Source organism: Oppia nitens, unplaced genomic scaffold (genome assembly GCF_028296485.1).
Source record: "Oppia nitens isolate AA-2021 unplaced genomic scaffold, nextdenovo-longstitch-racon4-pilon3 scaffold11_pilon_pilon_pilon, whole genome shotgun sequence".
Classification (NCBI taxonomy): domain Eukaryota; kingdom Metazoa; phylum Arthropoda; class Arachnida; order Sarcoptiformes; family Oppiidae; genus Oppia; species Oppia nitens.
Window position 1 is genome coordinate 2,192,439 of NW_026533190.1, and position 144,179 is coordinate 2,336,617.

A 144,179-nucleotide genomic window follows, 5' to 3' on the forward strand; every position below is an offset into this window, starting at 1 on the left:
TTAATACTAATTATTTGACACTAAACATGAAAAAAACTATTTAGCTTTAGTTAGTAGTATAAAACTAGTTATATATATAAATAATAGTTTTACAATTGCTATATTATAATAATAAACATTTTTGAAACATTTTTGTAATGACAAAAAAATAAAATAAAATAAAAATAAATAAACACATATCTGAAAAAGTTTAGTAAAAAATAAAATAAAAATAAAATTATGATTAGCAACAAATCCCCTTGGCTATACCAGTTTACACAGTGTGTGTGTGTATATATCACATAATTGATATCATATAAACTAATATAAAACTGTATCATAAAGTTATAATAAATATATGATATCAAAAAATATAATTATAAAAAAATATTATACAACAGTTTATTTCAATTTATTGAAGTATGGGATCTCTCTCTCTCTAAAATTGAAAGAGAGAGAGAGAGAGAGAGAGAGAGAGAGAGAGAGACAGTTATATCATTATAATCTAAAAATATTTTTATTATTTCTAACAACAATTTTTTATTTATCTGGTTATTTATTTTAGTTATTTTTATGTATTTATCGCATAGTTATTCATATAAATAAAAAACATTATTTATATATATATATATCAATTGTAAATACTTTATATACATGTATGATATTATTACGGTATATATCAGTGTTGGCAGAGACAAAAATGTTTGTATAATACAAAGCGTTATTATTATTATTATAGAAATTATTTTTTTATTATTAGTAGAAACAACAATTATAATAATAATAATGCATTTTCTAACAATTATATTTTTACTAAATATTTTTAATTAATTTTTTAACATAATATAAATATATATTAGTTTTAAAATTTGTATAATACATACAGTAATACATTGTATTATACTGTATTAAACAAAGTCAAAATTTTGTATTTTTCCAACCCTGATATATACAGTATTAAAATATTTTTATGAACTATTTATCTTATCAATTAATAAAGATTATTATTATTATTATTTAGTATTATTATATTATTCAATAGTGTTTACGTGTTTTATGTGTAGGTTTTTTTTTTTAAATAAAAATTATTATCAATACTATATTATTAGATATCATATAACTTTTTATTTTATTAATGATATTAATGACAATGCCTTTTATTATTATTAATAATAATAAGTTAATCGCCTCCCGGTGCCCTATGCCGCGAGACGACTATCTCTCATCAATACTCCCATAGAGTTAAAATAAATATTAAATACCAACACACAAAAAACAAATCATATCAATTTCAATTGTAAATACAATGTGATAAAAAAGTTATGATATAATACAACACGCGTTATAATAGGGAAAGAGAGAGAGAGAGAGAGAGAGAGAGAGAGAGAGAGAGAGAGAGAGAGAGAGAGAGAGAGAGAGAGATTACGTAAAGGGGTAGCGATACTCATATCCGACAAACAAATACTATTATAACACAAACAAAAAATTAGTAGTTATTTATGTCTATTGTTTGTCACAAATTAAATATCATAAAAATATTAAATATTAAATATTTGATTATATATTAGAGAAGATGAAGGACTGGTAGACAGACACAGACAGACAGATAGACATGACTGTGCTTTCTCTGTATAATACTGTATATATATAAAACTCTAGCATTGCCAAGGGGTGGACAAAAAATATTCATGCAACCTAGCTATATATATATAAACAAACAAATAATTTTTTAAAAATGATCTAGCTAAAAATAAATGTCATTTTTTTGATGACAAAAAATTGTTATATACACTGTTTCTCGGCACCGGCGATACCAGTGTTAGGCACCTACATGTGTATGTATGTGTGGGGCATTGACGGCGCACAGGTAGATTTTTTTGTTGTCATCAAATACAGTATTATAATAATAATGGGTTAACTTTTTTTTTAAGTTAGCCTTGTAAGTAGCAGTGCGCGCACATATATGTATACTATGTATACGTGCAACTCATTGGATAGTCTCATATGAAAAATACAATGATATCATTGTATTTTTCTGATTGGCTAAAAATGATGTCATTGTAATTTGCTGATTGGGCTAGAATGTGTGCTGTTTGGCAGCACTGGTAGCTTTTTATTATTAAAGCTAACTTTCCTAATACTACAGTACTGTACTATCCAACCATATATAAAGTTGAAGGACTCTCTAGTCTCGCGATTCATAATACAAGTGATATTCAAACTGTTAACAACACTTTAAATATAATAAATATATTTATATATATTTGAATTTGAAAATAAAAAAAAGTATTGCATTTTGCTATCAATTAATAAGTTATTTGTTGTAATAATTTATTGAATAATTAGTTTTATAATAAAAAAATAGTTAATTTGTATAACAATACTAATAATCACAATATATAAAATATATTGGTTTTTAATACAAAAAAAATTTTGGAGAAAAAAAACTTTTTATTAGAAAAAAAAAGTTTTGATCGACTTTTCTAAACTACAATTGTTTCATCACTTTATTTAAATAATAATTAGTATTATTATTATCATCTGATAAGTGGTAACATCAAAGAAGTGGTGACAAAACTTTTTAAACAAAAACAAAATTATCAATAATTTTGTTTTTAGAAGAAAATCACAGAAAAAGTTTTCAAAATTCAATCAAAAGAGTTGCCGATATTATTCTTCGACAACCAGTTATTATCATTGATTTTATCTAAACCACAGACACAGACAACAACAACTGCTATGAAGATGTTGACCGCAACCAAGTCGTTGTCGCTGAGCGGCGGACACATTGTGTCCGAACAGCTGCTTATGCCGTCGTATTCGCCGAACGCCGTAACCGCTACCGTTGGCCAACACTTTCCCTGGGAAGAGGATGTCAACGAAATCAATACACCCGATATTGATCCGTCGTTTTTCGATTCGGATCCGTTCAAAATGAAACTGAAGACTGGCATCGATCCGATGACACCGTCGTTAGCCGATTTACCGTCGGCTACGGTCATCTCAAATGTTACGGACGATCCGTTTTTTGCCACAAATCCCAATTCGTTGATAACCATTGCCGAAGATACCGACTCGCAGACCACACACAACTACGAGGACATGAACTTAAGCCAATTGCTTAGTCAAACCAATGTCGACATCAATGGCCTAATTCAGGCCAATATGTTGGACAGCGCTCAGTACGTTCAGGTGACCGCCGACGACGAGCCAGTACTTCACTATATGCAGCCAAAGACCAGCATCAGCGCCGGCATCGATGCCATCGCCCTAAGCGTTATCACAACAAACGCTCAAATAATGGACACGTCGTCCGCGGCAATGACGACGACGGCGGCGGCAACCGTTCACTTGGCCACAAGTCCCGCCCACCACCATCACCACCATTCGCAGTCTCCGTCACCCTCACCACTACAGTCATACACTACACAGCCATTGACAACCATTAACTATTCACATCTGTCGCCAGTACCGTCACCGGCCCTATCGTACACATCATCAGCGGTCAATAGTCCCGCATCGACACTGATGTCGATGGATTCCACAACAACGACATCATCGTCGACGATAACAACCATCGATGGTATGCTTGTCGACTCCATCGACCAGAAACCAGATCTGTCAGAGTTTCTGTTGCCAGCAGAGGCAATGCCCACTGTCATCAACGATCATTTGTATACACGGCCGACGGCGTCCACATCATCGTCATCTACTTCTTCGGGAACAAAACGAAGACGAAAGTCTAGTACTGGCGATAGCGGCGACAAATGGACAACAATAGCTCCGTCGATGCGCAAGAAAGCCGCCAACAATACCAATAGCAATAACGGCGTAAAGAAGTCACGAGTGACCAAACGAGACAAACAAAAACAAATGGACGAACAGATCCTACACTATGTCGAGGATAACGACCGGTGCCGCAAACAGATCGAACAAATGGAACGGGAGATCGAATGGTGCAAGAATTTCTTGTTCAAAAAAGTTGTCTCATCGGCCCGTAGTTAAACTCCCGGAGCTCTACATATATAATATATATATATATCACATTCATTGGGCCATAACTTTGTTTTTTTTTCATTTGACACCTCAAACCTCCTCCTCCTCCACTACGACTACTACTACTGTATATCATTCAGACGATACCATTTAGATACCAGATTTTATCGATACATATATATTAATATATATATATATTTAGCGCACATTTATCATAATCACACTGTTAATTGTCATTTTAATTATTATTAATATTATATATATATATATATATTGTATTTAAAATACAAAACAATTGTTTTATTATATATATATATTTGATTGTAAATAACATAAATATTTATTATTATTATTATTATAAATATATTATTATATAATGTGTATAGCACTTGATTATTAATTTAAAAATATGATTATTATTATTACTATTACGATACTATTATATTGTTAGTAAACCATTATTATTATTAATAATAATTACAAAATATCTCTATTATATTCAATATATATGATATGATTACAAATTAATACCATATATGCACACAAATATTGAAAATATTTAATTATTGTTTTTTTTAAAAAAAAGAAAATAACAATTTTTATAAATATAACATTGTTTTTATTATTATTATTAATGATTAGTAAAATTGTTGTTCAATGTTAGCAATTGAAAGTCGATGATGATGATAATTTTTTGTATTATATATTAATATTATATAAATATATATTTCTATAACCAGAAAAATTTGATTGAAAAATTGAATTGATTTTTATTGTTATTTTGTCATTATATCTAATAAAAAAAGTTTTTTTGCAAAAACAATTGTTTATTAGTTTTTCATTATTTTTTTTTACTTATTAAACTGCTTTACTATTCAGCAATTGATTAACTTATTGATTATTAATAACTATATAATATTGATTAATTTATATTAAATTTAATATATTGTAAAATTATATTGATTTTTTTGAAAAAGACTAATAATAGTAGATATTTGGAAATTTTCTTAATAGTTTGCATCATATTTTTCAATATATTAATAAACAGTTTATTTTTGATTATTTCATTGATATAATTATATTTGATTTGATATGAATTTGTTTATTAGTTTTTATTTATTTATTTTTAATGATCGGATTAATATTATATTAATAAGTCATTGTATTATACAGTGGTTTATACAATAAATTGATTTATTTTAAAACTTTTCCACAAAAAAATAATAATAATTACTAAACAAAATATTTAAAAATAAAGCCAATTTTATTAACTCTTATTTGATAAAATTAAATCCTATAGAAATTTAATCCACAAATTAAATATGATAAATAATAATAATAATGAAAAAAGGTACATGAACAAATTATATTACTATAGAAATAATTTAATATATTGTAAATTTAATAAATAAAAATTTTATATATAGTATAAATATTAAATATTAGTATATTATCAAATCTCAACTAACTTTTTTTAAAAAAAATATTTTGCAATATATTTAATTTTCAAATATAAATGATTAGTAAAAATATTTTAAGTAGATATTTGGCAATCAATAAAATCCAGGTATAAGTTTCCGGTAAACTCAATAACACAAAAATAAATTAATAATAATATTGTATATTATTATTATTATTATTATTAATTGAATGACTTAGAAATATCTGATAAAACAAAAAATAAAATATATTAAATCAATTCCAATGATAACAAACATTAAAAAACTTAGTATTATATATATATACTGTATATACTGTATAACCTAATATGTATTAAAAGTTTAGTATGCGATTATATTATTTATAATATAAATTTATTTTATATATAAGTGGTGGTAGAAAAAAATTATTGATAAAATTATTGATATACTGTATATATTTTAATACTTTATATATTACGAAGTAATATCCAATTTGTTGTTTATCTTAATTAAAACACTAAACTTTTGTTTTAATTAAATACAATGAAAATAATAATAATTTGGCTAAAAGTGGTTTTTCTTTGTATACCTTATTTTATTTAATTAATGTTTAGTACAAACACATTAGCATCAAATAAATTGATTTTTTTAACATTAAGTAACATTAGATATTTGGTGCCAACAAATTATATACTGTATATATATATAAAAAAAAGTTAGTCAACAAATATGTATTAATAATATTAAAAAATATATTTATTAATGTTTGCTTTATATTCAAGTCAAGTTTTTCATGGTTATTTTTATTTATTATAATATATATAATAATATATATATATATATTAGTACCTATATTAATTTTCATAATTACTTTTATTTTGCAACAACAAAAAATAATATAATATTATTTCATACTAGCTAAATTAATATTAATAATTTTTTTTAGATTTTTAAATTGAAAAAATTTAATGTTTTAAAACAGTCATATAAAAGTATTGTATGTATTATTTTTTTCAAAAAAAAATTATTGTTATTAATATTTATTATATTTTTACAATAAATAATATCTCTATCATCGTGTATGTGTGGGTGTATTAGTATTTTATATAATTGTTTTTTTTTGTGGTATTATAATAGACTACTACTTATATATATATATTTGTAGATTATTGCAAAATAGTATAGTTATTCAATATTTTTCTATTATATATGATAATTATGATGATATGGTAATAATAATAACAATAATGATAATAGTTGTAAAAAGATTAATTAATTCATAAATAAATAATTCAATGTTACCAAGGTACATGCAGGTTACATATTTTTGTTAGCTGTATATATATTGCAATGTCATATAAAATAAATGTTAAAAGTTATTATTTATTATTAAAATTAAATGTTACCTAGTAGTAATACTATATGGTATTTATTTTTTTTAAATAATAGATTAAAAAATTATTTAATTTATTGGATATGCAATAAATTACTAAAACTAGTGGTATCGTAGATAAGTTTATGTTTTTTTAATCTATATCTACACTAAAATAAATTATATATATATATATATATATATTATGTACCTAAAAAATATGTACAGTATTTTATAATAATTTAATTAACTATTTTTTAAAAGTATATTTATACTACTAAAAATAATTATCATTACATATGTTTAGCTACATGAGCTGACTGATGCTCAGTAAGTGTTAATTTTTGGTGATAATAATGCCCAATATCATCATCATCATCAACAATTATTATTATTATTATTAAAAGCTATCTTAGCCAAGCACAGGGAGGTATTTTAGAGTAGATTTTTGTTTTGTTTAAAAAAATATCATACAATAAATGTCATACAATTTTATTTATTTAATTTTTTTGTGTGTTTTGTTTGTGTCTCTCAGGTGCCAGTCCTTGAAAGTGTGCCAAAACTTTTATTTAGATTATTCAGAAATATATATATAAGTTATATATATATATATACTATATATACAGTAAATGCACTAAAAATATATATTAATTACTAACTTATGCGATATTATAATCTGAACATATATTTATAAATTATATACAGAAATACTGTATATATATATTATAAATCATATATATATATATAATTTATATGATAAAAATAATATCTATAAATTAATTGTTACAAAACTAATAATATATAAAATACTAGATAAAATAATCATGCATAAATAACTATTGTTAATTATATAAAAAAAATTTATACTGTATTATGTCGAAATTAATTGTGCAATTGATAATAATAACAATAATAATATATTATATTATATATATAAAACAAGTATAACAACTAAAGTGATGATAAATACATAAATACATCGTATTTTAATTTATCAAAAAAAATTTATATGACATAATTTATACAACATTGCATAACATTATTAAAGCTAATTTGTATAATACCCAACATTTGTATAAATAAAATAAATTATTTTTTATTTATTTATTTATATATTACTATTATTAACATAGCGTAAATTATTTGTATTAAATAAAATAAAATGTTAAATTATTATTATTTTAAAAAGTAACAATATCAATTTAAATATTTGTCCATAAATATACAAGTATAAATATAGTACCGAAAAAAATATATTTATAAAATTATAAAAAATATTTATATATTTTAGGGATAGTACAATAAAAATGAGAAAATATTTTATTATTATATATTATAATTATATAATAAATATTATAAATATATATTTATATAATTAGAAGATACAATGTATTCAACAACAATAATTGTTATATAAATTAGTCAAATAACAAAAAAAATAAAAATAAATATATATTTTAAATATAATTAGTTTTATTAAAATTTTATGATGAGTTAAATTTTGTTTATATAAATAAATATATATAATAATGTTTGTATTATATAAAACTGTATTTTCCTGTTATCCAATAATAGACATTAAAATTATCAAATGTCATCATTTTTTATTATATATCCTATTATTTTAAAAGTCTAAAGTTTAAAATTTTCAAAAAAAAAAAAAATTATATAAACATTTTCTGACAATTACTTTACTTGAATTACTTTTTTTAAAAAAAACAAATTAAAATTTTTTCTAAAAATAATGATTTTTTGATATATAAGAATCAGTTTATTATTTCCGATAACAGGAAATATAAAATATTAGATATAATAAATTTATGGAAATATTTATTTAAAAAAAAAATTTAAAACTATTTTTTCCAACTAAATAAATAAATATAATTTAAAAGTTTTCAGTCTATATATATTGTGTTTTAATTAAAAACAAAAATGATCTCATTATAATACAGTAAAAATTGTTGTTTTTGTAAAATCAATTTTAATTTTTTCATATGATCCAACCATTATAATAATAATTATCAAGGACAATTACTTATTTTAAAAATTAATTTTATGATTATTTATAATATATGATTTTATAAAAAATTATCAATATTAGTAAGTCTAATAAATTTATCTAGATCAATTATATATAAACTGTATATATATAAATTAAATTTTCATTATTATGCATGTATTTGAAGAAAACATTTTTTTCTTTATTAATTAGTACTAAAACTCTACAAAAATAATATTTATTTATTTTAATAATAAACAATTTGTTTCAGATTTTGTTTGTTTGTTTTATTTTTTATTATTATCATTAAATAATCAAATAATTGAAAATTGTTTTTTTGCTGTCATAATCAATAATTATACTAATATTTTTTTTTTAATTTAACATTTAGGAAAATTATTTGGATATAATAATTTCGTTGAATAGTTGAATATAATAATAAAGATAATTAAATTATATATTTAAAAATAATAATTATTAATATTAATAATGAAAAAAATTACGATAATTAGTATTTGTCTATTAAAGTGTTAATTTTTAAAAAAACAACAGTTTTAGTAACTTTTAAATTAAATAACTTTTTTGTTTTGTTCAATTAAATCAATTATATACGATATGATAACTATTATGATTAAGTATTAGATTATATATATATATATAATAGATTAACTAATAGATTAACAATTAATCTCTAAATTGTCTATTAATTGTATATACTATCATAATCTATCTATTAATCATATAAAATATATAAATTTGGCGCCACTTTAAATAAAAATCTAAGTAATTTATACATGTACATTTTAGTTTTATGTATTAAATATATACTGTATATAAATAAAAATAAAAACACAAATATGATTGGCTTGTATTATAATACAGTGATGCAAACACATACAAACACACGTAATATGTGACATACAGTAACCATTTTATTACAATTAGTGTACATTAATGTAGGCATTGATTGCCATAAAATGCTATACACTATGGCATAACACTTACGATATACTGTATATTAATATATGATATTAATAAAACTTTTTTTTGTTTGTTTGTTAATATATATTATTTATAATTTAATTAATTAATTAATTAATATGTAAATCATAATTAATTTTAAGAGAGAGAGAGAGAGAGAGAGACAAAAATGCAATTTAATTATAATATATAATAATTTAGTAAAAATATTTTGTCATCAATAGGTTTAATACCATTTAAAATATATCAGACATTAGTTAATAGTTTTTTATTCAATCAATCAATCAATCAATTAATTGGTTGTTAAAAACCCGATGTCCAGCGATAGACAACCGATAAGTGTCGATCACTTGTTGGCAACCGATATGACTACCGCAGCCACTGCCGACACTAACAAAACTCAGATATCGGTGACCATCGCCATCGCCACCACTACCACCGCTGTCGGCAACGAAGCCGACGCCAACGACAGCGATAGTAGATTTCAATGCGACTGCCGTTTCGGACCCGACGGCCAGCCATGTTGTCGGCAGTTTGACGGCCCAGACATTGCTGACCATCGGCTGGACTGCCAGAGCTGTGACTACTGGGACGACCACTACTGCTATAATCTATTGAACGAACGTATCATAGCTATCATGTAAGTGATAAATGTATGAGTGATTAACACACACACACCCACATAGACACACACACACAGACACACACACACACACACACATAGACACCCACACAGACACAGACACCCACACAGACACCCACACAGACACAGACACCCACACAGACACAGACACAGACACCCACACAGACACCCATACACAGACACACACATAGACACCCATACACCTCAGCACCGGTAGCTAATAAATTATAATAAAACTTATATATATAAACTTTATCTCCTAATTATCCAATCCATTAGGTCAGTACTGATTGACAACTCGCGTAATGTTGTCGTTGTTGGCGGTGGTGGCCAGCAATCAGCGGGAAAATTACCGCAACGCCACAAACGACGTCAGAAGTCGACGGTTAGATTTTTATGGCGCGGACGACCAGTTTGTAAATCATTGTTTCTCTATGTTCACGGCATTACTAAACCCAAGTGGACATACCTGAAGAAACGTTATCATCGGTACGGTGTTGAACCTCGAGAACACCAGAATAAAGTGAATCCAGTGAACAATCGGGCCATCAATACGGAAGAACGTAAATCAATTGCCGACTATATTGTCGGTTATGCCAAACAAAATGCCCGCAATCCTGACGCCCGTCAATCGGATCGCTGGTTATTGCCGGCCACGCAATCGATAAAATCGGTATATCGTGTGTTTGCGGCCAGTGGTCAGCACCGGGCGATCAGTTACGAAGCGTTTCGCAATGTCTGGCGCCGGCATTGCCAGCTAATCGGTTTCGATAGCAAAAACGATCGCCAATCGGTCGCCGAGTTTATCAAAAGTTACGCCAAACGGCACGCCGTCAGCAACACCACCACCGGTACTATCGATGAGCAGTCGATGACAGTCCCATCACCGCCGGGAATACTGATACTGCCGGCCGATTGTAATGTCAAAACAGTGTACACAGAGTTTCAGCGCCGACATCCGCGATCGGCGCACGTGTCGTACGACGTGTTCAACAGTACGTGGAAAGCCCTGTGCGCTGACATCCGATTTGCCAATACTGCTCACTACGGACGCCGAAAGTGCAGCCATTGCGGAGCCGAAGGACACACCAATCGGAAAATTGGTGACCACTTTCTTTGTCCGCTGCGTGAGTCGCAGTCGGGACTGTCGGGACTAATGCGAAAAGCCCGACGTAAACCACAGTAGTAGTAATAATAATAATAATAATATATTAAATATTAAGTTTTTTAGATTTAAATAAAAATAAAATTTAATTTAATTTATAAATAATAGTAAAACTATAATTTTTGTTAACTGTATATTATATTAATATTAGTTAAATAAATAATTAAAACTAATTAAATTTGTAATAAAAACTATAAGTTTTTAAATTAGTAAAACATTTTGACTACATATGATATATATATATATACATATATATATAAATATATTTTTTTTAAAAATTATTATAAGTGATCCGTCAAATCATAAATTTAATTTAAATTTAATTATAAGTACTATTAATAAAAATAAATTTAATTTAATATTAAAATATTATACAGTATAATAATGTTAATGTATTTATAGTTGTACACCTATTGGGCATAATAAACAAAATTAACTAATTATATACTTAAAATACTAATGATAACATTTTTTTTATAATAAAAATAAAATACAGTAATAAATAAATTATAAAAATATTTATTATTTTTAATTAAGTAATAATAAGCCAATAAAATATTTATGAATTTTAATATTTAATTAAATAACTATATTATTATTACAATTAACAAAAAAAATTTTTTTACAAATACTACTTATAAAAACTTATTTCATTTGTGCTAAACAATTGAATCCTCTTTATTATTGTTGTTGTATTTAACTAAACGTTGATTAATGTTAAACACTTTTACTCGACTACTACTACTACTACTACTACTACTACTACCTGTGCTGACATTTGTTAGAAAACTAAACACTTTCAGATCGTTAGTCTTGACAATCAAACAAATCAATGCCAATAATCTCCAAATAAGTGTCTGTCCTATCAATAGTTTAAGGTTACGATAAAAGTCGACATCCCCACGGATCTGCATCCGATACAATACACTTGACCAACGTTGGTCGCCAATCGGGTCACACCTGTCCCAACCGTATACGGCATACAACTGTGCCTCGAAAGCTGCCTTAACATAGGATATGTTGGCTATGTATTGCATTATTTTATTCATATCATTGACCGGTAATAGGAAACCACTGAATAATGTGTTAACAAGATTACCGCCGATACCGATGATTAGGGTTGCCCTCAGACTTTTGTTGGCTATTATGCTGAACGTATAGGACATGCCCTGAGCGCACAGTGTCGACAATGCCATTATTGTTGTGTAATACACTATTTTTTTTTAAAAAAAATAATTATATCATATTTTTTTTAATCAAAATCACAAACACTTGTAAACAACTGTACTGTAATTATAATCATTAAAAAATAGATTATATAAATGATTTCAATGATATTAATGATATAAATAAATTAAAACTAAAAATAACTAAATTTAGTTAAACTACTAATTCATCAGTTGTAAAGTTTCCCAGGAAATTTTCTAACAAAAATAATACTCAATTTTGAATTTTATTTTTTTTTGGAAATACAGTAAAGTAATTAAACATAATGTATAGTAATTTATAATTAGAAAAAAACAATTAAATTAATATATATATATTCACTTTGTTTTAAAGATAACTCAAAGATAACTAATAATATTAAATACTAATTATGTGATTGAAATTATTTTTAAGTATAAATATCTGTTTATAATTAATACAACAAACAAACAAAAATACTTACAAAAACGTCGCTCATATATGTAACCAATCTGTGCAGTCATTGTGTATGTAATTAGACAGAAGCCGATGGTAATGGCAATGCCAACGATGGCGTCGACAATAGTCTTCGCCCAATAGTAGGCACCGGAAGAATACCAACGATTTTGTTGTTCGTTGAAAAAGATCTTCACTTCCATAGGAAACGTCAGTATTGTATAACACAATTGCAAAAAGTTATGCATCAGTAGACAGAAGAATAGGAATTTGAAATTCTGTACAAATTCTGGATCTTTGATACCGGAGCTACCGGTACTACCGGTCCTCATCCGACTTACGGGTACACAACTGATATTTTGTTGTTGTTGTTGTTGTTGTTGGTCAGGCATTACATCCGGATCGTAGGGCATACAGCCGTCGTCGATACCGGTTCGGCCAAACAACATGGTCATCGATAGGCCTATTCGATGGGTTGATAGGGTAGGGAGGGGTTGAGAGAAAGAGAGAGAAAATTTCCATTAATTTTCTATATTAGAATATTCCTGTGTGTGTTAAACATTCAGAGACAATATTTCCAAATATATTTATTAATAATAAGTGTTGTATTAATAATTAATATATTTTAAAAAAAGTATTTTAGTCACACAACTAATCATACAAATAGATTAGATTATATAGATTTATACATAATATTCTGTAAATACTGTATATATATATATATACAGTGTTTCAATCAATACAATCATTCAATGAAACTAACAAAACATATGATATATGATTTTAAAGTGTATTATTATTATTATTATTACCTGACATTAGTTCAAAGATTGTGATAAACATCAGTGATTTATAGCCACGAAATATATTGCATTTGACTGTCCTCTGGATTAGACACCAAAACTTATGGACAGTAAAGCCAACCGATTCGATGTTAATCTGTTTCGGCGGACAAAGTCGACCATAGGTCAGACACCGGTTACGAAGTTTGTCGACCGATTGGCGACACTGGTTGGCCAACAACTTAATCTCGTCGCACACTTCATAGTAATCATTAGACGTCGACGACTTTAGATCACCGGTTAGTTTGGCGGCCGCTTTTGAGGCCACTTTGATCAGGACTTCGATGGGCACCTGTTTATCGGTAACCTCGATGTTTGCCGCTAGCAATGTCTGACGTATTCGGTCAGGTTTTCCGTTATAGATATTGTGGCCACCATTGGACAGTACGTACAGTGTGTCAAACATGTAGAGTATGTCGCTGTTGGGCTGATGTATGGTTGTTATGATGCCTATGGAGTGGTCGCGGCTTACGTTACGCAGACAATCGATTACCTGAAAATAGATGACCAGATGTCAGATATCATTACCGCCGAGTGTTATGATAGACATCGACACACAAACACTACTACTACTACCTGTTCGGCGGCATTACTGTCCAGACCAGAGGTCGGCTCATCGATACACATAATATTAGGTTTGACATCGCCGACCAGTTCCTGTGCAATCACAATACGTTTTTGTTGGCCACCGCTGCAGTCAGCGATCAGTGTATCGGCGCAGTCGTCAAGCGTCAGATCGGCCAACAGTTTGTCAATGTTGTTGTCGCGACTGTTGTCGTCGGGTTTGCTCAGCATCGATGAATTGGTTGACTCGTTGTCGTCGTCGTCATCTGATCGGTAATATTTGATGGCCGCCGCGTAACGCATCGACTCACGGGCCGTCAGATTCATTAGCAGGTGTTCCTTCTGGTCCTGTACTATAAAACACGACTGAATCGGCCGATGAGTCGTGACATACATATCCGTATCGTTGTCTATACCGTCGCCGATGCGGCCATTGATACATCGCAACAGAGTTGACTTTCCTAATCGATAAAACAAAAAATAAAACAATTATTATCACTATTATAACACCTATGCATTCAAATTAAATACCGCAACCACTGGGACCCATGAGTGCCATAATTTCGCCGAACTTAATCTGGCCACTAATGTCCCGCAAAATTGTCTTTCGGTTACGGCCAGCAGCGGTAGTGGCGACTGGCGGTTTCGGTGAATAGGTCAAGTGCAGCCAGGCCAGGCCAAACTCGATACGTTCGGCCATACGGACCAGCGGGTCGTCCGATGATTTGGCCGATAACCAGGATGACGACGATGTGGTCGATACGCGCGGACTAATCATAGTGGCCGACACACGGGGCACATACAGCCGATTCGGGTCTAACTGTTCTAGGTCACCACTATTATTATTATTATTATTATAATTATTAATATCATTATTAATATCATTATTATTATTACTATTATTATTAATTGTATTAGTTATTAACATTTTTATTATATTTTTTATATATCAATTTTATATATTTTAATTTTATATATATTAATTTTTATATAAATTAATTTTTTTAATTTTATATATTTTTATATATATATATATATATATATTAATTTCAATTTTGTTAGTTTGTTAATTTGTAACTATGTTATTAGTTACTTTAACAAGTTACAAAGTTAATTAAAACATATCAAATTACAAATAAAAAATAACAGTATTATTACTATTTATTGATACTTAATTGAAATACTATTTTATATTGCAATTAAAATATGTTTGTTGATGTTATTATACATTTATTTTATTAATTTAACTTAATGTTAAAAAAAAATTTTAAAACATTAAAATGATTAAATAAATTATAAAGTTGTTTTTGTTTGTTTGTTTGTTTATATACTGTATACTAAATAGTAAATTTTTAATACTATTTTTTTCATTAGTAAAAAAATCTTTAAAAATATATAGTCAAAATATTTTATTATCAGTTTTATTTATAACCTAATTGTTAGACATATATATATATATTGAATAATAATTTATAGTGAACTTAATCTTGAAAATACACTACAATTTTTTTCTAATAATATAAATAACTTTTATATCATATGATTTAAATTATTTCAATACTACTCTAGTATATTACTAAAAAAATACATTCATATTGTAATAACGTATATTATTATGATTATGATTATGATTATTGCTTATTTTAAAAATACGGTTATAATAATAATAATAATATAACATAAGTATCAATTTAAATACAGTTGACATTTAATTTTTGTTAGAAATTTAACTATTATTAGTATCTTTTAAGGCTTTATTATATGTATATATATATATTATTATATAAATAATTATTGAATTATCGTTTATTTAGTGTATGCAATAATAATTTAATAAAGTAAATATACAAGTAATAAATTTTTATATTTAATTTACTTTTTTTTATATATCGATATAAATTATGTTTGAATATCATTAACTTAATATTATAATATATATATATTTTTTTTGAATTAAATTACCAGAACTTAAGCATCTGTGTAATAGTTTATACAAAATGTAATGATTATAATTTCAGTTATAATTTATATAAAAATATATATATTTGTATGACTATTAATGTCGTTATAAATTTATATTAATAGATACACACACACAACAAAAATAAACTATAAATTAATAATTTAATTAATGATTTATTTTCATTATTATTATTGTATTTAAATAATAACATATACTATACTATCAGTAACTTATAGTATATATATATATATTATATTTGTGCTAAAAATAATTTTTTTTTTCATAATTAGACAATAAATTTTTATGACAATTTTGACGTAATAGATATTTTTTATTTTAAATTTTTATTTTTTATTTTCAAAATAAAAAAAACGTATAGCATATTGACTAAAAATATTTTTTATTTTAAAACTAACTAATAATAAAAAAAATAATAATAATTACAATTAAAAAAACATGTTTGACTTTAACTTTTGGTTAGCCCTAATTGGTTTTATGCACCGTTGGTTTTTTATGTGTGTTTGGTTGTTATTCATACTATTTTATTGATAAATTTTTTCTACTAATAAAATATTTAACAGTTTTTTTCATACAAACAAAAAAATAAATAAAAAAGTTTATTAGAGATAATTATTGTAATTTTAAAAAAATTATAACACTTTTCAATTATGCAATACTATTATATATTTTTTTTAATAATATGCACAATAATTTAGCATATTTTGAATATTTAATAATTGACCACTTGATTAAAAACAATATTTAACATTAAATAGTATATAAAAATGTGTTTTTAAAAAAATTTCATTATTTAATAACATATGATTTTATAGTACAGTGTTTTAGATTTAATGAAATAATTTAAAAAAAATAAAGTTTATATTATAATATAAGCTTCAATTATTAATTAATAACATACAGTATATTTATGATTATATTAAATGATAATAATTAGTATTATTTTTTATTGTAAATTAAGTAATTAAATCTAATTAATTATCTAATTTATGATTTTTAAAAATATATATATTATTTATTTATTTATTAGGAAATGTTAGGAAACAAAAAAATAAAATAAAAACACTAATCAATGTTATTATCAGACTATAAGCTACCAAAACTTGTCGTTAGTATAAAAAACAGTGTTATTATTATTATTTTTAAATATATATATTTATTTTTATATAAATATTTTTACTCAATTAGCTAATTATATAACAATACAGACTATAGTTTAAATTAAATATTATTATTTTTTAATAATAATAATAATATATATGTTTATTTAGTTATCACTTGTAGTATTATGTGGTCCTTGAAGTATAACCACAAGTAAAAGCAATTGTATTTTTTTTGTTGTGTAAAATAGTTTCAAAATATTTTCCTATAAATATAAATATTTTTTTCTGCAAATATATTAATATATTAAAAAAACATATTTAATAAACAATTTTTTTGCTGTTTAAAGAGTCAAAATGATAATAACATAATAAAAAGTAAAATAATTTCTTTATGATTATGTCATTAGTTTTTTTTATATAAAATATGTCATAATATTTAGTATAATTTGAGTTTAAATAAACAATTATTTTGAAATAAATATCATAAATGCTATACTTTTGTTTTTTTTGTTGAAAAAATGTCAAAAAGTTATCTAAATTTATAATATTTAATATATTTAAAATCATATGATAATTGTGTGTCCAAACATACAGTTTTGCTTTTTTTTAACCAAAAAATAACTTTATTTAATATTATTTATCTTTTGTATAAAAAAATAATAAAAATTACTTTTTATATTTAAAATAATATATTTCTAACTAAATAATATTATATATATATATTATTATTATTAAATTTATGGCAATTACTTGATATCTCAACAATGAATCAAAAGTATTTTGTGATAATATGTTTATTAATTACATTGTTTACTGTGATATCGTGTCAATCATCTTATAAGCACCGGTATGGTAAAGGACACGGCGGTGGACATGGATTTTATGGATATCCAGGTATTTAAAATGAGTTTTTATTATTATTATTATTATTATTATTATTGTATTTTAAATTAATAAATAACTTTAAAATATTAGTTGGCCGGAAATGGGGTTATACATCATATATCAAACATCCGGTGCCCAAACATAACCACCACAAGCATCGCAAATATGTGTCGCATAGCATAAAAAATGGTGGTCTGGGATATAATAAAGTAGGACATGGCGGTGGTAATAGTGGTCAGTTCGGTGGCCAAATGTTTGCACCGGTTTGGCCAGCATTTGGACAGTACAATAGTTTCGGTGGTGGTGGTCATATGCCGTTTAGCCGAGGCTACCCGGGTTTGGCCAGTGCGCCTGACTATAGTATAGGTGGTGTTGGTGGTGGTTACGGCGGTAATAACGGTGCAGCCAGTGGTGGACACCGTATGTTAGCCTCGGCTGAACAACGACATCCGAATCATAATTATGGCGATCAGCCGCTACGTAGTCGTGGACAGGGAGGCCGTGGTGTTGGTGGTGCTGGTGTACAACATCATGGAGGACAGGCATACGGTGGTCAGCCATATGATCCAGAGTTGGGCAGTTTAATGGGACTCGACTTTCTTACAAAGTAATGATTTTTTAAAAAAATATATATTATTTTTTAATTAATAATTTTATTTATGTTTTTTGTTTGTTTGCAATTTTTGCAGTGAATTTCCAAATAGTTTTCTACAGTTAACAATGCCAACTGAATTAAGCAATTTTATACCGTATCAGTAATTAATTTTTATTATTAAAAAAACATATCAATTGGATATAATTAATAATTATTTTTTAATAATTAATTTATTGAAAAAAACTATATAATTTCAATACAAATAGAGTTTATTGAAATAATTTTGAAATTATTATAAAATTATTTTTTTTAATTATACAAAAATATTTATGATTTATACTAAAAAACTTTTCCTAAATAAAAATAATTTGATATTTACTGTACACACACACACAAAAAAATTACAAATAATATATATAAATATATATATAGATTAAAATACTAACAATTATGTAATTTATTTCTGTATATCTAAAATAAAAGTTTCATATTTATTTATTTAAGAAAAACGAGTTATTTATTTAATTTATTTAATAATGTTTACAAAATTATTAGTAATTGTAAATAAATTTTTTAAGGTAATAGTATTATTATTTTATTAAAAAAATATATTTATTAAATTGATTAACTTAATTTACATTTTTTACATATTTTTAAAACACGTTTTCTTTATAACAATATTAATATTTTCTCAATTATTATTATTATTAAAATATTATTATTATTAATATTTGCTATAAAATTAAATTTTAAAAAAGTTCAAAACAATCAAAATTGTATCAAAAAAATATTACTAAAAAAATATTACTAAAAAAATATTACTAAAAAAATATTACTAAAAGAAATATTGATGATAACCATTGGTAAGTTTATATTATAAACTTTATAATATATATATATATATATATTTAATTTAATAATAATAAAAATGTTAATAAAAAGTTTATTAACAAACACATTTATTGAAAATTTTTAAAAATTGACAAAATATATATGATATAATATATATGATATATAATGAAAATAAATTATAATTTAACACTTTTCAAACAATTTCAGACAATAGACACAATGATATAACAACAACAATAAAACATTTTTAAAAATTAACATTTAGTTGAGTATTGTATAATAATTAATTATAATTTAGCCCATCCTAACCTAATCAATATATATATATCATATTTAATCGGTACATCCCAATAGTTGTATTGCTTATTAAAACCAATTGCCAGCACCTCCTCCTCCACCACCTCCCAGATAACCTCCCAGACCGCCACCTAAACCCCGATTGCCGCCATGACCTTGCTGACCGTAATGATAGGTGTTACTGTTGCCTCCATGTCCATTATTATAACCTCCATGACCTCCATGCTGTCCATTATGCTGATGCTGATGATGAGCAGGGTGCTTTATATGAGAGGAATAACTCCATTTTCTGTGAACTATTATGGATATAATAGTTTTTATTTTAATAAAATTAGATCATATTAATAAAATTGATTTTTTTTAATAAAATATTATTAGTATTAGTATTATAGAAATTAATAGAAACTAACCTGGATGACCATGAGATCCATGTCCCAGTCCTCCATAGCCACCGTTATATCCATTACCGCCGCCACGACCGTTGCCGCCGACGCCGCCGCCAAAACTTTGACCACAAACTGATGGCAAACTAATGGCACAAAAGGCGGCAAATAATGCAATAAAAATGATAATTGAATTCATTTTGTTTGTTTGTTTGTATTTTAATAAAACAAAAACAATTTTTTTTATTATTATTAAGATTATTATTATTGAAATATTTGTTTCCAAATGAACTGATATAACAAAAAACAAAAAAAAATCAAACTATTTATATGGAAAAATAAAAAACACAAAAATATTGTTTAAAATACAGATTTATTATCAGTTAAATCATAAATATTTTATTTTTCTAAGAGTTCAAGGTTTGGGAAATGCTTATCATTTTTTTTTTTGGTAAAAGTTAGTAATCAATGATAACTGAATTTATTATTATTTTTATTACTACTAATTACTAATATAATTGATAATAATTAACAAATATTTTACAAATTGGTTTTAAGGATCATTTGTTTTTTTTTAAATGACAATTATTATTATCATTTTGTATTATATAACACATTTATGTTACATATGTATACTATAAATTAACACCTAATTAGTGTGAAAAAAAATATTTTTTGTTTAACCAAAACAATTATACAATAAATATTTTTACATATTTTTATTTCAATATGATTTTTTACTAATAGTTAAAATATACTAATAACTAAAACAATAATTTTTAACAACAAAATCAATTAAAAAATATATATTTTAAGTCAATCATAATTCCCGTCATAAAAATTATTGATAAAATATTTTTGTTAAAAAAAATTATTTCAATCAGAAATAAATTTTATTTGATAAATATGTTAATATATAAATTATATATATATATATATATATATATTTGAAACTTAGATTATTATTTGGTATTTAATATATAACAGTATTTATTAGTAATTATAAACATTTTTGTGAAATTGTTGTTGTATTTAAATTTTTATCTATAATATAAATATTACAAATAAATAATTATAAATATATTAATAATTCATTTTTTGTGTGTTAAGTCCACCGATATTGTAGACCAGTCCACCGTCGACCACCAGATTAGCGCCGGTAATAAATGAGGCATCAGTTGAGGCCAAAAAGGCCACACCTTTGGCCATATCTAGCGGTTCGCCAATACGTTTCAATGGTGTTGCCTTAATAATACTATCGGGAATATCGGTCCACGATTGAACCCGTGTGGCACCGGGACTATTGTAAACACAATTTATATAAGTTTCTTACAATTTTATTGGAAATACATTTTTTTCAAAAAAAATAGTTTTCTATTTACTTTAATGAGTTAACCCGTATGCCTTTGGGTCCCAACTCCAGTGCCAACACTCGGGCCAACATATCTAAGCCGGCTTTGGCTGAATTGTAGGCCAGAGAGCCGAGCATCTGTAGTTTTTTTTGTTCAAAAAAAACAAACATAAATAATCATACATAAAGTATTAAACTATACACTAGTTTAAAATACATACCGGTGCTGTAGCTGCGATACTGGATATGTCTATTACTGTACCGTTAGTTTTTTCCAGATAGGGAACGGCCAGATGGATAAGCTCGACAACGGTTCTCAAATCAATATTGAATATCTGATCCCATACTTGTAGCAAATTTTTTTGATCAATAAAGGTTGCTGGATATATGCCCGCATTGTTGACCAATACGTCCAGTTTGCCAAACGTTTTGATTGTTTGGTTCAACAAAGTGGCCAAATCGGCGCTTTTGGTCAGATCGGCGACCACTTCCAATGGCTTTCAATAACAATAAACCAAATTTACAGTAATTTTTATTTATAAAATTATTGTCTAAAAATAAAATAATTGGCTAACCTTTAGCTTATTGGGTGACAATCGTTGACATTCTTGAGCCACACGATGAACGTCGGCCTCTTTACGGCCGGTGACCACTACGCGGGCGCCCAAAACCGAAAATAGTTTGACAATACCTTCGCCAATGCCCGAACTCGAACCGGTCACCAGTACAACCTTACCGGTAAAGTTACGTGAGTTGGCCACCGCACGGTAGTCATCGTCACTGTAGTCAAAAACATAGTCATCGGCAGCGACGGCGGCGGCGGCTATCGATAGCAAAGCTAATAATAATATTGATTTCATTTTAATTTAATTTTTTAAAAAAAATAATATATATTATAATAGTAAATAACAAAAAAATAAACTAATTATAAAATTTTGTATTATTGAAGTTAATTTATATGATTTTTTAAGTATTAATTTTATTTCAATTCAATCAACATAAAAAAAGATATCGAATTTTATGTTATCTATTTTTTTCTCAAAAAATGTGTTAATTTTCTCATATTATATTGTGATATTAAATTAATTGGCAAACAGTTGTTGTAAATTATAAGGTATTTGTTATATATTTGTCAAAAATTAGTCAAAATTATAGCAAAAATAAATTAATATTAAAGATATAAATACTATAAAAAAAATTCCCAAATATTATTATTAAAACAAAAATACTGTATAATTAATTAAATTTTAATTTTCAAAATTTTCAAAATTTTCAAAATTAACATTATTTTTTGCCAATATATAATAATAATAAAAAATAATTAACAACTCTAATAAAAAAAAATATATTTTACTGTATACATAATTACAGTAATTTCTATTATAAATTATTATCAAATAAATAACTAAGTATTTGATAAAAAATTATATACTTATTATTATAGCTTATTATTAAACATTATGAAAGTGGGTATATGTTTTGTGTGTTAAAATTTTTTATTTTATTTATGAAAACTTATGAAAAGTTATGAATAATTAAATATAATAATAATAACAAATAATTTATGTCGATGATTTAGTTGAAAGTTTAGGCTAAAATTGAATTTAAATATTTTTAAAATTATTTTTTATACAATTTATTTGAGTCTAAATAACTACTATCTTTTAGACTAAACTGTTTATTATTATTGTTATTATTTTATGTTAAATCCGCCGATATTGTAGACCAGTCCTCCGTCGACCACCAGATTAGCGCCGGTAATAAATGAGGCATCAGTTGAGGCCAGAAATGCCACACCTTTGGCAATATCTAAGGGTAGGCCAATACGTCTCAATGGTGTTGCCTTAATGTAATCGTTGCTTAGATCACTGGTATATGATTTTACATTTACAGCACCGGGACTATTGAAATACATAATTATAATATGATATAATCAATAATGTCAGACATTAAGAGTCAATTAAATTTATATATCACTTATTTTTTTTAAATTATTTACTTTAATGTATTCACACGTATGCCTTTGGGTCCCAACTCCAGTGCCAGCACTCGGGCCAACATATCTAAGCTGGATTTGACTGAATTGTAGGCCAACTTATCAATCATCTGTTATTAATAAAAAAAACATCAAAATTATAAATAAATAACTAACTATTGTATATATAATATTTATAAAAACCGATACATACCGGTGCCAGAGATGAAATACTGGATATGTCGATTACGGTGCCGTTAGTTTTTTCCAGATAGGGAACGGCCAGATGGATAAGCTCGACAACGGCTCTCAAATCAATATTGAAGATCTGATCCCATAGTTGTAGTAAATTTGTCTGATCAATAGTGGTCGCTGGATATATGCCCGCATTGTTGACCAATACGTCCAGTTTGCCAAACGTTTTGATTGTTTCGTTCAACAATGTGCTCAAATCGGCACTTTTGGTCAGATCGGCGACCACTTCTAACGGCTATTTTTTATAGCAATACTGATTAGTTATTAATAATGATATTTATTTCGATAATAATTTTATTGTTACCTTAAGTTTATTGGGTGACAATCGTTGACAGTCTTGAGCCACACGATGAATGTCGGCCTCTTTACGGCCGGTGACCACTACGCGGGCGCCCAAAACCGAAAATAGTTTGACAATACCCTCACCGATGCCAGAACTCGAACCGGTCACCAGTACAACCTTATCGGTAAAGTTACGCGAGTTGGCCACCGAACGGTAGTCATCGTCACTATAGTCAAAAACATAGTCATCGGCTGAGGCGGTAACTGTGACCACGGCTGCGGCTATTGATAGTAACGTTATTAATAAAATTGATTGCATTTTAAGTTAATTGATAAAATTAATTGAATAAAATAAAGTGAATTGAACTAATTATATATTGTGTGTATGTATCAATTTTTTATTTATATGCAATTAATTATATTTTAGTACATTAAGTACAATATGATTTACTGTATTATCTTTTTTTTATAAAATAAATTTGTTAATTTTCTCACATTATATTATATTGGTATTGGTGTTTAATTATTATAAATTTTTACCTTGGACCTTTAAAAATAATTAATTAATATTGAGAGACATAAATTGTTAAAAATGTTATTGTTAAATAATAATGTATTTAATATTTTTAAAATTTTTAATAATTAGTTTATATATTGTTTATATTTTAATCATTAATTAGTTAATAATATTAACTTATTATTTGATCTTTAGTACGCATCTATGGCTACGGCTATCGATAATAATAAAATTGATTGCATTTTAATTTGTTTTATATATATATATATACTAATAATACAATATTAAATAAATGAAAAAAATAAATTAGAAACCAATTAGAAAATTTTGTATTTTTTAAGTTAATTTATTTTCTGTTTAAGATTATATTTTATTTTGTGATTAATTTTATTTAATTGTTCATTAAATTGATATTGGTTCATTAAGTATAATAAATCTATTATTTAAAAATGTGTTAATTTTCCCAGATGATAGTTATTATTAATTTATATTTTTGCTAATATAATAATACAGTAATATTATTACCATAGATTTTTCTACTATAAAAATATAGAAATTTTATTTTATTAATCTTATTATTAAATCATATATTTTGGAAAAAATAATCACATGTTTTAGGTATAACTATTAAAAAAAATGTGAAATTATAATGATAAAATATAATTTTAAATTAAATTAAATATAATTAATTAATATATTATTTATTGCTGATGTCTTATTTATATAATATAATTATTATGACTTATTAATTGTTTAAAAACAAAAATTAGTATAACAAAAAAATTTGATAAAAAAAATAAATAAAAATAATAATGTTTTATTCAAAAACAAAAATTTAATATATTAATGTTTTAATTTTTTTTAATTGTAAATTATTGTGTGTTAAATCCACCGATATTGTAGACCAATCCTCCGTCAATTACCAGATTAGCGCCGGTAATAAATGAGGCATCAGTTGAGGCCAGAAATGCCACACCTTTGGCAATATCTAACGGTTCGCCTATACGTCTCAATGGTGTCGCCTTTGAATATTTTGCAATGATATCATCGGGAAAGTCGCTAACTTTTGTGAGACCGGGACTATCAATAAAAAAAATCAAAAAATAGTTTTTTAGCCAACAAAACATATAGTTATTATTATATTTTGTTTTTTTAGTTTAGATAATTATTTTTTGTTTGTTTGTTTTTTAATTACTTTAATGAATTCACACGTATGCCTTTGGGTCCCAACTCCAGTGCCAACACTCGGGCCAACATATCTAAGCCGGCTTTGGCTGAATTGTAGGCCAGAGAGCCAATCATCTATTGGTAGTGTTAAAGACAAACAAAAAAAATATATTTATATTATTATCTATATTATAGCTAATAATATTAATAATAATCTTTATTTAGCATATATAATATATAGCTAACTATATATACAGTATATAATTAACTAAATAATATTGATAGATACCGGTGCTGTAGCTGCGATACTGGATATGTCAATTACAGTACCGTTAGTTTTTTCCAGATAGGGAACCGATAGATGGATAAGCTCAACAACGGTTCTCAAATCAATATTGAATATCTGATCCCATACTTGTAGTAGATTTGTCTGACCAATAGTGGTCGCTGGATATATGCCCGCATTGTTGACCAATACGTCCAGTTTGCCAAACGTTTTGATTGTTTGATCCAACAAAGTGGCCAAATCGGTACTTTTGGTCAGATCGGCGACCACTTCCAACGGCTTTTTACAACAATACAGTTAGTAATAATAATAATTATTTTTTGGTACCTTAAGCTTATTAGGTGACAATCGTTGACAGTCTTGAGCCACACGATGAACGTCGGCCTCTTTACGACCGGTGACCACTACACGGGCGCCCAAAACCGAAAATAGTTTGACAATACCTTCGCCAATGCCCGAACTCGAACCGGTCACCAGTACAACCTTACCGGTAAAGTTACGCGATTTGGCCACCGCTCGGTAATCGTCGTCACTATAGTCAAGAACATCGGCTGAGGCGGTAACTGTGACCACGGCTGCGGCTATTGATAGCAACGTTAATAATAAAATTGATTGCATTTTAAGTTAATTGAAAAAAATTTGAACTAATTATATATTGTGTGTATGTATCAAGTTTTTATTTATATGCAATTTTTCGCAATTAATTATATTTTTAGTTAAATTAAACATAATACAATATTAGTGCATTAAGTACAGTATAATATACTGTATTATCTATTTTTTTAATAAAATAAATGTGTTAATTTTCTCACATTATATTATAATGTGATATTGAATTGATTGGTACAGTATTTAGTTATTATAAATTTTTACCTGGGACCTGTAAAAAAATTAATTTATGTATTGAGAGACATAAATAGTTAAGTAAATTTTTAAAAAATGTTATTGTTAAATAATAATGTATCTTTATAATTAAAATTTTTAATAATTAGTTTATATTTTAATCATTAATTAGTTAATAATATTAACTTATTATTTGATTTTTATTTGATAATAATAATAATGTTAAATAATTATACACTGTAATAATAATACTGTAATACATTATAATATACAGTAAGTTAATTATTTTTAAAAATGTAGGAAACAGTTTAGCAGAAAATAGCTCTAAAAAAATAAAATACTAACAAATTTATTTATTTTTTTTAATTTAAACAACCCTAATAACAAAAAATATATATTTAATTTCTATATAATATAGTTATATTTTCTATAAACTATAAAATATATATACTGTATATTATTATCAGCAAAATTTATAAGTTATTATATTTAATTTTATTGTTCAGATTGTGAAAGTGGAAAATTTTGTGATAAATATAAAATATATATATATTTTTATATATATTTGATGAATACTTATCTACATGTATATATATTGTAAAGTAATCAAGTTGTATAAAATTTTGATTTATGTTGATGATTTATTTATAATTATTATAATAATTAAAAAGTTAAAAAACAAAAATATATCTCAAGTTTTAATCTAAATTATTTTTTAAAAAAATTTACTGATAATAATAATAATCTATATTTTATTAATCATAACATGTTTATTGTAATACATTGTTTAAATAGTTGTATAGTTTAAAACATGTAATTTATTTACATTGACGAAACTCAACAATAAAAATAACTTTAAATATATATATATATATATATATATTAAAGTAAAGTATCATACAGTATATTAGCAATGATATATATACTTTATATAAAATTATAGTTATAATAAATGTTAATATTTTAATTATTTTTTTTAAAATAATCTGTTTATTAACTTTACTGTATTATATATATATATATATATATATATATATATATATACTGTAGTGGCTGTACATTGAATGACATTAAATAATTTATTTTTTTTAAATCTATAATTTTTTTACAAAATAGATAGTCTATTAGATATAAATGATCAATTATTTTATTATTAATTTTGTTTTAGAAATACCATTGACTTTACTTATCATTGTAATGTAAAGAGGTTTTATCTATCAAAAAATAAATAATATTATCAAATACTATATAAAAGCTAAATAATTATAACTAAATTTATATATATATATATCTATATATATATGATATATATTATATAAAAATGTCGGATGATAATAACATTACACTTATAAAATGCAATACCAAGAAAAGTAGCTAGATAAAATTGAATAAAAAAAATAATGATATTAAATATAATTAATAATCATTAATTATGATTAACACATTGAATGAAATTTGTAAAAACAAAATAAAATGATATTGGTTAATTTTTTTGGGTCACACAAAAATACTCTAGATGTACTAGATATAAAATAGCAGATTTAATAGATATTTGTAATAATATTACAGTAATATTACATATTATTTTAGCAATATATAAAATTGTCAATAAAATTTAATATATAAATAAATGTAACCAAAAAAATAAATAAAATTACCAGAAAAAATATATACAACTAGTTTAATTGTTTTTCAATAAATAAATTTTAATTATATTGGTTTTTTTTTATTTTGCAAATTATAGTGATCTTCCATTTATATATATAAATATATTTATTATTATTGTTTAATATTACTATTATAAATTATAAAAGTTATAGTACTAATATATATATATATATATAATTTAATATTAACATTTAGCTTAACATTTTTATTGTTAATTTTAAAGTACCTGTACTCTAAAGTCTATAGGTAAGTTAAGGTATATGCCTAATTGATAATAACCATATATACCAATAATAATAATTAATTAATTTTTTTATTAATAATAAAATTTTTTAGTTAACCATAACAACTTTGATAATAACAATTAAAAAATCACACGTCGTTTATAATTAAATATATATATATATATATAAGTTATATATTTTATATATACCTGTTTATCCTATGATATATAACATGATATATAAAATTTATGAAAAATAAAATAATCAACAATAATAATAATAATAATACTATTTTGCTGTTTATATCTCGAAAAAAATCACATATAATTTATATGATATAATGTATGAAATTTATTTGTCTCTATAGACATCATCATTGATGATATATATATATATATAATATGTCTATTAATTTATATCATTAGACAAACAAAATATATATTCAATATTATATATATATAATAATAATAATACGATAAAACTTTTAGTAATTATACAGTATTTATATACAGTATTACTAATAACCCTAACTATTTAAACAACAACTTTTAATAATAAAAAATAAAAGTTTACTATAATATTATTATTATTTGTGTTATTATTAAATAAACATTTTTTTGCGACAGCAGATCCTATTTTGTATCACCAAAAATAATAATAATACTAATAATTGATTAAAAATACATACAGTATATAAAGTGTATAACCGGATCAGTGATAATAATTAATAATAATAATAAAAAAGTGTTAAAACAAACTAATTGTGCGAAACAATGTATGACGACTGGGATAATATCATTAAGTTTTCAATGTATACTACAAATACAAATAATAATAATAATATGGACATCGAGTCCACTAATAGCCAGTCTATGGCATCACCACCGATGTCCAGCACCGGCGCCATTGGTGATAATGGTGACCATCATCATCATCAACATCATCAACATCATCAACATCATCAACATCATCATCACCACCACATGTCAGACAGTCTCGAGGACAGACAGTCGAGGATCGACCAGATTAAGCAAAATCTTATACAATCCTCTCAACAATTTTTGAATCATTACACCGCCGATAATGATAATAATGATAATAATAATATGGGTATAAAAAATAATAATTTTTTTAAGTATAAATTATCATTAGTAATTTATTTGATATACTAATCAATTATAAATGCAATTATGATTGATATTACATATCAATTATCTAATTTTAAAAAAAATAATTTATATTATTAATTTCTAATAATTTATTTTATTATAGAAATTAATAATATATTTTTCTAATAATAATATTATTATTATTATATAAATACTAGCAATAAAATTATAATTACTAAATAATATTATAAATTATGCAATTATTATAAGATAATAATAATAATAATTTTTTATTATAATATTTTTTATACAGAAAACGCCATTGATAATAATAATAATACCAAAAAATTTTATTGCTGTAATAATTACATAAAACTAGAAAATAATAACTTAATTAATAACAATAATGTAATACATGATAATAACTGCTGCAAACAATTATCATTACCATTGCCAGCACCGGCACCGGCGCCAGCATCAGCACCGTCATCATCAATGGCGGCGACATCACCGATACATCATCGCAAGCTAATACAAATGAATAGCCAGTTCCAGGACATCAATCTAGAAGCAGACATTCATCATCCAAACAGACAACAGATCCCGGAGCCGTCAACACCACTAACTATTGGACAACACCTGTCAAACTATAGACAACCGCCGCCACCGTTGACATGCGATTGTATAGCACTTTCATCCATCAGCAGCACTAGTCAACAGCAATCAAATTTTGGTCAACAATTGTCCTATAAATATGACAATAAACTACTAAAAAATACTAATAATTTAAGCGCACAACTGATGCCAACAAACAACAATAGTAGTCAACCAATTGTTAACATTGGACAACAACACATGCCAGCTCCGGGAGGTAATAATAATAATAATTGGCAACCAGAACTACCGGTGCCGCGTCAACAAATACCCGTACAGCAGCCACAAGCGCCGATAGTCAAGAAGAAAAAAGGACGACCAGTGGAAAATCCTAACCGTAGAACCAGAACACCCAGAGATAGGGAACTGGCGCTCAACATTGAATTAGGACGGCTAGAGGTCAGGCACTGGGAGCTGTCCAGGCGGACAGAGTGGCTGCAGCAAGAGGTACGCACAATGATGAACAAGTTTGCCACCGATTATGGCTTCACACCCGACCTCAGTATTAGTCAGAACTGGGATTAATTGGAAAATATTATATACAGTATATATACAGTATATATTTTTTGTTGCATACCGTTCCTCCCTCTCTCTATATCATACAGTATATACAGTATATCGCTCATTACATTTACATGTAATATCCCAGTGATTGTGATTTTGAGATCACAAAATTAATTATAAACATTAATATCAGTATTAATATAAGTATTTATTAATTTTAAATATATTTATATTATTTATTTTATTTTTTTAAACCATTTATAATTATATTACAATTTTATTTTGAAATGTTATTTTATGAAAATTGTTGCTAATTTTATAAACAAAAATGTTTATTAATTTATTTTTCATTTATTTTAAAAAATAAAATAAATTAATCTATAATTCATCTTAAATATAATTTAATAACTATGTATAACATTACTGATAATTTTGTTTCATCTTTATTGTAAATTAATAATTTTTTTGTTATCATTATAAAAAAAGACATTTATTTGTTTTATTAAATTTTTACTTTAAATTTAATTACTAATAAATACAGTATATTGCTTAACATTAATTTTTTTTGTCTAAGAAAATATACTAGCTAATTTAATGTAATGTTGTAATATGCAATATAATAACATTACTTAATAAGTAAATAGTAAACTGTACAAATCATCATGGTAGAGTAAATGTATTGTTTTTTTAGTACAGTATATACTAAATTATAATTGTTTTAAAAAAATCAATTTTATTAAGTCATTGTGGTTATACATTAGTAATTTATATACAGTAATAACTATAATATTGAAAATTATTTTATATTTTTAAAAACAAATTAAATTTATAATTATTGATTAGTTATTGATATAAATTTCACCCATAATTGTGTTGGAACTTTAATTAAACAAAAATAAAACCGTATGTATAAATTTTTTTTAATAAAAATTAAAATTTTCTAAATAATTTTTTGTTTGTTTTTCAATAATTTTATTATTAGTTAAATTACATAGGTAATTTTGTTGTTGTTGTTTTTGTAACAATGATACTAATAATAATTATGATTAAAAAAATCAAAATTGATATTTTAGTAGCAACAGGCATATAAAAAAATTAACTTATAATAATAATTTGTAAACAATTTAATTATTATTATTATTATTATTATTATTATTATTATTATTATTATTATTATTATTATTATCATAAATAGACAAATATATATATATATATTATATGCTGTATTTCCAAGTAAATTATATAATAGTACTACAGTTTATTGGTTCAAATAAAATTGGATAATATTACTGAAAATATCATATCATATATTAATAGTATAATCAATTTATATAACAAATAGACGCCTGTTTACAAGTTCACTGTTTAGTTTTATCAGTTCATAACTAACTAAAAAAATACAAAACAAATAAAAACTTATATATATATTGAATCTACATATAATTAATATACATAAATATCTATATATATATATATACTGTATATTTCAGCAAAAATTAAAAAACAAATGAAATTGTAGAGATAATATCCTGATATAAAGTACAGTATATACTATATATATATACATACAGTATATTATCAATGTTTAATATAAGCGTGTGTGTGTGTGTGTGTTTAAAAATGAAAACAACATTGATAATTTTTGCTATTGAATTATAATAATATTAAATTTGCTAGTTGTTATTATTATTATAATCAATATTATAGGCTATATATATATATATATATCTATATATTTCTAAATTAATAAATATTTTATGCAATACTAATTATAGTACTTTTACTACAAATCAAATATAATTAATATAGTAATTTTTTAAATATATTATAATATATATAATATTAAAAATATATTGATATAAACGTTTAATTTTAATCTATTAATTTCAATTGAAACAATTATTTTACATAAAGTATAAAATAGTAATATATATTGTTATTGTTTGATTATATTGTACATGTATATTATATAAATTAATATAAAGATAAAACTAACCTTGAAATTTCTCAATATTGATATATATATAAATATATAAATTAGTCTAATATAAATACTTGTATATTTATATAATTTATTACTAAAGTTAGTAAAATAAGTAATATTATAATACATTTTTTTAAAATTTTAATTGCAAATTGAATAACAACAAGAAAAAAAACTTTTACCTATGATATCATAGACACGATAAAATCTATTTTTGTTTTAAAAAATAAACTATTAATATTTCTACAATATATATATATATATATATAATTATTACCTTAATATAAATTAAATTAATTTTTTCAGAAAACATAAATCAAATATTAAAATATCTCTCAAACAATAATTATTTTTTTTAAAAATCAACAAAACAATCACTTTAATGATTAATGATATATTTTTTAATTAAATAAAATGTTAATTAATAATTATCATATATAAATAATGATATAATTATACAAGTACTGTACATATTTATTTAAATTTATTTATTAATATATATATAATATATTTAAAAAATGTACTCTGAGTTAGTTAGTTAGTTTTTTTTTGGTTGGGAGGGTCCAGGAGGGGGAACCGGTATCATAAACTTTAGGATAAGCCCTTGAAAAATGTATTGTAATCTATCTGTATATCTCTTTTAAAAATAGTTTAATTTTTTGTTGTTGGTTGGTTGGGTGTTGTTGTTGTTGTTGCTTAGATGTTAGTAAGCACTTGTATCATAAAATACACAATTATTGTGTAGTTCAATACTGGAGTTACCATCAAAATTATCTACCAGTGCCACTACCAAAAAATAATTTTTTTTATATAATACTAAATATCAAATAATTTTTTTTATATAATACTAAATATCAAATAATTTGTATATCAATTGAATGTTTATATAAAACCAAAACAACAACAAATAATAATAATAATAAATAATCAGTTTTTTTGTCAGTTTTCAATTATAACTTCATTAAACCTAACAAACTATGACTTCAAATACTGGTAACGAGTTTTTGCGACAAATATTTGATATCATATTAAATGAGGAGAAGATTGTCGGCAATGAAAACTTTATTAAAGATAATCACAAAAATATTGTCGACTTTAAACATCCAAAGGAACTGGAGGTTAGTTTTAAAAAAATAAATAAAAATAATAATATTTTTGATAATTTATTATTATTATTTCAGATATAATTTAACAATCAATTAATTAGTTATAATCAAAAATTTATAGAAATAAAAACAAAAAATATCTAAAAATAATGATTTATAAAAAAAATATTCTATAATTTTAATGTTATTCACAATTTTGTGAAAAATATTTTATTACAGAATATTCTTGAGCTGACTATTGGCGATAATAGTGAGTCCGACGGCCGACTGATCGACATTTGCCGCAAAGTTATCCGACACAGCATTAAGACATGTAAGACAACAATAAATACTGAATTTAATTATTATTATTATTATTAACTAATTGGTCCCTATCTATGGGTGCTAAACATATAGGTCATCCCAACTTTTACAATCAACTCTATGGCGGCGCCGAACAGTACGCACTGTCCGGCGCTTTCATTACCGATGCTCTCAATACCAGCGCGTATGTCAAACCAAAAATAAATAATAATAATTTAATTTTAAAAAATTTAGTTAACTTATAATTTGATTTTTTTAGTAAAAAAAGCTGCAATTTGTATCTAAAGTTATTATTATATAACTATGATTTACAAAATATTACTAATAAAAACAATAATTAGTTAATAATTGTATAACTACTATATAAAACATTATATAAATTTAAAAAAAATATTTATTAACTATTAATAAATTGTTTTTTATTACTTCCAGTGCCACATATGAGATATCGCCAGTATTTTCGGTAATTGAAAAGTATTTAATCAAATATTTGGGACAATTGGTTGGCTATGATTACGAATCTATTGACGGTATGTTTGCACCGGGAGGTTCCAGTGCCAACATGTACGCTATGGTATTGGCCCGACAACACGCTTTTCCCGACAGTAAACGCCACGGAGTGAGAGAATTGGGACAACTGGTGATGTTTGCATCGGAAGAGGTTAGTGAAGGGATGGGAGGGGTGGGGGAGGGATGCAAAACAAATTTATGGATTAAAAATGTTTATTTTTTAGTCTCATTACTCGTTTGTCAAGAGTGCCATTTGGTTGGGTTTGGGAACCGATAGTGTGATCAAAGTCAAGGCCGACCTAAGCGGACATATGCGAGCAGCTGACTTAAGGGACAGTATAAAGTCGGCAAAAATCGACGGCAAAGTACCGTTTATGGTGGCGGCCACTGCCGGTACAACAGTGTTGGGTGCTTTTGATCCATTGGGCGAGTTGGCCGACGTTTGCCGCGAGTTTGGCGATCTCTGGTTTCATGTGGACGCAGCTCTGGGCGGCGGTTGGCTGTTCTCGCCCACTCACGGACCGCGTTTGTTGGCCGACATTGAAAGGGCCAATTCGGTAACCTGGGATCTCCATAAGTTGACCTGTACGCCGCAACAGTGCAACGTTATTTTGACCAGACATCCGACCATACTGTACGAGACCAACTCATTACGGGCCGAATATCTGTTTCAAAGCGACAAATACTATGACGACAGCTACGACTCGGGCGACAAAAGTATACAATGCGGCCGCAAATCGGATACATTGAAACTGTGGTTACAGCTCAAGGCGTACGGCGGCCACGGAATGGCCGCACTGATCGATAATGTCTACGATATGGCTATGTATTGACTGAATATTGACTAATTTGATTGAAAATTGATTGATAATTATGTTTTGTCCACTGTTTTCGGGGGCTGGGGCCACTGTATAGATATATTACCGAAAAACTAAGACAACGGCCTGGTTTTCGGCTAGTAATGGACAAGTTTGAGTCCAATCTCGTATCGTTCTGGTATATACCACCATTGATGCGGTCGTCCATCAATGGCCAGGAACTGCCGCCGCCCGACAAGTTGTCCAAAGTGGCGCCGCTAATCAAACGCCGTATGATGGACTGCGGTTCGTTGATGATCGGCTATCAACCGTTGACTACCAAACAGTTGCCAAATTTTTTCCGCCTAAGTTTGACCTGTTTGCCGAAACGTACCGTTCAGGACATGGATTTTATTTTAGATGAAATCGAAAGACTTGCCGAAGATATTAATTTTTGAATTCAATTAAGATTTACTGTAAAGTTATAAACAAATTAAACAAACAAAAAAATATTTATATAAATTAAATTCAAGTTTTTTTTTCTATAAATAAAAAATATAATTATTTTAATTTTATTAATTGTAACACTTGTTGTTTGGATTTACAATTAATCCAAAATGATTTATTATAATTTTTTGTAATGTTTTTTATTGATTGTGTGAATGTTTTTTTTAAAAAACTATTTTATCTTTTTTTTAAATAGTTTTATTTAATTGAAAAAAATTATATTCAAATTTCATAGCAAACTAATATAACAGCTGAATATAATTTACACTTAAATAAAAATAATTAATTATTTTTTTAAAAAATATAGTTTCAAACTTTCACAAAAACATTACCAAAAATAATAATAATAAATAAATAAATAACTGAAATAATTTTGAGCAAAAATTCAACCAAATTTTTATTCAACCAATTTTTAAACCAAGTATTTGTTTTGAGACATCAAAAAAATTTTTTTTTGCAAATTTAAAATACAATACATATTTTATAAAAAAATTTTTATATAATTTTACAGTAATTTTACAATATTTTTGTTGTAGTTGTTATTAATATTTTTTTTTTAATTTTATATTATTTCAATCAAAAATGATTGAACTGCGAGTAAAAACTACTACTTTTTATACAAGAGTCCGCCCACTGGATAGCCATAGCTATAGCTACCATAGCTGACGGGTGCCGTATATCTGACCGACGGTACCACATATGAGGACGAATAGACGGGATGAGTGTACGACACGGCGCCAGAGTTTAGGCCGTAATAGCCGCTGTTGAGACCAAGACCGAGACCATAGTAGCCATAGTTGTAGGGCAGGGCATAGCCGCCGGAGTAGCTATAGCTGGCCGGGGCTGTGATGACAGTGGCGTAAGTGGTGGCCAACAGAGCAAAGAGAGCTAATAAGATCTATTGATTGATTCAATTATTAAATTAATAATTAGTAAAAATATATATAAAAATAATTAAAAATTTTAATTTCTATTAAAGTTTACTATTACTAACCAAAACTTTCATTTTGTTGGTTTTAAAGTTTTGTTTTTTGTTTAAAAAACTTTTTTGTCAAAAACTTTTTGGGTTGAGTTGAGCTGTTGTTTGGTTGCAATTTGAATGATAGATACTTTGTCTGCCTATGGGTTGACCTTTTTATAGTCAACTTTTACCACTAAAATAATTTGTTGTTGACTTTGTTGTTGTTGTTGTTGTGGTAGTTGTGATTAGTAGTTGAGATTTTACAAACAAAAACCTTAACCTTGATTTTCAGTTTGGTCTAACCATATCTGACTACTGGTCCCCTTTGACCGTCGCCTCTATATCTCCCCCTTACTCTCTATCTTTCTCATTGCTCTCTCTCTCTCTCTTTCCTTATTTTCTCTCTATCTCTCAAATAGGACTCTCCCCTCAAATCTATCACTTTCTCATTAAAAGCGCTCTCTCTCTCTCTCTCTCTCTCTCTCTCTCTCTCTCTCTCTCTCTCTCTTCAATTGCTATACATATTTAAAGTGAAAATATTTACGTCAATCGCCAGAACAAAGAAAAAAAGAAATTAAAAATTTATATATATTTATAAATATCTTATAATTAGTGTAATCAGTTAGTTGTTTGTTGATGTAATTTCTTTTAATGATAAATAATGTTTTTTATAGTTTGTTTACTAAATTTTTAGTTTTTATTTAATAGTAAATTATTAATAGATACTAAACTTTAAACATTTACACAAAAATTAATTTTTGTTTTTTACTGTAAATAAATAAAATAAATTCTAGCTTTTAATATGATTGATAATATTGCTGTTTAGTATTTGATGACAACAATAACAACTAGTTTTTTTGTGGTTTATTTTTCTCAACAAATAAATACAGGGAGAGTACAGGGTCTGAGAGGGGTATATATATATTGCTACTTACTGGGCACTCAATGGCTATTTTTCAATAATGATTACTTTAGGCTATTTAGTCCCCCGATAACCCATGACTTTAAACTGGTCGATACCAAACTTTACAAACAGTAAATATGATAGCCATTAAATGGTTGGTTGTGTTTGTTTTAGGAAAGGGTAGTAGAATTTTAGGTATGATTTTAGGTTATGATAAATAAATGGTATCTAAAAACTAGTCTCTCTCTCTCTCTCTCTCTCTCTCTCTCTCTCTCTCTCTCTCTTTGTTTTAATTTTATAGATAGTTTCTGTATGTTTGCTATATATATACATATGTTTTCAAAAAATTTAAAAATCTCAACAATAAAAACAAATACAACAATTTTAAACCAGTTGTTGCTGTTTTTTTGTCTCTTTTGTTTATAATGGCATAAAAATTGTTTTTTAAAAATTATTTCCACACACAAACAAACAACATTTCACTTTTCAATTTCAATTACATTAAATTATTTTGTCCGTAAAAATATTTTATTATAATTTGTTTTTTTAATTTTAAAAATAGGTTTTCCATTACACAACTAACCTAAACATCTATGAGATATGTTAGATATATAAATATATATATATATATATAAATAGGCAATAAAATTAATGGCCAATCCCCTCACAAAATTTCACTCACTGTGATAACTGTCCTTGATCTTGTACTGTATAACTTTTAAAAATAAAAAACTAAGTTTAAGGTTACATATAAATATTTTTTCATTAGCAACAAAATAATGTTTTATTTTTAGTAGTTTAAGATTTCAGACCATATGAAATAATTTCAACAACAAAAAAACTAATTTCATAATAAAATAGATACAAATCAACTGATTTTTTTTGCATAAAAACATTTTTTTATTTATGAATTTTTTTTTAAAAATGGGAGAAAACAAAAATCATCATCAATTAATACAAACAATCAATTTTTTTTTAAAAAAAAGCAAATGTTTTGAGAAATGTTGGTTTTTTTTGTTTGTTTGTTTGTTTTGCAAAATTTTTATATTTTACAAATTATACAAATCAATGGATGGATGGATTGGGGGGAGGGAGGGGAAGGGGAGGTCGTTGTCTACCAGACCCAACCGCTACGGTAGCCATTGAGTCCAGAATATCCGTAGCCGTAGTTTCCGTAGCCACCATAGCCATAGGAGGACGGGTAGTACAGTGAACGTCCGTATCCATACGAGCCGTATGAGCTCGGATAGCCATAGCTGCTGCCATAGTAGCCGCTTCGGTAGCCGCCGTAGCCGTACGGGGCGGTGATAACTGTGGCGTAGACAGCGGCCAACAATCCGACAAAAACGAAGCACAACTGTATTATCAAAAAAAAAACAAAAAAAAATCAAATAAATATCAAATATTAAACAATAAGTATATTAAGAAAAAAGTTTATCCAAAAAAAATAATAAACACAAATATAAAAAACTTACCAAAAGTTTCATTTTATTTTTGTAGTAAAGTTTTGGTGAGTTTTCAACAAACAAAAAATTGAAAGACTTATTGAGACAATCAATTAGTTCAGCAGTTGATATGATTTTTAAATGTGAATTTGTTGGTCCTTTTATAGTCAAAAAAATTTTGTAGATTTTAGGTCTAATTTATTAAAAAAAAAAAAAAAATCAAAATCAAAATCAAATACAAAAAATATACACTAATAAAAGCTTACATAACCTTGAAATATCAAAGATCTACTGATGGGTAAAAATAATATAGGCTTATATAATATATGCCCAATCTATCTATCTATCTATATCTATCTATCCATCACCCCCTCCCATCCCATACCTGATCCCCCTAGTAATACATAAGCTTTAAAATAAGATTATATATATGCATAAATTTTATTTTTAGGCAATAGGTCTGTCCCCAGCAAATAAAGAAACCGGAATCTCTGTATAATGTTTCTCAATATAAATATTAATCTCAAAAAAGACTAAATATTTTTTTTACATATAATTATACTGTTGTATAGTTTAGTGTCAGAGATCTGGGGGGACATTGAGTTGTCGTGGCCTTAGATGTCAACAAATTTTACTTTCAAACAAATAAACAAAAAAATCAAATGTATTTTTTCAAAAAACAAAAGTTATTTATATTTATTTATAATAATTATAATAATATCTAATTTTCTAAACTTATATCATGTAATCTTTTAATATTTAATTAATTAATTAATAATATCACATATTATGTGTATTTGAATTTATTTTTAATATTTATAAATATATAATAATCTCATATAAATAATTTTTATACTAATATTTAGTAAAACAAATTATTTAAAGTAAATAATCGATTTTTTAATATTAATTAATTTTAATAACTACTAAAAAAATTAAAACAAATATTTATTTAGTGTTCAGTAAAAAAAACTATTTTATTAATCAGAAAATTAAATTTTAAACAATTTTTTTAGATTTATTGCATTATAAAAAAAAATATGATTTATTTTATAAATTAATTTTGTAATTACACACATAACAAAAATCAATAAAATTATACAATTTTGTACAATAAAATTTTGATTATTATTAAAATCAATAATAGTAATAATAATTGTTGTTATATTTCAAACATCAATATATAAAAAAAATAATAAATAGAAAAAACAATTAGTAGTAGTATTACAGTCTATATCCACCTAAACTGTATCCTAAATGATGGCTCCGACGGTATCCATAACGTTGACGATAGCCATTATGATAGCCATATACCGGTGCGTTTTGTCTATAATAATGATGATTATAATAGCCAACTACTGGCCGCCTACTATTGTAGCCATAGTTTCGGCTATGATAATAATGTTGTCGGTAGCCGAGTCCACCCGACGACCAGCCCCACGGATTAAATCGGGTACCGCCGCGTTTAATGGTCACTATGGCAGCATCGGTTTGGACGGCTGTATAGGCCAGGGCTAACAACAATAGTATCGATGCGACAATAATCTAAAGTTAAGAAAATCATAGATTATTATTAATTAATTAATTATTATTATATTATTTTTGATAAATTATTTTATAAAATAATTTTTTTTGAAGTCAAACAAAACTAAAATGAATAGATAATAATAATTAATTAAATGCTTACAAAAAGTTTCATTTTTTGTTTGTTTGTTTGTTTGTTGTAGTTGTCTCTCAATAACAACAATAATATGATGATAATAATTGTGATAACAGTGATAAAAAAATAAATTTATTAATTAATAATTATTAATAATATTTTTATTTAAAAAACTGTCAAAATGTCAACTATTTTGTTGTCAATATTTTTTTTTGATTCCTACAATATATTTAGTAGTATTAGATTTAACTTTTAAAAAAATATCTCAAAAAATATTTTGACAGTTTTTGTTTTATATATACTTATCACTTAGGTTTGTAACCTTGACATACACCTCATCACCACAACAAAAAAAATCATACATACAATATCTACTGGTCCTCAAAAAAAAAAATTAAAAGTTTTCATCAATAATAATAAGTAAGTATAGAATATAAAGTTTTGTTTTCATTGAAATCCTTGATAAATATAATAATGGTTACTATATTTTTTTGCTGGTGGGGGTAGTGAGAGGGGGCAATATTTTTTTTGATTTTCATTATCACACATTAATGTATTGATAGATCTAGTTTTTTTTCAATAATAATTTCTAACTATATATATATATATATATATATGTATAGCTATAGCCCAACAATAATTGAGTGAAAGGCCTTGTTGTTGTTGTTGTCCCCCTACCGTTCCCTGGGTATACCATACAGGGTAACCATAATTATAATTTTTTGTTTTTTTTAAATTGCACCATTTATTTGTTTTGGTGGAAATTTTTCTAATATAAATATATATATATATACCTGTATACAACAATTTTTAAAATGTCTTAATTATATTTATCATATATATAAAAAAACAATATAGTATTTCAAGTTCAAGTACTTAATTTTTGTATGTGTGTGTGTATAGATATTAATATATGGTAATATAAAACTCATCTATGTAAAATAATGATTAAAACCCGGGGTATAAATAGTCTAACTGTGCCATTGAAATGGATATTTTCCAGAGCACATAATATATGGGTGCAACATAACAACAACAAAATATTTCTACCTGTCCTATCAATAGATGTACTTATTTTGTGGTTATTATTATTAAATATTATTAATACTATACTGTATATAAAATTTATAATCAAATAACTTGTAAAGCAAAAAATTTTATAACATATATATATTAATGTAAAAATTTAATTGTTTATACAAATTAAGTTAATTATCATTTTTATTATTATTATTATTACCACTACTATTACTATAATGCAGTATTTTTTGAGAGAAAGTTATAGCATATTTATAAAATTAAAATTATTATAATTATTATTTTATGTAAATTGTATTATAAAATTGTATAATAGTTACAAAATATTACACAACTAATTATAATAATTTATAATATAAAACTTAAAATATAAATATAATAATACAATAATAATATCACATGTAAAATATTTTTTCCTAATTTTTAATGTTAGTTGTTGTTGTTTTTAAAAAAAACTAAAAATAAATTTACAAATACAGTACAATGACATTACTATTACTATACAATATACAGTAGTTTGACAATTATTGACCTGGGTATATTAACTTTTTTAAAATTTATTTTTGGCATATTATGATTAAGTAGTTTTAATTTATTTTTTTATTTGGCATATGTTTTACAACTAATATCATTAGTTTGTTGACACCAATGTTAAGTTAGTTGTTTTGGTGATAAAAGACAATTAAAATTATTATTATTATTATCACAGTATTAATGTAACTTAAATTTAATTTTTTTAAAAAAAGTTTTATTATGCATATAATGTACTGTAATATACTTTTATTTGTTTGTTGTTGTTTATTATTAGACAATAGATAAATTGCTATATCATATGATATTCAGATGACTAAACAAGTTTATTAATAATAAAAATAAAATAATGACTATAATAAAAGTCATTAATATCATAATAATAATATTATTAATAATGAAAATAATAATATAAAACCAAACAAAAAAATATACTATAGTTTAACAAATTTAATTTAACAAAATTGATTTTGAAAATTCATATAATATTTTTATATTTATATGTATATTTATTTAAGTCAAATATTTACAATTTTTATATTTATGATTAGATACTAACTACTAGTTTGAATTCAAAAAATTATTGTGAAATTGTTTTATTTCAATAAAATGAAAATATTAATAAATAAATTTATTAATTGATTATTTAAGATAAATATTTATCAATAACTTTCAATATATACTTGCTTTTTGAAGGCATAAACAAATTTAAAATTGTATTTAATTTTTGTTTTTAATTAAAAATGTTATTTATTTTTAAACACTATTCTAGACAAGTGATCACATTTATGATAGACATATTCAATGACTAATATGTAGTAATAAAAAAATGTTTTATATGTACAGTATATTTGTAAATACTATTAGATATTTTCTAGAAAATAAATAATAAATATATATATATTTTACTAATTGATTTCCTTAATGTAATAAATAATTAAAAATATTTTCAATTTTTTAAAACTTAAAACTTGTAAATATAATAAATTTTATAAATATTTTAATAAATAATTTTTTGTTTCTACAGTAACATCACGTAATAATTTATAATAATTAGAAATATTTTTGTTAAATATTTATAATAATAATTATAAATACAAGTTAAATGTTATGTTAGAATATATGAATCATTTAAACAAATATTAATTTAAATTAAATTTTATATTATATTAAATACTGTATTATGTTTTAGTTGTTTAATAAAATAAAATACATCAAAATTATTGACGTATATTGTATTAATAAATATTAAACAATATTTGTTTTGAATTAGTTTGATTATTTGTTTAATAAACAATTTATTAAAAATATTTGTATTACAATACATATTGTACAATATATCATAGCATATTACTTAATATATATAAAGTGTAAGCTGATGTATAATAATAATGATAATGATAATAATATAATTATTATATAAAAAACAATATTATGATATGATTTTTCTTAAAACTAGTTATTTCCAAATAGTATCCAATTTTAATCAAAAATACAAACTAAATAATTTTTTGTAAATAATTTAGGTTTAATGACTTAGATTTTTGTCATTTAGCATTAGCAAATTATTTTATAATAATTAAAAAAATAAATAATAGTTTAATATAAATTTCATTGATAATAAAAAGTTTATTATATAATTTCATAATTTTATTAAAATTACCAATATAAGTACTTAATTATAAATAGCTAAATATTGATACAGTATATCAATTAATATTTTTTTCCTAATAAATCTATTTGTTTCTATGATAGTAACAATAGTATTAAATATGTATTAAATTGCTAATCTCTCTCTCTCTCTCTCTCTCTCTCTCTCTCTCTCTCTCTCTCTCTCTCTCTCTCAATGTCTAGATTTATAAGTACTAACTTACCGGTAGATATAAAAAAAAATGTTTATATTATCACGTATTAAGCATTTCAATAATATTGTCATTATTCAATTGTAACAAAATATTAATCTAAAATTTTATAACTTTTTATGCAATTATAATCTTAAATTTTATAATTTTTAAAAACTATTTTATTTGTATGCTATTATTATATTGATTAAAATATGCAATTTTTATAACTTCTAAATTATTAAATAAAAAACCTATTTTTTGTTAACAAAATTACTTTTAAAAATAAGTTTTTCCTAATTGAAAATATTTGTATAAAAATAAACTAAATGCACTTAAATTACATGATATTATAATTTAATTTATTAATACAATACAATTATTTTCAATACAAAAAAATCCCAATTTTTTAATGCAAAAATTATAAACACATTTTGTCATTATCATAAATTCATAATCATATAATAATAATAATAATAATAATAATAAGCTAACAATGTTTTTATTATTATAACCAAAAAATAAAAATCTGCAATATCTGAAATTTTTTGAGATAAAATAGTAGCAAAAAAAATTTATGGGAATTTATTACAATGTATATATGCATATATTATAAATTTATATATATATATGATATCATAATGTATATACTAGTAATTTATATATTTTTTATATATATATGCATGTTTAAATAATGTACTATATAATACATATATAAATTATATACTGTATATAATATATATATACAAATTCAATAATATATCTAATAATACTAATCATTTAACTGTGCACTGACTCAGTGCATGGTTTGCCATCACATAACTGGGTTGACAACTGATTCGTTGCCAACAAAATCACGCCACTAGTAGTCATACATACATACATACATATAAACTATATATACTGTATATACCAATACTATATACCGGTATATATATATATATCTTTATACAACATAGAGTGATAAGTGGTATGATTTTATATATCTACAGTATATATACTATATATCGCGCGCACGGGTATTGCTACAATGTAGCACATGTCTGGTACGTGTATGTATCGCTATGTATGTGTGCGGTAGTGGTGGTGGTGGTGATGATGATGGTTATACACTTGAACACCCAGGTGCTTAGTTGTGACAAATATCAAATAATATAATCACCCCCATTGATTATTGATATGAACGATTATAAATGATATTATTCAAAAAAAAAATCAATTGACAGTTTCAATTAACTACTAACTAACAAGTAAATTGTCAAATAATAGAAAATTAAATAAAAACTTTATATACAGTATATTAATATTATATATATATTATAAATATTTTATGTCTATATATATATTGTATTTAATTTATACTTTATATATATTGCTGACTAGTATACTGTAGTATTAACAGTGCAACTGAACTCTTTACGTAATACTACTGTATTATACAGTATATATGATATAACTTTATTATACCTTATGATAATGATTTGAATGGGGAAAAAATTGTTACAAATAATTAGTATAATAATAATAATATAATAAGTTATTTATTTAAGCGGTTAGAAACAGGAAATTTTTTATTATTAATAGTTATTCACTTATACTTTATATATACTGTATATATAAGTTGTAACTAATAATTTTCAAGTGGTTTATATAATATATATACTATCACTTACTCAGTAAATGTCTCATTAAAATTGAAATCTTTTGAAATAAACTTATTGTTTGAATGTGTGAAAAGTTTTCAATATATATCAATATATATTTGATATTTAAGTTTAAATAATTTTTTTTTGATTAGACATAATAAGTATAGTAGACATCACGTCAACTCAGAAATTATTATTATTATTATTATTTTGATATAAAAGTGCTAAACATTTAGTGTTAAAGTTTTATTATTATTTAATAATTGTTAATAATAATAGTCAATACGTTTTTTTGAATTGACTTTTTTTTAAAAAAAATAATTAATAATTAATTGAATTAAAAATTTGTTGATAATATAAACAACATTTTTCAATACTAGTGTTTCAGGAAATTTGATTTTTTTTTAATTATTCGTGGATTACATTTAATTCCTGTATTATTATAATTATTTACGTAAATTACTAGTAATTTATTTAATTGTTTGTTTGTTTGTGTGTTTTGATCGTATGATATATTTATTTCAATAAATAATTTTTATTGAACAAAAAATTAGTTAAAAAAAATTTTTCATTTTAAATTGTGTCACCAAAAAATAAAACATAACATTAAATAAAAATTGAAAGTCACTAATAATAATAATAATAAGTTATAATTTAATTATAATTTTTTAAATATTCTGTGAAAATATTCTCGTAATATATACACAAAAAAACAATGGCTTTACGAAATGTATTGAAAAATCATCAAAAATTATCGCAACAATTGCTACAAAATTATGCCACACATGAGCTCCTGGTTGTGGTCAATGTCCGCCATATATCCAATACATCACATCAGGTAATGTAATGGTTTTTTTCAAACAACAACAAAAATTATATAATTTTTTTGTTGCTGTCGTTATAATCACAAACACACACATACACACACATAATAAGATTAAACACTGTGTGTGTGTATGTAATTTACACAATGTATTTATTATATAGTATTTATATAACTTTTTTTTAAAAAAAATTAAGTAATTATATTATAAATTTTAAATATAGTCATCAAAAAATAAAATAATAATAATAATAATATGTTTATTAATAGTATTAACTAAATTACACTTTTTTTAATATAAATTTTTAAATATTTAAAATAGTGTTTTTTAATATAAAACAGGCTAAATAAATATTTAATAATGATATTTTTACAATGACATTAATTTTTTAAAATAAATAAATAAATAAATTTTTTGTTTGTTAAAAACTTCTAATCTACCTTGACACCAACAAATAAAAAATTGTAGCTAAAAATATAATTATACAATAATAATAAATATTTATTTAATTAATTACACAATAAATTATACAAATAAATAGCAATTAATTTTTTAAATTTAATTAATTAATTAAAACTTATTAATTAAAAAACAAATTATTAATAATAATTTTATTAAACTTTATAGACTCAATTGGCACCTACATCCTATGGTACGGCATCTAACATAACGGCCCTAAACAATAAGCTAAAATTGCCGAAATACATGAGCTTTGGCCGCTGTTCGCCGGCATCATCGTCATCATCGTCGATGGCCATAGTAGACCATGTATACGATCGATCGCCGTCAATGGCCATTGCTGGTCATCGGCGACCATTGACAATGATATTTGCCTGGATGTTAGCCAAAGACAAACACATTGAAAAGTATAAGCAAATGTGGTTCAAACGCGGCTTCGATGTCCTAATTGTCAAGACATCGCCACTGGATCTACTGTTGCCGCCGGTCGGCGGCCAAGTAGTGGCGGCCAATGTTGTCAAAAGTTTGCACGAACTGTGCGCCCAATATAACGAAATAGTAGTCCACGCCTTTTCGGTGGGCGGCTATCAGTTTGGTCTGACACTACAACAGTTGACCGGTATTCAAGAAAATCGTTATCTATTGGACTCAATCAAAGGTCTGATATTGGATTCGATGGTCTTTACCGAAGACTGTGCACCCGGTCTGTCCCGAGCCATAACACAGCACCCGGCGGTACAGCCACTAATCGAACAGTCTATCAACGGTTTTCTTAGGCTATTCAAGAATATATCTGTCAAATACTATGACATGGCCTACAATGCGTACGCCAATCCCGGAGCCAAATATTCCGGTAAATATCATATACAATATATACTGGATTTCCGCCGAACCCTCCTACTAATAACTACCCGTCCACACATACAAATCTCTGTAGAATAAACTAATTGTAAACAATTTATCTATTTTTTTAAAAAGGACTCTTTTTATACGCCAAAAACGATATCGTCAGTAGTGTGGCCTCAAACGAGCACATCATCGACACGTGGCGTCGGGCCGGCCATAATGTCAGAGCCAAGTGCTGGGACCGATCCACACATGTATTGCACTATAGAGACCATAAAACAGATTACGAGCTCGAGTTGGACTCATTTATCCGGAGTTTGAAACTGAGAAATGCCAACATTTAAGAGAGAGAGAGAGAGAGAGAGAGAGAGAGAGATCACCCGAAAAAAATATATCGAAACAATTTTTTTATACATTTTTAAAAAAAACTTAATTTAATTTAATTTATAATATTATTAACTTAATGTCCTATTTATACTGAATATACAGTATATATAATATATATAAATACATTTTTTTAATTACCGTAATTTAATATCAATCAATATAATTAACACATTTTTAATATATATATATAAATTTGTTGTTGCATTTATATATATAAAACATACATAAAATATTCAATAGTTTTTTAGATTTAATTAATAATCCAATTAATTAACTTAGAAATTGTGATTTATTTAATTTTATCGCTTTTAATTATAGTTATATATAATTAGTATTACTATTCAATAATCATTAACTTGTAATTATATACTCCGTTATGTGATAGCAAAAAAATATGTTATATATAAATATATATTTATTTATATTGAGCCCATTGAAAAATGACTAACAAATAGATCTACTAAATAATAATAAAAAAGTTTATTAATGTTTTAATTAATAATAACTTAATTATTATTATTGAATTATTATTGAATTTGTATTTTATATAGATATATTCGATTATATGATTATAATTTATTAAATGTATTATTATTGTGTTTTAATTAACTTAATTAATATAAATTTATAAATAGTATCATTTTTAATAATTATTACCATTATTTAAAAAATAATAGTTAATGTAATTTGAATTTTTTTTAAATGTGTGCTTGTGCTTAAAAAATGTATTTTTAAAATAAATAATTTATATATGTAAAATCTAAATATTAAGATTTTTTAAAAATTCCCACAAAAACAATGTACACGTGAACACTGCGTGATCTGTGACTGGATCTGTGGCAGTGATTGGCTGTCTAAACAAATCGGATGACTAGTTGCCATAGCATTGGCCAATCAGGTTTCAAGAATTTTTAAATGAGTCATATAAACTTCAAGTTCAACTGTGTGTGTGTGTGTGTGTGTGTGTGTGTACAGTACAGGTGTATAATATAAATACATGTTTTTAATTAATAAAATAAAAATTTTTGAAATTTTTTTAAGCACATATATACTTATGTAATACTTACTGTAAATAAAATAATAATAATATAATGCTAATGTTTAATTGTTATTGGCTTAAATATTATTTAGATAGTTAATATTATATAATAATAATAATTTTTGTTTTAAGGTTGAGTGTATATTATTATTATTATTATTATTATCATTATTATCATGTCAACCCTTTTATAAAATAAAAATTTATTTTTGTTTTTTATATATATATATATATAAAAAACTGGTACTCACCGTTTATGTGTCTAAGTGTGAGTTTATATATATATATATATATATATATATATATACTAGACACTAGTTTATACTGTATGTTAACAATTAATTATTAGTGTATATACTGTATCATATAAATAGTTATTATTGTTGTTGTTATTATTATTATTGTTATCAATATTAATATTATTACATATTTTTTTTATGTACACTACAGGTATATACTGTATATTAGTTACTAGCAGTTACTGTACAGTATTGGGTGTGTGTGTGAAACATACTGTACATTACTGTACAAACAATTAATAATAATTTTTTTTAAAAAAAATTTCATATAATTATTGCAACTCATCATTACATTTACACTGTGAGAGCATTTAAACTAAAAAATATATGATTGAATTTTTTAAGTATATATATTAATAATATAACAAATAATATTAATATTATTTTAAAATTATATTACTTCAAAAAAAATATATATATATAAATTTTTTTAAAAAAAATATGTACCGGCAATAATAGTTAAATTAAATTGTGAAATATTTTTTTTATTTATATTAAAAGGAAATAACTAATTAATTATAACTAATTAATTGCAATAATAACTTTATATWTATATATATATATAATTTTGTTTGTTTGGGTGTATAATTATAATATCATATTTTTATTTTATTTAAAAAAAACATTTATTAATTTAAAAATTCAACAAAAAATTATTTTTTAAAAAATATTAATAATAATTTATTTACTTAGTGTATTAACTAATTGTATGAATTGTTTTATTTAAAAAAAAAAATATTATATCAAATCATTGCATTGTATTTATTTTATGACTTTTTAAGATTAATTAATTATTTATTAATTTAATTATTATTTTTTTTGACAAATCATTTACTGTTTATAAAATAAATAACAATTAAAACTGTGAATACTATCAGCAAATACAACAGTTTTGTGTGTATTTTATTATTTAAACAATTTATTAATTATTTTTTTGTTTAGAAAAATATTATTTATTTATTTTTTAGTTATTTAGTTTAAAAAAATTAGTTTTTAAATAAAATTGTTTATTAATTATCAAATCAACGAAACAAAATGAGTCTCAAATTGCTATCAAATAATTTTATTATTTATAATAAAAATAATAACCGACTGATTATTAAATGCTATCTCAATGGCCATAACAACTATAGGAATACCGCGGCGGCCACTGTCGGTATAATGATTGGTGGCCAACGTTTTGCCGCAAATGTCACTAATATTGCTAATAAGGTATGAATTTTGTGTATATATATAATATCATTAAAAAATCAAATTTATTAAAACTTTTTTGTTTGTTTCTCTCACTTTCCGATAATTTTTTTATAAAAAAATAGACACAATTGGCCGCTTCATCGTACGGTACGGCAGCCGCAGCCGCAGCCAAAGTGGTACAAAATAAACTAATTTTGCCGAAAAATATGAGTTTTCATAACTGCTGGCATCCAAGTGCTACACCGGAATCGATGGCCATGTTTGACGGCAAACAACAACAACAACAACAATCAATGGCTATTACGGGCACCCGTAGACCGTTGACACTGTTGTTGGCCTGGATGTTGGCCAAAGACAAGCACATTGAAAAGTATCGGCAAATGTGGTTCAAACGTGGCTTCGACGTACTGACTGTACGGACATCACCGCTGGATCTACTGTTGCCGCCGGTTGGCGGACTGGCAGTGGCCAAAAATATAGCCAACACACTGAACGAACTAAGCGGCCAATACAACGAAATAGTTATACACATATTTTCGGTGGGCGGCTACCAATTTGGGCTAACACTTAAACAGATGATCGGCAAACCCGAGTATCAGTATATACTTGATTCTATTAAAGGAATGGTCATCGATTCGATGGTCTATCCGGATGACTGTGCACCCGGTCTATCGCGTGCCATAACACTGAACCCGATAGTACAGCCGGTAATTGAACAGTCCATACACGGCTTTCTCAGGCTATTCAAGAATATATCTGTCAAATACTATGACATTGCTTTCGACGCCTACGCTAATCCTAAAGCTAAATATCCAGGTATTTAACTCCTCTATTTGGTGACATACCTGTCCCATCAACTGATTATTTTGTTTATTATATATAAACTAATTTTATATATATATATATATATATATATTTGTTTGTTTGTTAGGGCTTTTCTTGTACTCGAAAGACGATTTGGTCAGTAGCGTTGCGACCAATGATTATCTGGTGGACACATGGCGTCGGGCCGGCCATAACGTCAGGTCCAAGTGCTGGGATCGGTCGACACATGTACTACACTATAGAGACCATCAACAGGAATACGAGGACGAGTTGGACGCCTTCATCAAGAGTTTGAAACTGAGAAACGCTAACATCTAATTGAATTGAATTGAATTTTTATTTTATTTATTTATATTTTAATTGAAGTTTTTTGACAATCAAATGAATTATAATTTTTAAAAAAACAAATATTTTTAAATCTCAACATAAATACAATACATTTCACAATAATAATAACTAAACAAACATTTTGGTTATTTTAAAAAATTTATTATTCGATAGAAATATTTTTATTTTATTTTTTGTTTAATTGAATTATTTAATAAAAATATATGTGATTTTTTTGTGTATTTTTTTACATAATTAAACAATAACAAAAAAAAATTACCATTAAGTAATCCATGTTTGTGATATACACTTAATAATAATAATAATAATAATAATAAATTATGATTTATATGGTTAAATTATTTATAATAATTATAAAAATAAATAAATGTTTTATAATTATAATAATAATTATAAAAATTATTGACTTATAACACAAGCAATAATAATGTTCTGTTACTATACCATAGTTGTACTGTTAATATGAAATTATTTAAAAATTAAGGTTAAATAAAATGCTATTATTTATTATTATTATTATTACTCTAATAGTTGTACTAAATTAAATAAATAATAACTATTGTTAGAAAATTTATTGGCTTATAAATAATAAATAATTATTGTAATATGTAGTAGTAATATGTATAATGATATTAAATATAATAAATAAGATATAAATAATTTTTTGTTAAATCAATGTTAACCTATTTTACAAATCTCTAATAATAAAAAACATTTATTATTTGATAATAAATCAAGAAAAATACAATTTTTTTAATTAATTTATTTATTAACTTATTTTTATAAAATAAAAAACAACAAAATTTAAGACAATATAATATATATTTTTATACAAATTATAAGTACTGTATAATAATAAAAACAAATAAATGTTTTAACGTTTGTCTCATTTTTTTGTTTGTTTGTTTAATTGTTTTACTTCAAAAAAAAAATTTAACTTAAATATATAGTGTCAAAACAAATGTAAATATATACTAATATAATAATAATAATATATTCATTCAATAAAAAAAAATTATTTACAAAATATTTCATACAATTTTTTAAACATATTTATATACCGTATATATATATACATACAGTATATATATATAAATATAATGTATACTTTAATGTTTATAATGTAAGCGAACAATGAGTGAATCTATTAGTTATAAAATTTAAAATCTTTTTTTTTGTTTTTGTTTATATATATATATACTTTTGCTATAAATTTGTTGTCTATGAGAGTGTATGTGTGGGTGTATGAGTAGTAGTATATAAATATATATGTCAACCAACAACACCAACAACAAAAAAGTATTGTCTAAGTTGATGGACAGTCAGTCAGCCCCTGTCCCTCTATTATTTGGTACGACTTTTATGACTACTTCGATGGCTACTAGTATCGGCCGTTGTCGCCGCCACCGATGATGTTGTCTTCAGTCTCTTGTCGTCAGACGATCGATGCGACGATCGTTTGTTGTTGTTGTCATCCGGTGGCGATCTGTTGCTGTGGCGATCAGTTCGGCTTCGCTTTGAATCGCGATGTCTGTCCCGATGATGATCGTCCTTATCCTTGTCCTTATCCTTATCGCGTTGTTCCCGATCCTTGTCTCTGTCGCGCTCGCGTTCCTTATCCCTGGACCTGTCCTTGTCATCGGATTTATGTTTTTTATGATGTTTGTGATGTTTTCGCGAAGACGACGACTTATCTTTATCTTTCGATTTATCGCTGTCTCTCTTGTGATGCGACGACGACTTATCCGCCGATGACTTATCTTTTGCCGACTCTTTTTCAGTTAACTTTTTCTGATTGTCTTTAACATCGTTGACATTTAGTTTGGTTTTTTCGTTGCGTTCATTCGCCAGACTATCGACAATCGATGTCTGCGATTTGATTACCAATTCGTCTTCGTATTCGTTGCATTCGACTTTCATTTCGATGAGATCATCCATTGCTGGCTCTTCATCGATAGTGGTAGCGGCGGCGGCCACGACAACATCGTCACTATTATCGATATTGTTGTCGTTGTCGTCGAAACAGACACTATCGGCTATCAGTTGTTCATAATCTAAATTGTCTGCTTCAGCGGTATTGACGACATCATCGTCTTTGTCATCGATATCGTACAGATTAAGCTCTTCTTCTGGTACATTGTTTTTCGATTGATTTTCTGTAACATATGACTATAGAAAAAATAAATATATAAATTTTCAAAAAACAATAAATTTTCAATTGAAACTTAAACCCCTCCCCCCTTTCGCTAACCCCAACCCTCCTGTCCATCTTTAAATCCCCTATTAATTTCAAAATAGTATCCATACCTTTGATTCACTTTTAATTACTTTGACTACACTCTCGACAACCTTTTGCTGCTCAACAGCAGCGCTGCCGACTACGATGTCGGCGTCAATGTCATCGTCGGCAATAAATTTATCGTTTCGGATGGTTTCCTCGTTGACCACCACTACCTTCTTCTCCTCCTTCTCTATTGGTTCCACTTTTGGCTCTACCTCTTTGATTGTACTGTTATTATTATCAACGCTTCGTTTTTCCTCTTTAACTCGTTTCTTGTGTCGCTCTTTACTATCGTCACAATTATGAGATCGACTGCCGCCGCTGTGGCCACTCTTCTTGTTGTTGTTGTTGTCCTCAGTTTTTTTCTTGTCGTCCGTCCGACGGGACGACGACCTATGCGAAGAGCTATCGGCGGCTGCGGCTGGCCGTCGGTCACGACTATTGTCGGGTTCTTTATTACTACGATCCTTATCTCTCACTTTATACTCTTTATCCCGCTTTTTGTGTTGTTGTTGTTGTCTATCTCTACTATCGTGTCGACCGCCGCCACCGTCCCTATCGTGACGTCTACTGTTCATATCTCGATCGTATGGCGATCGCGAACGACGATATCGGTCCCGATGGTCACGGCCTCCGCCGCCACCAGCGTAGTCACGATTGCGGTATCGGTCGCCGCCGCGCGGTGATCGAGACCGTCGACGCGGCGAATAACTTCTGTTACGCGATCGACTACGTGAGCTCATTGTAAACGTCGACGACGGCGATGAGGAACTGGATGAACGTGACGACGACGACGAAGTGGATCGACGAGATCGGGAACGGCGCGGACGCGGCGAACGAGATCTACGGTCTCGTGATGGGCGACGATAGCGTCGGTCGCGAGTCGAACGGGATTCCAGTTCTCGCTGAAAACGGTTAAACTTGTCGTCGTAGTCGTCGTAATTGGGAGGCATATAGTGGTGCGGATAGTGAGAGTCGGCCGGCATTAGTGTTGAGCCTAATAAAAGACGGATCGATTGAAGAAATAAAATAAAATAAACAAAAAAAATATTCAAAAACAAATTAGTCAAATAATAATAATAATTGTAAATTAGTTTTTAAAAATATAATAATAGTGTATTCAAAGTATATAATAATTTAAAAACTCTTTTGAAAAATGGATTACAGATCCGCATCCGATTCGGGCACTTGTGATCCAAACCTAACAATTATTTTTCAAGACATTGTTTTTTTTTATAGATCTAATCCGTTAGTATATATCATATATATATATGACAATCGGATACCTGAGTATAGGTTGTATTTTTCAAATACATTATTATACATATAAATTATATAACATAATTAACCAAATAATTAAATTATTATTTTTTTATATATAATTTATAGAAAAAACCAATAGATTATTACAATTTATTGGTAACATTAAACACATAAATAAATTCTATGAATAATCAAATAAAACACAATTTTGGAAATTTACATACAATTGCTTACAATTATTATGTTATTAATGAAATAATAAATATATATATTTATATATTTGATTGATAAGTAAATTAGATATATATTTTGTATGTTATTTATAAATACAATTTAATTGCATTCATTATTATTATATATATATAAAAACTATAAACTAAAATTTGTGTCAAACATTATTGAAATTATTGACTAATTTTTTGTTATAAAATATAACACATAATAATGATAATAATAAAATAGTAATTTACAGATAATAATAATAATAATAATAATAAATATATCACAGATATTTATCACAAAAAGTTAATTAATTATATATTAATTTAGTTATTATTTTAAATTTATTAATTAAGTAATGAATTAGAATATAATATATGGTAAATATCAGGCAAAATATATCTATAATTTATATATATATTAAATAAGTGATAAAAAAATTGACGATAAGTTTTTATAATTTTCGGGTCAGTTTAGGACCGAGAATCGGTATAAAATATATATATATATGGTGTGTGTCTAACATAAAACAAATAACTCCATACCCGGTGGGGGCGCTTCACCCATACTATTAATACCCATTGGATGATGAACTGGAGGCATATGTTGTCCACCACGGGGACCCATATAGCCGTACGGATCGTACCCTTGCGGACGCATCGGTGGCGGCGGATAGCCGTATGGGCCCATCGGATTCATTGCCATCTGATAGCCGCCGGGTGTGTGCATTGGTCGATAGCCGGGTGGCTGACCCATACCGGGTCGTGGTGGCGGCGGATAACCACGCGGTGGCATTGACTGCATCGGTGGCCGTCCCAATAGCGGATTTTGTCCCGAAATTGTTGTCCGAATAGACCGTATGGGACCAGTCATCGGTCGCATGTGTCGGACCGGCATTTGAGCCAACGATGTAACCGGATTAACGTTACCCATAAATTCGGATTTGTTTTCCGTGTGCGAAGTGGTCGAAGTGTACGAATCGATTGGCTCGTCAACTACGGGTGTGTTGGATCCACCAGTTAGGTCGGTGCCACTAAACATCAGAGATAATGAATAATAAAAAAAATTACAGAAATGTTAAAACAAATCAAAAAGTTTATATCAAAAAATGTTTTGTTTTTTTAAATATAACGCTTACTCTTCAAGTGAAACACCATTTTCTGCCAGACTGTGAGTTTCGTTTGTATTATTGACTTCGTCGGCATCGGTGTTAGTGTCCGATTCGCTATTGACTTTCGGTGAGCTACTACTGGCAGCAGCTATCACTTCGTCTAGTGTTACATCATTATTGGACTCTACAGCTGTATCTGTATCGGTAACAACAGGTTTCGGTGACGACGTCGAAACTGTTGTTACAATTGATTGTTCATTAATGATAGCATCGGTAGTAGTCGTTACAGGCGATTGCGGTAATGTTGGTGACGGTGTTCGCGCTTTGGTGACAACCGCTTGAATCTGATTGACGACGGGTTTGATTTCGTTTTGTTCAACAATCTCTTTGAACGGTTTGAGTACATCGTCATCACTACTACTACTAGTATTGGTGTCATTAGTTTCGGTACCAATGGTTGGGATTATTTGCTGGACATTTCGTTTATCTTCAGCAACATTATTATTATTATTATTGGTGATTGTGGTGGTGATGGACATAGCAGATACTGGCACATCCGGCCGATTATCGGCTACTGTTGTAGTAGTAGTAGTGGGGGTAGTGGTCTGGCCGTTAATCGAAAACGGTAGCGACGGCTTATGGTGATGATGATTGCGCATAAAATAGCCGGTATCGCTCTTGAATTTGGCCACTTGTGTCCGCAAAAATCGATTCGGTATGAGTTTGTCGGGCGAGACATCGGTCTCGTGACAAGTTGGACACTCGTGCGACTCGGACTCCAATAGTGCCGAACGTATACCTGAAGTTTTTTTTTTAAGGAGTAAAAGAAATTTTTGATATAATAAATCAAATGTTAGAAAACTTCTAAATTTGGAAAAATTATGTTAAATTAAACAATAATAATAAATATTGAAAAATAATAATGAAATAAAATTTTGATTATATATATATATATTCATATTTTGCAATATAATTAACACCAGTTGACTATTGTGTATAAAAAATAGTTATATTAAGATAATTACCGGTAGTTATTTTTTTTTAAAAAAATTATAAAAATAATAATTTTACACAAATAAATACCTGGTATAATAAACATAATAAATTAGGTAATATAAAATATATAGCAAATATATATACAGTAATATCACAAGTTTTTTAATGATGTGAATTGAAATTTGGAGATAAATAATTAATTTTGAAAAAAATAATAATTGTTTTATTATTATTATCATCACTTAATATAATTAATAATAAAGTTAATAATCGATAATTTAATAATAATAATAATAATAATAATAATAATAATATTAATAATAATTGTTGCATACATTCATCACAGTAACCGTTGCCACAACAGGGTGTTAGTACCGCGTCCTGCAGTAGTTCACCGCAAGTCATACACTTGAGGTCTTCGGGTATCTCCTGTTTCGGATCGTGACTATCGGGTTCGTTGGTCATCATAAACGGCGGCTTTTCTTTCTTTATCTCTTTGTAGGCTTGACTGCGGGGATTAGACAAAACCAAAATTTTTAAAAAAATTTACAATAAATATCTAATTAGTAAAATACACTTAAAAAACACTAAACAATAGTTTACAACAAATCAATACTACTTACGCATCAATAATAGGAACTGCATAATCACCCGTAGCGGTCAATAGGGCACCCTTTTGGTCGGCATTGGCCGGTATCATAAAACTTCTGGGTATACCAGTACTTCGTTTGACATCAGTCTAGAAATATAATTTTTTTTATTTGAAAAAAACATATCAACCAATTGATTAACAAAAAACTTACATTATTTGTAGGACAATGTTTAATATAGTGACCCTGTAGTCCGCACCGATAGCATGTATAGTTGGCCGGTAGTGGACCAATAGGTCCGCCCTTTGTTTTCACATACTTTGACGGATCGTAGTCTTGAGTGCTCTGACTCATCATTGCTTTGATCTTTTCATCTTCTGTTGAATAAGATGTCGATATATTTGACGACTGGATATTTGATAGACAACAACAACAACAACAAGAAAAAAACAGCAATCAATTTAGAGATACAAAAATAATTATATATATATATATCTATACTTTAGTTATCTTTTCCAATTCAATATGTCCCTGATTGTTGGTCTATGAAAATAAAATAATAATTTAAATTAAACAAAATTAAAAGTAATAATAAAAATAATAATCAATTACTTACCCCTTTGGTTGTATTAGCCTCCTCTCCTCGATTCCTATATACAATGTATTGAAAAGATATATAGTTATGATTATAAGTTAATAAAAAATAATAATAATAATAATAATAAATCAAATAAAACAGTTTTTTGTTTTGAATACAAAAATTGATTTAGCAAATCATATAGTGGTTTTGACACAAACATTAATGCAATATAATATTAAGTGCCAAATATAACACCAATTAATTGCAAATCTTTATTGAATAGATTTTAGTTCATCAATAGGTTTTTTTTTAAAAAAAATAATAGTATCATTCATTCAATTAATTAAATTTTAAAAACCAATAAAAATTTATATAATACTTAAATAACAATAAATATCATCATATAAAACAGCTTAACATACAATTTACGGTACCGTAAGCTATATATATATATATATATAAAATGGATTTCAATTATAATAATAATTATTATTATTAATCATAATAAATATTTAAATATAATAATCTATTAAAAAAAATATATTTATAATTTTTAAAAGACAATTAATTCAATCAATAGATATATCACAATATTTTTTTTCTGTTTAAAAATATCACAGTTAGTTTGAGTGTGCGTGTCTATACAATGGGACAGTCCATACACACCGATGCCCTGACCGACCGACCGATACACCCGATTGAGTGGCCAATTCTAGTAATCCAATACACAGATTAGATTATCCACTGACCTCAATCGGGCGACAGCGGGTGCGGTATTTGGCCAACATTAGTGTGAAGGTCATACAGACACACACACACATAGATATAGATAATGAGTGATAGGTTAGCGTCGGTAGGCGACTGATAGCGATATAGTCAATCAATCAGTCAGTCACAGTAGTAGTAGTAGTAGTAGTTGATGGTTCAACAATCATACCAGGACTTCTTGTGCTGGCCAGAGGAGGCTGCCATCGGTACTCGGGCCACGTCGACGGTCGCATTTTTCGGTACCAGTTCCGAGTCGATATGATAGACTATAATAATAATGAATATGTAAAGAAAAAAAACAAACAAACAATAAGTTAATCGGATATAACGGATCAACAATTAGCGACACCACTACCACGACACGGACTTAGCCGCAGCGGCGGTGGTGGCTATCGTAACCTATCAATCAATCGGGTGGTTTGGCCACCGTATGGGTTGGCAATAATCTATAGGTTATATATGTAATACATACCTTCACCAGTTTGACTATTGGTAATCTGTAGGTCCATATCGGCCGTCTTGCCTAACCGTCTCTGTTGCATAATTGCCCGCTTAAGGTCACCGACCGATATATGTAGGCCATCAACGATTACCGAATGTTTGTCTTTACTTGATTTGAACTTATAGTGAACCGACATATTTGTGTGTTTATTATGTTATGTTGTCGTTGTTGTCGTATTAATAATGGTGTTACCGATCAATGGCTAACTGAGCCAAACAACAGTGTGTTTGTATTAACTGTTAGTACAGTATAGCTCTCTCTCTCTCTCTCTCTCTCTCTCTCTCTCTCTTTAATACAACACTAACGCTAACTAAACGCAACACTAAATACTATGTATTTATTATTATTGTATTATTAATGTAATACTATTGATATTTAAAATACAGTGTGTATAGTATATATCAGTCAACACACATACAATATAATGGAATAAACAAATTAGTACATAGTATTTAATAGCAGTTACTGTTAGACATTAGTAACTATTTTAACAAACATACTGTACTCTATGTGTTTATACATTTATAGGTCTACAGTATAATAATAGTGTACTATTTACTATACTAGGAGTCTACTAGAGTAAAACGGTTTGGTTCAGGTTTACTAGAGAACAACAAATAAAGTATTTTTTACACGATTAGATGATATAGGGTTTCGGTTCCGGTTTATAATAACACACACACACACACACACACACACACACATAGAATAAATAGTTGTCAACCACTCTAGTTTATATTATTAGTAGAATAATATGACCTTCAATTAGAGTACAGTAGTATTTAGTAATAATATTAATATAAAGTACAGTAAACACACTGTATATTATACAGTAGTGTTGAGTGATTGGCGCAATTCATAGACTATGTTACACCAGTTTTTATTTGATGTTATTGCATATACAACGTTACAAATAATTATTATTAAATTTTATATTGCTAACTTAATTATTTTAAGTTGATTAATTTTTATTAAATATAAATATTATTTATTTTTAATTAAAAATAAAATAATTTAATTGTCAAATGTGTTATATATATATATATATATAAAACTAAACTTTCCTATAAATTATAATTTATTTTTAATTTAATTCAACAAATAAAAAAACATTAATAGCAAACCTATTATTGTTATAATATTGTATCTAGGTGATATTATTTGAATAGCTAAATATTTAACTAATTTTTTCAGAAATAATAAATACATTTTTATATAAGTAATATTATATCCTAGCAAATTTTTTTATTATATAAAAATAGTAACACAATAAATTAAAAATTAAATGATTTCAATTTATCAAGCATCTTTTTATTATTAAATAAATTTTGTTTGTTTTTTTGTTGATTAGAAACAACACCAAAAAAATTATTAAAATTTAATAATAATTGTTTTTTTCTAATCAAAAAAATTTATAATTAATTGAACACATTATGTTTTTTAAAACAAAAAAATAATAAAATAAATTCAAAAAATATTAATACCATTTTTTTATGACAAAATTGTGGCATAATTTACTAACTACTACTATAACAATAATTATAACAATAACAACAATTATAATAATAATTTTTAAAAATTGTAATTGGTTGATAATGCTAAAATTTTAAATTTAATAATAGCCACCATAATAGCCACCATAGGACGGATAGCCGCCATAGTATGCCTTTCCGAGTCCGCTACCATAGCTCAGACCTGAGCCATAGCCCAAACCAACTCCGTATGATTTTCCGTAGCCCAAGCCATAGCCGAGACCACCCAAACCGACTCCGTATGATTTACCATAGCCTAGACCATAGCCGCCATAGTATGACTTTCCGAGTCCGCTACCATAGCCCAAACTACTGTAACCCAAGCCGCCATAGCCCAAACCGCCCAAACCAACTCCGTATGATTTTCCATAGCCTAAACCATAGCCCAAACCGCTTAAACCAACTCCGTATGACTTTCCATAGCCTAAACCATAGCCCAAACCGCTTAAACCAACTCCGTATGACTTTCCATAGCCTAACCCATAGCCTAGTCCTCCTCCATAGGACGGATAGCCTTTGAAAAATAAAACATAATTTGATTTATTTCTAAATATTATTTCAATTTATATTTCACTAATAATTAAAAAAAACTTTTATAAAACATTATATAAAATATTAAAATATCTTTTTAAAAAAGAAAGATAAATATCTTAAAATGTTTTATAAAATATTTTTTTTATACATACCGTAACCACCATAGACTTTGCCGTAACCGCTACTGAGTCCGAGACCGCCATAATAGCCACCGCCGAGTCCACCATAAAAGCCTAGACCACCCAAACCAACGACGGCCTGGCACAGGGCTACCGATGACAATAAAGCTAAAGCAATCTATAATTATAAATGCAAACAAACAAACAAACAAATCAATAATTAAATTATTTAGTTTTCCAACTAATTATTTCTACAAATACTGTATTAAGTATATTAAGTTACAAAATATATATATAAAAACTTTAATATTTACCAAAAAATTCATAGTTTTTTTTCAATTGAGAGACTACTAAACCAAACTAATTGGATGACCAAACAAACCAAACTTTTTTTGTTGCAAAAAAACTGATATTTATTAATGAAAAACTGATGACATAAGACACATACTTATATAGTGATTGGGAATTAAAAAAAATTTTTCGGCACATCCTTGGGTCTATGTATGTGTGTGTGTTTGTGTGTGTTTGTGTGCCCCCAACATATACATCTAGAAAACCCATAGACCTTGATATTGGCCTGTTATCAATTTTTTTTAAAAAAAAGCGAGGTATGTATCTTACTCTCTCTCCCCTACCCGTTCCCTATAATAATTGTCGTTATATTTAAGTAATTCAAAGTAACCCCCCTTCCCTCAATAATAATTTTTTTTAAAAAGTTTCACAAAATAACAAAAAATTTATGAAATTTATATAAAGAAAAAATTGTTTTCTATGTGTGTGTGTGTGTGTGTGAGCTATGAATTATAAAATTATTTTTGTTTGAAAATTGTTTATTTTGTTTTTTTTTTTGATCTGTTTTAATCTACGAAAATTACATATTAATTAATGCCCACCGATATAGTTATTTTTAAACATTGAATTAATTTCCACAAAAAATAATGTTTGTACATAATGACCTTGTTATATATATATATATATTATGTACAGTATATCATCAAATATTACATAATTTATCAGATAAACCACATAAACACACACACAAATAGATACATACATAAACACATACGTACACACATACATACACACATACATACACACATACATACACACATACATACACACATACATACACACATACATACACACATACATACACACATACATACACACATACATACACACATACATACACACATACATACACACATACATACACACATACATACACACATACATACACACATACATACACACATATGCATAAAATTTATATATAAATACTTTAATTATTTTTAATTAACGAAATTTCTCAATAATACATACATATTTTTTAAAAAAAACGTAAATTTTAATATTTATAAGTTTTATATTTCACAAAAGTTACTGAAAAAATTTTTGCATAATAAATAAATCACCTTGATTATAATTTTTAAAATAATATTTGTGTGTGTGTGTGTGAACATTATAGCTAATTATATTGCCATTTTTGATTTACGTGTATGCATTTGAAAATGCTTATTTAATGATTACAATTATAATTTTATTGCATTTAATTTACAAAAAACAAACAAAAATAAACTATATTTATATGACATATAACTTTAATTGTTTTAATTAAGCTCTTAAAAATTATTTTTATTTTTAAATATAAAAATTAATTAAATTATATTTTATTGAAAAAATGTCTTAAATATTATACGTTGAAAATAAAATATGATTTATTGCCCATAAAAATAAGTTTTTATCAAAGATAACAAAAATGTCATTTTGTTTTCAAAAACTAATTATTTTTATATTATATATATATCTGTCATTGTTTTAGTTAAAAGCTAAATATTTTATTTCAAATTAATAAATAAAATATTAATCACTTTTAATTATTAATATGTTTGAATAAACTAAATGATAAAATTTAGTAAATTTTTAAAAATAATTAATTAATTTTATAAACTTTTATTATCCAGAATATTTTTTATTCAATGAATATTGGATATAATTCAAATTCAAATAATTATTATAAAACTTTTAATTTATTAATTATTTGTTTTAATTGATGACAATTTAAGGATACATATAAATTATTTTTGTTAATTAATTAAATTAATTAATTGTTATTGAGATTGTTGTACAATATTTTGTTTAATATAACAAACAAACAAAAAAATTGTTTTATATATCGTTATTAAAGACCTTCAAAATTGTCATCAAATAAAAGTTAAAAAAAAATTATTTTCAAAGTATAGCAACAAAAAGATGTCATAAAAAATTTCTTTTAAAAAACATTATTTTTTTGTAACGTATATATCTATAGATTATTGTAATTAATATATATATATATAGAAAGTTTAATACTCTTTTTTTTATTTAATTAATTATTTATGCAAAAGTTATCAATTTAATTTATCTTTATTTTTTAAAAAACTAGTTACACTTTATCTATTTTTTTTAAATTACCTGGTCTAATATTGAAAATGTTAAGTATACTTAAAAAAAATTTGTCAAAAAAAACTTTAATTTCTAATACAGATATAATTTTTTTATATCATTTATGGCAACGACAAAAAATTGAAACAGGGTTAAATTATAAATCACTAGAAATTAGATATTAAAAAAAAATATTACCTACAATTATTTTCATTACTAAATTACACAGTATACGTATTACATAATAAAAAAAATGTAATAAAATTTTTTAATTATTATATTTTTTATCTAACTTAAACCAAAATGGATATAAATTAATAAAATATACACATTATCTGTTTATAATTAGATTTTTGATCTTTTTTTTAAATATTTTTGATCTTTTTTTAATATTTTTGTTCTTGTTCAATTATATAAATTGTTCAATTATTATAAAATTAATTAAAAATAGTTTCCCAAAAAATATATTGTATTAAACTTGAATATCAATAAATAAGAAATATTAATTTAAAATAAATAAAATTAAGTGTAAAATTAAGAGATAGCTTTAAAAAATTATTTTATTAATCGCACTATATTATAGTGACTATAAAATAATTAAAAAAAACATTACATTACATTATAAATTATTTTATTAAATTTTAAAATTATAATAACTAATTGTGTGAAAAAAAATATTGTAGATAAATGTAAAATAAACTATTTTATTACTAAAAATATTTTTTTTAATAACTAATATTAGTTAATTAATTAAAACTAACTAATTTTTTAATAAAAAAATATACATTTTTTAAATAATAATTAATAATTAATACTGTATAAAAATCAAATTTATATTTTCTGCCAATAATACTGCACTAATAATGTACCGGTATATATATATATATACTGTATATATAAAATAGACCCGAAAATATTATGCATACTATGCTCGCATATTTGGTACTATTTGTAATAACAGAGCGCATAGCATAACAACTTTGTTTACAGTGTTTACAAAATAAGTTAATAAATGTTTACAAAAAAAAATTAGTTTCAAATGTTTGCCGCAAACATCAAAACTGTCGGCAAATTGTGGCCATTATTACGATATGGCTGCCGTCCATTGCAACGGCGCACTAGACATCAATTATCGTCGGCCAAAATCAAACAATATTTTACCGAAAATCAATTGAAACTATCGCCTGATTTGTTCGTCAGCTACGAGATGGCCGAAAAAGAGTTGGACGCCTTGCGGCTGATTGAGACAACCGACGATAGCCCTGAACTGCGCCAATTGGCTGCCGACGATTGCCACCAATTGATTGACCGGTTGACTATATGTTTGAAACAGATTATCGCCGAAGCCATTCAAGCCGACTCAACCGATTACCAGATTGCCGAATGTTGTCTGGATGTAAATGCCGGCGTCGGCGGACAGGAGGCCATGTTGTTTACGAAAGAACTGTTCGATGTCTACTGTCGACTGTGCGATAACCAGAAGTGGACGTATTCGGTAGTGGACAACGATTGCGATACCGATTATGGCGGTTCGCGACATTCGTCGCTAATTATTGCGGGAAACGGTTGCTATCGGCTGCTGAGACACGAGGCGGGCGTACATCGGGTTCAGAGAGTAAGCTATTCAGAGATATTTACCGATAGTTTTTAAAAAAAAGAGACGACACTATTTGTATTAACACTAATCACTGGTCACTCACTCACTTCACAAACAGTTTCCGAAGACCGACCGACACCGGGTGCACACATCGACAACAACGGTAGCCGTCATACCTGTCCGACACAATGTAGTTGACATTCAGGACAACGATCTGGTCTATCAGATGACAACATCGTCGGGCGCCGGCGGCCAACACGTCAACCGTACGCACACATGTGTTCGGGTGACACACAAGCCTACAGGTATTGTGGCCACTTGTCAGGAAACCCGATCGCAGCTACAAAACAAAGAGATTGCCGCACGTAAGCTCAGGGCTATCATAAATCAGATGGAATATGATAAACGTCGACGGGATGAACGCAGTACAAAGCGGGCACAGGTAGGTCAGGCCGACCGTAGCGACAAAATCAGGACATATAACTATCCGCAGAATAGGATAACCGATCATCGATTGAATGATAGTCTATACGATATCGAGGGCTTTATGTCTGGCGGCGGCAACAATAGCAATAAGTTGCGCTATTTTATGGACAAATTAGAGTCCCAGAGCTATCTACAGGCTTTCGATAGGCTCAGGGATGAGTTGAACCGATTGATAATTACATAATGATTGTTATGTGAAGTTTTTTTTAATAATAATCTATAGTTTACCAGTAATTAATCATTTACTAATTAATTTTGTTATCTAAATAATAATATAAATTTATATCTACCGATAATATTTATTTAAAAAATAAAATAAAAATCAATAATGATTTTGTTTAGTTAATTTATTTGTAATATTAATTATAAAATTAAAAATATTGTATTAATATATAGTTCTATATATATATATTTTCGGTTAAAAAATAATAATAATTAGTAAAATATATATTTTTTTAAAAACTTTATTAATTAAACAAACAAACAAAAAAATAAATATAAAATTAAGTTTTTGTTGTTATTGTTATAATTGATAAAAAATATTAATTAGTGGTATATATTATAATAAATAATAATTTTTATTAGTATTACGATTACTGTTTGAGTCCAATAATCATTATAGCCTCCAATAGTGGATAGGTACTATTATAATTAGCTACATTGACATTGTAGATGGTCGACTGGGCACCGTTATCCGATGTGAAGTACTGATCTTCTTCATTGCGCACCCGGCGAGTACGGGATTGCCGATAGGGATTAAATTGGCCGATATATTGGGTCAAATTTTCCGTAAAATAGATTTGACCCGTATGTATACGATTGGGTCCCGAGTAGGCTATCACGTGTATATGTACGGTACGACCCGGGTACCAACCTATCAGTGTATATGGATAAGGGAGGTTGGGGTGGGTATGGGGATGGAGAGGCAGGTATGCAATGCAACATAAATTTTTACATTTATATAAATTATACAGAGGTATATACATATCTATACACATGTAGTTACTAATGATTACTATTGAAAAAATTGATATATTAATAATAGTTATTATAATACTTAAGTAGTCAAATACTGTATATTAATATCAGAATATAAATTATATATTAAAATAATACTAAATTATAATTATAAAGTTATTTAACAATAATTAACATAAATTGTTCAAAAACTAAATTTACTATTGATATAAGTTAGTATAGTATAATAACTGGTATTTTTAAAAAAAAAACAATACATATTATTTAGATAGACTGACTGACTGACCGGGAAATATGGTGATAAAATCAACAAAACCATTGGCATCGCTAAACTGTGTACCCCTGAGAAATCGGTAGTTGTCAATAGGCTGTCCGTGTCCATTGGCGTCTACTGGTCCGTGAAAGCCAATATAGCCGGAATACATGCCCAGTGCGTTAGCTTGCCACAGATCGGCACGTATATTTTTTAACGGTGCACAGGTGTCCGGATGGGTGAACTGTAGGCGCAATCTGAACGGTACGCCCGGTTGACTTTCGCGTATGTCTTGCCTGACCAGTCGTTGATTCAAATAGTACGGACCCTCAATGGTTTCCGGCTGTAGTATACATCGATTGGCTCGTTTGTCCAGTCGGGCGCAGTGGTCGCTGGGATGTACGGTACCGATACAGACGGCTACACCGATGATCACCAACATAACGCTGCTGCTGCGGCTCAGGTAGTTTTTTAGACCCATGTTTCTTATTTTTTTTTTCTCTCTCTCTAAAAATTTAATATATTATTATTAGGTTTTTTTTAAAAAAGTAAAGTTTTCTAGTAATGACAATATTTTTTTATCACTTTATATACAATTAATTATTAGTTGCATAGCATTACAGTGTAAAAAATCATTATTATTACGTTAACTAATATTAGATATTTATTATTTTTATGATTTATCAAGTAAAAAATGATTAAAGCAATTTTTTAAAAAAATTGTTTTAATAAGCATGCATTAGCATGCATAAAAATATTTTACTGTATAAAATGTGATTGCTAAAAATCCAAATTTAATTGTTAAATAATAATTTATGTATTAATTACAATAATTAATAAATATTAAATAAATGGGTTTTTTGTATTTGCTGTATAGTTATATAAATATATTTTTATACAATAAAGTATTTTTATAAATTAATTATATTAAAAAAAAATTACTTAATTTTATAAATATTGTCATAAAAATTAGTTTTATTGAAAAAAAAACATTTACTAGTAATTAGTTGATTTATAATAAACATATTAGTTATTATCAAATTTTACTAAAAAACTAAATTAAAATTTAATCGTCAATTAAATATCTAAATTTTATAACTTAATAAAAGGTAACAATATTTTTTTTAAAAGTAATTATACATTAAATTAAAAACCAGTTAAGAATGCTAGAAAGCATTTTCAGAAAAAAAACTTGAATATCATTGAAAACCATTAGTCAATTTTAGTCATGTAGGGTTTTCACATGACTGGGTAAAACAAAATAAATTCCACTATAGTTATATTGGGAATCAAATGACTTAGTATGACAAAATAAACTTAACTATAGTCATGTGTGGTATCAAATGATTTATATAACAAAATAAACAACTACAATGATACTTTTAAAATAAATTAATTTTGATCTATTATAAATTATTTTTGATGCTCTATATAATTCTAAACGTTAAAATTTTCACCTAATTTTTTTTACTTTGGCCGCCATTTTCTCTATGTTCCCGAAGAGATATCAAAATTTTAATGCAACTTTCAATACATTATTAATAGTCCTCTAACCAAATCTGAAGTCAGAATTTCAAAATTCGCAAAAAAAAATTCTACAGACACACACACACACAGACAGACTCAAAAAGCCATTATAGATTTCAGTAAACAAAACTTTTCAAGTTTTTTTTTGAATATAGTTTTAATATGGCATAAATAAATAAACTGTTTAATACAATAATTGATATACAATTAACATGCAATACAATGTAATTTATTTAGTTTCTAATAAAAATTTACGTAGATACTATTGCAAAACTTAATTTTTATAATAATTTTTATGATTTAATATTTTTTTGTTAGATAAGCATTACTGTTTATTTTAACTTTAATAATATTAAAAATTTAAAAAATAAGTTTTTTTAAAAATGTAAAATAATATAATTAATGATATAAATTAATAATAACAGCAACAACAATAGTTAATTATTTCATAAATTTGCATTAATTAGTTTATAATACAACATAATAGTAGTAATTTTATTAAAAAAAATAAAATTGAAAAAATAATAATAACACAAATTGTATTAACAATTAATGTAAAATTGTGTCAAACATTTAGGCCAACCATAACTGTTGCTGTCAATAGAGGATAGGTATGATTATACCGATGAACTTTGACATGTTTGACCATAGATCGGGCGCCGTTATCTTCGGTAAATCCTAGATCCTCTTCATTGATCATACGCTCGACTTTGGACTGTCTGTACGGCTCCAGTCGGGCCATATTGCGGGTCAGTTGTTCACTAAAATACAACTGTCCCGTATGTATCCTATTGGGACCCGAATAGGCCATCAAATGTATGTGTACAGTCCTACCTGGATACCAACCTTGATAAAAAAATTTTTTTTTGGATAATTAAGCAATTAATAAATTATTAATTAAGAAATAATAGTAATTAGTAATACAGTAATCAATAATTTTCTAATAATATTAATTAATTAACTAAATGTTATAAAATTAAAATAAAATAAGTTGTCAATGTTTTTCGATAAAATAAATATGAGTTAAATCTATAATAAATAAAAATATTTGGATTGAAAAATACAAACCGGGAAATATGGTATCAAACTGGACCATACCGTCCGAATCGGTAAACTGACTTCCCCTTAGAAACCGATAGTCATCGACAGGTTCAACATGACTAACATCAGTCGGTCCTCTATAGCTGATATATCCGGAGTAATTACCGGTAGCGTCGCACTGCCAAACATCGACCCGTACGTTGTCTAACGGTCTACACGTACGAACATTGGTCAGCTTGAGTTTCAATTCAAACGGTACGCCCGGCCGGCGCTCGCGTATGTCTCGCCTAACCAATCGTTGATTCAAATAGTACGGCCCCTCAACAGCTTCTGGCTGTAGTAGACATCTGTTGGCCCGTTTGTCCAGTTGTCGGCGACAATTGCATTGGTGATTGTCGCTCAACTGTACAGTACCGGCGCTGATGGACAGTACGATAGTTATGACTGCTGCTGCTGCTGCTAAGCACTTGTAGATTTTTATGTACATTTTTTTTTGTATTGAAAAAATAATTATTATAAAGTTATTAATGTATTACAACTAAAAAAAAAATTTGACACAAAATAGTTAACACAAATGTTATTTATCTATCAAAAAAAAAATTTACATAAAATTTAATAAATAATATTTAATATATAGTTTGATAAAACAAGTGTTTAGTATTATCGTACAGTAATTTATTATATAATAATGTTTTACTATATATTTAATCTATTAATGTATGATATAATAATTGTAGTATATAATCTATGACATTTTAACTATGAAATTAATAATAAAAATAATATTAATAAAACTTTTTAATGCAATTTATTTTTTCAAATTTTATTACAGAAAAAGGATACATACAAATGTAATATTATTATAACAACATTTTTCACTGTCAATGTCACATATGATGATAAATTGTTGTGTTTTTAAAAAAATATTAGTTTTTAAATTTATTTATTTATTAAATATTTTTATTTAGTAGAAAAATTTTTATTAATTAATTATATTTTTTTGAGGAAGTGAATATATAAATACAATATTATGATTATAATTTTTTTGTTTGTTTGTATAACTTTATTGCAAAAATGTAAATAAATAAATAAAATTTATATTAATTAAATTAGTTTTTTATATTTATATATTAGTATTAATTTTGGTAGTAATAGTAAAATGTTTTTTGATTAAATAATAATTTTTAATTGAACTATTAATTTTACTTTTTTAAAATATCAATAAATCAATAGTTGCCAATTACTAGTACAATAACTATACATAATTAATATAATTAATATTTTTTTTGAAAAATATAAAATAGTAGTTAATAGTTGATATTATTAATAGTATCTAAAAAAATTTTTTTGATACTAATATAGTTTAGTTAACAATTTAAACAATTTTTGTGCTTGAACATTTATCGATGATGATGACGGAAATATTTGTATACATAAAAAAACTATTAGACAAATACATAAACCGTATGAATAAGTCAATGGAAATATTTTGTTGAATAGGATTATGAAAATAAAAAAAAATATATACTAATTAATCCAATATTAAGATAATTATTTAGAAAATATTTAGACCTACTGTTATAATCATCGATCAAATTGATCGATTTATTAATTTAAATATTGTTAATATTTTTTTATAATGATTATTAATTACTTCACTGTCCATCACTATCATTGGTAAGTATTTTATCACTAAAATATCAATCAGAGATTTGATACATAATTTTTTTTAGATAATAACTATTAGATAAAAAATAAATAAAATAATTGCCAAACAATTACTGAACTATAATATGACAAAAATATATCAGCAAATAATTTAGACTATTTAGAAAACATGCAATCAATGTCTAATATAGTTATATCGTAATAGTAGAGTATTATACTGTATAGGGATAATCAAACATTAGATAACTAAACAATATAAGCAAACAATTAGATAACGTATTTAAACCATTAGTTTAGATAATTTCAGTAATTTTCTGATTAATTGATACAATCATCAGTGAGACCAATACTACTGGGTGTGTACACAAAGCGGACATCATATCAAACAGGTTGACATAAAAGTTGGTAAAATATTGTAAAAAATAATTATAATAATAGATGAATAAAGTGTTTAAACAAAAAATTGTTTTATAAATATGATAAACAAATAATAAATAAAAAACCAAACCCTAGAAAATGTCCGAAACAATCGGCAAACAATATGACAATTGTGTCGTTTCGGCCAATCATTTGCCAATAGTATTGTCTAAACAATAAGATAGTAACCAAATAGTGTCGACAATACTATCGGATGATTCATACGATGACGTCTAGTAATTGGGACAGTTGTGTCATTTGATTGATGGTGTTGTTGTTGTTGGATAAGTAATCCAATCTTATATATAACTGATGTCCAGCTAATGGCACCAGTAGTTGTAATGGTAAATACTTGTTAATATTTAGCATATTTTTAAAAAATTAAAAAAATGATATAACAAATCCTTAAACTTATTAAAACTATTTTTTTAATTTCTGATTTTGAATTTATTTTAAACAAAATTAATTGTGATAATAATTTTATAAAGTCATTAATTAGTGATGGATAATTTAAATTATGAAATTTAATATTTATAAACTTAATTTTTATTTATTTATTTATAATATTTATTGTAACTTTTGGTTAATTTAAATATTTATTACTAATAATTTGATAAAAACAAATATAATTATAAATGCTTTTATAAATTATATTTATTTATTAAGCTATTAAAAATTTTATTATATATTTGCTAATAATAATAATAATAATAATAATTAGTAATTTTATTAGTTATTATTATAATTTTTTAATTGCGTTTACAATAAAATTTATTATAAAATTGAATATATTTCTAATATAATTAAATAATATGAATAATAATAATAGTTTTTTACATTAAAAAACTAATTAAGTATAATTACATGTTTTTATTTACATGTATTAGTTTTATTTGAAATTTTGTTGTTTGTTAATTATTAAAATATTACATCAAATTTATTTCAATTTGATAATTATAATGTATATATTAGATATAAATTCATTACAATTGAAAAACCAAAAAAAAAAATTATCATTAAGTTTATTGATTAATCCAGTTTATACCAGTATTAATAGTAAAATATAAACATTTAATATTATCAATTATATAGAGGTAATATATTGAAATTTATTTTATAATAAAATTTATAAAAAACATACTTAATTTTTATTTAGTAATTACTTATCTATATATACAGGTATATATATATATATATATATATATATACTATTTATCATCATAATTATCATTATTACTTATTATGAAATAAATTTAGTATTACGATATAAGGACTAGTTTTTATATTTTATTTAATAAAAATTATTAGTTATTGAATACGTTTATAATTTGGTTAGTTTCTGGCAAAATAATTATAAAAAATATATTATATTTTATTTAGTTTTTTAGTATTTTAAAAAAAAAATAATATGCTAAATATCAATAAGTATTTACCATTACAACTACAGGTGCCATTAGCCGCACATCAGTTATATAAGATTGGATTACTTATCCAACAACACCATCAACCAAATGACACAACTGTCCCAATTACTAGACGTCGTCGTATGAATAATCCCATAGTATTGTCGACAATATTTGTTTACTATCTAATTGTTTATACAATACTATTGGCAAATGATGGCCGAAACGAAACAATTGTCATATTGTTTGGCGATTTTGCTCATCCATTAGGCTTTGGTTTTATCTATCATTTGATTATAATATTTATGACAATATTTTGTTTGAACACATTATTCATCTATTATTATAATTATTTTTACCATATTTTACCAACTTTTATGTCATTGTTTGATATGATGTCCGGTTTGCGTACACCCCGTAGTATTGGTCTCACTGACTGGCAATCAATTTGTAAATTAATGAAAATATCTAAACTAATGTATAAATATATTAATATTATACCCTATATTGTTTGGTATTGTGCATCACATTATCCCTATATTATACTAATCTATTATAAAATAACTGTATTTACATTGATTTTATGTTTTCTAAATAGTCTACTATTTGGTATCTATGTTTATCAAATGTTTTCCGTTATGTTTTGGCAATTATTTTATTTTTATTTATTATGCTATTATATTAAAATAAGTATCACTGAATTGTTTGACAAACTATTAGTAGTCATCAATAGTGGACATCAATTAAATACTATAACTAAAAAACAAAATAAAATATTAACATTATTTAAATCAATAAATGATTTGTTTAATTTGATTAATGAATATAACAGTACTTATTGGTCTAAATATTTTCTAAATATTTGGCTTAATTTTGGACCGATTATTATATTTTTGATTTTTCTAAATATATTTATGAAATTTAATATAATGTTTAAATTGGCCATAATTTACGGTTTATGTATTTGTCTAATATTTTTTATGTGTACAATATTGACAGCATCATCGATAAATGTGCAGGCACAAAAATTGTCCAATTTGTTAATTAAAATTTTACTAAAATAATTTTTTTACTAAATTATAATTTATTTATTATTATTGTTACTATAATTCTATGTATTACTAAAAATTGTTTTATTTTTATAGTATGATAAATGATTAGACTTTAAGATTGTATTATAAATAAATTGTATGAACACACACACACACACACACACACCAACTTACACCCACCCACCCACACACTCATACTTACACAATAAAATGTTAATAATTTGTTAATAACTTATTTTTGTTTTGTTTTTTTCTTTTTTTAAACGACAACATTAACACCAAAAAAAACAATTTGTCATATAATAAAATGTATTAATTAATTAAATTTAATAATAAAAACTAAAATATAACTAAATTTAATGTTACATTATTTTTGTTGTTGAAAAAATAAATATTTATTTTTACTACAAAAAAAATAGACTACTAAATAATTTACATACCATTTGACTGGTTGGTTGGTTGATGGTATCTATGGATCGGTTGTATCTGAAAGATTGTATGCCTTTAAAATAAACTGGGTATGGCCTACAACTACTAGACTACTAGTCGTCCAGATCGCTAAACTCGCTGGTACTGCTGCCACTACCGCCGCCACCTTCACTACCATACTCGCCCAGCCATTCGCAATTCATAACCTGATCCATTCCCCAACGTTTTTTCGGATCCGGATTGACCATACCTAACAGCAACCGGACTACCGCTGAGTCCGCATCGTAACGCCTTGATTTGACCATACAGTCGAGTATCCATTGTTCGGCTTCGATCTTCATTAGACTAACCCATTTGGGTACCAAATCGATTCGGCCGATCAGCGACTTGCCCAGTGTTATCCCTAGGGAATAGACATCGCATTTGGTCAGTTCGTTGGCAACGGGATAGCCGAGCATCGACCAGACAATATTCTTGAGGGCCGGTATTTCGGGTGCCTTGTACTCGAATGTACCATCTTTTCGGGTACTGGTCATTGGCTGGCCTGGCCGGAATACTTGCGATATACCGAAATCGGCCAGTTTGTATGTACGCCTATAGCCGCTACGTTCGACCAGTATGTTCTCCGGCTTCAGATCCATGTGACAGATCTGGTTTTCGTGCAAATACCTGATGGCGGCGGCAATCTGTTTGAACCATTCGTGCGCCTGCTGTTCGTTCATACGGCCGTCCATATTGGTAGTGATTACTGACCACAGATCACCGTCGAGTAGTTCCATAAATATGAACGAAAACAGATTCGGAAAATCGGTAGCCGGATCTCTCACATGAATAATCGATTCAATCGATACGATATTCGGATGTTTTAGTCGGCGCATGATTTCCACTTCTTTTAGCATAAAATCCATTCCCTGTTTGAGTGTCGGAAAGCCCATAAACGACTGGATTTTGACCACTTTTACGGCCATTTCTTGCTCATTGCGTCTGATTTTCCAGACTTCGCCGAAACCTCCTTCGCCTAATTGAGAGATAAATTTTATGTCAAATAACTGGTCAAGCATTGGCGCTGCATCGGCCCAGTCGCGGTTGGCGTCGATATTTGGCCACTTTTTCGGATAAAAATCCTGAAAGTTCAACGGTCCGAACAGCGGCTCACCGGTGGGTGCCTTACCGTACGGCGCGTACGGTGTATTGTAGTATTGCATTTTGGCATGTTCCGAGTAGGGCAGGTTCGGCCATCGGCTACGACCCGAAACATAGTCGAAATATCGTTCGTCCAGTTCGGGTCTCAGGTACTCACCGTCTTTGTCCATTTCCCAGTCATGATATTCTGTACGATTCGGGTCATCCTCGTGAAAGTGATGCGATTTGAAAGACATGTTGTTGATTGGTTTGTAGAGGACAGTTAGGTTTTTTGGTTGGTTGTTATTGTAATGGGAGAGAGAGTAGTAGTGTAATTGTAGGGACAGTTGGTTAAGAGTGTGTGTGTGTTTTTTTTTTGAAGTTTACTCGTCGATCAGTTAGTTTGATTGCAACAGTAAAACAATTTTCAATTTGATTTGAAAATCTATTTTTTATTTGATTATTATTTTTTTTAAAAAAATTTACAACAAAAAAATTTTTCAAAATTTTTCTATTGTAATAATTTTATCTAATTGTTGTCATCAAAAAAAAAAAAAAATACAATAATTACCGCAAAAGTATTATCACTACAAATATCAGTATCACCAGCACTACTACAAATTTCTACTACTACTACCAGCCATGGCTCAGATATCATTGATTAGAGACAAAATAGGTGATCGTGATCCAGGTCTATTGCCCGGTTCCATCAATTACCCGCGACCCGTATTGGATCCGCATTACGCTAAATACTATCAGAGCGGTCAAGTTATGGACATTGCGAAGGAAGAGCGGGCAAAATATGACACCCATGGTTTCGCAGCCTTTGGTCGCCACCAGCCGACTGGTCTACCAATTCACGGGCCGCTACCGTACGAACAATGCTTTCTGACTAATATACCCCATGACTTGGATTTGTCTGGCAATTGGATAACGGCTCGACCATTGTTGGCACAGTTAGGCATTCAGGTACAGAGAAAGATAATGGGCGGTTCGTTTGGCGAAGTATGGCGCGTACGTATGGGTCCCGGCAATAACTATATGGCTATGAAAATATTGCAAATCAAACAGTTTATCGGTAAGTACGGGTCGCTGACGGAAGCAATGAGAATGATGCTCAGGGATGTCGAATCGGTACGCGGCTTAAGACATCCGAATATGGTGTCCGTCGAGAATGTCCTACACGTGCGCGACGATCGGACCGGTTTTCGGGCCGTTTATTCGTTTATATTTATGGAACTATGCGACGGAGATATGTTGGACGAGATGGATAAGCTGCCTGGCGATGTGTACGATGAAGTGGGTGCTCATCGATGGTTTAAACAGATAATCGAAGGACTGGACTATTTGCACCAGAATCGTGTCGCCCATTTGGACATCAAACCGGATAATATACTATTCAAACTACAACCACGCCGTGCACCCAATGTCTACAAGTTGGCCGATTTTGGGTTGGCCGAAGTTTTTCATGCCGACGAACCATCGATGGAAAGATCAATCAAAAAAGGTACGCCCAGATATTTGCCGCCCGAAGTGTTTGTCTATAAACTATTGCCGCCAAACAGTCCCGTACAGGTGTTTGATATGGAAAAATGTGACATCTATTCGCTGGGTATGACACTGGCGCTCAGTTTGATTGGCTTCAACGGTATCGACCAATACTGTATCCCAACGACTGGTTGGGTACAGGGCTTGGATCCCAATTCGTTTATCGATGACTTTCTTGTTTTTACTAATAAATATCTAAGAAATCATCCGATGATCGACCTATTGATGTCGATGACCAATACAGTACCCGGACAGAGGCCAACTATTCAACAGTTACGCAACAATCCATGGCTACAACAGGTTTTATGATTGATGGATGGATGGACAGGTAGTGGTTAGATGGGTAAGTCTATACAAGAAAACCATGGTATGCAATTTTATATGTCATCAATATTTATTAGAAAGTAGTCTGTTTAGGGAAGGGGGGGAAGGGGGTAAGTAAACCATTAAAAAAAAATTAGTTATAAAAAATTTATATGAAGTTTTTTTTTAAAGATTTTAAATACTACTGTATATGTTATTTACATTACAATACATATACTGTCAAAAATTAAATACTGTATTATAATTTATATGCAGTTATGGCTAAACTTTATAATGCAATCTACATACCGGTATTATTACTTTATTATAAAAACCATTTAAACAATTAGTTTTTATATATGTAAGCTAAAAATGTTAGGTTAGGTTGGGTTGAGTGGGGGAGAGAGAGGGTTAGGAGGGTTAGGAGGGTTAGAAAATAGTATGTAGTATGAGGAAGGGAGAGGAGGTAGTAGTTTTAAATTAATTGTATTTTATTTAATTTGAAAATCTATTGTTAAGAAATTTTTTATTTGATTATTATTTTTTTTAATTAACAAAAAAAATTAAAAATATTTCTCTATTGTTGTCGTAATCAATAACACAATTACCACAAATATCACTACAAATATCAGTATCACCAGCACTACTACTACAACTACTACAAACTACTACTACTACTACTAGCTATGGCTAAGCTATCTTTGATTAGAGACAAAATAGGCGGTCGGGATCCAGGTCTATTACCCGGTTCGCTCAATTACCCGCGACCCGTATTAGATCCGCAATACGCTCTATACTATCAGAGAGGTCGAGTTATGGACATTCCGACCGAAATCCGTGAAAAATTTGCAACCGATGGTCCCGCAGCTTTTGGTCGCGATCCGCAGACTGGTCTACCAATTTACGGGCCGCTACCGTACGAACAATGCTTTCCGACTAACGTACCCAATGAGTTGAATTTATCGGGCAGTTGGCAAGTGGCTAAGCCGTTGTTGGCACAGTTAGGCATACAGATAGAGACTAAGATACTCGAGGGTGCATTCGGTGAGGTATGGCGTGTGGATATGGGTCCGGGCAACGGCACAATGGCTGTGAAAATATTGCAAATCTGGCAGTTTGTCAATTTGTATGGCTCGCTGACGGAAGCAATGAGAATGATGCTCAGGGATGTTGAGTCGGTACGCGGCTTAAGACACCCGAATATGGTGTCCGTAGAAACTGTACTACACGTGCGCGACGATCGGACCGGTTTTCCGTCTCTGTATTCGTTTATATTTATGGAACTATGCGACGGAGATTTGTTGGACGAAATGGACAGTCTGCCCGATCAGGTATACGATGAGATAGGTGCTCATCGATGGTTGAAACAGGTAATCGAAGGACTAGGCTATTTGCATCAGAATCGTGTCGCCCATTTGGACATCAAACCGGATAATATACTGTTCCTTAAACAACCGCACGGTGCCCCTCATATCTACAAGTTGGCCGATTTCGGGTTGGCCGAAGTTTTCCATGCCGATGAACCTTCGATGGAAAGGTCAGTCAAAAAAGGTACGGCTCGTTATTTGGCGCCCGAAGTGTTTGCCTATAAACAGTTGCCGCCAAACAGTCCCATACAGATGTTTAATACCGAAAAACTGGACATCTATTCGCTGGGTATGACAATGGCGCTCAGTTTGATTGGTTTCGACGAAATCGATCAGTACTGTTACCCGACTACCGGTTGGTTGCGTGACGTCAGTCCCAATTCATTTATCGACGACAGTCTAGTATTTACGGGAAAATTTGAGAAAAATCATCCAATGATCGAGCTATTGATGTTGATGACCAGTACAGTGCCCGGTGAGAGGCCAACTGTCCAATATGTACGCACCTGTCCATGGATGCAACAGGTTTTATGATGGATGGATGGATGAATGGACAGATATGGTGTGGTTAGATGGCGGACGGATGGGTGAGTCTATACAATTAACCAAAAACTGTATGCAATTTTTATATTATTTGATTTATTGGTTAGGTTAGGGGTAGTGAGTGGGGTAGTAGTAAACCATTAAAATAAACCCAATTAACAATTAATTTTAAAACAAACATTTAATAGCTATTATTTGATTTTTACAAAATATTTTTATTATTTCGCTAAATATCATAATATTCAACTGTTAAACATATAAATTACTGTATATTAGTTTTTTTTAATAGTTTTTAAATGATTTTTGTTAAATTAAATCTGATTTTTATTTTTTATTTTATTTTTTTGTTGTTGAGAGAGACAGACGATTTAAAGTTTGAATTTCAAACACATTTTTTTGAACATTGATTTTGTTGCCCAACAAAACAATTATCAATTATTAACAGTTAGAGTTAGGATCTGATGATTGCATTGTTTGAATTGATAGATAAAACTGGTCTCCTGTTAGATGATAATTGATTTTTAATAATAATTATAATAACTGTTAGGAAAATTAATTAGCGATAAAATCTAATTCAAAAAAAATTTGATGTCATTATCAAAGAGTAGCAGAAAATTGTCGAAAAAAATTAAAGTATATGTTAATATAAAAAAAATAATACAATTAATGATACAATTATTTACAAATATTATATTTACAACAAATATTTATTTTTTAGTCAACATTTTTATTTTTATTAATATTAATTATACTGTTATACTGTATATTATTGATAAATAAATAATTTTTTTGTTTAACCGGTAAAAACTATTATAAAATTGTGTTTATGTTTTTGCTATTAATAAAATTTAATTTCCTTTTTTAAATAAGTTAATAGAAAACTTAAATAAATATTTTTATAAATATAAAAATAATAGTTATATATATACTTAGTTTTTTCTATGACTTGATATAATAATTAATTGAAACAAATTATAAAAATATTTTTTTGTCATAATTTATATATTAATTATAGTATCGGTAATATCATAGGTAAGTATGGCGTATAACTCAACACATATACAGACAAATCAATTAATATTTTTACAGCTATTGTCGTCAATCATCGCATTCATAGTGATATATATGACAATATTTGGCAATCTATTGGTTATTATAGCTATTTGGAGGACACCTAAACTTCGGCTAAAATCCAATTATCTGATACTATCGATGAGTGTAACCGATCTGATATGCGGTTCAATAATATTGCCTTTTGTTTCCTATGTCTATATCCATGATCTCATGGATTGGACTACCGGTGCGTTTATGTGTCAATTTGTTACAGCAGTCATATCGGTTTGTGCTACGGCTTCGTCCAATCATCTACTGTTCATAGCCATCGATCGGTATCTATCGGTACATCGACTAGAGTATTCCCGATCGGCCAACAAGTGGCCAATTGTCGGCATGATTGCCGTATCGTGGATTTTGCCACTGATTATCAATATTTATCTGACAATCGGTATCAACGATAACAAAATGTTTGCCAAACAAATAGCCAATCAATTATGTTTGGCATTCAGTGGTGAACTACACTATAAGTTAATGACATTAATTGAAAATATTGTACCGTTTGCTATCATTTCGTGGGCTTATTATAGGATTTTTCAGGTAAAACGGTATAAAAATTTGAAAAATATATATTAAAAATAAATTAAATTAAAATTAAATAATATAAAACTACATTTATTTAAAAATAATTACTCTAATCTCTAAACTAATGTACAATATATGTCACAATTAAGTGTTTATGAAAATTTATTATTAAAATATTATTTTTTATCATATTTTTTAAATTTATATATTGACGTTTTTTTAGTTATATATATATATATATATATATATTTACAATTTATTCAAAAAACATATTGTATTCAAAAAAAACTAATAGAAATCACACGAATATCGTAAAAAATATGATGAAAAACATCGGCCAATAGTAGTAGTGGCCGACAATTTGCCGGACACTAATCATCCGCACAAACACCAGCTCATTATGCGCCGGGAGTTTCGTGTGGCCAAAACAGTGGCCATTATTACCGTAGTCTACTGTCTATTTACGATGCCATTCAGTATACTAATGTTGGCTACCGATTATCAATGGATAATTGACCATAATCATTTATTCTACATGGTACTTTATCTATTTTTAACTAATTCAGCAATTAATCCAATAATCTATACACTATTTAATCGGGAGTTTCGTCAAGCATTTAAAAGTATATTATTTTTTGAAGAAACAAAAAATCTAATTAAATAAATATATTTAAAAAAAATATAATTTAATTAAAAACATTAATTATAAAATCTAAAAAAATAATAAAAAATATTGTATATAAATATATTTAGTACTATTCACTTATAGTATTTAGATTATTAGATAATATTTTATATTATTTAATAATAATAAATAATAATAATAATAAATATTGTACATTATTGAGAAACAATTTATATTACAATATCCTGTTTTTTTTTATAGATAAAATGTAATATAAATAAATGCATACAAATAAAAACAAATAGTAATTTATAATAATTGTATAAATTATGAATAAAGGATATAAACTTAATTTTTTTTTGTATTACATAACAACAAAAATTTAACAGCAAATTGTTGAAAAATATATTGAATTTAAATATTTTTTTTGAGAAATTTTTATTTAAATAGATATTTATTATTATTATTATTATTATCATTAATATTTAAATACAATAGTAAAAATTATCATTATTTAAAAATAAATAAATAAATTATGTATAACTCTACACATGTTTATGAAAAACAATTATTATTTCTTCAACTATTATCGTCAATCGTTTCATTTATAGTGATATATATGACTATATTTGGCAATCTATTGGTTATTATAGCAATTGTGAGGACACCTAAACTTAGACGTTTAAAATCCAATTATCTAATACTATCGCTTAGTATAACCGATTTGATTATCGGTTTTACGGCACTACCGTTTAGCTCGTATTTTGTTATCATAGATCTGATGCATTGGACAACCGGTAGTTTTATGTGTTATTTTATTAGTTCGGTAGTACTGGTCTGCGGCAGTGCATCGGTCAATCATTTGGTATTTATTTCGATTGATAGATATCTATCGGTTAGCCGATTGAACTATTCAAAGTCGGCAAACAAGTGGCCAATAGTAGGTATGATAGTGTTTTCGTGGTCGTGGCCATTGGTAGCCAACATATATCCGACCATTGGATTTCATGATAGCCGTATGCAAGAGGAATTGATGGCCAAACAGTTATGTTTGCCATTCAGTGAGGAACTACACTATAAAATATTGACATCCATAGAGGTTATCATACCGTTTACAATTATGACCTGGGCTTATTATATGATCTATAAGGTATGTATGATGATGATGGTGATTTAAATTAATAGTTATTTTTCAATAAACTATAATTATATGTATGAATAAAATTATTCAAAGCATATACTGTATATAACCTGTAGTACAGTATAGCATAGTATATAAGTATATATAGATATAAATATTATAAATATTTATTTAATGTTTAATTTATTTTATTTATAATTTATAATCAGAAATCAATTGAATTCCACAACAAATATTCGGGTAATTCGGGTAATCAACAAAAACCAGATAACTTACCGGACAATAATAATCATCAAACTAGCAAACGGGTATTGCGTCGGGAATTTCGTGTAACCAAAACATTGGCCATCATTACCGTACTCTACTGTCTATTTATTATACCGTTGAGTCTATTTTTATTGTTTACCGATTATCAATACATAGTTGACCATTATCAATTATTTTATTTACTATTGAATTTACAATTGATTAACTCGTTTGTTAATCCATTAATCTATACGATATTTAATCGGGAATTTCGTCAAGCGTTTAAAAAATTATTAATTAACTAATAATACTAATAATTATTTTTATTTAAAAATAAAATAAATATTTATACATACATTTAAATAAAAAACATATACAATATTAAGAAATATTTAATTTTATAAAATCAAAAACAAAAATGTAAATTTGAATTAAATATTATATTATACAGTAAATTAAAAATATAAATATATAATAAATATTGTAATTTATTTATTTTTAAAATATATAAAAGAAAATTAATTATTATTTTTTCAAATTCAAACTCTTGATGAAGGCGTCCAACTCGTCCTCGTATTCCTGTTGATGGTCTCTATAGTGTAGTACATGTGTTGACCGATCCCAGCACTTGGACCTGACGTTATGGCCGGCCCGACGCCATATGTCCACCAGATAATCATTGGTCGCAACATTACTGACCAAATCGTCTTTCGAGTACAAGAAAAGTCCTAACAAACAAACAAACAAAATAATAAATTAGTTTAAATACAATAAGTTGAGGACAGGTATGTCCAGAATAGAGGGGTAGAGAGAATACCGGAATATTTAGCTCTAGGATTGGCAAACGCATCGACAGCCATATCATAGTATTTGACACATATATTCTTGAATAGCCAGAGAAAGACATATATGGACTGTTCGATCATCGGCTGTACTAACGGGTGCTTAGTTATGGCACGCGATAGACCGGGTGCACAGTCATCGGGATAGACAAACGAGTCGATGACTATACCTTTAATTAAGTCCACGAGATAACTGTTTACTGGACTACTAGTCAACTGTTGTAGGGTTAGACCAAACTGATAGCCGCCAACAGAAAATATATGAACCACTATCTCGTTGTAATGGCCGCTAAGTTCGTGCAAACTGTTGACCACATTTCTGGCCACTGTCATTCCGCCAATCGGTGGCATCAGTAGATCCAGCGGCGATGTCCGAACGGTTAGGACATCGAAACCACGTTTGAACCACATTTGCCGATACTTTTCAATGTGTTTGTCTTTGGCTAACATCCACACACATAACAGTGTCAACGGTCTGCGGGTTTCCGTAATGGCCATCGATTGTTGGTGTTGTTGGCCGTCAATCATTGGCATAGTCTCGGGTGCGACACTTGAACAACAATAATCGAGACTCATATTTTTCGGTAGATTTAACTTATTTTTTCTCATTATTTTGGTCACTAATTTTGTCTAAAATTTTTTTTAATTTTTAATTACATTAATTATTTTAATTAAAGTAAATAAAGTGTTATTTAATTAATTATATACTATTTTTATTAATATATTTAAAACATATGTTTTTTGTGTATTTATATATACTTTAGTTAATTTTTTAAAAAAAAATATTTAATACCTTATAATTATTATTAGCGCCAACATTGGCCAAAAATCGATGGCCACCACCAATATTACCGATAATTGACAAGTTTTTGAGGCCATTATTTAGACGCCATTTAATAGCCAATCGGTTAATTGATAACAATTTATAAATCATTTTATTAACTTTTTATTAGATTACTGTATATTAGTATTATTATTATTAAAGTATATTAAAATATATATATACAGTATATTAAAATATATATATACAGTATAAAAATTTGTGACAAATTCAATCAAATATAATCTATTAAAAAACATTAAACATTTTTTAAAAAATATATACATTTTAATAATAATATGATATCAAATATACTATATATATATATATATATATTAACAGATAAGTTTAAGGTTAATATTGTAAAAAAGATATAAATTTAATATCAGTTTTAAATTATATACAACTATGATATGATATCGTATAACAAAAAAATAAAAAATAATAATAATTACAAATGTTTTTACAGATAAATTAATGTTTTAATTTTTTTTTGAATTTATAACAATTTAATTACAGTATATTTAATATAATATTTATTCGTTGATAAAATGTGGGAAATAAAACTATCAGTAGTTTTATATAAAAAAAATTATTTACTAGAAATATGAGTCATTTTTTAGAAATCATTAATAAAATTTATTAATTAATACAAACAAAAAAAAATTATCTAAAAAATTTCTAATGAGTTAAGTTAAACTATTTATATTTTCTAATATAAAAACATATGAAAGGGATATATGATAAATAATATATTAAAATAGCAATAATAGAAAAAAAACTTGAATATAATTTTTATAATTTTTTTAAGTTACTAATCAATTTTGATAATAATAACAAATATTTTTATTGAATTTATTACAATTCAAATAACTATTTATTGGTGTCAACCCTTTGCTTCCTAACTCCCTATACATATATACAGTATATACTATACCAGCACTAGTAGATGACAGCACTTGACCTGGATACTATTTATTTATAACTGCAATAAATTATACTGTATTTTTTTAACTTTAATTTTAATTTATACAAACTAACAATTATGTAATACATTATTACATACTGTATACAAATTAATTGATTTAAATTAGATGATAAAATACAATTAGTTTAAAAAATTAATAATGTATTGGTGCGCCTAAAAAATAATGCTAAAAAATAATAAATAAAACTTAACAAAAATTAATTGACATATATAGATCATTAATAACTTAATGTTAGTCTAAATACAGTATATTAAGTAATTATATAAATTATAAATTATCATTCATTATCTGATAATTTAAAAAAATTAAATTCATTGAATATATTAATATTTGTTATATTAAAAAAAATCAATTATAATTATACAATAAGTTTGCACACAAAATATATACTAATACAATATATTAGAATCTAATAATTAGATAATTATTTTATTTATTATTATTTTTAATCAAAAAAAACAAAACATTGAAACCATTGTATTATTTAACTTAATTATCGTTTGCCTTTACCATACAAAGCGTATGGAGATTCTGTGTTTGGGTTCAAACCGATAATCATTTCGCCTACCAGTCCACTGGCCAGCAAACGATTAGTTTGTTTAATCATTTTTATACGTTTAATAATAGTATCGTTACCGCTGTCCCTACGAAATATATAATCTCCTTCATTGGTATTTCGATGGCCAGTTGTCATATTATACGGTTGCATACGTGCTATACGATTGACCAGTTTGTCAGTAAAATATAACTGTCCCGTATAGACAGTTTTGCCGCCCATATGTGTCTGTATATGTATGTGAGTTGTCCGGCCACCGTACCAACCTATTTCAAAAATTATTATTAAAATTTAAAAAAATAATTATAGATAATATATATAATATATATTAAATAAAATTGTATTCATGTTAATCAAAATTACAAAATAATAATAATAATTTGTTAATAAATAAATAAATTTATAAAATCATTAAATTATAATTATATTCACTAATACTATATTTATATAATACTGAAAATTACAAAAAAAATATTAATTTACTATTAATATTATATAAATTTATAACAGTAGATCTACTATACTATAATAATAATAAACATAACTAATATTTAGTATTTATATAATTATATTTTTTAAAGTTAAAATATCATATATATAGTACTGTATTTTACTTATAATAATAATATTAATTATAAAATTATATAATTAACATAAAAACCTGGAAATATTGTATTAAACTCTGCCCGTCCATTATCGTCGGTAATTTGGACACCCCTTAAAAATGTTGTATTATCGGTAGGCTGTGCGTGCTGGACACTGGTAGGCCGGTGCCCGATATAGCCGGAGTATTTGCCACTAGCATCGCACTGCCAAATATCTACCGAAACGTTGCGCAACGGTTCGCATGAATTAACATCAGTAATGGTTAGCTTCAGACGAAACGGTAGTCCCTGTCTGTCCTCACGTATGTCCCGACGGATCAAATTTCTGGGCAAATAATACGGTCCTTCAGTACCTTCCGGTGTGAGTACACACTGATGTTGTAGTAGATGTCGGCCAAACTTTGAACAGTATTGTTGGGATGGACTGACAAACAACAACACCAACAACACAGTGTTGAGGGTCAGCACAAGTAGTTGAAAATAATTATTAGTTACCTGTTTTTGTTTAGTTATTTTCATTTTTTTTAATTAGTTAATTATTTTTATATTATAATTATTATATATTAATAATAATATAACAACTGTTTCGACAATATACTGGGTGCTAAAAAATATGAGATACCAGTGCCAAAAACTGTGAGGGCTGTGTGTGTGTGAGGGGACTGTTAGCTTAACAGTAGAAAGATTTATTAATATAAACTATTAATTTATTAAAATTTTCAGTGTCATTGCTAAAAGCAATTATTATTATTATTATTATTATTATTATTATTATTATTATTATTATTATTATTATTATTATTATTATTATTATTATTTAAAAAGCTTAACTAAAAATAAAAATAAAAACAATGAATATTTCATGTTTTATCCAAAAACCAGTGCAATAAATATTAATTAATTCAATTAAATAGAAAATAAATAATAATTAATTGCTTTTATTATTATTATTATTATTACTAAAGTACTAAATAAAAAATATTATCGGAAAATATTTTTAACTATAATTACTAGATATAGTATTAATAATTTTAATTTCATTTACATATTATCATTTAAAATGTCATAAAAACACAGTCAAACAAATATATACAAATAATTTTTTCTTACTTTTAGCAACAAAAATATAGTATATAATCTCAATCTAAATGTGTATTTTTTTGATAAAATAAGTTTATATTAAACATTAATTTATTTTATTGGAAAATACAAATATAATTAAATTAAATCCAAAAAAACAACAACAAAATAGTTGCGAGATTTTTATGACCGTCTTATCCACGACCGTGAAGGGCCTCTTTGGAGTCCATATTAGGATCCAAACCGACAATAATTTCACCGACCAGTCCGTTGGCCAGTCGTCTACCTCTTAACGGTTTGAATCGCTGTATCATCGAGTCCTGGCCGTTGAACCGCTTGAACAGCCAGTCCTCGGCATTATTCATGCGAACATATTTGGTATTATTATACGGATAATAGCGGCCAATACGGGCAACCATTTTGTCGGGAAAATACAGTTGACCGGTGTGTAGAGTACGCCCGGCTAGATGTGTCTGCAAGTGTATGTGTGTAGTACGCGGGTCATACCAACCTACAGGTGTGCGCACCCACCCATCCACACACACACACATCATCAACAACAAAAACAATTATATATATGATAAATTTAATTATTTATTTAATCAGGGGCACCTGGAAATATGGTCATAAATTCAGCCTGGCCATTCTGATCGGTCATCTGTATGCCCCGTAGGAAGGTTGCATTATCGCTGGGCGGTGAATGACCGCCGCCACTAGGGCTGGCCCTAACATAGCCCGAGTATTCGCCACTGGCGTCCGCCTGCCATATATCTACTGTCACATTGTTTAACGGTTCGCATGTATTCACATCCGTAACGGTCAGCTTCAGGACAAACGGCAATCCTTCACGATCTTCGCGTACATCCCGACGGGTCAGATGATAGGGCAGATAAAATGGTCCTTCCGATGATTCCGGTGTCAGTACACACTGGTGCTGAAGTAGATGTCGGCCAAACTTTGCACAATATTGCTGGGACTGGTCAATGGTCAGCGCCAGTAGTAGTAGTAGTAGCACTGGTAGTAGTATCAGTAGTGGTTGATTATAATTATTAAAGTAATGATATTTTGAGTTTAATGACATTTTTTAATTACTTAAAAATTTATTATTATTATTATTATTAGTATGATATTATTGAATAACTTTTTACAATTTTAGTTAAATGACTTAAAAATATAGTTAATTAAATCACATTAAAATTAATTATATTAAATAGATAAGATTTTTTAAAAAATAAAAATGTAATTTATTCAACAATAAAAAAAAAGTTTATATACAGTATATATATTATATAACACTTTCACTAATAGTATTACTGTATTATTATAGTTAACATTATTTTATTTTATTTTTAAAGTCCTATTCCCTGGACCACCAGTTTCAATGGTTGACTGCACTCACACACACACACATTGACTATAACTATACTAACCAGTAATACCAGTGCTTTCTTAAAAAATTATTGATTAAAGTTTTTTTTTAAAAAAAATATTTATTATTATTTTTTTATTAACTAAAAGTAAAAGAGAAAAAACAACAAATTTCAAAGTCATAAGAAAATATTTATAATAATTGTTTTTTTTAAATTAAAAAATATATTTACTGTAAAATTACTTATAAATGATTATTAAATAAATTAAGATAATTAAAAATAAAATAATATAAAATTTTTATTAATATATATATATATAATTTAATTAAAGCAAATTATTTGTTTTTATTTTTAGTTAACAGGTTTGAAAATAAATAAATATAATTATTAATTCACTTTTTAAAACATATTTATTATTGAATTAATTTTTTAAGAAAAAAAATTATACCACACATTAATGTATACTAATTAATACTAATTATTTTAGTAATTATTTTTTCAAACAATATACTTACTATAATTAATAATAATTATTATTTATACTAATGTATTCATAGGTTTATTTAAAAAAGCAAAAAATAAAATAAAATTCATATATAAATAGGAAAAAATTTAAATCAAAAGTGAAGGTTAAGTATGTTTATCGGCACTAATCCTTGGGATTAGCGGACAGTCCTCAATAAAATACAACTGTTTTCAACCACAACAACAACACGTAAACACATAGTGTTTAACAAACCATCAAAACAATTGTTTTTTTATTGTTGCAATAAGTTTTGCGAAATATAAATATTATTTTCAAATTTTTTAGTCAAGTATTTCGTGTGCTTAACATATATATTGTATATAATAATTATGCCAATAATGACAGCGATTTCAATGATAAATCCTAAATATTAATAATAAATAAAACTTTATATACAATATTTATTTATAAATTTAAAAAAATATGTTTTTCTATGTGTATTATTCTATGACATTGTTTCGTACAATTTCCGATGACTTTGACACTTATGTCTAATAATAATTAAGTAATAATAGATTATAATGTTATAATAAAGTATTATATATATATATAGATATAAAATAATAAAAATTTATGAGTAAATAAATTTATTATAATATATTATCACTGTCAAATAGTCAAATTAATTTATATCTAAAATTTATATATATAGAAATAACATTTAATTATTTATTTACAATCTAGAAAAAAACATAAAAATTATACAAAAAAACTTAATAATTATAAACATTAAAAAAGTTTAATAAAAAAACTTATAAATAAAATATAATTTTAATTATTAACTATAACTTTTTGTCAATAATACAAAATAATTTATTATACAAACTATTTTTAAAATAAATACTATTTAATATTAATTACAGAAATATTTAAAAAATATATATTAATAATTTTCTCATTTAAATTGAATTTATTTATACATTAATAATTATTAAAAATCTATTATTTTGTTAACACAGGATATATTAGGAAACAAATTTAATTACATTAATAATAAAATAATAGATTATTACTATTATTTTTTATAGTATATTTTTAAAGACTACACCCACACATTAATAATAACAATAATAAAAATTTTGAAATAATTTTTATTTATATAACACATAATAAAACAAAAATCACTCTTTAATTACATATTATGTTATATTAATCACTATTTAAAAAAAAATTTATAACCTATTAAATAATGTTTTATTTATAGGCCCCAGGCCTATGACAATGACATTTTTATTGGGAAATAATTATTAATTATTTAAATAAATATAAATATTTCAATAATCTATAAAAAATGTTTAAGAAAAAAATATTCATAATTTAATGTTATATAACAGTATTGTATTATAAATATATTTTATATCTAAAACAACAAAAAATACATTTTTATGTAATTATCAGTCAATACAACATAATTGCAAACAAACAAAAAAAATCAAATTTAATTCAATTAACCGTTAAATTGCATTATATAATAATTAGTATTTTTTAAAAAAAAATTGTAAATATAATCTGATAAAAAATGTCTACAATTTTTATATATTAATATAATTTTTATATTATTTTCAAATAATTATCGACATACAGGATTTACAGAAAAATCAATGAGACATATAATAGATATTATATAACAATACATTTAAAAAAATTAATTTGAAGGTTGCCTTATATTTTTAGGATACAATTATTTTAGTATTTTGTTGCATAACTAACTACTAATTACTGGTATATTTCAGGCGACAAAAAATTTTTTTCGTTAATGGGTTGAGAAATATTTAAGTGACAATAATTTTGGTTCAATACCAGAGAAAATAAAAGTATATATAAAGTAATGTATTTTTTATTTGTTTAGTCAATCATAGTTTAAAAGTTTTATAGTTTCAATAACTAAAAAAAATAGTAGAAAAGTGAAAAATACTGTTATAAATATATAACTAAACTAAACTAAAAAAAGTTATATAAATTGTATTAAAAGTTATTTAAATAAAATCTAACTATGAATTCATATATTATATTATTTGTGTGTATGTTTGTCAACATTATGACAGTTATGTCATCACCAAAAGGTTAGTTAGTTTTTTTGTGTCTGACTTGTGAGTGAGTGAGTGAGTGAGTAAGTGAGTCTATTTTGGAAAATATTGATATCCCTGTGCTGTGATAGAGATATGCTATGTATTAGATATTATATAACTTTTTTTTTATATAGAAATAAATATTTAAAAAATATTTTTTGTTGTCTAATAACAATTAATAATTAGGCCGTAAATGGGAATACGGGTCAAAGATCGAGCACCCGGCCCACCATCACGGCAAAGGAAAGGGATGGACCCATACGTCGGATACCGGTGACCAACATCACGGACACTATCCGGTAATCGATGACTATCATAAGCCCCAGGTTTATCATCATACACCTAAATTTGAATTACCCAAATACGAGCACCAAATCTATCACAAGGAACCGGTAGCCCATTACGCACCACCAGTTAAACACTACGAGTCGGCACCCATTCACAAGAAGGACGGTTTTCTGGACGGTGGTCTGGGCAGTGGTCTGGGCAGTGGTCTGGGCGGTGGTCTGGGCGGTGGTCTGGGAGACGTTAATGTCGATGTCGACGGTATTATCGACGATATCAGTCAAAACTTGAAACACACTAACAGTGGCTACTCGTCCTAAAAAAATGCTAATAAAAATCAAGTTTAGGGGACTATTGATTATTTAGGTAAAACGGTATCTCATGTTTTGATTTTAATGATATAATAAACTATTTCAAAGATATTATTATACCATATGAAGAAAAAAATGCTCATTTAGTTTGTTTTTGTTGTAAATTTATTTTATTTTGTTGTATTTAATCTAATATTTAAAAATTATTTGTTAATTTATTGTATATTTAAAACAAACATTATATTATATTATATATATTTTTATTATTGTATATCTAATTATTATTTTATTAATATTTTTTTTGTGTGTAAATATTTATGATATTTGAATTGCAATTTTAATTTTGTTACTAAATTAATGATTTTTGAAATAAATAAAAATCAAGATTTTTAAAATGCATAAAAATTATATTTTTTAATTATTATTTTTAATGTTTAATATATTATTAATTATATTAAATAATAATAAAAATTATTATTTAATTATAATAATGATAAAATTATATTTTATTTATAAAAAATACTTATAGTAAACAATTATCAGTAAAATATTTATTATATTCTAGATTAACATTAGATTATTAGTAAAAAAAAATATATTTAATACAATTTTCAATACTTGGTATATATTTATTATAGAAATTATTATTTAAGTATTTATTAATTTATTATAATATTAACATTAGTGTAAATCCTATAATTTATATGTAAATATATATTTTTTTAAACAGATAACTAAAAAAAATTAGAGCACTTTTCAGTTTAGAAATTATTTATAAAACAAAACAATAAAAAACAAATTAGTTTTTTTTACTTATTATTTGTTAATAATTAAATTAAATTATGGGTGTGTTAGACATTTGCGCTTCAATTAACACACACACACACACACACTAACTGTACTTATCTAACAGTTATTATTGAAGGACACATAAAATATTAAAATAATATTTTTTTATAAGATATTGTTAAATATTTTTTCATTTTTATTTTATTTAAATATAGTATCGCTTAAAATCAATTTAATTTGATAGTTTAATTAACATTTCTAGTTTACATTTGTTAGATAAATGTTTTTTTTAAATATACTAGTAAGTACAAAAATATTTATTTATAAAATATATTTATATATAAAGTATACAATTCAATAATAACATTGATATAAATTATATTACTATTTTTTATAATTAATAATTAAATATCAATAGATAAATGAGTTTTAGTACTACTACTACTACTACTACTACTACTACTACTACTACTACTACTACTACTACTACTACTAATTAATAATAATAATAATAATTATTATTATTATTAAAGACCACTTTTAATTTATTATTAATGTTTTAAAAAGTAAAAATAATGTTAATAAAAAAAATCTGATAATTTAATATGATTTTAATTAATATAATAGTAATATAAAACATTAAAATCTAAAACTTGCTTAAAATTTAGAATAAATATATAAAATAATATTCTTATTATAAACAAAACATTTTTTTAACAAAATAAAAATCTACTCATAGTATCAATACTATAGTAATATATATATAGACCAACAAAAATAGTCAATATATATATACACTCAGAGTATATTAAAAATCTCCTATAGTTTCACAAATTTGATTGTAATAGCAATTTGATTAAAACTTATTGCTTTTTTGTTGTTGTTGTTGTTGAGGGGATTTGTCTGTACATGTCTGACCCCTACAACCCCTACACACTTTCTATTGACACTAATTTATTTTATTTGTTGAAACAAATTACTATACAATAGTAGAGATAGAGTTTCAAAAAAATCACTTTTCAATCATGTTTATCCTGGACTATTGATATATATATATATATATATATATTTAATTAAAAAACTACCATTTTCAATTATAAATAGACTCTATATTATAATTTTTTTAGATTTTAGATTTAAAAAAATATTTTCTATTATTCTTGTTTTAAATACATATATTTATAATATATTTATTATTATTATTATTCTCAATATTTATCATTCATTACTATCAGTATGTGTTTAGTCATCATAACATTAAATCAAATCAAAGTATTTAACTCTCAATGTGTCGATTGTAGACTATTTTGTTGTTAAACTAAATTAGTTGAAAGGTTAGACTACTTTTATATATATATATATTAAGGGCACACTAACAATAATGTTCAGCACTTTCCTATAAAAAAAAATTATGAGTTCCGTTGTTCGGAAACATTAGTGAAAGTTTGACAATAAAACAAAAAAAAAGTGAAAAATATTTGGTATAAAAAAGTATATAAGCTTTGATTAAAGTCAAAGTGAGTGAGTGAGTGAGTGAGTGAGTGAGTGAGTGAGTGAGTGAGTGAGTGAGTGAGTGAGTGAGTGAGTGAGTGAGTGAGTGAGTGAGTGAGTGAGTGAGTGAGTGAGTGAGTGAGTGAGTGAGTGAGTGAGTGAGTGAGTGAGTGAGTGAGTGAGTGAGTGAGTGATTAATTTATTTATTAGTCTTTAAATTGTTTTTATTATTATTATTAATTATTGAAGACATGTTTTGTATTTTAATTTTTGTTGTTTTGTTAGGTTATGTTATAAATAAATGTTAAATAAAATCTTATATTTAAAGCATTATATTATTTATTATATAAAAATGTTTAAATTATAAAAGTAAATCTATAGTTAAGTTTTTCTTTAATTTTTTTCTGATAGTTGCAATAATATTATAAATAAATAAACAAAAAATTCAAATAGTCAATTATCATATTATTTATTTTTTTTAATGTAATTATATTTATTAAAATGAAACAATATATATATATATATATATATATATATATAAATAATATTTGTTAAACATTACTAGTAGTATCTAGTACATAAAATGTAATAAAAATTAATTATTGATAATTTGATTAATTAGTGATATAAAACTTAATTGTACAATGTAAATATATATATATATATATATATGATAATATTCCAGGCAAACTAAATACTGTACATGGTTTATCATTAATCAATCAATCAATCATTTAGTGTGCGTTAATAATTGGGAACTAAATAATTTATTTATGTTATTTTATATATATATGTTTAACTAAGAGAGAGAGAGAGAGAGAGAGAGAGAGAGAGAGAGAGAGAGTTAGACAACTAAATTAATGAGTAAAAATACATTCATCTAATTAATTATTTATATATTGACTATTATTATTATATATTATCTAAAACATTGTAATTATACAAATACTGTATAGTGTTTGTAGAGTTTGTTATGAATAATACAATAGTCTATAATATACTGTATTTATATATAAGATATTCAAAACAAATCGATTGTTTGCTATCATTATAGGAATAAATATATAAAAACAGTTTATAAGATATATATACAGTATATTTCATATATAATATTATCAATACATTCAAAAATACATATATAATTAAATAATTTGTGTCAATTTATACATATATATATACAATATATAGATTACTATATTAACATTTCTATTTAAATAATAATAATTTATTTATAACATACACATATTTATTTTAATTCCGATATTTTGTCTTATAAATTATATATATATATATATATATATATATATATATATTTATAATTATTTATTAAATATCTACTATATTTATAATAACAAAATAAAATAAAATAATAAATTTATTTTTCTCAATATTCACTAATTATTAAAATACAGTATAATTTCTATATCTTTATAATAGAGAAAAATAAATTTTTATTAATAATTTATTTGATAATATTTAGGTAAATGTCATATTATAAATTAGGTGTAAATTTTAGTTTTATTTTGTGGTTAAATCCTAATAAATTTTTAAATATTTTTTTTCATATGACAGATAAATCATATCAATAAAAACATACACACAAAAAGGGTGGTATAATTTTTATGTATATATAAATATATAAGATTATAATAATCTTATAAATATATATTGTAATACTGTATATATTTATATATAAAAAAGTAATAAAAAAAATATCAAAACTATTATATATAAATAGCAATGTTTTACGACACAAAAAAATCAAATAAATAATAGATAAATATTAAATATATACTATAAATGATTTCAATCTTTAATTGTGTGAATCGGGTGTACAACAAATAAAACAATAACATAATAAATGTAATAACAAATAATATATATATATAACTAAAAGGTTAAACAATCAAACATATAAATATAAATTTATATAAATATATTGTAATTGCATTTAAATAATTGATTAGTAATTTTTATTATTTATAAATGTAATCCAAATTTATTTTCTTTGAATTAATCGATAAATAAATATATAATAAATATGTTGTAAAACTAAATTGCAAACAAATTAATAATTTATTTATAATATTTTTTAGTTATTATTTATATTGAATATAGATATTTGTTTAGATAAATCATATATTTATAAATGATTAATTTGTATTAAAATAAATAACATTTACAATATATAAACATTTAATTTTTTTGCTTTAAATAAATATCAATAAAGAAATTCATACAACAATTTATTAATTAATAATAAAATCAAATCAAATCATTTCTAATATAATTACATACATTAATAAAACTATTATTCAATTAATAAAATATAAGAGTTTTATATAATAATTTTTTTGTAATAATAATTAAAATGTAAAAAATGTATTATTATTATTATTATTATTGATATAAATTGGGCAATAAATAGATAAAAACATTTTTATCTGTATTGTATATAATATATACTCTATATCTACAAATATAATATTATTAATTAGTATATTTAAAAAAAAATTATTAATAATTTCAATATTGTTTATACATTACACACCGCTTTTATTACAACATTTATATCTCTAACTAATACCCCCTTTAATAACAAAAACAAAAAAAAATGATCTAACATTATCATTTATAGACTGTATATCTCATCAATCATAATATACAGTCTATAAATGATATCTAGTATTTTTTATTATAAAAAAGATAAATACTACCGTTTGTTATCTATAAATATAATATATATATACCTTTATTAGATATACAGATAGACTTATATATAAACTTTATATTGTTTACTGTATATAAATATATAGTAAAAGATATTAAGTGATAGATAGAGGACAGTCTCCTTTTTTTCATCATCCCCTTAAAAAGCCATACCGTTTCCCCCAATGGACTCATCATCAGTATAGCTATACCTCACAAAAAAACTGATATTAGAGTTGCCGTAACTTTTGCCAAAAAAATAAATATTTTACTATTATTATAATTATAACTAAAAATATGAGAAAATATAATATTTATTAAAGTATACTATATATTAGATAAATAACAATTATTTATAAATATATTTCTATTGTTTTTAAAAAAAAAATAATTATTGTATAGTAATATGTTTATTAATCTAAATATGTAAATATATTATTTATAGTAGTTTTTTTTAAATACAATAACTACTACAATAGTTTTTGTATGTAATAATCAATCAATAATACCTGAAAATATTGTATTGCACTTAATTGCAATATGATATATTCAAATAAATTTATATAAATTTATATATATATAAATAATAGGTTTCTATTTTGGTATATACTTATATCAATATAATTTATAATTAAAAATAACCAAATTGTATTTACAATATAAATGTGTGTTAAAAACATTAATTTGTTAATTGTTAATTAATTAATTTGAATTTAAAAATATATATTTTCATTGTCTTATAACAACATAGATCATATTACTAATAAAATATTGTTTATATAAGTTATAAAAATATTATAAATTTAAAATTAAAAATGATTATTAATTATAATTTATTATATAATAGATGTAAACAATTTATTGTAAACATATTTAGATTTAGTATTAAATTATTAATAAATGTTTTAATGATAATAATTTCTATTATTAAAAATATAATTGAAAAATTACAAATATTTTTAATTGATTATAATTCTTATGATATTATATCAGTAATAGAAATTTATGAAAAGTTATTTAGTTTTTATCTAATATTTTTAGTAAAATCAATAGATAAATATTTATTAAATAAACCTAATAAATGTAAATATATCTGGGTCATTTGTATTGATCTAATGTTATTAATCAATGCAATTAAACATTTAGCAGTTGCTATTATCGATGAGGTAATTAAAACAATATTTATTTATAATTTATACAATATATTTAAATAAAAAAAATATATTAATTCTTTTTTTAATTAAATAATTTGAATTAATAGTAAATAATTGATTTAAAAATTATTATAATTATTAAATTTAAAAAGCAATGGTTTAATAATCTAATGGGTGATCCATTTAAACAGTTGACTAACCAAAAATTATTTGCCTCATTGATTGTCTCATTTTCGGTCAGCAATTATTTGTTACGGACTATCACTCACTTTCATGAATATCACCAACGATTGGATTTTTTAACACAAATCAATGAAATTAAATACAATTGTTTCAGATATCCATTAGATAGACAAAAATTGAAGAAAATAATTTACCGTACAATTGTTATTCCGGTAACATTTCACAATTATCTAATATTATTGACAAGTTTAGCCACTATTGGAATACTTGGCTATAGCTATCAATTGGCCTGGCAGGCACCGGAAGCTACCGGTGCCCAAATGTCAATTTCAGGCACTATTATCACATCGATTTTATTTCTAATATTTTCCATCCAAACGTATAGTTTGCTATTTATAGGTTCGACCATACTATCATTTGGTGTCTATTTAAGTCAACAATGTTTTCTAGATATCTATACCCGTATGTCGGCAACAATTTATACGACTAATATTGATAATAATACTAATATTAAAATTAATTTTAGACTAATAATTAAATTAATTAATTGGCATAACTATATGTGTCAGTTTGTTAATAATTATAATCGACTATATAATTATGTATTGTTTATACTCTATTATTTTACAACACCCGGAATAGTACTAATGATTTATTTAGTATTTCATATACAAACAAAATTTGTAGGAAAAATACTATTGATATTTATTATTATTACTAGTATTTTACTTTTAGTATTTATGATTGTTTTTAGTCAAAAAATTACAAAACAGGCTCATAGACCGAGAAATCTATTGAATACAGTTATGGCCCGAAATCCTAAAATACCGGTTTTGTTTCGCTTAAAACTAGAGTTATATTTAACCCGACTTTCTGAGGGTCGGGATATTGGACTCTATGTATTAAATATGTTTCCAATGAATAGTTGGGAATCGTTTCAATATTTTTCTATTATAGGAATTTTAATCAGTAATTTATCTAAAATGATATAACTGTTTATAATAATTGAACATGATAATTTAGATATTATGTCAATCAAACATTTTATTTTGATTTTCTACACAAAACATTAAACATTCATTTTTATTATTTTATAAACTCCTATCCATTATTTAAACCCATATATTGCTTACTAATCGCTATGTTATCTATTACCTGATCTATTGTCCAATACTATCAACATTATCTCTAATCACATAAAATACTTTTTAAAAATCATCAAACTTTTTATTAAAAAAGTTATTGTACTAAATTGTGTAATAGTTTTAACATTATATTTTAGACAATATATTGTATCAATATAAATTCACAAAACTAGAAATTATGTAACATTATTGTTATAATATAATATCTTATATACTGTAAGTAATTTATAACAGCATATCTAAACATTATTTTTTTTAAAAAAAATTATAAACAACATATATAATTTAAATACATATTTGTTAAGTGTCATATCTAATTTGTTTTATTTTAGTTTATTAAATATTTAATCATTAATAATATATTATTATTATAATTGTTTTTAAAAAAATATAATTATTGTATAATAATATGTTTATTAATTTGTTTGTAAATATTATTTATAGTAGTTTTTTAATGCAATAATCAGTATAGCTGTGCCACACAACAAAAAAACTTGATATTATAGTTGCCGTGACTTTGGCCAAAAAAAATGCAAATTTTAATCGTATAAATTTTTTATTATTATTATAATTGTAACTAATAAAATTAAAAAATATAATATTTATTAAAGTATACTATTGTAGAAACATATTTCTACATAAAATTAATTATTTAAATGTTTATCAAAATTCAATATTTTTAATATGAATTTAAAAATATATTTTGTTTATTGATATCTAATATTAATTGTTAATGATTTCCTGTAAATGATTTCATATAATATGTATTTTTAGATTAATTACATTTCTAGAAATATCTAATAGTTTTTACTAACATATATAAACTGTAACTTTAATTTAATTATTATCATTGTGTTGTCTGTAATAATGTGATCACTTGTCCCATAGTTATTAAATAAATGTTTTTTAAATTTAAATTTTATATTAATTTTTTATCCCTTCATTGGCGAGCCTAACCTACGAACCTATGCTATCTGTTTAGCGCACCGGTAGCTCACTGTCTAACAGTGATGCTATATTGACTGTCAAACAGTTTAATAAATATTTTTTTGTGTAATAATTTAGTTTTGAAAAAAAAGTTTTAAAGAAGGGGAAGAATCAATTATTATGCAATATTTTCAAAGTAATTAATGAATTGTTTGTAAAGAAAAATAAGCGGTTTTCAAGTAATTTTCAAGTAAGATACGATAAATTTTGAATTGCAAATAATGAATAATATGGAGCCTATCATGATAAATAATATTGTTGGCATAAATAATAAATATGAATTAATAATTTTGGTCCCAATTAATGGAAATTTCGCAAATTAAGCACTATTGGAAATAAATATTTGCATTAATAAATAATTCGGACGTCAATTGTACTTTTGTTTTTGCTCACAAAAATTATTGGCAAATATAAAATATACCGCAAATACTTAAAATTATGATGATTTCATAAAGTAGATTGTATAACATTTATGATAATTATTTTGTTAATTTTGTATAATAATGATACTTATATTTTTTGTAATAATTTTAAATAATTAATTATGCATTTTTTGTAGCTTATATGCTTAATTTTTAATTATAATTTTTTTGTTTAAATTTATTTAAAATGGGGATAATGTAGAAACATATTTCTACATAAAATTAATTATTTAAAATTATTACAAAAAATATAAGTATCATTATTATACAAAATTAACAAAATAATTATCATAAATGTTATACAATCTACTTTATGAAATCATCATAATTTTAAGTATTTGCGGTATATTTTATATTTTATAATTTTTTATCCCTTCACTATATATTAAATTAAATAATAATTATATATATATATATATTTCATTGTTTTTAAAAATATATAATTATTGTATAATAATATGTTTATTAATTTGTTTGTAAATATTATTTATAGTAGTTTTTTAATGCAATAATCAGTATAGCTATACCTTACAAAAAAAACTTGATATTAGAGTTGCCGTGACTTTTGCCAAAAAAATTGACGATTATTATAATTATAATTAAAAATATGGGAAAATATAATATTTATTAAAGTATACTATATATTAGATTAAATAATAATTATTTATATATATATATATTTCTATTGTTTTTTTTAAAAAAAACAATTATTGTATAGAAATATGTTTATTAATCTAAATATATTATTTATAATAGTTTTTTTTAATACAATAACTACTACAATAGTTTTTGTATGTAATAATCAATCAATAATACCTAGAGATGTGCAAGTAGAAAGTTTCTAATAAATTTTTATGAGAAAGTTTCTAGAATATTTCTCAGGAATAAATTTCTATAGAAATTTAACTTTATTGTTATACTACGGGATCCGCATATCTATAGCTATTGTAATAATATATAAATAATGAGACATACTATTCATATAACATTATACTATACACTACTTTAAAAATGCGATACCTATATGTAAAATAATTATAATTATTTAATAATAATTGTAAAATTTTAATAATCATTTTATTATATATAAAAGAATTTAAGATAATTAAATTAATTTATTGTTATTTTAATTAATAATTAAAATATTAATACTAATATTTAATTATTACCTGCAAAAACAATGTATTGTTACATAATAACATACATCGAGAAAAACAAAATTAACCATGGGGATTCCATAGATAGAAATTTCTTTTAGAAACTTTCTAGAAATTTCTCTATTATTTTATGAATTTCTCGTTTCTGCCAACACTAATAATACCTGAAAATATTGTATTGCACTGAATTGCAATATAATATATTCATAATAAATTTATATAAATATAATAGGTTTTCTATTTTGCTATATATTTATATCAATATTATTTATAATTAAAAATAACCAAATTTTATTCACAATATAAACGTATGTTAAAAACACGCAATTAATTAATTAATTGAATTTTAATTTTAAAAGATATATTTTCATTATTTTTTAACAACACAAACACTGATCATATTACTAATAAAGCATTGTTTATATAATTTATAAAAATATTTTACATTTAAAATTAAAAATGATTATTAATTATAATTTATTATATAATAGATGTAAACAATTTATTGTAAACATATTTAGATTTAGTATTAGATTATTAATAAATGTTTTAATGATAATAATTTCTATTAGTAAAAATATAATTGAAAAATTACAAATATTTTTAATTAATTATAATTCTTATGATATTAAATCAATAATAGAAATTTATGAAAAATTATATAGTATTTATCTAATATTTTTAGTAAAATCAATAGATAAATATTTATTAAATAAACCTAATAAATGTAAATATATCTGGGTCATTTGTATTGATCTAATGGTATTAATCAATGCTATTAAACATTTAGCAGTTGCTATTGTCGATGAGGTAATCAAAACAAAATTTATTTATAATTTATACAATATATGTATATAAAAAACATATTAATTCTTTTTTTTAATCAAATAATTAGAATTAATTGTAAAAAATTATTTTTTTTATTATTATTATTTAATTTAAAAAGCAATGGTTTAATAATCTAATGGGTGATCCATTTAAACAGTTGACTGACCAAAAACTATTTGCATCATTGGTTGTCTCATTTTCGGTCAGCAATTATTTGATACGGACTATCATTCATTATCATGAATATTATCAACGATTAGATTTTTTACAACAAATCAATGATATTAAATACAATTGTTTTGGATATCCATTAGATAGACAAAAATTGATGAAAATGATTTACCGTATAATTATTATCCCGGTATCATTTCACAATTATCTAATATTATTGACAAGTTTAGCCACAATAGGTATACTTGGCTATGGCTATCAATTGGCCTCGCAAGCTACCGGTGCCCAAATGTCTATTTCAGGCACTATTATAACATCGATTTTATTTCTAATATATGTCATCCAAACGTATAGTTTGCTATTTTTAGGTTCAACCATAATATCATTTGGTGTCAATTAAAGTCAACAATGTTTTCTAGATATCTATACCCGTATGTCGGCAACAATTTATACGTCTAATATGGATAATAATAATACTAATAATAAAATTAATTATAAGCTAATAATTGAATTAATTAATTCCCATAATTATATGTGTCAGTTTGTTGATAATTATAATAGAGTATTTAATTATGTATTGTTTATACTCTATTATTTTACAACACCCGGTATAGTACTAATGATTTTTTTAGTATTTCATAGGCAAACAAAATTTTTAGGAAAAATATTTTTAGTATTTATTATTATTACCGCTCTTTTACTTTTAGTATTTATCATTATTTGTGCTCAAAAAGTTACAAAACAAGCTCATAGACCCAGAAATCTATTGAATACAGTTATGGCACGAAATCCTAAAATACCGGTTTTGTTTCGATTAAAACTAAACCTATATTTAACCCGACTTTCTGAGGGTCGGGATATTGGACTCTATGTATTAAATATGTTTCCAATGAATAGTTGGGAATCGTTTCAATATTTCACTATTATATTAACATTAATTATGAATTTATTTAACATGATTAAACTATAAACTATTTTTTATTTGTTTAATTTAAAATCAATTATTATATTTATCATTAAAATTTTATTTCTTAAATAATTAATAATATATAATTAGTTATTTATTAAATTATTTAAATAATGCTTAATATATTTTACATTACTGTATAACAAATATTTAATATAATAAATAAATACGATTAACTTTATGTATAATTAGTGAAATAAATATATATAAAGTTGTAAAATAAAATTCTAAAAATTTACTAATAATTTCTTATTAATTAATTGTTTCTTTTTATTTTAATTATTAATTATTTTTTTAATTATAGCAAATGATTAGTGATCTAATGGGTGATCCAATGAATCAGTTGACTGATTTTGTGTTCAACAATGATTCCCTTTTTATCGATTAGCACATCCCTCCCCCCAATTGGGAACGTATTATTTGAATTATTCCTAATTAGATTTTTATTAATAAGTATAACTTATTTTTTTTGAGTTTACCAATTTTATATTTTATACTTGAAAATAAGTTGAATTGCATTTTAATTATTTAATTACATGTTATTTAAAAATAATATTAGACTGAAATGATGATAAGTATTTCAATATTACTATATATATATGTCAACTAATTTTTTTACATATATAAAAAACCGTTATATAGCGGTATTTTTTTAATTTCATACTTAAAATATATCATTTTTAACTAAAAATTATGTAATAATTATTAATTTATTTATTTAGCTGTCATGTCATGTGTATGAAATGTATAGAGTATTATCTATTAAACAAAAATGATTAAATGTTTAATTACTAAAAATGCTATTTTATTTATTAGGCATTTATTTTTAAACTCCCGCTATATTTATATGGGTTTTACGCAATTGTTTTGTTACAGATATTATTGATATTATGATTAAAAGTATTTTTGACATTTATTATTGTTATTTATTACTTAAACTATAGGTATTTATAAGGCTCACATACCCTATTGAAACCTATTGAACACATTTTTTAAAGCTATTTTTGTTATAAACAGCTATATTTGGCCAGACTTTCGGGTCCCGTAATTGGTATCTATTGTTTGTATTTGTTTTAAAAAAATAGTTTTTTTCAATATTTCTATATATCCGGACAATTAAATTACTATATTTTATAAATTATAAATCTAATGTTAATCTAATTGTAATTTAATATATTTATGTACACATTATAAAATTTTATTAAATAAAATCATTACTTTAATATCGGCAATGAAAGTCATTTTTAATTATTTCAGTTAATAATTTCTATAATATTATTATTATTTTTTTATTTATAAAAACTTGATAATATAGTAATAATAGAAAATATTTAATAATCTTGTTTTTTATAATACAATGAAATTTCACTGGTAAGTCATGCAATTTAAAAATTAAAAATATTTTATTTCAAAATGTTTTATATAAAACTTAAGGTATATAATATAAACTATTATTAAAGTTATTATTATTATTATATATATATTTGTAATTTTGTATTATGATAAAATTTGAATATTAAATAGTTTAAATTTATATTAAAATTTTTTAAATATTACCTATAAATATTGTTATTAGTTGTTTATTTAAATTGATCTTAAAGTTTATAAATTATTTACAATTAGTAATTCAAAAATTAAAATCACTATTAGTTTTTATTTTGAATATTATACAATATTTAAATCTTTTGATATACAAAAAATATATGTTTATTATACAAATTTATTTTTAAATATAAATCAATAAAATATTAATGAATTTTTGATAAATAAATATTTTGTAATTCTAAACAAAATTTAAAAAAAAATAATTTTGAATATTTATGTTAATCCAAGTTTAAGTAAAAAAATTAATCATTTATTTTATTTTATAATTAATATCAATAATGCTTAAAAACTTTGTAAATTAAATATATTTTGTAAATTAAGTTATTTTAAATGTTCATTAAAGTAATAAATAGTTGTCCGCATATATAGAAATATTGAAATATTTCCCAACTATTTATTGGAAACAAATCCAAACAATAGATACCAATTACGGGACCCGAAAGTCGGGCCAAATATAGCTCTAACTTTAAACTTTGTAAAATTGTTGGTTTAGTTTTACGCAAAACTGCATTTCGGGCCATAAATGCGTTCAATAGGTTTCGGGGTCTGTGGGCCTGTTTGGCTATAATGTTGACAAACGATAGCATAACTAATCCAATAGTTATAATACAAACTCCGCTAATTAGCCAAAATATTTTAGCCGTACTATCAGTATCTCTATGAAAGGATAAATTAATTACTAAAATAACAGCCGGTGTTGTCAAATAATAATTTAAAAACATAATATATGAAAAAAATTTGTTAAAATCATTGATTATTTTGCTAAAATAATTATGTTCATCGATTAGTGCCATAAATTTGTGAATATTATAATAATAAATATTATTGACAATTTTATTATGCTTTTTATTACGGTTATTATTATTATTATTATTAGTAGTAGTAGTAGACGTGCAAATTATATCACGCATACGTATATATAACTTGTAATAGATTTGTTTAGCGGCTAGTATTGTAAAAACAACTAATGGTAAACCAAGAAATAATAGAGTATTAAATTGAATTGATAATATATAATTAAATACTGATAATATGTGATTATAATTAGGATTAATAAATTTGAAAGCGTAATAATCTATTGTTATTGTAATTAAAACGGCAAAAATCATTAACGGTTTAAACAGTCGATAGCAAAATATTGATCCCCAATAACACCATTGTCTTAATTTGTGTCTATCTAATGGATATTTTAATCGATTGTATTTAACATCAATTATATAACGTATAAAATACAATCGGTTTCTATACTCTTTATAGTGACAAATAGTACGTATAAAGTAGATACTGATTGACGCAAAACAACCAAATGATGACAATAATACAGGATTAGCCAATTCATAGATTGGATCACCAATTAGTTCAGTAAACCATTTCTGTAAAAAAATTTATCAATAATAATAATAATTATTATTATTTTATTATTTTATATAAAAAAATACTAGCTTACCTTGTTAACAATACTTATAGATGCAAATTTAATGCCATTAATCAAAACCATTAGATCAATCAAAATGACCATGATATATTTACGATAATCTGGTTTATCCAATAGATAGTCATCTAATGTTTTCGATACAAATATCAGATAAGTGTTAAACAAGCGTTCGTAGCTTTCTATTGTTTTTTCAATATCATAATAGTCATCATTAATTGACCATGATACTATGATTAGTTGAATTTTTAACTTAAAATAGTTAATTATAATTAATATAAATTTGATAATAAATTTAACTAAATTGCTAATTATTGCCATTTTTAGATGGCTTTCTCTGATATTTACTTAAAATTATATTTATTAAACATTTATATTAAGCTACAGTAAAATAAGTATTAAAATAATTTTTAAGAAAAATATTTTTTAATTTAAAATATTATAATAACAGTTTCCGTAATACTAAATTAGTTTATATTAAAAAATATTAATTAATTTTTTGCGTTTTACAAATTTATATTTCAAACTTCAAAATAGCTTTAATTACTCAATAATTTATTAATATTATGTAATTAACTAGAATAATATTTTTTATAAATTATTATTTATCATAATTTTGGCGTTTCATAAAATTTATATTTAATATTTAAAAAAAAAAGATAAGTTTAATGAAAATTAATTATTTAATTCCATGTTATTTTAACAATAATGTCAACATTATTATTATTATTATTATTATTAGTAGTAGTTGTAGTAGTATTACCTGTATTACCAATATTAATATTTACAAAATACATGCAATTTAATGATTATAGTACACATTATACCAAATATGATATTAACTAATAAAACTAATTTAGAAAAAAAAACTTATTTTATAAATAGAAAAAAATTAATAATTATTATATTTTATCAATGCTTTCATACAAAAGATATATTTCAAAGAATATATTGCATATATTTTAGAATTTATTTATATATCTATATATAAATTAAAAATGGTCAATAGTTTAATTATTAGATATATTAGTAAAATTGTTATGCCAATAATACATAATATGATTAAATTAAATCAATAGATTATGATAACTATAATGCTATTATATAATAATAAATAATATGGAAATAATTTTTTTTTTAAAAAAAAAGTTTGGAAAAAGGATGAAAAAACAATAGTTTAAAATACATTTACTATTTATATAATTCTATAATAATTTTAACAAAAAATTGTTTTAATAATTTATTTATTTTTGCATTAAATATGATCGACAATTGTAATATTATTAGATATTTTATTAAAATTATTATGATTATAATATATAAATTGATAATTATGATTATGTCTATAAATTATGATAGTTATTATGATATTCAAACAGTACTTGAAAGCTATGAGCAATTAAATGACTTTTATTTAATTTTTATTGTAAAATCATTTGATGATTATTTGTTAATAAATAAACTTAATTATTATAAATAAATCATGGTCATATTAATTGATTTTATTGTCCTACTTAATGGTATCAAATATATGGCAATTGTTATTGTTGATAAGGTAGAATAATTGGGATTTTTTAAATAATAATAATTATATTAAATTTATTATAGTATTATTATAGTATTTACTGAAATAATTAATATGACGTTTATTTACCTAAGCTAAGGTAATGACAATATTTTTTTATTACAAATGTCTGTATTAACTAAAATATTTAATAGGAATTATAATAAATAATTTAGTTATAGTACATTAATAAGTATTTATTATAAACTTATTAAAATAATATACAATATATGTAATGGACACTCCTTTTCCGCGCCGTTTACAAGGAACTATAGCTCAAAGCTCAGGTACTCACAGATCTAATTCAGACAGTATGTCTGGTCTCGCAATATCGCAGTCAAATAATCACATGCAATATATGTCACGCGTCCTCACGATTCTGATTATTTCTATAGCAATACTCGTATTCACACTATCACTTGATAGGCGTTCTATATCTTAACTCTATTCACAATCAATATCTAAATCACATTTCATTAACAAATAACCACTTTATTTATAATAAATTAAATTAAATAGTATACAAAATGATAATATATATAAAGATATTGATGTAATCTATTTGGGCTCTCAGTCCCTCTCTCTCTCTCTCTCTCTCTCTCTCTCTCTCTTTAGGTCAGACCTCTTAAGGCCGCCTTCTCTGAGTCCTCACTCTCTTAAACTATCTTTTATCACTTCTCTCTTAGGACTCTAATTCTAGACTGATTTTACTTTTCAATAATCAATTGCTTATATAGACATAAATTCATAATTGCATTAATCATTAGATTAGGAAATTTACAATAAATATTAGAAATCTGATTCAATATATGAAAATATTTTAAATAATACTAATTATCATATCTTTAGCATTGAATTACTCGATATTAGACTTTATATCATAAGAATGGTTGAATCTCTGAATATTGAATACTAATTATTAACTGAATATTGAATTATTAAACTTATAAATCATATTAAATGTTTAGTTTATAAAAGTTATATCATATAAAAGTTTATAATCTCTTAATTTTAACTGAAATATGAATATTGATTGCTATTTGAATATTGAATAATCTCTTTGAATAGCATTTGACTCATTAATACTAAAAATAACCTCTAATTTTCAAATATCCATTACATATAATATATGATATGTTATGACAAATATAATAACTGATTTTATAAATTAAATAAATAACAAATTGTTTATAGTTAAATCATGTTAACTAAATTAATTATTAATGTTAATATAATAAAGAAATATTGAAATCATTGAAACCAACTATTCATTGGAAACATTTATAATGCATAGAATCCAATATTTGTAAAAAAAAATTAGAAAATATATGATTTATTTAAGGTAAGAAAATTGTTTTTTTAGTAAAATTCTAACGAAACTGAATATATAGTTAGAATATATATATATATATTAATTATTACAAACTTTTTTTTATAATTTATTTTATATATCATCATATCAATTTTTTACATTTTTAATTTGAGCAAATAACTCAGCGTTATATTATTAAATTTATTTTATTGAGTTTAATATTTCTATTTAATTATAAAAACTAAATTATTATTATTATAAACATTATTAAAGAAAAATATGGATATGTTTTAAATGAATATAATTTAAGTAATAAACGTAAGAATAGTATCAAAATTAATAAAATTTTAAAAAACTAATTATTATTAAATATTAAATATTAAATTATTTTATATAGAGTTATCCCATTTTGTAAATTACTATACTATACTACAGTATATATATGATATTATATGTATAGTATTATATACAGTTATTATTAAAAAACTGGTATTACAATAACTGTAGATATAGGGGATCCCATAGAATAACATTAAATTTAAATTTCTATAGAAATTTATTCATGAGAAAGTTTCTTGTAAACTTTCTCACGTAAATTTATTAGAAACTTTTTATTTGCCCATCTCTAATAAGTATACAATAGTTGTATATTGTAATGTTTGTAAATGTATTATAATATAAGTTTTTAACTTCAATTACTTCAATATGTATGTATGTATGAATAAAATCAATAATATCGAAATATCATGCAATTAATTAATTAATTTAAATCAAAAAAATATATTCTCATTGTGTTAAACAAAATAAACAAAATTAAGTAATAAAATATAGACTACTTTATTAAATATATTAGATTTATGCCAATATATTTATAAACTGTAGACTAAATAACAATTATTTATGTCTATTATGTTTGTAAATGTATTATAATTGCAGATTTATCATAATCAATAATACCGAAAGATCATGTAATTAATTAATTAATTTTAATTAAAAAAATATATTCTCATTTTGTTGAGCAACATAAATACAATTAACTAATAAAATATTGAGAACTGTATTAAATATATTAGATTTATGTCATATTAGATATATATATATAGTAGACTAATTAATAATTATTAATATATTTTAATTTTTTATTTGCAAAAAGTTATGTTTAAAAAATAATTGTTTATATAGTTTATAAAAATATTCTATAATATCTACAAATAAAAATGATTATTAATTTTAAATTATTATATAAATGTTGTAAACAATTTATTGTAAACATATTTCAGTTCAGTATTAGATTATTAATAAGTGTTTTAATGATAATAATTGAAAAATTAAAATCATTTTCAATTGATTATAGCTCTTATGATATTAAATCAGTGATAGAAAAAACAGAAAAATTATTTTATAATTATAATATACTTTTAGTAAAATCAATAGATAAATATTTATTAAATAAACCTAATAAGTGTAAATATATCTGGGTCATTTGTATTGATCTAATGGTATTACTCAATAGCGTTAAACTTATAGCAGTTGCTATTGTCGATGAGGTAATAAAAACATAATTTATTTATAATTTATACAATATATTTAAATAAAATAAATATAAATTATATTTCTAATAAAATTATTAGAATTGATAGTAAAAAAATGATTTAATTATTAGTATAATTATTAATTTTAAAAAGCAATGGTTTAACAATCTAATGGGTGATTCAATTAATCAGTTGACTAACCAAAGACTATCCTCATCATTCATAGTCTCATTTTTTGTCAGCAATTATTTGATTCGGACTATTATTCACTATCTTGAATATAACCAACGATTGGATTATTTAAAACCAATCAATGATATTAAATACAATTGTTTTAGATATCCATTAGATAAACACAAAATGATGAAATTAATTTATAATACATTTGGATTTTCCGGATTATTTCACAATTATATAACATTATTGACAAATTTAGTCACTATTGGTCTACTAGGCTATGGCTATAAATTGGCTTGGCAGGCACCGGAAGCTACCGGTGTCCAAATGTCTATTCCAGGCACTATTATTACATTGATTTTATTTTTAATATCTTTAATCCAAGGGTATGGTTTACTATTTATAGGTGCATCCATGCTAGCATTTGGTGTCTATTTAAGTCAACAATGTTTTCTAGATATCTATAACCGTATGTCGGCAACAATTTATACGTCTAATATGGATAATAATACTAATAATAAAATTAATTATAGCCTAATAATTGAATTAATTAATTGTCATAACTATATATGCCAGATTGTTAATAATTATAATCGACTATTTAATTATGTATTGTTTATACTCTATTACTTTACAACACCCGGTATAGTACTAATGATATTTTTAGTATTTCATAGTCAAACAAAATTTGTAGGAAAAATATTTTTAATATTTAGTATTATTACCAGTATTTTACTTTTAATATTTATCATTATTTGTGGTCAAAAAGTTACAAAACAGGCTCATAGACCCACAAATCTATTGAATACAGTTTTGGCCCGAAATCCTAAAATACCGGTTTTGTTTCGCTTAAAACTAGAGTTATATTTGACCCGACTTTCTGAGGGTCGGGATATTGGACTCTATGTATTAAATATGTTTCCAATGAATAGTTGGGAATCGTTTCAATATTTCACTATTATTGTAACATTATTTATTAATTTATTTAACATGTTTAAACTATAAACTATTTTTTATTTGTTTAATTTAAAATCAACTATTATATTTATCAGTTTTTAATAAATTAATAAATACTTATTAATTTAATATTATTAAAATTAATTAATTATAATACCTACTAAATATGTTTATAAACATATCATAATATTTTATTATTTAAAATTTAATTTAATTATATAATATTAAATTTTTTTGAAATACAAAAATATAGATTTATTATAAAAATTTATTTTTGAATATAAATCAATACTATGTTAATTAATTTTTTTGCAATGAATAAAGCATTAATACTAACTTAATTAATTTAACTATTTAATTAATATTATATAAACTTAATAAACTTAATATGAACTAATCATATATTGTTAATTTTTAATAATCAATCAATAAAACCTGAAATTTATGAATTGCGTTGAATTGCAATATGATATATTCAATATAAATTTATATATTTAATAGATTTTTATTTTGGTATATATTTATAATTAAAAATAACCAATTGAATTATTATTGTTATTTAATTGTATTTATTTTATAAATATTATTAATATTTATTAATTATTTTATTTTGTGATTTTCTAGAATATCTTTATATTTTTATCAGTAAAATATTAATAATTATTTTCTTTATATACTGTAATTGCTTAATAAATTATTAAATATATTATAATTAATTTTAAAATTAGTTCAATTAAAACTGAGTTAATTATGTATATATTATTGTAAATTTAAAATAAAAAACCAATATTTTGAATAATATTTCTTTATAAGTTAACAATAAATAAAAATGAATAATTATTTATTTAAAATACTTTATTCAAATAATACATTCAAATTAATGATGAAATAAAATATATCAAAAGTTTCAAAAAAATATTAATAAAAACTTATATCGGCCGATGTCGGCTACTAATGTTATCACATTTACTCAGTTTTATTTATATGATTATTGTGTATAACGTTATTTTATATGATTTCAAGGTTCCATAATGTATTGCAGTTATAGGATTATTTTAATAATTATTTATTTAGTACATAAGGTGTACACATAGTTATTTGGGTTTAACAATGTAGTTGTTGGTTTTGGTTTTATATCCAATGATTATAAGTTTAATTGGCTTAATTTCTTAATTTAGTTAGTAAAAATATAGTTATTTGATTGGAAACAGAGTGATTACGCTGAAAGACGTCATAGAAGATGATTTTTTCAGAGTGAAGAGAGTGAGTCGTTGACTAGCTCTCAGAGAGTTCTCATCGAGTCTTCAAAGTGAATAGACGTAAAGTTTTTATATTTAAGTTGTATTTTATATTTTGAAACATTATAATAAAGTAATTTAACACAACAAAATAGTAAGTGTTTCGAGGGGCTCGGGCCTTCGGCCCTGAGTCCCTTAAGAAAATATAAGCTTGCAAATAACTTTATATATTAATTATGTAAGTATAAATATAAGATGTAATACTGTAAGTATGGTTAAAATAAGTTAAATATAAAGTTATCACCCAACTGAAATCAGGAGAGAATTACGGCAATCTCATACAATGGATTCAACATCATCAAATACGAGTAAGTGTATTATTTCACAAGGATTACATAGAGTTACATATTTGTATTTTCGATATCATTTCACAATTATCTAACAGTATTGACAAGTATGGCCACTATCGGAATACTTGGCTATGGCTATAAATTGGCCTGGCAGCTCTATGATTATGATGATGATGCTACCGGTGCCCAAATGTCTATTCCAAGCACTATTATAACTAGAGCCTCAATATTCGTTATCTCTATTGAAATCAAAAGGTATTAAGAGTACCAAATAAGTTTTGTCGAAAAAATTTATAATTTTATTATTGATATAAAAATTGATTATGTTACAAATAAAAAATACTCTAAATTTTCATTAGTTAAAGATGTTCTTCGATCTGTAAATAAATTTTTAAAAATAGAAAAAGATCGCTCACAATCAGCATTAGAAATGGAAACATATTTATAAATATTATCTAATTTTTTTGTTCGAAAAAAATTAATATCAGGATTATTGCTAAGAGAATAAATTAGTTTTTCTAAATAATCGCCGTTTAGATTTGTTTCCAACTCTTCAATAACTTTTAATTGTTGATTTACTTCCAAACCTTGATTTTCCAAAAACTCAATTTTATGACAAATATGATGAAATGTATTAACTGTTGATAATTGGATCTTTAATTGTTGATTACTAATAATATCTTGAAGTTCTTTATAAATTTTATTTTTAGAATCAAGTGATAATATAAAATTATATATAATATCAAAATTAGTATTATAATATACGCATGTATTAATCCATGTACCCCAACGAGTCTGAACATATTTTAGGGGTAGCTTTAAGTTGCATTGATTTTTAAATAACAATACACGGTTTGGAGAATACAATACAAAATTTATTAAAGCCAATCATTTCTTTAATTTTGTTAAACATATTATCGTAAACTTGTTTAACATAGTTTTGCCGTAATCCATTTGGTGTGGGAATATCATATCCAGTGTATTTGAAGAAAAACTTTTTCAATTCAATGTTGTTAAGTTTATCTAATGGTATATCGGCTGCCATGAAAACAAACGTTAGATTAAGCAAAAACAATTGATGTGCATTTGCTGTGGTTTGAGATTTTTATATAAATCAATACCATATTAATTAATTTTTTTTTGCTATGAATAAAGCATTAATACCAACTTAATTAAGTATACTATTTATTTAATATTATATAAACTTTATAAAATTAATATGTCAATTAGGCCAATTTTTAATTAAATAAATACTGCTATCTAGCATTATCAAATCGCTAAATATAAAAATATATTAAATTCAAATAGTTGTCCGGATATATATATACAGTATATAGAAATACTGAAACACTTCCTAAAATTATAACACTTATGATATTATGTTAGTAATTTAAAGTTATGAAAAATTATATAGTGTTTTATCTAATATTTTTTCAGTAAAATCAATAGATGAATATTTATTTAAATAAACCTAATAAGTGTAAATATATCTGGGTCATTTGTATTGATCTAATGGTATTACTTAATTGCGTTAAACTTATAGCAGTCGCTATAAGTCGATGAGGTAATGAAAACAAAATTTATTTATAATTTATACAATATATGTAAATAAAAAAATATTAATTATATTCCTAATGAAATTATTAGAATTGATAGTAAAAAATGTTTAAATTATTATTATTATTATATTTTATTTTAATAACATATTATTTTTTTCTAATGAAATAATATTCTAAATAAATGCTTTAATTATTTTTATTTATTTATTATATTTATAAAAAAAACAATTGTTTAATAATCTAATGGATAATTATTTTGTATATAATTATTATTTTCAGACATTAATTTGCAAGTTTGTAAAATAATTTAATAATTTATTTTTTTTTAAATTATATAAAGTTCATTAAAATGATAAATAGTTGTCCGGATATATAAAAATATTGAAACGATTCCCAACTATTCATTGGAAACAAATCCAAACAATAGATACCAATGTCGGGACCCGATAGACGGGCTAAATATAGATCTAGTTTTAATAAGTATACAATCGGTATAACGGGATAATTGCGGGCAACAATTGATTGCAACAATTTTCTGGGTCTATGGGCCTCATTGGATATGAATTGAGCCGATAAATATAAAAATAGGAAAACAGTCAAACAAATTACAATAATATATGCGATAAAAATTTTGGTCAATAATATGGTTTCGCTGTGAAACGATAGATACATTGATACTAATATTCCGGGAGTGGATATAAAATAGAAAATAAAAAAATAATATTTAAAAAAATTATTAACATCATTGACAAACTGGCACAGGTAGTCATGTTTAGCTAACAGTGCCATTAGTTTGGAGCTATTGTCAGTCAGTATAATATCATCTATAGTATGACTGTTAGTATGACTACTACTACTAGTAGTAGTAGTAGTGGACGACAACATACAGGTGTAAACATCACGAAATTGATGTTTTAATAGATAGACTAGTAATTCAAATAATAAAAATCCAAGAAATAGTATACTATAGGTTTCGATGGCAAATATAATAAATATTATTATCGATACGATTGAACCAACAATAGATAAGTGAGCACCGGGATCATCATCATCACCATCATCATAACCACTATCATAATCATCCCAGGCTAATTTGTAGCCATACATCAATATGCCTATTGTAGCCAAACTTGTTGAATATATCAATGGTTTTAGCAAATAATAGCGAATTATGGCTAATTTGTAGGCTATTTGTTGCAATCGGTGTCTACTAATTGGATATTTAAAGCGATTGTAATTAATATCATTTAGTTGTCGCAAAAAATTCATTGATCGCCGATAGTCGTGATAATGGCTAACCAAACGCATCAGATATGTGGTAAACGAGAAACAGGCGGTCAATGAGCCGAGCATTTGAATGTTTGCCAACTGATCGATCGGATCACCCAATAGATCACTAAACCATTGCTTTTTATTTTTTTTGTTGAATAAAATAGTTTTATTTGAATGATACAATTGAAATGATAATATTTGTAGAAAATACAATACAAATATATTCAATAAAATAATAAACATTTGACATTATTTTTTAAAATTTTTTTTAAATACCTCATCAACAATAGATATTGCTGTATATTTGATGCCATTAAGTAATACCATAAAATCAATTAAACATACCATGATAAATTTTCGATAATCAGGTTGATTAATTAATAAATAGTTATCAAGTGATTTGAATGTAGTTATCAAATAAATATTAAATAATTCAACATAATTATTAATTTCGGTTTTGAAATCGACAAAATTTCTATTGAATGACCATGATGATAATTTACGATTTATTAGCATTATAATTTCTATAAAATATCTATTAATAATACATAAATTAATCATATTTTTTTAAATAATAATAATATTGTATTAAATAAGTTGAAACAAATAAATTAATTATCTAATTATGAATTTATATATATATATACTGTATATATATATAGCTGTATAGTCAAAGTAGAAATAATAAATTAATAAATATTAGAAAAATATTATTTGTAGATTATTTTTAAATTAAAATATTTTAGTTTATTATTTTATTTTAATATTATAAGTTAAATAATATTCAATAAATTAAGTTTTTATTTTTAAAAAAAACTAATAATTTTTTCCTAATAATATACTTTTATTTATATCATAGATATTTGTTTAATTTTCTAAATCAAATAAAACATAACAAATATTAAATTTATTGTTTTATTTTTGAGTATAATTTTATTAATATATTTATTAAAAAAAATATTTATACATTTACATACAGTTTTTTAAATAGTATAAGTAGTTGAGTGCAAATTTATTTTAAGAAAAATTTTAATTTAATAAATATTATTTGATGCCATTTATGTTTGAATAAACAAAATATAATAAAAAAAAGTTTAATAATAATAATTATAGTATGAATTGAATAATTAAAAAAAATATTTAATATCACTGCACACAAACGTAAAAAATATTTTTTTTTATTTAAAAACACAAAAAAATTACAGTAAAATAATTAGTATATTAAATAGTTGTCTTCATATACTGTATATAAAAATACTAAAACACTTCCCAAATATTTATTGGAAACATATCTAAAACAATAGATACCAATAAACAAAATTTAAAATTAATTTTAGACTAAAAATCGATATGATTATATAATAAATAACTATTATTAAAAAATTAATTTTCAATCAATGTTTAATAATTGTAAAAAAAATATTTATATTACAATAAAAAAACTATAAAGAAAATTAATTGCAGCCGGGGAATATATTGCTATTACTGTATATTATATTATATTAAAATTGTTGATAGACATGTAGTAAATATTGATTTAAAGTTTATATAATCAAATATTTATGTTTATATTTATTAGGTAGTATATAGAATACTATTATAAGTTTGAAAACTTAAAAAATATTTAATAAAACCTAAAAAATATAATGAATATAGAATTTTATTTTTAAAACAAATAGTCAATTATTTATTTTTAAGTAAAATAATTTACATTAAAATTAGTTATTATTTATTAAAATTATTATTAAAGTAATTGAAATCATTTTAGATAATTAATTACTAATTATTAAAAATAAAACATAAAAATCAATTGTGTTAATCTATTAGTGATTATATTTTCAAATAATTAATAACTTTTAAATTTATTATTAGTTTTTTGTTTGTTTGTTTAGTATTAATAGTTATGAAACAAAATAAAAATTTAAATAATTTTTTAAAATTATATATATATATAATATCTCATCAAAAATTAGAAACTGTCGTATATTTTATGTCAATAAATACTAAAATAAAATAATAATAATAATAATAATAGAAATAAATAATTATTAGTGCATAGATTTAATATTTTAAGTTTAAAGAGTTAAAAAATATTTAATTAAACCTTAAAAATTTAATGAAGATATTATAAAAACAAATAGTCAATTATTCATTTATAAGTAAAATAATTTACATTAAAATTATAATTTATTTATTACAATTATTATTAAAGTTATTTAAAGTTTGTTTAGTATTACAATTAGAACTAATATTTATAATAGTTATAAAACACAATGAAAATTATAAATACTAAACATTTAAAATTAATTTTTCGATATATATTAAAACTTTATAAAAAAAACATGAAACTCTAGTATATTTGATGTCAATAAGTACTAAAATTATCAGTGCATAATATATAATTTAAAACAGTAATTTTATATTAAGTCAATTATAATAAAAAATAATTGTCCCGATATATAGAAATATTGAAACACTTCCCAACTATTCATTGGAAACATATTTAGACAATAGATACCAATGTCGGGACCCGAAAGTCGGGCCAAATATAACTCTAGTTTTAAACGACGAGAAACAGGAACTACAGGATTGTTGGCCATAATTGTGTTCAATAATTTCATTGGTTTGTGAGCCTCATTAGTCACATACTGAGAGCATAGGGCCATAAATAGCAAAACAGTCAAACAAATTATAATAATATATATAATAAATATTTTGGTAACTAATTTGGTTTCGCTATGAAATGATGTGTACATCGATACTAATATACCGGGTGTTGTGATATAATAGAAAATAAATGTCGTATAATTAAATAGTTTATTAAAATCATTCACACATTTACACATATAATTGTGTTCATCGATTAATGCCATTATCTTATGATAATTAATTTTTCTAATATTTATAAATACTAAACATTTAGACATACGGTTATATAAATCCTCAAATTTGTGTTTAGACACAACATATGCCGGTCCAGTTAATATGACTCCCAAAAATAATACACTATAGGTTTCGAAGACAAATATACTAAATATTAGAAACGATAGAATTGAGACTACTGTAGAAATTTGGGAACCGGGATCATCTGTGGCTAGTTTGTAGGCATAGCCTATTATACCAATAGTGGCCAAACTGGGCAAATATATTACCGGATTTATAATAAAATTACGAATTATGGCTGCTTTATAGGCTATTTGTTTCAATTTGTGTCTATTGATTGGATATTTAAAGCGATTGTGTTTGAAGTCATTAATATGTTGTATTAAATACAATCGGTGTCGACATTCCTGATAGTGTATGACTGACCGTATGATATAAACAGTTAGCGAAAAACATGCCGTCAATGAGGCAGCCATTTGTGTGTTAGCCAACTGATTGATTGGATCACCCATTAAGTCGTTAAACCATTGCTAGATATAATAACAAAATTATGAATCAAAATTTATTAAATTCATTATTAATTTACATTTATTAATAATCTATTATTTGTTTATCTAATCAATTATTTATTAATATTTTTTTTAAATATACATATTGTGCTTTTAATAATTAATAAATTGTTTTTTTTTAATATATTTAATATAATAAAACAAAACAATTTATTTTATACCTTATTAACAATAGCAATTGCTATATATTTGATGCCATTAATTAGGACCATAAAATCAATTAATATGACCATGATATATCTATAATATTTGGGTTTATTAATAGATATATAATCATCAAATGATTTTGCAATTAACGTTAGATAAAAGTTATATAAATGTTCATAACTTTGGAGTACTGTTTGAATATCATAATAACTATCATTATCTATGGGTAATCTAATAATCATTTTATGTTTTATTATCATGATCATTTTATTAAAAAATCTAATAAAATGTTTACAATTGACCATGTTTAATTCAGATATTAGTACTAAACACTATACTGTATGAAATCATTACTGAATTATAATAGTCAAAATATTTTATTATTTTATTAAGAAATAGATATGAAAAATAGTTATTACAAAATTAGTTTATTATAATAATTATATAAAAATAATTCTATTATAAGTTAATATTATAAATTAATTATATAATTTTTTATTAATTGCATTTATTTTAAAAATATTAGTAAAATTCAATAATTATTTTATTGCATGATTTTCTAGAAATTTTTTATTTAATATTTAATAATATATTTTTAGGCATTTTCATAATATACTATAATTTCATAATATATTATTAATCAAAAATAATATATTCGTAATTATATTATAACTGAGCTAATTATGTAAATATTATTGTAAATTTAAAATAAAAATTGTTATTTTGAATATTAAGATATTATAGTTTTCTAAGTTAACAATAAATAAAATTGAATAATAATTTATTTAAAATACTTTAGTCAAATGAGGCATTAATTAATTATAAAATCAAATATATTAATATAAAGAATTTTCAACTAATATTAATAAAAAATTTAAATATATAATTATTAATCTGTGTTTTATGTGTATAAATAAACTAAACATAAATAAATTTTTAGTATTAATGAATAAACAACTGATTTGTATATTATTTAATAGTCTTTATTAATATTTTGTATATTAAATAATAATTATAATTAATTATAAGCGTAAAATTTAATTTAAAACTTAATACATTTGACTAAACCAAAAAAAAAACAAAAACATAAATTAAGATTAAATAAAGTAAGAAATAGTTGTCCGGATATATAGAAATATTGAAATGTTTCCCAACTATTGATTGGAAACATATCTAAACAATAGATACCAATATCGGGACCCAAAACTCGGGCTAAATATAACTCTAATTTTAAACGATTGGAAACAGTTTTTACAGGATTTTGGGCTATAATTGTGTTCAATAATTTCATGGGTTTGTGAGCTTCAGTAGTAATATATTGAGAGCTTTTAGCCATAAATAATAAATTAGAAAATTTAATAGCAATAATATATTGTTTAAATATGCTTTAATAATATTAGACTGACCACCCATACAGGTGCCGCCTGTATTATACAGGAATGTAGGGTCTGATACAGGTGACAGGAAAGGGGCTAACCTGTATATATGTAGTATACAGTTTTAAAATATGTAAAATTAATAGATTAATAAAAAAATTATAAAATAACTATGAATTAAATTTTACTAGTAAAAAATTGCTTGTATTTTTAATATTCACTTTAAATACTTAAAATATTTTTTAAAATTTACTTTTTTATATAATCTAAAAACATAAAATTTAACTTTATGTAATATCAAAATTTAATTTATATTATATTATAGATATATATAGAGTTAATTAAATACAGGTTAAAATACAGGAATCTAATATTTAATATACAGGAAAATGCAGGTGAAATTCATTAATTTTATACTATTATACAGGTTTACTAAAAAAAATGGGTGATCAGTCTAGTTAATATAAATATAAATAAATTTAAAGTATATCTAAAAATTGTCGTATAAAAGTAATTTTGAACACTTTTTTTTGAATATAATTAATTATTTAATTCCATGTTATTTTGACAATAATGTTAACTTATTATTATTATTATTAGTAGTAGTATTAGTAGTAGTAGTAGTACTACTGTATTACCAATATATAATATTTACAAAATACATGCAATTTAATAATTATAATACACAATATACCAAATATGATATTAACTAATAAAACTTATTTAGAAAATAGCTATAATTTAATAAATTGCAAAATTAATAATTATATTTTCATCAATGCTTCCAATAATAAAGATATATTTCATTACATATACTGTATATAGTATAGGATTTATATGTATATATTAAATTAAGCATAACTATTAATAATATATTTTCATTTATTAATTATTTATATTTTTTATTAATGTTTTTAAACAATAGATTTTTTAAATTATTTTTTTTTGCATTAAATATGATCGTCAATCGTAATATTATTAGATATTTTATCAATATTATTATTATTATAATACATAAATTGATAATTATAGTTATGCCTATAAACTATGATAGTTATTATGATATTCAAACAGTACTTGAAAGTTATGAACAATTATATAGCTTTTATTTAATTTTTATTGTAAAATCATTTGATGATTATATGTTAATAAATAAACTTAATTATTATAAATTAATCATGGTCATATTTGTATATCCGAAATTTGTGTTTACCCGCAACATATAACGATCCATCTAATAAAAGTCCCAAAAATAATAGACATTCGATAACAAATATAGTAAATAATATTAATGATATTATTGAACCAACAATAGATAAGTTTATAGAATTATATAAATAGTAAATGTATTTTAAACTATTGTTTTTTCATCCTTTTTCCAAACATTGTTTAACATTGTTTGTAAACATTGTTAATCTATTGTTTAAAAACATTAATAAAAAATATAAATAATTAATAAATGAAAATATATTATTAATAGTTATGCTTAATTTAATATATACATATAAATCCTATACTATATACAGTATATGTAATAATAATAATAATAATATCTTTATTGATTAAACAACATGTGCTTAAAATACATCAAATAAAATGTTCATTTAAATATTTTACAAACTTATAAAAATTAGTTTCATTTCTAATAAAATCAGGTAAAAGGTTAAACAATTTTATGATATAATTAAAAATATATTTATCAGTTAAATACAATCTATTTAAAGATAGTTTACATAATATACCTTTACGTCTATTATTTACAAAAGTCAATTCATTATAAAACTTATTGTTAAAATCCAGTAAATTATATCTAACTTTAAACATAAATTTTAAAATTTGAATTTTGCGTCTATTTTCAATAGATTTAATATTTAACAGTTTTAGACGCTCACTATAATTGAGATCATATTTTTGTAATTTATTACATAAATATTTAGTAACAAATTTTTGTATACTTTCTAATTGATTACTTTGTGTATCATTATATATAAGACATAAATTAGAAAATTCAATAATTGGTAATACATATACATTATATAATCGTAAAAATGTTTCTACATTTACTCGTTTACATAAACTTTTAATTATATAAAATTTTTTAATAGCCTTATATTTGATATCATTTACATGTAAATTGAATGACATTTTTTGATCACATGAAATTTTAATGAAATATATCTTTATTATTGGAAGCATTGATGAAAATATAATTATTAATTTTGCAATTTATTAAATTATAGCTATTTTCTAAATAAGTTTTATTAGTTAATATCATATTTGGTATATTGTGTATTATAATTATTAAATTGCATGTATTTTGTAAATATTATATATTTGTAATACAGTAGTACTAATACTACTACTACTACTACTACTACTACTAATACTACTACTAATACTACTACTACTACTAATATTTATAATAATAATAAGTTAACATTATTGTTAAAATAACATGGAATTAAATAATTAATTTTCATTAAACTTATCTTTTAAAAAAAAAAATAAAATATAAATTTTATGAAACGCCAAAAATTAATTATGATATATAATATTTTTAAAAAAAATATTATTCTAGTTAATAACATAATATTAATAAATTATTGTGTAATTAAAGTTGTTTTGAAATTTAAAGTATAAATTTGTAAAACGCAAAAAATTAATTAATACTTTTTAATATAAACTAATTTAGTATTAAGAAACTGTTATGATAATATTTTATATTAAAAATTATTTTAATACTTATTTTACTGTAGCTTAATACCAAATATTTAATAAATATAATTTTAAGTAAATATCAGAGAAAGCAATCTAAAAATGGCAATAATTAGCAATTTAGTTAAATTTATTATCAAATTTATAATATTGATAGTTAACTATTTTAAGTTAAAAATTCAACTAATCATAGTATCATGGTCAATCAATGATGACTATTATAATATTGAAAAAACAATAGAAAGCTATGAACGCTTGTTTAACACTTATCTGATAATTGTATCGAAAACATTAGATGACTATCTATTGGATAAACCAGATAATCGTAAATATATCATGGTCATTTTGATTGATCTAATGGTTTTGATTAATGGCATTAAATTTGCATTTATAAGTATTGTTAACAAGGTAAACTAGTATTTTTTTATATAAAATAATTAAATAATAATAATTATTATTATTATTGATAATTTTGTTACAGAAATGGTTTACTGAACTAATTGGAGATCCAATCAATGTGTTGGCTAATCCTGTATTATTGGGATCATTGGGTAGTTTTGCATCAATCAGTATCTACTTTATACGTACTGTTTGTCACTATAAGGAGTATAGAAATCGATTGTATTTTATACGTTATATAAATGATATTAAATACAATCGGTTTAAATATCCATTAGATAGACACAAATTAAGACAATGGTGTTATTGGGGATCAATATTTTGCTATCGACTGTTTAAACCGCTAATGATTTTTGCCATTTTAATTACAATAGCTATAGATTATTACGCTTTCAAATTGGATAATAATAATCCTAATTATAATCATAGACTATCAGTATTTAATTATATTTTATCAATTCAATTAAATAGTCTATTATTTTTTGGTTTACCATTAGTTGGTTTGACAATACTAGCCGGTAAACAAATCTATTACAAGTTATATATACGTATGCGTGATATAATTTGCATGTCTAATACTACAACTACTAGTAATAATAATAATAATAACCATAATAAAAAGCCTAATAAAATTGTCAATAATAATAATTATAATAATATTCATAAAATACTGGCACTAATCGATGAACATAATTATATTAGCAAAATAATCCATGATTTTAACAAATTTTTTTCATATATTATGTTTTTACTGTATTATTTGACAACACCGGCTCTTATGTTATTAATTAATTTATCCTTTCATAAAGATACTGATAGTAATGCTAAAATATTTTTGCTAATTACCGGAGTTTGTATTATAACTATTGGATTAGTTATACTATCGTTTGTCAACATTATAGCCAAACAGGCCCACAGACCCCGAAACTTATTGAACACATTTATGGCCCGAAATGCAGTTTTGCGTAAAACTAAACCAACAATTTTACAAAGTTTAAAGTTAGAGATATATTTGGCCCGACTTTCGGGTCCTGAATTGGTATCTATTGTTTGGATTTGTTTCCAATGAATAGTTGGGAAATATTTCAATATTTCTATATATCCGGACAACTATTTATTACTTTAATGAACATTTAAAATAACTTAATTTACAAAAATATTTAATTTACAAAGTTTTTAAGCATTATTGATGTTAATTAGAAAATAAAATAAAATAATAAAATATAATAAATAATTAATTTTTTGTTTACTTAAACTTGGCTTAATATAGATATTCAATTTTTTAAAAATTTCTTTATAATTACAAAATATTTATTTATCAAATATACCTACTCAACCGTTAGTCATCGTCAACAATCGTGTCAATCATGCCGTACTACTACAGCACCCGCAGCCGTACCCGAGCGGTAGGCACACCGAAAACACGTGTTTTCAATGTAAACGAGTTAATGATCCGCCAACCGGTGTCGATGTCAAGGATCTCGAGGTCAGTGAATCCGATGTCGAGACAGTCGTAGCACAGGTCTCTCGGATGTCCACTTCCGACAATCAGATCCAACAGCCGCAACCACCGATTACTCAAAGCATTACTCGTAACGTTACTCATACGCAAACATCGGCAATGATTCGACATAATATCGATGACACATCCGCTGCATATCATACATATCAACCGATTGGTCACATCATCGGTCTGGTATGTGATAAGTACAGTGGTCCCGACGCCAACATCACCATCGAAGAATGGTTCCGCATATTTTCGCTGCTCACCGTCGCTCACTCACTCTAGGTGTCCAATCAAACGCTTTGGTTCGAACCGCAACGGTTCCGATAGCAGATCAGGAACCAACACACGAACCATCAACTCGACCTCAACTGAAGTCAATACCAATGATGTCAAATATTTCGATTATTTCGGCCTTCGAGTCAACGATATGTACTTCAAAGCGCTTCTCGACTCTGGCAGCACAATTGTCACAATTGTCGCAAAAACTTGGACTACGACCCGACCCATCGACAATAATAGTCATCAAACAACTTGTCGGCACCGTCTACACCATCGGTAGTTCACACGTGTCGGTTACAATCGGAAATAAAACAAATTGTTTGACTCTTCATGTCGTCGAGGATTGTAACCACACGGCACTCATTGGTCAAGACGCCCGACGACTGTTCAATTTGATGCCGAAGACTAGTCCGTCAATAGCCACCGATCATTAGTGTAACGCATATGTCGTCAATACAGACATTGTATTGAACACCAAAAACGACAACAGCATTAATGTCACAAAAGCGCTGTCTCTCAAACTGAATCGGTATCCGTCACCTCTACTGTCAATACCGCCGAACCGAAAGAAAACGTAAACATCGCTCAGACAGATATATCCGTCAGCATCATCGATACCACCGAAAAGCCGATCAAAAGCCGTCAAAATAAGCGACAGTTATCGAAAAGTCGACACTCGGTTTCAAACACACCGATGACATTTTTTATGAATGACGCCCGCAAATTGTCCGCAAATATCAACGAAAGTTTGGGACGAAAATTCGTTGAAATACCGAAAACCGCCCGATAAAACGTCACGTAATACACGACTAGCTCCCGCGTTAGCTCTGGTCAACTATGGTGACGTCGGATAGATGACCGACTCCTTTCCGTCGGGGAATTGTCGACCAGATGTCGACACAGACATATCCTATATATATCTATACGTTTTGTAATCGTTGTATTCATTAGTTTTTTATGTTTTATAAAATAAATGTTAATTGTTATTACCGTTTCGTTTTAGTTTACGTAATCGTCGGCTAACTGGCCGACAATACTGTATACATTTTATACACATGACATAACATGACTAAATAATTATTTTAAAATTTTTAAAATTAATAATGATATATTTTAAGTATGAAATTAAAAAAATACCTCTAAATAACAGTATTTTATATTAAGCCGAGTAAAGTAAAAAAAATTAGTTGACATTGTTTTTTCAGCCTTTTTCCAGACCTATAGATTTTTTTAGAGAAAAATTATTTACATATTATTATTATTATATAGTATTGTTGTGTCTGGGGTTTGTATGATGTTTGATCAAGGAATAGGAGAGCACCGGTTGTTATGCGTGGGTCGGTATGAGACCTACAACCGATTATCAACCAATTCCTTATAGATTATCACCTGAAGGGTCGGTATGAGACCTATCGGATGATAAAAGGGTTGATCATTTGCAGTAGTGGTGGCCAAACGTAAAGCTAGAGCTGATCCCAATCTGGATGTCTGTCCTATCTCTTGGTATGACGCGATACGGAACGTTAGGTGATAGTTTATGGACAACCGGGTTGTATGTATGTCTTGAATGATGTGGACAAGCGGTTGGACTCATTAGATAATAGTTTCAATGATGATAATAGCGATGGTAATGAATGGTATGATTAACACAAGTATAAGATAATTATAACAATTTATTGATTAGTTTAAGACAATTTATAATACAATTGATTGTATGGCTAAAATGGTGCTATCAGTGGAGCACATATATGAAATAAGTACAGTATTATGGTATGAGTCAGGTATGACTGCTATGTGTGACGGCTGGCACTGTACTAAAGTATATGTATACTGTAGTACAGTATTTATAGTGTTTGAGAGAGAACGGGTAGGTGTAGGGATAGGTTGGCTATCATTGGATAGTTTGAATGTAGGAACCGTTGGACGGGTAAGTCAACCGGTAGTATGGCTCCAGTGGTCTGGGGTTAACAACCGGTAGTATAGGAATTGATAAGTATTAAGGATAGTGTATGAAATCAATACAAGGAATTAAATACAAAAATAGATTCATTCAAAAAAAGGTATACAAAAATACTGGGAATTTAAGTTAATGTATTGAACACTACAATATTATTATAGTTATCATAATCTATGGACAATTTAATCATAATATGTATTTCAATATTTTGATTATTATTGCTTTATTAGTTAACAATAAATACAAATAAATAATTATTTATTTAAAATGCTTTATTCAAATTAATTATGAAATAAAATATATTAAGAGTTTTAACAAATATTAATAAAAACGTTAAAATATATTTAAAATAATTTGTCAAAAAAAATATACAGTAATCTAATGTAAAAATAATAGTAATAATAATTTAATTACTAATTTATAATTAAAATATTAAAAGAAATAAACAAATAATAAATAAAATTATAAAATAATGGACTTTTAAGCTTTTAAACAACTCTTATTTTTTAAATATAATTTTTTTTGAATATAATTAATTATTTAGATATTAAATATTAAATTCAATATTTATAGAAAACTGTTGATTATAAAAATATTTATTAAAATAAAAATAATTGGCAAAAAAAAATAAAATTTTAGCTTTGATTAAAAATTTATAAAATGGGCAAATAAAAAACATTAATAAAATCTAAATTTTACAAATTTTTATTAATAATTTTTAAGCTTAAAATTTAATTATATTCTATAATTCATGATTAATATCTACTGTATATAACTATAAATTATCATTAAAAAAATTTTGTGTTTATTATGAGTTTTCTGTGTTTATTTATGTCTTATTATCTAATATTAGAAAATTTTAATAAAATAATTCTAAGTAATCAATAATAAATCAAAAATAATTAATTATAATTAATATAAGTATACATTAGTATATTGTAATATTTGTAAATGTATTATAATAGCTGTTTTAACTTTAATTGCTCGAAATAGATTTGTATGTATCAATAAAAATCAATAATACCGAAATATCATGCAATTAATTAATTAATTTGAATTAAAAAAATATATTCTCATTGTGTTAAGCAATATAAACACTATTAACTATTAAAATATTGACTATTGTATAAAATATATTAGATTTATAAATTTACCAATATATATATAATTAGTAGACTAAATAACAATTATTAATATATTTTTCTTTCTTTTTTTTAATTAATTATAAAAACTAAATTATTAATATTAATAATATTATCATGGTCAATTGGTGATAACTATTAATATAATAGTAAAATAAAAATTATAGAATTATTAATTTATAAATTACGATTTGTTTCAAACACAATATATGTCAATCTAATTATAATATATTAATAAAATAATTCTAAGTAATCAATAATAAATCATAAAAATAATTAATTATAATTTACATAAGTATACATTAGTATATTGTAATATTTGTAAATGTATTATAATAGCAGTTTTAACTTCAATTACTCCAATAGGTCTGTAGGTATAATTAAACTGAAATAATACTGAAAGATCATGCAATTAATTAATTAATTTGAATTAAGAAAATATATAATTCTCATTGTATTAAACAATATAAACATAATTAAATAATAGACTATTGACTACTGTATTAAATATATTAGATTTAAGCCAATATATATAAATAGTAGACTAATTAAAAATTATTTATATAATTTTCTTATTTTTGCAAAAAGTTATGTTTAAAAAATAAATGTTTATAAAGTTCATAAAGATATTCTATACAATCTGCAAATAAAAATGGTTATTAATTATAAATTATTATATAAATGTTGTAACAATTTATTGTAAACATATTTCAGTTCAGTATTAGATTATTAATAAATGTTTTAATGATAATAATTGAAAAATTGAAAACATTTTCAATTGATTATAGATCTTATGATATTAAATAAGTGATAGAAAGTTTAGAAAAATTATTTTTTAATTATGATATGTTTTTAGTAAAATCAATAGATGAATATTTATTAAATAAACCTAATAAGTGTAAATATATCTGGGTCATTTTTATTGATCTAATGGTATTAATCAATTGCATTAAACTTATAGCAGTTGCTATTGTGGATGAGGTAATAAAAACAAAATTTATTTATAATTTATACAAAATATGTAAATAAAGTAAATATTAATTATATTTCTAATGAAATTATTAGAATTGATAGTAAAAATTGATTTAATTATTATTATTATTAAATTTAAAAAGCAATGGTTTAATAATCTAATGGGTGATCCATTTAATCTGTTGGGTAACCAAAGACTAATCACAGCATTAATGGTCTCATTTTTATTTAGCAATTATTTGTTACGGACTATTACTCACTATCTTGAATATCACCAACGATTGGATTTTTTACAACCAATCAATGATATTAAATACAATTGTTTTAGATATCCATTAGATAAACACAAATTGATAAAATTAATCACTAATACGTTTGTATTTTCGGGATCAATTCACAATTATATAATATTATTGCCTAGTTTAGCCACTATTGGAATACTTGCCTATGGATATCAATTGGCCTGGCAGGCACCGGTGGCTACATGTGTCCAAATGTCTATTTCAGGCACTATTATCACATCGATTTTATTTCTAATATCTTGTATCCAAACGTATAGTTTACTATTTTTAGGTGCATCCTTACTATCATTGGGTGTCTATTTAAGTCAACAATGTTTTCTAGATATCTATACCCGTATGTCGGCAACAATTTATACGTCTAATATCGATAATAATACTAATAATAAAATTAATTATAGCCTAATAATTGAATTAATTAATTGGCATAACTATATATGCCAGATTGTTAATAATTATAATCGACTATTTAATTATGTATTGTTTATACTCTATTACTTTACAACACCCGGTATAGTAATAATGATATTTTTAGTATTTCATAGTCAAACAAATATTGTAGGAAAAATATTTTTAATATTTATTATTATTACCAGTATTTTAATTTTAATATTTATGATTATTTGTGGTCAAAAAGTTACAAAACAGGCTCATAGACCCACAAATCTTTTGAATACAATTATGGCCCGAAATCTTAAAATACCGGTTTTGTTTCGTTTAAAACTAGAGCTATATTTGACCCGACTTTCTGAGGGTCGGGATATTGGACTCTATGTATTAAATATGTTTCCAATGAATAGTTGGGAATCGTTTCAATATTTCACTATTATTGTTACATTAATTATTAATTTATCTAACATGATTAAACAATAAACTATTTTTTTTGTCTATTTTTATTATTTGTTTATTTTAAAATCAGTAATTATGTTTATCAATAAAATTTTATTTCTTAAATAATTAATAATGTTTAATTATTTATTTATTAAATTATTAAAATAATGCTTAATATACTTTACATTACTGTATATTAAATTATAATAACAAATATTTAATATAATAAATAAATACGATTAGTTCACTAAAATAAAATTAATAATTTACTAATAATTTTTTATTAATTGTTTTTAATTTATTTTAAATATTATTATTATTATTATAATTATACAATTAATTTATAGCAATGGTTTAGTGATCTAATGGCTGATCCAATGGATCAGTTGGCTGATTGGTGTTCAAAAATAATTGCCTTTTTCTCGTTTCAATATTTCAATATTATTGTAACATTAATTATTAATTTAACTAAAAGATCTATTTTTTATTTGTTTAATTTAAAATCAATTATTATGTTTATCATATATATTAAATTAATAAATTCATTTTAATGTACTATAACTAAATTATTTATTATATTTATAATACTTATATAATATTTTTTTATAAACACATTATAATATTTTATTTAATTGAGACATTTGTAATCATAAAAAATAATGTCATTACCTTAGTTTAGGTAAATGAATGTCATTTTTATTATTTCATATATACTATAATAATAATAATAATAATATAATAAATTTAATATAATAATTATTATTTAGAAAATCCCAATTTTCTTACCTTATCAACAATAGAAATTGCATATATATTTGATGCCATTATATAGGATAATTAAATAAATTAATATAACCATGATTAATTTATAATAATTAAGTTTATTTATCAACAGATAATCAGCAAATGATTTTACAATAAAAATTAAATAAATATCATATAATGGTTCATAACTTTCAACTACTGTTTGAATATCATAATAACTATCATAATTTATAGGCATAATCATAATTATCAATTTATGTATTATAATAATAATAATAATTTTGATAATATATCTAATAATATTACAATTGACGACCATATTTAATGCAAAAAAATAAATAACTAAAACAATCTATTGTTAAAATTATTATAGAATTATATAAATATTTTAAGTATTTTAAACCTATTGTTTTTAAGCATTTTTTCCAGACCTATAGATTATTTCCATATTAATTATTATTATATAATAGCATTATAGTTATCATAATCTATAGACAATTTAATCATAATATGTATTATTATCATGGTGATTTTAATTAAATATCTAATAATATTACTATTGACAAAATTTAATATATATTATATATACATATAAATCCTAAACTATATGTATTATACAGGTATGCTTTGAAATATATCTTTTTTATAAAAGCATTTATAAAATATAATAATTGATTTTTCTATTTATAAAATTATAGTTTTTTTCTAAATAAGTTTTATTAGTTAATATCATAATTTGTATTATAATTATTAAATTGCATGTATTTTGTAAATATTAATATTGGTAATACAGTATTACTAATACTACTACTAATAATAATAATAAGTTGACATTATTGTCAAAATAACATGGAATTAAATAATTAATTTTCATTAAACTTATTTTTTTAATAAAAAATATTAAATATAAATTTTATGAACGCCAAAAATTAATTATGATATATAATAATTTTAAAAAATATTATTCTAGTAAATAAAATAATATTTATAAATTATTGTTTAATTAAAGTTGTTTTTAAATTTGAAATATAAATTTGTAAAACGCAAAAAATTAATTAATATTTTTTAATATAAACTAATTTAGTATTACGGAAACTGTTATTATAAAATTATTGATTAAAAATATTTTTAATTAAAAACTATCAAAAAATATTGTCATTACCTTAATTTAGGTAAATGAAAGTCATATTAATTATTTCAGTAAATACTATAAAAATAATAATATAATAAATTTAATGTAATAATTATTATTTAAAAAATCCCAATTTTTTTACCTCATCAACAATAGCAATTGCCATATATTTGATGCCATTAAGTAGGACAATAAAATCAATTAATATAACCATGATTTATTTATAATAATTAAGTTTATTTATTAACAGCTAATCATCAAATGATTTTACAATAAAAATTAAATAAAAGTACAATAAATTATAATTGTTCATAACTTTCAAGTACTGTTTGAATATAATAGTAACTATTATAATTTATAGACATAATCATAATTATCCATTTATGTATTATAATCATAATAATTTTAATAAAATATCTAATAATATTACAATTGACGGCCATATTTAATGCAAAAAAAATAAATAATTAAAACAATCTATTGTTTAAAAACATTAATAAAAAAATAAAAATAATTATTATATGAAAATATAATAGTTATGCTTATAAAATATAATATATTTTAAACTATTGTTTTTTTAGCTTTTTTCCAGACCTATAGATTTTTTTTAAAGAAAAATTATTTTCATATAATTTATTATTATATAATAGCATTATAATTATCATAGAGTATTACTACTACTACTACTACTACTACTAATAATAATAATAATAATAATAATAAATTGACATTATTGTCAAAATAACATGGAATTAAATAATTAATTTTCAGTAAACTTATCATTTTTAAAAAAAAATATTAAATATAAATTTTATGAACGCCAAAAATTAATTATGATATATAATAATTTTAAAAAATATTATTTTAGTAAATAACATATTTATTAATAAATTATTGTGTAATTAAAGTTGTTTTTAAAATTTGAAATATAAATTTGTAAAACGCAAAAAATTAATTAATTTAAATATAAACTAATTTAGTATTACGAAAACTGTTATGATATATATATTTTAAATTAAAAATATAAATTTGTAAAAAGAAAAAAATTAAGTTATACATTTTAATATAAACAAATTTAGTTTACGGAAACTGTTATGAAATATATTTTAAATTAAAAATATTTTTCTTAAAAACTATTTTAATACTTATTTTACTCTAGCTTAATACCAAATATTTAATAAATATAATTTTAATTAAATATCAGAAAAAGCTATCTAAAAAAATGGCAATAATTAGAAATTTAGTTAAATTTATTATCAAATTTATATTAATTATAATTAACTATTTTAAGTTAAAAATTCAACTAATCATAGTATCATGGTCAATTAATGATGACTATTATGATATTGAAAAAACACTAGAAAGCTATGAACGCTTGTTTAACACTTATCTGATATTTGTATCGAAAACATTAGATGACTATCTATTGGATAAACCAGATAATCGTAAATATATCATGGTCATTTTGATTGATCTAATGGTTTTAATTAATGGCATTAAATTTGCATCTTTAGGTATTGTTAACAAGGTAAGCGAGTATTTTTTCATATGAAATAATTAAATAATAATAATTATTATTATTATTGATAATTTTGTTACAGAAATGGTTTACTGAACTAATTGGAGATCCAATCAATCTGTTGGCTAATCCTGTATTATTGGGATCATTGGGTAGTTTTGCATCAATCAGTATCTACTTTATACGTACTATTTTTCACTATAAGGAGTATAGAAACCGATTGTATTTTATTCGTTATATAATTGATATCAAATACAATCGATTGAAATATCCATTGGATAGACAAAAATTAAGACAATGGTGTTATTGGTCATCAATATTTTGCAATCTATTGTTTGAACCGCTAATGATTTTTGCCATTTTAATTACAATAGCCATAGATTATTACGCTTTCAAATTGGTTAATAATAATCCTAATTATAATCACAGACTATCAGTATTTAATTATATTTTATCAATTCAATTAAATAGTCTATTATATTTTGGTCTACCATTAGTTGGTGTGACAATACTAGCCGCTAAACAAATCTTTTACAAGTTATATATACGTATGCGTGATATAATTTGCATGTCTACTACTATTAATAATAATAATAATAACCGTAATAAAAAGCATAATAAAATTGTCAATAATTATAATAATATTCAAAAACTAATGGCACTAATCGATGAACATAATTTTTTTAGCAAAATAATCCATGATTTTAACAAATTTTTTTCATATATTATGTTTTTACTGTATTATTTGACAACACCGGCTCTTATGTTATTAATTAATTTATCCTTTCATAAAGATACTGATAGTAATGCTAAAATATTTTTGCTAATTACCGGAGTTTGTATTATAACTATTGGATTAGTTATACTATCGTTTGTCAACATTATAGCCAAACAGGCCCACAGACCCCGAAACCTATTGAACACATTTATGGCCCGAAATGCAGTTTTGCGTAAAACTAAACCAACAATTTTACAAAGTTTAAAGTTAGAGCTATATTTGGCCCGACTTTCTGGTCCTGTAATTGGTATCTATTGTTTGGATTTGTTTCCAATGAATAGTTGGGAAATATTTCAATATTTCTATATATCCGGACAACTATTTATTACTTTAATGAGCATTTAAAATAACTTAATTTACAAAAAATATTTAATTTACAAAGTTTTTAAGCATTATTGATGTTACTTATAAAATAAAATAAATATTGTTAATTATTTTTTTCGTTTAATTAAACTTGGCTTAATATAGATATTCAAAATTATTTTTTTAATTTGTTCATAATTTTATAATTTATCAAAAATTTATTAATGTACTATTGATTTATAGTTAAAAATAAATTAGTATAATAAGCATATAATTTTTGTATATCAAAAGATTTAAATATTGTATAATATTAAAATTAAAAATACAAACTAATGATAATATTAATTTTTGAATTACTAATTGTAAATAATTTAATATATATAATGCATAATAAACTTTAAGATCAATTTAAATAAAACAATATTTATAGGTTTTTATAGTTAATAATTTATAGTTTATAACTTTTGTATAATAATTTATAATTAATTATCATTTTTATTTGTAGATTTTATAAAATATTTTTATAAACTATATAAACATCTATTTTTTAAACATAACTTTTTGCAAAAAAAAGAAAAATATATTAATAATTGTTAATAAGTCTAATATTTATATATATGTTAGTATAAATATAATATATTTAGTAAAGTAGCCAATATTTTATTAGTTAATTATGTTTATATTTCTCAACACAATGAGAATATATTTTTTTAATTAAAATTAATTAATTAATTGCATAATCTTTCGGTATTATTGATTTTATTCATACATACATACCTATTGAAGCAATAAAAGTGAAATCTATTATTATAATACATTTACAAATATTACAATATAATAATGTAGATTATTATTACAAACATACATTATTATAATACATAAATTGATAATTATTATTATGCCTATAAATTATGATAGTTATTATTATAATAAAAAAAGTACTTTAAAGTTATGAACAATTATATGGAATTTATTTAATTTTTATTGTAAAATCATTTGATGATTATCTGTTAATAAATAAACATATTACTATTAAAAATTAATCATGGTCATATTAATTGGATTAAATGGATTTTATTGTCCTACTTAATGGTATCACATATATAGCAATTGCTATTGTTTATAAGATAAAAAATTATTATATTATTATTATTATTATAATATTAACTGAAATAATTAAAATGACTGACATTTATCTAAATTAAGTTAATTACATTATTTGTTATCATTACAACTGTCTATATTAAATAGAATATTATAATGTTTTTATAAAAAATATTTAATAGGTATTATAAGAAATAATTTAGTTACAGTACATTAATAATATTTATTAAAAACCTCTTAAAGTAAACTATATGATATGTTATGATAATTATAATAATTAATTTTAAATTAATCAAATAAAAAATAGTTTATTGTTTAATCATGTTAGATAAATTAATAATTAATGTAACAATAATAGTGAAATATTGAAACGATTCCCAACTATTCATTGGAAACATATTTAATACATAGAGTCCAATATCCCGACCCTCAGAAAGTCGGGTCAAATATAGCTCTAGTTTTAAACGAAACAAAACCGGTATTTTAGGATTTCGGGCCATAACTGTATTCAATAGATTTGTGGGTCTATGAGCCTGTTTTGTAACTTTTTGACCACAAATAATGATAAATACTAAAAGTAAAATACTGGTAATAATTATAAATATTAAATATATTTTTCCTACAAATATTGTTTGCTTATGAAATACTAAAAATATCATTGTTACTATACCGGGTGTTGTAAAGTAATAAAGTATAAACAATACATAATTAAATAGTCGATTATAATTATTAACAATCTGACATATATAGTTATGTGAATTAATTAATTCAATTATTAACCTATAATTAATTTTATTATTAGTATTATTATCGATATTAGACGTATAAATTGTTGCCGACATACGGTTATAGATATCTAGAAAACATTGTTGACATAAATAGACACCAAATGATAGTAAGGATGCACCTAAAAATAGTAAACTATACGTTTGGATGAAAGATATTAGAAATAAAATCAATGTTATAATAGTGCCTGAAATAGACATTTGGACACCGGTAGCTTCAGGTGCATGCCAGGCCAATTGATAGCTATAGCCAATTATTCCTATTGTGGCTAAACTTGTCAATAATGTTATATAATTGTGAAAAAATCCGGAAAATCCAAATGAATTATATATTAATTTTATCAATTTGTGTTTATCTAATGGATAACTAAAACAATTGTATTTAATTTCATTGATTGGTAGTAATAAATCTAATCGTTGGTGATATTCAAGATAGTGAGTAATAATCCGCAACAAATAATTGCTAAATAAAAATGAGACCATTAATGCCGCGACTAGTCTTTGGTTAGCCAACAGATTAATTGAATCACCCATTAAATTGTTAAACCATTGCTTTTTAAATTTAATAATAATAATAATTAAATCATTTTTTACTATCAATTCTAATAATTTCATTAGAAATATAATTAATATTTACTTTATTTACATATTTTTTATATATTATAAATAAATTTTGTTTTTATTACCTCATCCACAATAGCAACTGCTATAAGTTTAATGCAATTGATTAATACCATTAGATCAATACAAATGACCCAGATATATTTACAATAATTAGGTTTATTTAATAAATATTCATCTATTGATTTTACTAATAATATATTATATTTAAAAAATAATTTTTCTATAGTTTCTATCACTGATTTAATATCATAAGAGCTATAATCAATTGAAAATGTGTTTAATTTTTCAATTATTATCATTAAAACATTTATTAATAATCTAATACTGAACTTAAATATATTTACAATAAATTGTTTACAACATTTATATAATAATTTATAATTAATAATCATTTTTATTTGTAGATAATATAGAATATTTTTATAAATTAAAGAAATAATGTTTTATTAGTTATACCGTTAATGTTTGTGTTGTTAAAAAAACAATGAAAATATATTTTATTTAATTCAAATTAATTAATTATTTGCATGTTTTTAATGTAAATCTAAATTGTGAATACAATTTCGTTATTTTAATTATAATATAAATTATATACAAAAATAGAAATCAAATATATTATATATACAATATATATAGATATATATACAGTTTTAATTTATCTAACTACACAAATAAAATTGTTAATATCTCTAAAAACTTTTTTTAAATCAATTTTTATGTTATTTATGTTAAAATATAGTATCAAAATTATTTTTTTTATCTGAAATCTGTAATATTTATAAAAATTAAATGATTTTAGTTAAAATTATGCATATTTAAGTTATAAAATATTAATATTAAAATAGGTAATAATTTTTTTTAACATTTAAAATTCATTATTAGACATTTTATTATTATCAAATATAGATGTTTTTTAAAGGTGTCGATTATTGTATTAAAATGAAATTTATTTCTTTATAGCAAATAAAAACAAATTTATTCAATATGTTAAACTTATTTATGTCTATGTTTCAATACATTTTATTAAATAAAATTTTTTATATAAAATTATTTAAGAAATTTCTATAAAAATTATTTTGGTAATTAATAAATCGGGGAGTGGGGGTGGGTTAAGCTTTAATTTAAAATAAATAACATAAAAAATGGTCATATGATTTTATCTGTGTAATTAGTTAATATTATGACTATATATACTGTATATATATATATATATATTTATATTTAATTGCAAAATCTGTGTAATACAAAATTTTGTCGACAATTATTGATTGATAATTAATAAATACATAAATATAGGTGCAATTGAAGTAAAAAATCTGATATTATTAAACATTTACAAACATATTAAAAATAGTTATTATTTTCTGAAATAATTAAAATGACTTTCATTTAACTTAATTAAAATAATGACAATATTTTTTTTATGATTACAAATATTTCTATTAAATAAAATATTATAATGTGTTTATAAAATAATTTAGTAGGAATTATAATAAATGATTTTTAATTATATTAAATTTATTAAAAAACTGATAAAATAATAATTGATTTTATATTAAACAAATAGTTTAAATAAAAATAAAATAAGATTTAAGATAAAAAAAATAATTTATAGTTAAATCATGTTAGATAAATTAATAATTAATGTTAATATAATAGTGAAATATTGAAAAGATTCCCAACTATTCATTGGAAACATATTTAATACATAGAGTCCAATATCCCGACCCTCAGAAAGTCGGGTCAAATATAGCTCTAGTTTTAAGCGAAAAAAAACCGGTATTTTAGGATTTCGGGCCATAACTGTATTCAATAGATTTGTGGGTCTATGAGCCTGTTTTGTAACTTTTTGACCACAAATAATCATAAATATTAAAAGTAAAATACAGGTAATAATAATAAATATTAAAAATATTTTTACTAAAAATTTTGTTTGCCTATGAAATACTAAAAAAATCATTAGTACTATACCGGGTGTTGTAAAATAATAGAGTATAAACAATATATAATTGAATAGTCGATTATACTTATTAACAATCTGGCATATATAGTTATGCCAATTAATTAATTCAATTATTAGGCTATAATTAATTTTATTATTAGTATTACTATTTATATTAGACGTACAAATTGTTGCCGACATACGGGTATAGATATCTAAAAAACATTGTTGACTTAAATAGACACCAAATGCTAGAATGGATTCACCTATAAATAGCAAACTAAACGTTTGGATTATACATATTAGATATAAAATCAATGTAATAATAGTGCCTGGAATAGACATTTGAGCATCGGTAGCATCCGTCTCCTGCCAGACCAATTTATAGCCATAGCCTAGTAGACCC

The 144,179-nt window shown here is 24.3% G+C and overlaps 23 protein-coding genes across 24 annotated transcripts; 10 read left to right on the top strand and 13 right to left on the bottom strand.

Moving 5' to 3' along the window:
* Positions 1-10,059: 10,059 nt before the first annotated feature.
* LOC128953878 (uncharacterized) lies at positions 10,060-11,577 on the top strand. Its single transcript, XM_054299413.1, has 2 exons — positions 10,060-10,388; positions 10,671-11,577. The coding sequence occupies exons 1-2, from the start codon at positions 10,063-10,065 to the stop codon at positions 11,575-11,577; spliced, it is 1,233 nt and encodes a 410-aa protein (XP_054155388.1). The 5' UTR covers positions 10,060-10,062.
* An 8,808-nt stretch (positions 11,578-20,385) lies between these two features.
* Positions 20,386-21,263, bottom strand: LOC128953887 (uncharacterized). Its single transcript, XM_054299425.1, has 3 exons — positions 21,244-21,263; positions 20,727-20,845; positions 20,386-20,612 (listed from the first exon to the last, which is right to left on the bottom strand). Exons 1-3 carry the CDS (start codon positions 21,261-21,263, stop codon positions 20,386-20,388), a joined length of 366 nt encoding a protein of 121 aa, XP_054155400.1.
* A 519-nt stretch (positions 21,264-21,782) lies between these two features.
* LOC128953898 (3-oxoacyl-[acyl-carrier-protein] reductase FabG-like) lies at positions 21,783-22,910 on the bottom strand. The gene is made up of 4 exons (XM_054299436.1): positions 22,626-22,910; positions 22,272-22,547; positions 22,082-22,188; positions 21,783-21,999 (listed from the first exon to the last, which is right to left on the bottom strand). Exons 1-4 carry the CDS (start codon positions 22,908-22,910, stop codon positions 21,783-21,785), a joined length of 885 nt encoding a protein of 294 aa, XP_054155411.1.
* An 805-nt stretch (positions 22,911-23,715) lies between these two features.
* LOC128954228 (uncharacterized) lies at positions 23,716-24,930 on the bottom strand. Its single transcript, XM_054299807.1, has 4 exons — positions 24,585-24,930; positions 24,240-24,515; positions 24,050-24,156; positions 23,716-23,951 (listed from the first exon to the last, which is right to left on the bottom strand). Exons 1-4 carry the CDS (start codon positions 24,879-24,881, stop codon positions 23,744-23,746), a joined length of 888 nt encoding a protein of 295 aa, XP_054155782.1. The 5' UTR covers positions 24,882-24,930; the 3' UTR covers positions 23,716-23,743.
* Positions 24,931-25,951: 1,021 nt separating this feature from the next.
* On the bottom strand, positions 25,952-27,172 carry LOC128953909 (3-oxoacyl-[acyl-carrier-protein] reductase FabG-like). Its single transcript, XM_054299447.1, has 4 exons — positions 26,860-27,172; positions 26,536-26,811; positions 26,275-26,381; positions 25,952-26,159 (listed from the first exon to the last, which is right to left on the bottom strand). The coding sequence occupies exons 1-4, from the start codon at positions 27,148-27,150 to the stop codon at positions 25,952-25,954; spliced, it is 882 nt and encodes a 293-aa protein (XP_054155422.1). The 5' UTR covers positions 27,151-27,172.
* A 2,855-nt stretch (positions 27,173-30,027) lies between these two features.
* Positions 30,028-31,641, top strand: LOC128954120 (putative uncharacterized protein DDB_G0286901). The gene is made up of 2 exons (XM_054299691.1): positions 30,028-30,377; positions 30,690-31,641. Exons 1-2 carry the CDS (start codon positions 30,041-30,043, stop codon positions 31,553-31,555), a joined length of 1,203 nt encoding a protein of 400 aa, XP_054155666.1. The 5' UTR covers positions 30,028-30,040; the 3' UTR covers positions 31,556-31,641.
* A 746-nt stretch (positions 31,642-32,387) lies between these two features.
* Positions 32,388-36,692, top strand: LOC128954100 (cysteine sulfinic acid decarboxylase-like). Its single transcript, XM_054299671.1, has 7 exons — positions 32,388-32,437; positions 34,462-34,636; positions 34,844-34,937; positions 35,021-35,111; positions 35,360-35,588; positions 35,662-36,263; positions 36,353-36,692. The coding sequence occupies exons 2-7, from the start codon at positions 34,496-34,498 to the stop codon at positions 36,690-36,692; spliced, it is 1,497 nt and encodes a 498-aa protein (XP_054155646.1). The 5' UTR covers positions 32,388-32,437; positions 34,462-34,495.
* Positions 36,693-37,338: 646 nt separating this feature from the next.
* On the bottom strand, positions 37,339-37,765 carry LOC128954310 (shematrin-like protein 1). Its single transcript, XM_054299890.1, has 2 exons — positions 37,736-37,765; positions 37,339-37,639 (listed from the first exon to the last, which is right to left on the bottom strand). The coding sequence occupies exons 1-2, from the start codon at positions 37,745-37,747 to the stop codon at positions 37,349-37,351; spliced, it is 303 nt and encodes a 100-aa protein (XP_054155865.1). The 5' UTR covers positions 37,748-37,765; the 3' UTR covers positions 37,339-37,348.
* Positions 37,766-47,414: 9,649 nt separating this feature from the next.
* On the top strand, positions 47,415-49,416 carry LOC128954209 (transmembrane protein 53-like). Its single transcript, XM_054299786.1, has 3 exons — positions 47,415-47,605; positions 48,219-48,903; positions 49,029-49,416. Exons 1-3 carry the CDS (start codon positions 47,483-47,485, stop codon positions 49,238-49,240), a joined length of 1,020 nt encoding a protein of 339 aa, XP_054155761.1. The 5' UTR covers positions 47,415-47,482; the 3' UTR covers positions 49,241-49,416.
* Positions 49,417-51,646: 2,230 nt separating this feature from the next.
* Positions 51,647-53,010, top strand: LOC128954188 (transmembrane protein 53-like). The gene is made up of 3 exons (XM_054299764.1): positions 51,647-51,833; positions 51,938-52,631; positions 52,747-53,010. The coding sequence occupies exons 1-3, from the start codon at positions 51,657-51,659 to the stop codon at positions 52,956-52,958; spliced, it is 1,083 nt and encodes a 360-aa protein (XP_054155739.1). The 5' UTR covers positions 51,647-51,656; the 3' UTR covers positions 52,959-53,010.
* A 1,199-nt stretch (positions 53,011-54,209) lies between these two features.
* On the bottom strand, positions 54,210-61,596 carry LOC128954025 (E3 ubiquitin-protein ligase RBBP6-like). The gene is made up of 11 exons (XM_054299592.1): positions 61,269-61,596; positions 60,966-61,062; positions 60,065-60,098; positions 59,950-59,991; positions 59,662-59,856; positions 59,482-59,597; positions 59,194-59,366; positions 57,890-58,661; positions 57,297-57,784; positions 55,296-56,266; positions 54,210-55,157 (listed from the first exon to the last, which is right to left on the bottom strand). The coding sequence occupies exons 1-11, from the start codon at positions 61,432-61,434 to the stop codon at positions 54,333-54,335; spliced, it is 3,879 nt and encodes a 1,292-aa protein (XP_054155567.1). The 5' UTR covers positions 61,435-61,596; the 3' UTR covers positions 54,210-54,332.
* A 1,314-nt stretch (positions 61,597-62,910) lies between these two features.
* LOC128953918 (keratin-associated protein 6-2-like) lies at positions 62,911-63,848 on the bottom strand. The gene is made up of 3 exons (XM_054299459.1): positions 63,798-63,848; positions 63,517-63,661; positions 62,911-63,344 (listed from the first exon to the last, which is right to left on the bottom strand). Exons 1-3 carry the CDS (start codon positions 63,807-63,809, stop codon positions 62,911-62,913), a joined length of 591 nt encoding a protein of 196 aa, XP_054155434.1. The 5' UTR covers positions 63,810-63,848.
* Positions 63,849-66,899: 3,051 nt separating this feature from the next.
* Positions 66,900-68,278, top strand: LOC128954148 (peptide chain release factor 1-like, mitochondrial). Of its 2 annotated transcripts, XM_054299727.1 has the most exons (3): positions 66,900-67,522; positions 67,623-67,946; positions 67,998-68,278. In XM_054299727.1, the coding sequence occupies exons 1-3, from the start codon at positions 66,947-66,949 to the stop codon at positions 68,172-68,174; spliced, it is 1,077 nt and encodes a 358-aa protein (XP_054155702.1). In that variant the 5' UTR covers positions 66,900-66,946; the 3' UTR covers positions 68,175-68,278. The 2 variants fall into 2 exon arrangements, with proteins under 2 accessions (XP_054155702.1, XP_054155694.1); XM_054299719.1 differs by having other exon boundaries at positions 67,623-68,278.
* Positions 68,279-68,544: 266 nt separating this feature from the next.
* Positions 68,545-69,778, bottom strand: LOC128952423 (uncharacterized). Its single transcript, XM_054297825.1, has 2 exons — positions 69,255-69,778; positions 68,545-68,864 (listed from the first exon to the last, which is right to left on the bottom strand). The coding sequence occupies exons 1-2, from the start codon at positions 69,700-69,702 to the stop codon at positions 68,584-68,586; spliced, it is 729 nt and encodes a 242-aa protein (XP_054153800.1). The 5' UTR covers positions 69,703-69,778; the 3' UTR covers positions 68,545-68,583.
* A 1,535-nt stretch (positions 69,779-71,313) lies between these two features.
* Positions 71,314-72,276, bottom strand: LOC128953928 (uncharacterized). The gene is made up of 2 exons (XM_054299471.1): positions 71,817-72,276; positions 71,314-71,594 (listed from the first exon to the last, which is right to left on the bottom strand). The coding sequence occupies exons 1-2, from the start codon at positions 72,274-72,276 to the stop codon at positions 71,314-71,316; spliced, it is 741 nt and encodes a 246-aa protein (XP_054155446.1).
* A 4,471-nt stretch (positions 72,277-76,747) lies between these two features.
* LOC128952056 (uncharacterized) lies at positions 76,748-78,308 on the bottom strand. Its single transcript, XM_054297390.1, has one exon. The coding sequence runs from the start codon at positions 78,135-78,137 to the stop codon at positions 76,872-76,874; it is 1,266 nt and encodes a 421-aa protein (XP_054153365.1). The 5' UTR covers positions 78,138-78,308; the 3' UTR covers positions 76,748-76,871.
* A 214-nt stretch (positions 78,309-78,522) lies between these two features.
* LOC128953936 (serine/threonine-protein kinase STK11-like) lies at positions 78,523-79,737 on the top strand. The gene has a single exon (XM_054299483.1). It carries the CDS (start codon positions 78,523-78,525, stop codon positions 79,735-79,737), a length of 1,215 nt encoding a protein of 404 aa, XP_054155458.1.
* A 571-nt stretch (positions 79,738-80,308) lies between these two features.
* Positions 80,309-81,765, top strand: LOC128952125 (death-associated protein kinase 2-like). The gene has a single exon (XM_054297466.1). The coding sequence runs from the start codon at positions 80,418-80,420 to the stop codon at positions 81,630-81,632; it is 1,215 nt and encodes a 404-aa protein (XP_054153441.1). The 5' UTR covers positions 80,309-80,417; the 3' UTR covers positions 81,633-81,765.
* A 914-nt stretch (positions 81,766-82,679) lies between these two features.
* Positions 82,680-85,081, top strand: LOC128953945 (5-hydroxytryptamine receptor 4-like). The gene is made up of 4 exons (XM_054299495.1): positions 82,680-83,294; positions 83,575-83,755; positions 83,846-83,902; positions 84,558-85,081. The coding sequence occupies exons 1-4, from the start codon at positions 82,680-82,682 to the stop codon at positions 85,079-85,081; spliced, it is 1,377 nt and encodes a 458-aa protein (XP_054155470.1).
* A 735-nt stretch (positions 85,082-85,816) lies between these two features.
* Positions 85,817-87,087, bottom strand: LOC128953955 (transmembrane protein 53-A-like). Its single transcript, XM_054299507.1, has 3 exons — positions 86,927-87,087; positions 86,109-86,763; positions 85,817-86,019 (listed from the first exon to the last, which is right to left on the bottom strand). The coding sequence occupies exons 1-3, from the start codon at positions 87,065-87,067 to the stop codon at positions 85,817-85,819; spliced, it is 999 nt and encodes a 332-aa protein (XP_054155482.1). The 5' UTR covers positions 87,068-87,087.
* A 1,333-nt stretch (positions 87,088-88,420) lies between these two features.
* Positions 88,421-89,967, bottom strand: LOC128953966 (uncharacterized). Its single transcript, XM_054299518.1, has 3 exons — positions 89,954-89,967; positions 89,160-89,614; positions 88,421-88,764 (listed from the first exon to the last, which is right to left on the bottom strand). Exons 1-3 carry the CDS (start codon positions 89,965-89,967, stop codon positions 88,436-88,438), a joined length of 798 nt encoding a protein of 265 aa, XP_054155493.1. The 3' UTR covers positions 88,421-88,435.
* A 409-nt stretch (positions 89,968-90,376) lies between these two features.
* Positions 90,377-91,264, bottom strand: LOC128953975 (uncharacterized). Its single transcript, XM_054299529.1, has 2 exons — positions 90,796-91,264; positions 90,377-90,694 (listed from the first exon to the last, which is right to left on the bottom strand). Exons 1-2 carry the CDS (start codon positions 91,262-91,264, stop codon positions 90,378-90,380), a joined length of 786 nt encoding a protein of 261 aa, XP_054155504.1. The 3' UTR covers position 90,377.
* Positions 91,265-94,155: 2,891 nt separating this feature from the next.
* On the top strand, positions 94,156-94,780 carry LOC128952680 (uncharacterized). The gene is made up of 2 exons (XM_054298114.1): positions 94,156-94,248; positions 94,335-94,780. The coding sequence occupies exons 1-2, from the start codon at positions 94,242-94,244 to the stop codon at positions 94,751-94,753; spliced, it is 426 nt and encodes a 141-aa protein (XP_054154089.1). The 5' UTR covers positions 94,156-94,241; the 3' UTR covers positions 94,754-94,780.
* Positions 94,781-144,179: the final 49,399 nt, after the last annotated feature.

Coding starts and splice junctions, on each gene's coding strand:
- LOC128953878 (XM_054299413.1), top strand. CDS start 10,063: ATGTCCAGCGATAGACAACCGATAAGTGTCGATCACTTGTTGGCAACC. Junction 10,389..10,670: donor GAACGTATCATAGCTATCAT/GTAAGTGATAAA, acceptor CCAATCCATTAG/GTCAGTACTGATTGACAACT.
- LOC128953887 (XM_054299425.1), bottom strand. CDS start 21,263: ATGATCCTTAAAACCAATTT. Junction 20,846..21,243: donor ATGATCCTTAAAACCAATTT/GTAAAATATTTG, acceptor TTGTGCCATTAG/TTTGCCATCAGTTTGTGGTC. Junction 20,613..20,726: donor TGGATCTCATGGTCATCCAG/GTTAGTTTCTAT, acceptor TATCCATAATAG/TTCACAGAAAATGGAGTTAT.
- LOC128953898 (XM_054299436.1), bottom strand. CDS start 22,910: ATGAAATCAATATTATTATTAGCTTTGCTATCGATAGCCGCCGCCGCC. Junction 22,548..22,625: donor TGTCACCCAATAAGCTAAAG/GTTAGCCAATTA, acceptor TGTTATTGAAAG/CCATTGGAAGTGGTCGCCGA. Junction 22,000..22,081: donor ATACGGGTTAACTCATTAAA/GTAAATAGAAAA, acceptor TGTTTACAATAG/TCCCGGTGCCACACGGGTTC.
- LOC128954228 (XM_054299807.1), bottom strand. CDS start 24,881: ATGCAATCAATTTTATTAATAACGTTACTATCAATAGCCGCAGCCGTG. Junction 24,516..24,584: donor TGTCACCCAATAAACTTAAG/GTAACAATAAAA, acceptor TATAAAAAATAG/CCGTTAGAAGTGGTCGCCGA. Junction 23,952..24,049: donor ATACGTGTGAATACATTAAA/GTAAATAATTTA, acceptor GTATTTCAATAG/TCCCGGTGCTGTAAATGTAA.
- LOC128953909 (XM_054299447.1), bottom strand. CDS start 27,150: ATGCAATCAATTTTATTATTAACGTTGCTATCAATAGCCGCAGCCGTG. Junction 26,812..26,859: donor TGTCACCTAATAAGCTTAAG/GTACCAAAAAAT, acceptor TGTTGTAAAAAG/CCGTTGGAAGTGGTCGCCGA. Junction 26,160..26,274: donor ATACGTGTGAATTCATTAAA/GTAATTAAAAAA, acceptor TTTTATTGATAG/TCCCGGTCTCACAAAAGTTA.
- LOC128954120 (XM_054299691.1), top strand. CDS start 30,041: ATGTATGACGACTGGGATAATATCATTAAGTTTTCAATGTATACTACA. Junction 30,378..30,689: donor TAATGATAATAATAATATGG/GTATAAAAAATA, acceptor TTTTTTATACAG/AAAACGCCATTGATAATAAT.
- LOC128954100 (XM_054299671.1), top strand. CDS start 34,496: ATGACTTCAAATACTGGTAACGAGTTTTTGCGACAAATATTTGATATC. Junction 35,112..35,359: donor GATGCTCTCAATACCAGCGC/GTATGTCAAACC, acceptor TATTACTTCCAG/TGCCACATATGAGATATCGC. Junction 35,589..35,661: donor TGATGTTTGCATCGGAAGAG/GTTAGTGAAGGG, acceptor TTTATTTTTTAG/TCTCATTACTCGTTTGTCAA.
- LOC128954209 (XM_054299786.1), top strand. CDS start 47,483: ATGGCTTTACGAAATGTATTGAAAAATCATCAAAAATTATCGCAACAA. Junction 47,606..48,218: donor TATCCAATACATCACATCAG/GTAATGTAATGG, acceptor TAAACTTTATAG/ACTCAATTGGCACCTACATC. Junction 48,904..49,028: donor TCCCGGAGCCAAATATTCCG/GTAAATATCATA, acceptor TTTTTTAAAAAG/GACTCTTTTTATACGCCAAA.
- LOC128954188 (XM_054299764.1), top strand. CDS start 51,657: ATGAGTCTCAAATTGCTATCAAATAATTTTATTATTTATAATAAAAAT. Junction 51,834..51,937: donor TCACTAATATTGCTAATAAG/GTATGAATTTTG, acceptor ATAAAAAAATAG/ACACAATTGGCCGCTTCATC. Junction 52,632..52,746: donor TCCTAAAGCTAAATATCCAG/GTATTTAACTCC, acceptor TTTGTTTGTTAG/GGCTTTTCTTGTACTCGAAA.
- LOC128954025 (XM_054299592.1), bottom strand. CDS start 61,434: ATGTCGGTTCACTATAAGTTCAAATCAAGTAAAGACAAACATTCGGTA. Junction 57,785..57,889: donor AATGGTGTTTCACTTGAAGA/GTAAGCGTTATA, acceptor TCTGATGTTTAG/TGGCACCGACCTAACTGGTG. Junction 56,267..57,296: donor GGGTGAAGCGCCCCCACCGG/GTATGGAGTTAT, acceptor GTCTTTTATTAG/GCTCAACACTAATGCCGGCC.
- LOC128953918 (XM_054299459.1), bottom strand. Junction 63,345..63,516: donor CAAAGTCTATGGTGGTTACG/GTATGTATAAAA, acceptor TATTTTTCAAAG/GCTATCCGTCCTATGGAGGA.
- LOC128954148 (XM_054299719.1), top strand. CDS start 66,947: ATGTTTGCCGCAAACATCAAAACTGTCGGCAAATTGTGGCCATTATTA. Junction 67,523..67,622: donor GCGTACATCGGGTTCAGAGA/GTAAGCTATTCA, acceptor CTTCACAAACAG/TTTCCGAAGACCGACCGACA.
- LOC128952423 (XM_054297825.1), bottom strand. CDS start 69,702: ATGGGTCTAAAAAACTACCTGAGCCGCAGCAGCAGCGTTATGTTGGTG. Junction 68,865..69,254: donor TTTTATCACCATATTTCCCG/GTCAGTCAGTCA, acceptor ATACACTGATAG/GTTGGTACCCGGGTCGTACC.
- LOC128953928 (XM_054299471.1), bottom strand. CDS start 72,276: ATGTACATAAAAATCTACAAGTGCTTAGCAGCAGCAGCAGCAGTCATA. Junction 71,595..71,816: donor GTTTGATACCATATTTCCCG/GTTTGTATTTTT, acceptor TTTTTTATCAAG/GTTGGTATCCAGGTAGGACT.
- LOC128952056 (XM_054297390.1), bottom strand. CDS start 78,137: ATGTCTTTCAAATCGCATCACTTTCACGAGGATGACCCGAATCGTACA.
- LOC128953936 (XM_054299483.1), top strand. CDS start 78,523: ATGGCTCAGATATCATTGATTAGAGACAAAATAGGTGATCGTGATCCA.
- LOC128952125 (XM_054297466.1), top strand. CDS start 80,418: ATGGCTAAGCTATCTTTGATTAGAGACAAAATAGGCGGTCGGGATCCA.
- LOC128953945 (XM_054299495.1), top strand. CDS start 82,680: ATGGCGTATAACTCAACACATATACAGACAAATCAATTAATATTTTTA. Junction 83,295..83,574: donor CTTATTATAGGATTTTTCAG/GTAAAACGGTAT, acceptor AAAAACTAATAG/AAATCACACGAATATCGTAA. Junction 83,756..83,845: donor TCTATTTACGATGCCATTCA/GTATACTAATGT, acceptor TAACTAATTCAG/CAATTAATCCAATAATCTAT.
- LOC128953955 (XM_054299507.1), bottom strand. CDS start 87,067: ATGATTTATAAATTGTTATCAATTAACCGATTGGCTATTAAATGGCGT. Junction 86,764..86,926: donor GCGCTAATAATAATTATAAG/GTATTAAATATT, acceptor AAAAAATTTTAG/ACAAAATTAGTGACCAAAAT. Junction 86,020..86,108: donor TCCTAGAGCTAAATATTCCG/GTATTCTCTCTA, acceptor TTTGTTTGTTAG/GACTTTTCTTGTACTCGAAA.
- LOC128953966 (XM_054299518.1), bottom strand. Junction 88,765..89,159: donor GTTTAATACAATATTTCCAG/GTTTTTATGTTA, acceptor TTTTTGAAATAG/GTTGGTACGGTGGCCGGACA.
- LOC128953975 (XM_054299529.1), bottom strand. CDS start 91,264: ATGTCATTAAACTCAAAATATCATTACTTTAATAATTATAATCAACCA. Junction 90,695..90,795: donor ATTTATGACCATATTTCCAG/GTGCCCCTGATT, acceptor GCACACCTGTAG/GTTGGTATGACCCGCGTACT.